We start from the raw sequence: 144,179 nt of genomic DNA on the forward strand, positions 1-144,179 counted from the left end.
AGACCCAAACTATAAACGTAGCATATGATTGTGTCATGTTTATTGCTATTGTTTTCTGCATGTCAAGTATATGTTCCTACGACCATGAGATCATGCAACTCACTCACACCGGAGGAGTACCTTGTGTGTACCAAACATCACAATGTAACTGGGTGACTATAAAGGTGCTCAATAGGTGTCTTTGAGGGTGTACGTTGAGTTGGCATGGATCAAGACTGGGATTTGTCACTCCGTATGATGGAGAGGTATCTCTAGGCCCTCCCGGTAATACAACATCACAAGAAGCTTGCAAGCAATGTGAGAAAGGAGTTAGTCACATGGTCTTGTATTACAGAATGAGTAAAGAGACATGCCGGTAACGAGATTGAACTAGGTATGGAGATACCGATGATCGAATCTCGGGCAAGTAACATACCTACAGACAAAGGGAACTCCATACGAGATTAGCTGAATCCTTGACATCGAGGTTCGACCAATAAGATCTTCGTAGAATATGTGGGAACCAATGTGGACATCCGGGTCCCGCTATTGGTTATTGACCGTAGAGTTGTCTCGATCATGTTTGCATATTTCTCGAACCCACAGGGTCTACACACTTAACGTTTAGTGACGATATAAGTATGGTTGAGTCATTATGGTGGTTACCGAAGGTTGATCGGAGTCCCGGATGAGATCCTGGACATGACGAGGAACTCCGGAATGGTTTGGAGTGAAGATTGAAATATTAGAAGAAGGGTATTGGAGTGCGGAATTGTTCCGGGGGTACCAGGTGATGATCAGCATGACCGAAAGGGGTTTCGAAGGGCCCCGGCAAGTGTTGGGAGGCCTCATGGGCCAAGGGGAGGGGGCACACCAGACTACTAAGGGGTTTTGCGCCCCCCTCACCCCATCCCACGTTGCCAGAAAACGTGGAGATGCCCCCTAGGGTTTTGCTTCCACCTAGCTTGGGGGCCAAGTCTCCTAAGGGGAGGTCCAAAACCCATCTAGGGTTTCCAATCCCTTGTGGCCGCCGCCCCCCTAGATGGGATCTAGGGCGCCCCTCCTCCTCCCTTCCCCCTATATATAGAGAGGTAGAGAAAGGGCAGACGCACCCTTGAGTGCATATCCACGCCATGGTGTTGCCCTTCCTCTCCCTCGTAGTTCAACTTCTTCTCCGTAGTGCTTAGCGAAGCTCTGCTGAGATTTCTCCACCACCACCGCGATCACGCCGTCGTGCTACCGGAGGACTCGAGCTACTACTTCACCATCGCTCGCTCGATCGAGGAGGCGAAGGCATCATCAAGTCATACGTGTGTTGAACGTGGAGGTGCCATCTGTTCGGCACTAGATCGGGAGTTCATGGGACGGGTCGTGATTGGATCACGAAGACGTTCGACTACATCAACCGCGTTTCTTAACGCTTCCACTCAGCGATCTACAAGGATATGTAGATCCAATCTCTTCTCTCGTCGATGGTCATCTCCTAGATTGGATCTTGGTGAGCGTAGGAAATTTTTTGTTTCCCATGCAACGTTCCCCAACAATCTTGAGTAACTAAGATCATCTATACAACCGGACCCCATACCCGCCCCAAAACCTCGGGTGGGCTGCCCGGTGAGTGACCGGACGAAGAAACATCACCCAACCGGGCGCCTCATTTCAAGCCCAAATGCCCAGACTAACTGAAACTCCCTATATTCGCCCTATATGCGGCCCATATCTGGGACAGATATGGGGAGGCCAAGACGCGCCAAGACACGCCCATCACATAGGCTTTGTCATGGCGGACCCATTCCAAATTGGAACAAATTGACTAGTTCTTGACAACGACCGAACTCCTCCTGCCCTCCTTCATTTCTACCACTGTCGTGCAGCCGCCAACGCCCTCCCTTGCTCGCCGTCCTCTTCCGCCTTTACATATGTCGTGGTCAACGATCCTGTCTGCCTCCATGGCCACAGATGTTGCCTCGGCGAAATCACTTGGGTCCCCAGCTTGGCGGGGGATCCTTGCAGAACGAAGAACCTTGACCAGAAGGAGTGCCACAGGAGGCAGTTGACAAGATAGCGGCGGCGAAGGCAGCCACAGACATGGCCTTGGTGTCCGATCTTGAGGACATGGATGCGACGCAGGACAATCAATCGATCGCAGCCACGGAGACAAATAGCTCATCATCGTTGCAAGACTCCTTTCCTCCCACCCAATGGATGGGCATCCCAGAGTAGAGCTTTTTCACAAGCCGCCTCGAGGCGGATAAGATGGCCGACTTGCCGGAGCTTCAAAGCATCGTGCGTCCTTAGAAAATGCTGGCTCCGTGCATGCCCACTTCGTGTTCGACAGAATGCCCGACCAAGACCCAGTATAATATTTGGCCCTTTCACATTTGCATTCATAGATTCTTTTGTTGCACATATCATCATATTGTATTAGTAGGATAATAGTGCGATGCCTAATGTTGGAACAAATATTGCATGACATGATAAATAATGATCAAGGATCTTTGTAATTTACCATGGAGGATACAAATTCCTTGGTGTTTGAAGTTCGGCAAACATTACACATTAAAAAAAGAATAAAGTTGCAGAAGTTGTGAATCCTAGAGGTCTAGCATTCACATGATTTGAATATGTTTTGTTGTATGAAAGTTGGTACAACACTAGGAGGAATCCGATTTGTGGAACCGAGCAAAACAGCGAGAAATATTTGGACTTTTTGGAAACTTTACCATGAGCAAAAACACTATGTGAAGCCATAAGGAATATGCACCAACCGTGTTCCATGCTCTCTTCAACATAGATGGTTACTCATCCAAGAGGCTATTAACAAATTTGTTGGTTATCTCTAGCAAGTTGTAGCCGGAACCAAAGCGGCATCAGAGTTCAAACCTATGCAAATTTGGCAGCGGATCTATACCATCAAGTGGAGAAGAAGCCATTAACTTTTTCACATTGTTGGTTCGAATTGAATGGGATACCCAAGTGGCAGACCGTCCTCAAGGAAATTGAGAACGACACGAAGAAGATAAAGAAAAATGATGGGTCGAGCTTGGCTCAATCAATTAGAGTGGATGAGGAAGGAGAATAAGAAAATGGTGCAGGCACACTTGCAGCCAACCATGCCGAGGAGAAACCGACAATTTATGGGAAACAAATGGAAGAAGGAGTGGGTGGCATGTGAGCGAGCGGCAAGCAAAATGTCCACCACTTGGATGGGCATTTTTATGCTAAGGAGGTGCTGAACGAGGAGAGGTACAAGATGTTCACTGGTGTGCAAAGGGAGAAGATGAAGTTCGACCGTGAGAAGTTGATGTTGAGAAGAACAAAGTGTTGGGAAACGTAGTGGAAAACAAAAACCTCGCCCTACAATCACCCAGAAAGAATATGAAGATGCATAACGGTTTGGATCAACGATCCTTACTGACTCCGGAGTGAAACAAAAGTAGACGATCCAGTGTAGATCGTACTTGGAGTCCCTCAAACCTTCGATGAACGATCCCATGAAGCATCCGCGAGCAATACCTCGAACAAAAGACTGAAAGCACGACATCTCTACTTGGTTGCAAGCATATGGTCTTCACAATCCGACAGCGCTTTGCCATCCAGGGCTAATCGACGCCAGAGAATTAGAGGAAGGATATAGAACCACACTGGGCTTCTAATTATGAGGATTAGAGGATCTAGGTCTACCTTTAATTCGATCAACTAGAACTAGAACTAGAGGAACTAGAGGAGGCTCCCAAACTTGCATCAATTGTGGCCAAATCTTCTACTCCCTCTGTTGCAAATTACTCGTCGCAGAAATGGATGTATCTAGAACTAAAATACATCTAGATACATCCATACCTGCGACAAGTAATTCGGAACGGAGGGAGTAGTATATAGGTTGGAGGGGAGAAGGAGGGGCGCCACAAGGAGGGAATGAATCCTCCCTCCTTGGCCGGCCAAGAGGAGGGGATTCCCCTTCCTATTCGGCCTCCCCTCCCTACTTTCCATGGAGAGGGAGGCCCCACCTCAATTGGGCCTTTGTGGCCCAATTCTATTTCCACTATTTGGCCTTTTAAGGCCCATTGATATTAAATAAAATATAAAGGCATCTTAACATCTACTAGAGCCTTTTATTATGAATTTAACATCACTTGAAACATTTTCCGCCTATATATTATTTATCGTTAATACCTGGTATTGCCCGATAAAATCCAAAAATCTTCTGGTGACCCGAAACGCTTTTGGTTCCTCTCGGAACTATTCCGAATATTAATGAAAAAATTCCACAAATAAATCCTTGATACTCTCGTCCTACTAACACCCATAATATAGTTATTACCTTAAGCTTGTGATCCCATAGGTTCGGTAAATCATAGACATGAACAAAACTCGTCCGTTCAATGACCGATACCTGAACCATGGACATCCATATCGATCCCTATGAATACATGAATGAGATTCGAGTGAACCTTTGGTTATCATGTGATGTTCCTTTTTATTCTGATACTTTACAAAACCCGAGGTGAGATGTATCGGTACGCTCTTGAGTCATACACATGCTGACTATACCGGTCTGCTTGTTACCAGTTTTGTTCTTCTTTCTCGTTGAAATGTTTCGGCATCCTCGTGATATAGTCACATGTGGCTGGTGTCACATCCCTAGTCTGGTAATGACCTAGGCTATCCTTTTATGTTTGCATCATGTCTAAATTTCATTTAAATTTGAAATGGGGGAAGATCAAAACCTGGCATGAAATTTAATTCAAATTGGTTCAACTAAAATAAATTTCAAGAACCCAAAATGGTCATAAAAAATGTTCATAATTTTTGGAAAATGCTGGAAACAACAACCAGATGTGATGCTCATTTTCCTAGCCATCTTGGATTTGGATTCAACAAATATTGTATTTTAATTGGAGATTTGAAATCCTATAAATATTTTTAATAGCTCCAACAATTCTGAAATGATGTGAGGGGCTATTAATCCATCAAGTCCACACAAAATTTATCAAAAGCAAATAAATTGGTTTGGCATTTTTGCTAAATCAAAAATATACTGGATATTTATAGAGAATAGAAGGAAATAAAGAAAGGAAGAAATTTACCTAGCAGCCCATCACACCATCGTGAAATGCCACAGCCACAACCACACCTACGCCGCCCCGTGCTGTCCAGGAGCTCGGCCCCGACCTCCTCTTCTTCCTCATCGAGTCACGCAAGTCGGGAATCTCTACTTCATCCTAGACACCACCTTCTTCTTGCATGGGATCCGACGATCGCCATCGCCGCCCCGCCAGCTACAGGAACTCCCCGAGCTCGCGGCTGCTTCATTAAGGCGCTGTGAGATTTCGCTCTGATCCCGTCTCTTACCCACGTGGATTGCTCGCCATAGCAATGCTAACCACCGGGCTTGAGAGGCCCCGCCGCCGTGGCTCCTCGCCACCATGGCCAGGGCCACTGCACCCCACGTCCGAGCTCAGAACCTCCCCAGGGAGCCAACACACCCACCATATGGTCTTCTAGAGCACCGAGACGTCGATTTCGTCAACGTCTGAACTCCGGCCGCTGCGCTCGTCGCCGCTGAGGGAGTCCTGGACTAAGGGGTCCTCGGGTGTCCAGCTTGTTAGCCATGAGCCGGACTGATGGGCTGTGAAGATACGAAGACCGAAGACTCTACCCGTGTCCAGATGGTACTCTCCTTGGCGTGGATGGCAAGCTTGGCGACCAAATATGAAGATTCCTTTCTTTGTAACCGACTTTATACAAGCCTAGTCCCCTCCGGTGTCTAAATAAACCGGAGGGCTTAGTCCGAACAATCATAATCATAGTCATACATGCTAGACTTCTAGGGTTTTAGCCATTACGATCTCGTGGTAGATCAACTCTTGTAATACTCATATTCATCAAGATCAATCAAGTAGGAAGTAGGGTATTACCTCCATAGAGAGGGCCCGAACCTGGGTAAACATTGTGTCTCCCCGTCTCCTGTTACCATCAACCTAGACGCACAGTTCAGGAACCCGTACCCGAGATCCGCCGGTTTTGACACCGACATTGGTGCTTTCATTGAGAGTTCCACTATGTCGTCCTCAAAAGGTTTGATGGCCCCTTCAATCATGTACAACAATGCTGTCCAAGGAGAAGTCTTCCTCCCCGGACAGATCTTCGTGTTCGGCGGCTTCGCCCTGCGGGACAACTCGCTTGGCCATCTGGAGCAGATCGACAGTTACGCCCCTGGCCGTCAGGTCAGATTCGGGAGTTTGAACTACGTCGCGGATATCCGTGGAGACTTGATCTTCGACGGATTCGAGACCTCGGCAGTCGCTTCCCGTCACCACGATGACCATGACTTAAATCTGTCATCGAACCATACCCACGAGATACCACCTGTAAGTGCTCGAGCCCTAGATCCGGAGCAGATCGCGCCATCCAAAGACGGGAAGCTCGACCCCGCCACGGATGCCTCAGTCCCAGCGGCGTCAGAGCCGCACACAGACCCAACCTCGAGTGGAATCTGTGTCACCAGAGCCTCGGACTCGTTTCCGGCTACAGGTTCCGAACCATGTGCGTCCACGTGCGTCGAGCTCGATCAGTCATCGATCGTTGAATTCAGCTCCGCGGACATTTTTCGGCACTCGCCTTTCGGCGACGTGTTAAACTCGTTAAAAGCACTATCCTCAGCGGAGGGCTCACAGCCGAATTATATCCGATTCGAACTGGAGGCTGATGACGGAGAATTTGGTTTCCACCCACCGCCCACTTTATGGCCACTATCGAAGACTTAACCGACATGCTCGATTACGGCTCCGAAGACATCGACGGTATAGGCGACGATGCCGATGAGGAGCAGGGCCAAAACCCGCCGTTTACCGGAGGATGGACGGCCACCTCTTCTTATGACGTGTACATGGTGGATACACCTAAAAGAACTCACGACGATGACAATGAAGATCCGGTCGAGGATAAACCTCCCGAGACATAGCCAAAGCGCCGGCGTCAGCGGCGCCGCTCTAAGTCATGTAGTGGAAAAGACAGCAATACCAGAACGGGAGAAAACGATACTCCGGAAGATGCCGAAGATAATGAAGACCCCATTGACATAACTTCCGAGCGGGAGGAAGCAAGTTAGCCCTGATGAACAGGCCATACACGACAACTCGGAGGACACTAATTATCTTTTACTCTCCGAGGATGAGGTGAGCCTTGGCAACGAGGATTTTATCGTGCCTGAGGAACCTCTCGAGTAGGAGCGCTTTAAGCGTCGGCTAATAGCCACTGCAAGGAGCCTAAAAAATAAGCAGTAGCAGCTTCAAGCCGACCAAGATCTGCTCAACGATAGATGGACTGATGCCCTAGCAGCCTAAGAATACGGCCTCAAGCGCCTAGCCAAAAGCTAAGAGCAAATTGCTACCTCAGTTTGATGATGAGCCGCCGGAGCCCGTACCATCATCGCGCAATGCGGCTGACCGACCACCACGTGGTCAGGATAAAACGGCAACTCAAGCCGAACACCAGCCCGCCCCACCTCATCGTAAAGGCAGAGATAAAACAGCTCGGGGTTATACATATGACCTTCAGCAGGACCTGGACAGTAGAACAGGACATACCAGATCGATCTACGGACCGCGAGGACGTGCCCCGACACGCGGCGACGACTATCTACTAGGACGTGACAAGCCTAGTCATGCCCGGGCCGAAAACCGCAGACGGACTCCATCGGAGCTACGTCGCGATGTGGCCCGATATAGAGGCGCCGCACACCCTCTTTGATTCACTGACGAAGTAATGGAGCATGAATTCCCAGAAGGGTTTAAACCCGTGAATATTGAATCATACGATGGAACAACTGATCCCACGGTGTGGATCTAAGATTTTCTTCTCCATATCCATATGGCTCGTGGAGATGACCTCCACACCATCAAATACCTGCCGTTAAAACTCAAAGGGCCAGCTCGGCACTGGTTAAACAGTCTGCCCGAAAACTCTATTGGAAGCTGGGAGGATTTGGAAGACGCCTTCCGCGACAACTTCCAAGGTACATATGTCCGACCACCAGATGCCGATGACTTAAGCCACATAGTTCAACAGCCCGGAGAGTCAGCCAGGAAATTCTGGACTAGGTTCTTAACTAAAAAGAACCAGATCATCGACTGTCCGGATGCCGAAGCCCTAGTGGCCTTTAAACATAGCATCCGCGATGAATGGGTCGCCCGCCACCTCGGCCAAGAGAAGCCGAAGTCCATGGCAGCCCTCACGGCCCTCATGACCCGATTTTGTGCGGGTGAGGATAGGTTGCCGGCCCGTAGTAAAAACACGGCAAGCAAAGCGGGCACCTCCGAGGGCAAAAACAGCAACAGCAAGCTCCGACGCAACACGCACAAACGTCGAAGCAATGGTGACAACACCGATGACACTACAGTCAACGCCGGATTCAGTGGCTCCAAGCCTGGTTAGCGGAAGAAGCCATATAAAAGAAACATCTCGGGACCATCCAATTTGGACCGCATACTCGATCGTCCATGCCAGATCCATGGCACACCAGGAAAACCAGCCAACCATACCAACAGGGAGTGTTGGGTTTTTAAACAGGCCGGCAAGTTAAATGCCAGAAACAAGGAGAAGGGATCGCAAAGCGAGGACGATGACGAGGAACCCCGGCCACCGAACACAGGGGCACAGAAGAAGTTTCCCCCTCAGGTCAAAATGGTGAACATCATATACGCTACCCACATCCCCAAGAAGGAACGCAAGCGCGCGCTCAGGGATGTCTATGCGGTAGAGCCAGTCGCCCCAAAGTTTAATCCATGGCCGTCACGCCCGATCACCTTCGATCATCGGGATCATCCGACCAGTATCTGTCATGGCGGTTCGGCCGCACTGGTCCTTGACCCAATAATTAATGGATTCCACCTAACGCGAGTCCTCATGGACGGCGGCAGCAGCCTGAACCTGCTCTATCAGGATACAGTGCAGAAAATGGGCATTAATCCATCACGGATAAAGCCCACAAAGACTACCCTTAAAGGAGTCATACGAGGTGTAGAGGCCCGCTGTACAGGCTCAATCACACTAGAGGTTGTCTTCGGATCTCCGGACAACTTCCGAAGCGAAGAGTAAATCTTCGATATCGTCCCCTTTCGCAGCGGCTATCACGCACTGCTTGGACGAACCGCATTTGCTCGATTCACTGCGGTGCCACACTATGCTTATCTCAAGCTCAAGATGCTCGGACCACGCAATGTCATTAAAGTTAATGGAAACACGGAACGCTCCCTCCGCACCGAGGAGCACACCGTTGCCTTAGCAGCAGAAGTACAGAGCGGCCAGTTCAAGCAGAACCTCAATTCGGCGGCCGATCTCCCGGACACTGTCAAGAGAGTCCAGACTATTCTGTAGCAGGATAGCTCGGCTCGTCAAGAGCTCAACTAGCAATTCGGCCTCCGTCCCAGTCTCGATCAAGTGGCGGCATTCATACCGCGTGTACACAACTACACACTCAAAATACCATGGGCATAGACGGAGGCATAACTAGCTTGTGATCCACAACACGGCTCGACCGCCCCCGGACACACATACTTTTACTCTTTGTTTTTTCTCCTTTTCAGGTTTCTTTTCCACAGGCCTTCCTTGATGGCCTAATCACAGGTCCTTTGGAAGGATAAATACACCAAGACGGTAGTAAGCATCGACGTATAGGGGAATTTTTAGGTGGTCTCTTTAACGATCGCTCTACCTATTTGCAGGACCCACACACAGCTCTCCCTTGGTTCTGGCATATTAAATAGCCTGTTGCTTATTGCACCACTTGTACAAATGTGCTTTGACTTATTAATCAAATTATAATGGAAACAGTTTGCGGCCCAAATTCTGAGGCTCTAGCTTACTACTCTTTCTTATTTTTTCTTTTTTGATAATGTGGCACCCCGGCTCAGAGAAACCGGAACGCCGCGTATTCCAGCCCGGAGATCGAGGAGAAGTCTTCTGCAATACGGCACTGCTTAGCATAGAACAAACCAGCTCTTTATTGCAAGCTATATTGGGTACAAGGGGATTACATCAGCACGACGACACTACGCCCGCCACGGTTGCTCCATGCAAGCAGCAGAACAACACGATGCAGCGGAATGACTACTGGTAGCGGAACAGCGACGATGGTCATGAACTCCACTCCACAGGGAATCTGGCTGGAATGCTTATCCTAGCTCGCAAACAAGGAATCCACGACAACACAAGCAATCAAATCCGGCATGACCTGCAAACTGGCATGACACGCCAGGTGAGTACATTGAATGTACTTGCAAGCTCACAACAACCAAAGCAATCAAGACAAACAATAGCATGGCAATTACAGGTTAACCAGGGTTAACATGATACTATCAGATCAATCATAGCATGAACAAGATGATACATCTAGAACAATACGAGCATGGCATAAACATATGAACATGATGAGACTAGCATGCAACATGATGAAACTATCATGCACCAACTTACTCTTCTCGGGTTATCTCGTAACCATCACATGCATCACTTACCATCACGGACATCACACGATCATCTCAGGATCAAATCAAGCTTGGTATTAAAAATACCGTAGTAATCATTTATGACCACAAGGAGCTTGACTTTTACCCTTGACTCTCGCATAACACCACAAATATCCAACAAGTCGGTATTCACGATACCATAGTGATCCTCTTACGATCACATAAATATCAACCAACTTCTTTCATCATCGAACCAGGGTTTTTATTAAGCACATTATTATTATTACTGTTGACCCACAGTGTGACCAACTACGAACTGGGCCCATATCCGCGGGCGCGGCTATCGATAGATTTAACACACACACTCTGCAGAGGTTAGCACACTCTACCCACACCACCGAACACTGGCCTCACACTCCCATTCGGGTGGACCAAAGCGTTCCGACAAAACCGTCCTACTGCCATGACACCCTCCCGGCCACTCCGACCAACTCCCATTTGGGCTAAGTCCTGGGTGGCCCCGTGCCTACCAAAGGCACCAACAACCACCATCGTGGCAAAACGGTCCCAAACGGGGACAAGGATCCATACTCAACAACGGGCACACAAGGCTTATGCCGTCCTACCTGATCAGGGTAGCGCCCGCGCATAACCTTCCCTCGCGGGAGGTACCGGTGAGAGGCATGACAATAGACCCAGTTAGGACCCCCCATAGGGTAAGCGTGGTTGCACTGGTCAAATCGATATGGTGGCACCATGAATCAGCCAACAGTTGTTCAAGTTCAATTTAATCTGGTTAAACTTGAATGCAATATGCTCAGCCGTGATAAAAATAACAGTATGCAACTACAATGCATGAACATTATATCAAACATAAGCATGGAGGTGCAACATAATGAACGAGCATAGCAACACATTTAACCATTTATCCAGATGAGCATGGCATACTGACGAGCATGAATATCACAACTAGCACACTATCCATAGCATGACATGATAACTAGCATCAATGATAAATACCATGCAATAACATAACGACAAAACTACCATGCAAGTATTTAATCAACCGGATGCAAAGAAACATGCATAACGGCGGTACTCGGAACAGATGATAGTCATGCACCAAAGACTATCACCAACATGTACTACTACCAAACATTGCAAATATTAAAGTAATACTAGCATGAAGAACATAATAACAGAGTGCAAGAAAACATAGCATGATGGTAAACACCGATCCATAAGTATAACCGAAATACCGACAGCAGTAGCAAAACGAATAGGAAGTTATTAAAGATTCAAGTTGAAAACCAATGCTTCTGCATGGCTATCATGCAAATGGTGGTTGTGGCTTGCCTGGGGATGAAGAAGGCTCCGGGGAGAAGTGTGGAACGATCGCGGAAAGAATCGCCAGAAAGGGTACTCTCTCGGAGGGGGCTGATTTAGCGTAAGGGCAAAATGGTCATTTCTTGTATGTCATACCATAGTTAAAATGATGGAAATGGAATGGGCTCGACGAGACAAAGATGTGGGCGTTGGATTCACCTCATTTGGAGTTGTGGTTGAAAAGTTATAGTTGTTTTTCTGCCAGGGACTTATTTGTAAGAAAATCCTCACAAATAGGCCCTCGGCTGGAATGACTGAAAGCGCCTTTCGGTGAAATACGCTGTCCAGTAGGTAAAACGTATTCTTGGTCGAAGCAGAGCTGAAGTACGCTTTCGTTTACTGAAAACGTATTCCTGCTGAACGCGCGTCCACTTATCCACGTCAGCCCGCGTCTTGTTTGGCTGACAGGTGGGACCGCGGCAGCTGGGGCCCGCATGGGCTGGTCTCCTTCAACCTCCTGCTCCACAAGCGCCGGCTGAGAGGGGGCTCACCCCGACGATGACCGCGGGCGATTCTGGCCACCGTCTGGGACGCGCGACCTACCAAAACGATCAGTGCGACGAGTCGCACCGACTGGTAGGTGGCACGGTCGCCGGAGACGACGGAGTAGAGATGGGCTATGGCCACGGCGGATGAGGTCTTCGGGCTGTGGTGAACTCACGGCCAGAGGACATCGGAGAAGAACGGGGAGCACTGGGGTGGCTCTAGGGTACTAGGGGAGGGCCGTGGTGGTGGAAGAAGTGAGGGAGGGGCTCGGGCTCGGGCGAATTTGAGCTGAGACCGTCAGCGGCCATGGCGGCGATGGCAGGGCAGAGGAGCTCCTCGAGCTTGTTTGGGTGGTCGGGGAGGCAGCTAGGAGTGCGTGAAGTCGAGTGGTGGGACAGAGATAACTCCTGCAAATGGTGTCTGGAACACTTGGCACCAGGGCATCACTCTGCTGGGACAGAGATGACGCCAAACAACAAAGAGCAGACATGCAAAGAAGGAGGGTGCAGGTAGTGGATCAAAAACGATGCCACCTATACTCAATAGATTAACCTTTAGTGATAAGATAATAATCTATATGCATGCTATGCAACAGACAAATGCAGCAATCAAGTGCAACAAACCAACGGGGCTCTATACTACCTCATTCTAACATTCGCGTGGGCTAGGGCATCCTACAGCCAGACCTGCTCTGATACCAAGCCTGTGGCACCCCGGCTCAGAGAAATCGGAACGCCCCGTATTCCAGACTAGAGATCAAGGAGAAGTCTTCTGGAAAATGGCACTACTTAGCATAGAACAAACCAGCTCTTTATTACAAGCTATATTGGGTACAAGGGGATTACATCGGCACGACGACACTACGCCTGCCAAGGTTGCTCCATGCAAGCAGCAGAACAACACGACGCAGCGGAATGACTACTGGTAGCGGAACAATGACGACGGTTGTGAACTCCACTCCGCAGGGACTCTGGCTGGAATGCTTATCCTAGCTCGCAAACAAGGAATCCACGACAAACAAGCAATCAAATCCGGCATGACCTGCAAACTGGCACGACACGCCAGGTCAGTACATTGAATGTACTTGCAAGCTCACAGCAAGCAAAGCAATCAAGACAAACAATAGAATGGCAATTACAGGTTAACCAGGTTTAACATGATACTATCAGATCAATCATAGCATGAACAAGATGATACAGCTAGAACAATACGAGCATGGCATAAACATATGAACATGATGAAACTAGCATGCAACATGATGAAACTATCATGCACCAACTTACTCTGCTCGGGTTATCTCGTAACCATCACATGCATCACTTACCATCACGGACATCACACAATCATCTCAGGATCCAATCAAGCTTGGTATTAACAATACCGTAGTAATCATTTATGACCACAAGGAGCATGACTTTTACCCTTGACTCTCGCATAACACCACAAATATCCAACAAGTCGGTATTCACAATACCACAGTGATCCTCTTACGATCACATAAATATCAACCAACCTCTTTCATCATCGAACCGGGGTTGTTATTAAGCACATTATTATTATTACTGTTGACCCACAGTGTGACCAACTATGAATTGGGCCCATATCCGCGGGCGCGGCTGTCGATAGATTTAACACCCACACTCTGCAGAGGTTAGCACACTATACGCACACCACGGAATCCTGGCATCGCACTCCCATTCGGGTGGATCAAAGCGTTCCGACAAAACCGTCCAACTGCCATGACACCCTCCTGGCCACTCCGAACAACTCCCCTTTGGGCTAAGTCCTTGGTGGCCCCGTGCCTACCAAAGGCACCAACGGCCACCGTCGTGGCAAAACGGTCCCAAACGGGGACAATGATCCATACTCAACAACGGGCACACAAGGCTTATGCTGTCCTACCTGATCAGGGTAGCGCCCGCACATAACCTTCCCTCACGGGAGGCACCGGTGAGAGGCATGACAATAGACCCAGTTAGGACCCCCCACCGGGTAAGCGTGGGTGCACTGGTCAGATCGATATGGTGGCACCATGACTCAGCCAACAGTTGTTCAAGTTCAGTTTAATCTGGTTAAACTTGAATGCAATATGCCGAGCCATGATAAAAATAACAGGATGCAACTAGAATGCATGAACATGATATCAATCATAAGCATGGAGATGCAACATAATCAACGAGCATAGCAACACATGTAACCATTTATCCAGATGAGCATGAATATCACAACTAGCACTCTACCCATAGCATGACATGACCACAAGCATCAATAATAAATACCATGCAATAACATAACGATAAAACTACCATGCAAGTATTTAATCAACTGGATGCAAAGAAACATGCATAATGGCGGTACTCGGAACAGACTATAGTCATGCACCGAAGACCATCACCAACATGTACTGCTACCAAACATTGCCAATGTTAAAGTAATACTAGCATGAAGAACATAATATTAGAGTGCAAGAAAACATAGCATGACGGTAAACACCGATCCATAAGCATAACCGAAATACCGACAGAAGTAGCAAAATGAACAGGCCGTTATTAAAGATTCAATCTGAAAACCAATGCTTATGCATGGCTATCATGCAAATGGTGGTTGTGGCTTGCCTGGGGATGAAGAAGGCTCCGTGGTGAAGTGCGGAACGATCGCGGAAACAATCGCCGGAAAGGGTACTCTCTCAGAGGGGGCTGATTTAGCGTAAGGGAAAAATGGCCATTTCCAGTATGTCAAACCATAGTGAAAATGATGGGAACGGAACGGGCTCTCGAGACGAAGACGTGGGCGTTGGATTCACCTCATTTGGAGTTGTGGTTGAAAAGTTATAGTTGTTTTTCTGCCAGGGACTTATTTGTAAGAAAATCCTCACACATACATGCCCTCAGCCGGAAAAACTGAAAGCGCCTTTCGGTGAAATACGCTTTCCAGCAGGGAAAACGTATTCTTGGTCGAAGCAGAGCCTAAGTACGCTTTCGTTTACTGAAAACGTATTCCCGCTAAACGCGCGTCCACTTATCCACGTCAGCCTGAGTCTTGTTTGGCTGACGGGTGGGACCGCGGTAGTTGGGGCCCGCATGGGCTGGTCTTCTTCAACCTCCCGCTCCACTGGCGCCGGCCGAGAGGGGGGCTCACCCCGACGACGACCGCGGGCGATTCCGGCCACCGTCTAGGACGCGCGACCTACCAAAACAATCAGTGGGACGAGCCGCACCGACTGGTAGGTGGCACGGTCGCGGGAGACGATGGAGGAGAGCGGGGCTACGGCCGCGGCGGACAAGACCTTCGGGCGCCCGTGAACTCACGGCCAAAGGCCATCGAAGAAGAGCAGGGAGAGCTGGGGTGGCTCTTGGGTACTAGGGGACGGCCGTGGTTGTGGAAGAAGTGAGGGAGGGGCTCGGGCTTGAGCGAATTTGAGCAGAGACCGTCGGCGGCCATGGCGGCGATGGCGGGGTAGAGGAGCTCCTCGAGCTTGTTTGGGTGGTCGGGGAGGCAGCTAGGAGTGCATGAGGTCGAGTGGTGAAGAGGAACGCGCTCGGGGTGGCCTTATATAGCCGGGGCAGCGAGGGGGTGAGGTGGCATGCGCACGGCTACGTGTCCGCGCTCCAGTGACGGGAACGCGCGGCCAAGGTTCACGGGGAGGGGCGGCATGATGACGAGGGGAGACGCGGATGAGCGCCAGGGGTCACGGAGAAGAGCGGAGCTCGGGGACAAGGGAGGAAGAAGCCAACGGGGGAGAAGACGACGGTCAGCTACAGCGCGCGCACTGTGCGGCGAGGGGGGCGGCTCACCGAAGAAGAAGACGAAGGGGGCAAGGTCTCCAGAGGGACGGCGACTACTCGGGGAAGGCTCTGGACGTAGCTAGGCGATGGGGGGACAAGCGTGCAGCGAGGGAGAAGAACACAGCGGCGCTAGAGCGCGAGAAACGCCATCCCAAAATGGTGGTCACCACTGTGACCGACAAGGAGGGGACGCGAGAGGCTGCAGCGAGTTGTCTAGTGATGAGTCCTTGCATCACTGAGGCTGGGGGAAGCGATAGATCAAGAAGAGGTGCACTGGATCGATGGGATTTTTCCTCTGAAGTTTGCTGTATCAAACTGAATCAGGTTACTGTGATCAACAACGAAGAGCTTGGAGCCAAACGAGTTGTCTGGTGTGTTTATGATAGGAAGGACAAGAATCCGGTGAAGCTTGGAGGGATTTGGACCACTAATTAATATAGTTGCTTTACAAATAAGTAATCTGGTCCAGAATGAAGATCATGATGATGCTCTCACATGGAGTTTCAACTTGAGCTGAAATTGGGCAAGGCAGTGTTATTTGGTCATATGAAGATGCTGCAAAAGGTTTCATACCAATTGAATAAACCAAAGTGGTACTTGCTTCACAAGCATTTCCACTGACCAGAAACTTGCAAAAATTCAAGAGGAAAAATGGCTAGATGAAATATGCCCAAATTGGGTGGAGATAGGTTATATGGATAAGACAAGGCCTAGGAAAATTTACAGCCATAATGGAGCAAGATAAAATATACTTGCTTCATTAACTGAAAATTTGGACAGAACCAAAGAATTGATGCTCAGCTCACATGGATGTAGAGCATGAGCTCAAATCTTGTGGAGAGCTTTTATTTGATGATATGAAAGACCATGCAAAAATTCAACTCAATTGGATTAACCTAGCTAGTACTTCCTTCACAACCAATTCCCTCACACAGGAACTTTGAAAAATTGCTCAGGAATATTTACTAGGAAAATTAAGTTGAAATTTGTCATGAGGCAATTATTTGGACATGAAAAGATGTCCAAGAAGTTTGGAGTCAGTTGGGCAAAGATAAAAGGCACTTGCTTCACAATCTGCAATTCAGGACATAATAGGAAAAGAATTATTTGAGGGTGATGGGAAACATGGCCAATGAAATATTTTGCCATATTTAAGAAAGATATGACCCAAACAATTTATGAGAATTATTTGGGAATTTTAGGAGTGATGGAAATATAGGTTGCTTCACAACCTAGGGAAAATTGAGTTATTCCTTTAATGGAAACGGAATATCCCCAATAAAAAGACTATTGGGATTTGGGCTAGGATGAAAATGGAAAGGTCTAGGGAAGGATTTGGGTATGACAAGCCACTCTGGAAGCAAAGAATAGTTCATCTTCTTAAGTTTCCAGACCACATAGCGACGGAAAAAGAAAACTCAAGCAAAAATCTCAGAAAAACAAAAGAAAAAGAAAGGGCCAAAAATCAGGCTATGACAGATAATCTCATCAAATAGCACCCGTACACTTTGGTACGTTTCAATTTGCCAAGGGTTTCATAGCACCACCTAATACGGCAGCAAAGTCCGAACACTTTTTACAGTATAGTTCGGCACCCCGAATTTAGCACTATATGCATTGGCTCCGAATCATGTCTTTGGTCAATAGTTGGGTTGCCCGGCTCCTGTGCTTGCTACCTTACGTTCCGCTATATCGGCTAGAGTAGTAAAGGGAGAACTACTGCGATTGTGCCCTGGTTTACCCGGATGAGCACCTCAGTAGAGAAAGCCAAAAACTGACTGTCATGATGCGGCGAGAGCCGGTCAGCTCTTCGGAGGTCTCAAATCTTTAGAGATTTTTCCCGCATTACGCGAGGGATCGGTACTTACCTGATCAGGTGTTTACAGCATCCTAGTTCGGACACTAGGGGCTGCACCTATATTTTTATTGTCAAACTCCTATGGCTAAGTGAGGGTGCTAAAGCCGCATAGTCAGATTGCTTGGTTCATTGCGCTAATCACCTCCTTCAAGGACCTAAAAATTGGGTCAAGAGTGTTTAAATTACATCCCAAACACCCCCGTACTACCTATGTGGGGGCAGAAGCCGACGACTGGCCAACTCTCAAATTTCATACAACACGGCCACACAGGAGGTGAATTTTTTTAAACAAACATTATATTACATAACCACTTTGTTTCATCATACAAGGCAGAGACAACATGAATGTATTCATTCGAAAATAATGTGTTGCGCACATTGCGTCACCACAATATGAGACCCCTCCAGGATGTCTTCAAAATACCGTTCGGGCGTGCGGTGCTCCTTGCCCTCAGGCGGTCCATCGGTCACAAGCTTGACGGCGGCCATCTTCGCCCACCATACCTTGACGCGGGTGAAGGCCAGGCGCGCGCCCTCGATGTAGACCCACCGCTTGACGACGTCCAGCCGAGGGCAGGCATTCACCAGCCGCTTCACGAGACCGAAGTAGCTGCTGGGTATAGCTTCGGCAGGCCACAGCAGGATTATTAAATCCTTCATGGCCAGTTCAGCCACCCTATGCAGCTCGACCAGCTGTTTTAGCTGATCACTAAAGGGCATCGGATGCTCTGGCGCAAGGTATTGTGACCAGAACAGCTTCTCCGTTGAATCCCCTTCTCAGGCTCAGAAGAATTCCGCAGCATCAGAAACACTGCACGGCAGATCCACAAACGCCCCTGGGGAACTCCAAATCCCGGTTAGTAAGAAATACTTCTTCTTCACGTACTTGCTTTGCATACTAAACTCCTTACCCGCCGCGATTTTCTTGGCCTCCTGGATCTCCTGGACGGCGCCCTGGGCTTCAACCTGGGCCTCTTCCGCACTTTGGCGAGCCTTGGCGAGTTCGGTCTTTCGAGCCGAAACATCGCGCTCCAAGGTCTCACATTTTTTCACGGCATCCTAGAGCTCTTACTGGACCTCATGAAGCCTGGGCTTGAGCTTCTTACGAGCGGCTTGTTCCTTGGCAGCTTTCTCCTCGGCTTCGGCCAGGGCCTTTTTAAGGACCTCGACCTCGGTTGCCGCTCCTAAAAATATCATGACACTATGGTCATTACACGTCATTCATTCTTTCTGAGTATACAGCAAGTCGCAACATACCTTGCTTGTCCTCCAGCTGCCTTTTTACAAGGCCGAGCTCTTCTTCGGCCCGCTCCAGACTCTGCTTTAGTCTGGAGACCTCCGCAGCATGAGAGGTTGTGGCCAGCAATGACGCCTGCTCATGCATATAAGACATCTTTAGTTAGTTCCGTGCAAAAATAAATTGATCATCTGTCCGGCTTTTCTTTCCGAACACCGGACAGTGTCTCAGGGGCTACTGTCTATACTAGGACTTTTTCTTCTGCATCGCTTACCTCAAAGCCTATTAGCAGGCTGCCGCAGGCTTCGGTCAGTCCGCTCTTGACGGACTCAACCCTCTCAATCACCGTGCCCATAAAGATACGGTGTTCCTCCACAATGGAAGCGCCTCGTAGCGCTTCCAGCAGATTATCCGGTGCCTCTGGTTGGACAGAGGTCACCGGCGGGATAGGCACACCTCCTTCTCTCGAAGGAGGCTGCACGTCGGATTCCGGAGCCGTATAGGTCTCCGGAACCGTATCCGGTTGGGGGCCGAACTGAACATGGCCCCCATCGCCAGTCTCCATGGGGTTTTGTTCCCCCATGTGTCTGGCGGCCGAGGTTTCGCCCTCTGGCGCCACCCTGACGGCCTCCTGAGCCTCTCCCTGGCCTGGGAAGATCCTTCGGGATAGCACCTCGGCGTCGCCCTTGGCCGTGGGAGAGTAAGCGGTCGGCGGTGACTCGCTGGCCATCGCCTTTGAATCCAACGAACCTCTTGATGAGGATCGCTGGGAGCTGTCCTGGCCCGGACTGCAATAGCATAATTAACCATATTAATACCATAAAGAGAAGAGGCCGAATACATGGACGTATACAGGTTTGTAGTACTTATGATGCGGCCAGGGGCTTGATTCGGGGGCGTCGCTCCGGGCTGCTGTCGACGTCCCACGCGGAGTTATCCGCGAGGGGGCCCTTCCCCCTCTTGGGCGCCTTCGCCTCCAGATTTGTGGAGGCCGCCCTCTTCTTCCTCCCCCCTCAGGGGGGAGCTACTTTCTTCCTCCTCCTCATCATCGTCTTCGGCGGCAGAGGAGGGAGTCTCCTTGCCTGCAAACGTCATGTCTGAAGTGCCCTTGCGGCGAGGGCCACTTTTGGCCCCCTTGGCCTTCTTCTCCGGCGCCTTGTACGGCGCAGGAACCAGCATCTTCGCCAGGAGCGGGTTGACGGGTTCCTCGGGCAGCAGAGCCGGACACCGAATCCGCTTCTCTTTCTCTCTCCATACCTGAAAAAAATAAATAGTGAAGTTTTAGATATCTTCCCTGGACAAGCAAGTAGAGGATGCACCTTGAGACGAGAAAAGACTTACTGCACTGGCAGGATGGGAAAGATCGTGCCCGCGGTATGAGTCTATGTCTGGCGGCGTCTCGTTGCCCTTACAAAGCAACTTCCATACATCTTCGTGAGTAGTTCCGAAGAGTCTTTCCAAGGTTTGGTGCTTCTCCGTATCAAATTCCCATAAAGGGCATGTTTGGCTCTGGCATGGAAGGATCCGGCGAACTAGCATCACCTGGATCACGTGGACGAGCTTGATGTTTTTATCAACTATGCTTCGGATACGCGTTTGCAACGCTATCAGCTCGTCCGATGAAGACCAATTTGGGCCCTTCTCAATCCAAGAGGTGAGCCGCATTGGAGCTCCGGATTTGAACTCGGGAGTTGCTGCCTAGGTGGCGTCACGAGGCTCTGTGATGTAGAACCACAACTTCTGCCATAGTCTCCATGAAGGTGCCTTTGGGCCATGTGACATTGGGCATCTTGCTCACCATGGCACCTCCGCACTCCGTGTGTTGGCCATCCACCACCTTCGGCTTCACGTTGAAGATCTTGAGCCATAGTCCGAGTTGGGGAGGAATGCGGAGGAAGGCCTCGCACACTACAATGAATGCCAAGATGTTGAGGAAGAAGCTTGGGGCCAAATCATGGAAATCTAGCCCGTAATAGAACATAAGTCCACGGACGAAAGGGTGGATGAACACCACCCTCTCATTGGGCTTCGGGGTGGGGACGACTTGCCCCTTGGCCGGAAGCCGGTGAGCGATTTCTTTCTCCAGATACCCGGCCTCTCGAAGCTCGGTGATGTCCTTCTCCTTAACGGAGGAGGCCATATACTTGCCTTGCCCTCCAGATCCGAACATGGTTGAGTGCTTTCTTAAGGCGGAAAAGATGAGGACTTGGGTGCTGGAGCTCGAGAATGGAAGGGCAGAGAAAGAGAGAAGGCATGGGTGAAGAAAAGGGAATCGTTATCTCTTTATAGAGGCAGTGAATATCAAGCGCCTCCCCACTCGCCTTAAAACTCGCCTGTTCCCAAGGGTTATGCAAATGGCACGGTTGGATTACCCACGCCTGTATTGATGAGAATCCCGCAATAAGGGGACACGATCTCTGCTTTGACAAGACATTCCAATGAAAACCGCATCTCCAAACGTGGAACGGCAGATGAAAACGGTTCGAAGTAATGACCGGTCGGACGTGATGTCACGTTGCAAAAAGTTGTCAGCGGGTTGGACTCGTGAAATATAATACTCTCCGCGGTTGTGTGTGCGGTACTTGTGTTGCAGATCCGGACACGTTTGTTGCGTCCGAAGACTATCCTGGAGTATTCGGAAAGGGGAACCCGCCTTGCAATGCCGAAGACAATCTGCGCGCCGGACACCTCGTCATTGAAGCCGAGTTGAGGGGCTACTGAGGGAGTCCTGGACTAAGGGGTCCTCGGGCATCTGGCCTGTTAGCCATGTGCCGGACTGATGGGCTGTGAAGATACAAAGACCAAAGACTCTACCCGTGTCCGGATGGGACTCTCCTTGGCGTGGACGGCAGGCTTGGCGACCAAATATGAAGATGCCTTTCTTTGTAACCGACTTTGTACAACCCTAGTCCCCTCCGGTGTCTATATAAACCGGAGGGCTTAGTCCGAACAATCATAATCATAGTCATACAGGCTAGACTTCTAGGGTTTTAGCCATTACGATCTCGTGGTAGATCAACTCTCGTAATACTCATATTCATCAAGATCACTCAAGCAGGAAGTAGGGTATTACCTCCATAGATCCGCCGGTTTTGACACCGACAGTCGCCACCGTTGATTTAGCCCGCCCCAGCTGCTACTGCTTGCAGCCTTGGACGCAGACGGGTCCCGGCTGCACGGAGGCCTCTTCGCCACTCAAATGGTCGCCGGATCGACATTACCGATGCGCTCCGCCGCGTTCAGCCTCGCTGGCGGTGAACCACCGATCGGTTTGACCCCAGGTTGACAGGATTCGACTCATCCTGAGTCTATGACATGCGGACCCATGCCCTGATTAATTTTGGTTTAGGGTTAATTTAACACTAAATCACTCTGTTAGTGATTGAGTCAATGACCAGTGGGCCCCACTGGTAAAGTTTGACCTGGACCAGCCCAGTTGACCTGCTGATGTACTGCTGACACAATGCTTATGTCATAATGAATTTCTGGCATTTTTATATTTAGAAATGAATTATAGATTTCAGAAAATTGTTTGAACTTCTAAAATTCATAGAAATTCAACCGTAGCTCAAACTGAAATAATTTATATATGAAAAATTACCAGAAAAATTCAATCTATCCATCTGTAGGGTTTTCATGCATGACAAACCAACTTATACCTACTGTATAAGTGAAAACACATAAAGGGCATTTCAAATGCTTAAGTTTGGAGTTGCATTTGGATCCTTGATTGAAATGAGCTTCATTTAACTTGTTGCTAGTTGCATTAGCACAATCCGTAGCATCTTTGCCATGTCCTGGTCATGCACCATGTTGTTGCATTTGTCGTGCATTGATTGTCTTCGGTACTGTCCTTCTCTGTAGGTTCTGCTCCTACGAGTGGCACCGAGTATCTATCTATGGAGCAGTGCTACCGTGTTGATATTCCAGGCAAGCAAACCCCCTTGGTTATTTGGATACAATCCTACTCTCTCGCTCCTAGTCTCTTTTATTGCATTAGGGCAACAACGATTCAACTATTACTTGTTGTGGTAGTTGAACCCATTCCTCTGCATGACCTGTCATTGTCACCTTTAATAGCTAAACCTTCCTAGCATGATTAGGAGTTGCTTGCGCCATGTTGTGGCATCATCCATGCCATGCTTGCTATTGCTTAGAGTTGTGTCAGGTCTGATTCATCTGGGAATGAATTGGAATGTTGTGATCATGTTTTGATGTTGAGAGTGAAGTGTGTGAACACGATTTGGTAGAGGTAGAGATGAGAGGCCATGTGTCAAGCCTAATACGCGATCCTATCCTCGAGCAACTCAGAGGTGGGAGGATAGAAGCGCTTACTGAAGACGCTTTGCAAGGTGGATATCATTACATTATACCATGTACAACACAAATGGGGATACATACAAAGGCATACAATCGCCACACGAATACGTCAATACTGAGAAAATACCATACAAAAGAGCAGAATCCAACTACGGATGGAATCAAACGAAAAACACGAACGACATCCACCCTGCTAAGCCCAGGCTGCCGACGAGGAACCTATCCCTTGATCGAAGAAGAAGAAGCAGAAGAAGAACTCCAAAAAAGCAAGCATCACTCTCACGTCAAATCATCGCTTTACCTATACCTGCACCTATTGTTGTAGTAATTTGTGAGCCATGAGGACTCAGCAATCCCATTACCATGGGTATCAAGACTAGCAAAGCTTAATGGGCATGGAATGGTTAAGTGGTGAGGTTGCAGCAAGCACTAAGCATTGTATGGTGGCTAAATTACGAGTAGAAGAATAAGAAGAGTAAACTATACGCATAACGGTCGCAAACTATTAATGATCAAGAAGTGATCTTGAACTACTTACGAATCAAACATAACCCCACTGAGTTCTCTTCCCAAACTCCCTCGAAAAGAGACAGTCACGGTTACACATGCAGTTGGTGCATTTTATTTAAAGTTTAGTGTCAAGTTTCTACAACCGAATATTATAAATTTCCAAGTCACCACATAACCGAGGGCATGGCTTCCGAAAAGATTTAACCCTACACGGTTGCTCCAAGTGGTCCATTATAAATTACCACGCACATCCGATGGAACATCCTCACACCATGATAACATGATGCTTACGATAAGGAATCCCAGCGGACAAGCCTCTCATCAAAGGTAAAACTAAACCAGCAAGACCTCCCGAAGTGTCAACACCCTGATTGGAGCCGTGTGTATCCCGTCTTAGGCCATGGTTGGATGGGTCAAACTACGAGTAAAACCAGTCCTCGAGTTTCCCCGTGGTGGCCCCGCAGGTTGCCCTGTTTGGACAAACACCATCGGCACTGGCGCACCTGTATTATGTTGAATAAATAATCCTCGAGGTGATTAGCCCCTGGGCAAATTTAATTAATTAATTTCAGTATTATTACGTTGCCAATATTTAAAACCAATGTTGGGCCTTGCTAGAAGAGTTTTAGCCTAAGCGAATGGTTAGGGGGGGCCATAATATACCCAACATGTGTTAGGAGCGCTCATCAAGGAACATAACACCAGTATGACGGAAACTAGGGCGGCAAGAGTGTAAGAAAACACCAAGGAAAAGACGGAGCGTTCCACCCTTCACCAAGTATACAGATGCATTATTTAAATAAGATATAATGATATATCCCATGATATCCATCTCCCAACATGGAACAACCTGCACTACACCTGCGACTAGCAACGCTATAAGAGGGGCTAAGCAAAGCGGTAATATAGCCAAACAATGGTTTGCTAGGTTGGTGGAGGTTAGAGGCTTATAATGGTGATTTGGGAGGCTGGAAAACAAGTGGTAGGTAGCGAAACATAGTAATATGATAAGTCTCCAATGTATATATAATTTTTTATTGTTCCATGCTATTATAGTATCAATCTTGGATGTTTATTAAGAAATTATACGCAATTATATATGATTTTTTGGGACTAACATATTAACTCAGTGCCCAGTGGCAGTTGCTATTTGTTTTGCATATTTTTGGCCTTTTAGAGAATAAATGTCAAAAATAGTCCAAACGAAGAAAAACTTTGGCCTAATTTTTCCTGGACCAGAGGGGACCCTAGAAGTTTTGGGAGAAGACCTGAAGAGCCACGAGGAGGCGACAAGCCTGCCAGGCGCGCCCCAAGGGGGCAGGCTTGTGGGCCCCTCGTGGCACCTCTTGACCTACACTACAAAAAAAGACACATCTGTGACATTTTGGGCCAAACGAATTTTTTTTCCTGTCATGCTTATGACACTTCTATGACGATAATTGTGACAAAACCCGGTATCATCATAGATGTGGTGGGCTCCTATTTCTATGGCAAAAAATCATGACAGAAAATGGGCTTTTCGTCCTGGGCGGGCTGGAGACACTGCTGCATGACATTCTTTGGGCCGTCCATGACGGAAAAAACCGTGGTAGATTCGAGGGCGAGGAAAATATCGGGGAGTTCCTGGTTACGGTGGGTGGTCGGGGGCCAAGCGATGCGCATTTCTCTCATGCACGTACGCGCGTGGGTGCGAGGCGTTGGGCTCTAACTGAAACCGAGCGAGGCGTTCGCCTACTGAACCCGAGCGATTGCACTGTAGGCTACGCGTTACTGAACCTGAGCGATCGATCGATGCCTGGCTGTTAACTGAACTCGATCAAGCGATTCCTTCGCTACTGCTGCTAACTGAAGCGGACTGAACCTGCTGCCTCTTGATGAACAGTGAGGTTGTTGGGGGGTTGGATGAACAGTTCCCGGTGGGGGTTTGGATGAACAGGACCCCGTGGTAGTAGAGGCCGTTGCCGCTGGATGAACAGGACCCCGATCGATCGAGCTGGTTGGGGGTGGATGAATAGGACCCCGTGGAGGGCTGGATGAACAGGACCCCGTGGAGGGCTGGTTGAACAGTAGCTGGTGGAGGGCTGGATGAACAGTAGCCCGTGGAGGGGTGGTTGAACAGGACCCCGTGGAGAGGGCTTGTTGAACAGTAGATGGTGGAGGAGCGGTGGAGGCTGGATGAACAGGAGCCCGTGCATGAACAGTCGCAGGTGGAGGCTGGAGCAGGTCGACAGTGGATGAACAGTAGCCCGTGGAGACAGTCGACTGCGGAGATGAACAGTATCCCGTGGAGTCCTGTTTGGCGGTACGCCACACCCCTCTCGATGAAGAGGACCCCCGTTTCAACCGTAGCGCTGCAACACAAGTCTGTTTCCTCTGTTTTGCGGTACGCCACACCCCTCCCGATCAACAGGACCCCGTTCTGATCGTAGGAGGTCCAAGAGAAGTCCGTTTCCAACGTTTTGCGGTACGCCAGTCCCCTCCTGATGAACAGGATCCCATTTGACCGTGGCCGGTCGAACACAAGGCCGTTTCCTCCGTTCTGTGGTACGCCAGGCCTTGTTTCGATCGGCTGTTCCGTCCAAGCCGGTTGGCTCCTAATGAACACGACGATGCAATTGCTCTGTTCTGACCCAGCCATGTACACGAGCCCTGGCTGTATGTATGCACGAGTAGATGTTTGAGACCTCGCCCGTATGTACGTATGTGGCCTCATTTACTTTCTTGCACCCTAGTTGTACGTACGTGTACATGCTATGTGTGCGCCTCTACTACGACACGTGCTCTTCCTTACTCGGCCATGGTTCACCGCTGCAGCGTGCAAACAGACTGATCGACCAGTATGTACTTATACGTTCACGACCAGAATGACAACGCTACGTACGCTACGACCAGGTGGGTCCCGACTGTCAGGCACTTCCTTGCGTGCAAATATGTAGCTGGTGGGTCCCAGCAGTCAGGGGGTGAATCATTTCTTTGCCCGTAATATGGACGCACTTCCTTGCGTGCGAAGATGTAGCTGGTGGGTCCTAGTAGTCAGGGGAAACATTTTTTCACGAAATACGGTGGCCCGTCTGGTGGGTCCCTGCTGTCAGGTGGAGGAATCATTATTTTCCGCGTAATAAGGAGGCACTTCCTTGTTGCGGCCGTGGACCCAGCTGTCAGCCTCTGCACGTACAGTACTCTTCCAATGGAAGTCGTTCCACATTGACCACGCCGCGCCGAGAGCACCAAGGCGGTGGACGACGGCAAGGCCTAGGAAGGGGATGACGCGAAGCCAGGGAAGACACGGCAGTGGATGCCCACGTGGAGAGGAGTACGAGGGTTCACTGGTTCGGCTTTGGTGTGAGGCTGCCGTTGCCGCAAAATAACAGGGGTGTGGGTGAGTGGAGGGATGGCCTGGCCAGCGGTGGGAGTAGTAGGGGGCGGTGAGGCCTCCGTGGCAGCACACCCGGCCACGGGAGGCAAGAGCAGGCGACACGACCGGTGCTGCTTTGGGCGGCTGGAGCAAGAAGACCACAGGTTGAAGAAGCACTACGGCCGTTGGATGGACATTGCATGGTCACTGGAGCTAGAATCATTCATATTGACTAAGTTGACAAAGCCCTCTGTCCGCATCAACTTAGTAGGCCCACAAGTCAGCCTCCCATATGGTGGGTCCCAGCTAGCATGGGGAGTATTCATTTTTCTATGCGTAATAAGGAGGCACTTCCTTGCATGCGAAGATATAGCTGGTTGGTCCGAGCTGTCAGCGGGGGGGGGGGGGGGGGCATGCCCTTCCAGTGGATCCCAGATGTCAGGTGGAGGAATCATTAATTTGCACGTAATAAGGAGGCATTTCCTTGTGTGCGGTCATGGACCCAGTTGTCAGCCTCTCCACGTACAGCCCACTTCTGATGGATGTCGTTCGTTGACCACGTTGAGCACGCCGCGCCGAGAGCACCAGGGCGGTGGACGATGGCGAGGCCTACGAAGGGAATGACATGGAGCCGGGGCAGACACGACAATGGCTGCCCGCGTGGTGGGGAGTACGAGGATTGACTGGTTCGGCTGCCGTCGCCGGAAAATAACAGGTGGTGTGGGTGAGTAGAGGGATAGCCAGGCCAGGGATGCGAGTATGGTGGGGCCATGAGGCCTGCCCGGCAGCACAACCGGCCACGGGAGGCGGGAGCAGGCAGTTCTGCCGACGCTGGTTTGGGCGGCTGGAGCAGGAAAATCAGAGACTGAAGAAACACTATTGGCGTTAGATTGACATCTATCAGTCTGACGCTGGTAGATTCGATTGTTGACTAAGTTTCTTTTTTTGAGAAACTTAGTAGGCCCACAAGTCAGCCTCTAAATCTATGGCAGACAACATAGAGCCCATTTGCTATTTTTTAATAATTTACAGCCCATTTGCTAATTCCTAAGTAATTTATTACAGCCCATTTTCTACCCAGGACCACAGTCAAAAACTTCAACCTTATTTTGCATATTTCGGTGGAGTCTGAACTGTTGTAATCCTGAAATGATAAACATTTATTTTTTAAGAACTTATTGATTTGCCAAAAAAATCGTTTTTTTTTGTAAGCAAATAAGACATGGGACAATTGAGTTGGTTTAAGGGAAAACCAGTGGTAAAAAAATCAGCGCTGGGAGGGAAAACAACAACAAAAATAAGGATGTAAATATGAAAAGGGAAATTTATGTATTTTCAATATAATGATACGTGTATATGAACTAGTAAAACTATAAGTAGAGATTAGAAATGGAAGTAGGACATGGCGTTTCAAGAGGAAAATAGAACTGGGTTGTGTGCTTGATTTAGTAAAAAAACTGCGTGCGGATGTTGTAAGACAAAATATAACTAATGCTGGTGGGCCAGAGGCCAGTAGATACCTGCTGGATCTTTGTGCCCCATTGTCGTCATTGGCTGGGCCTGTTAAAAACAAAACCAAGCCTTGGATGTCTACAGCCCAGTTGAAACTTGCTCGACCTGAAAAAACAATATACCTGCTCAATAAACGAGAGAATTCTGCAAGTAAAGACTGATAAGTGGGATCCAACATGTATATTGTTTTTTCATCGTGATAATAAGTGCATGCACTTGTTTTGAAAAATTTGGAGAACTGGGAATTCGAACGGCAGGTGCTTATGCTACCCATCAAATAAAAATCAGGTACCTGAAAATTTGTTTTGAAACAAATGATTCAGCTTTATATCCACGTCGTCCCTCGGCATGATTGTGGCACCCCGGCTCAGAGAAACCGGAACGCCCCGTATTCCAGCCCAGATATCGAGGAGAAGTCTTTGGAATACATCACTGCTTGACATAGAACAAATCAGCTCTTATTACAAGAATAATAATACAAGGGTCTGATGTTACAAAGAAGCACATCAGCACGGCGACACTGTGCCTGCGATACTACACTTGCTCTATGCTAGCAGCGGAACCACTCATAGCAGCGGAATACTTCTAGCAGCGGAACAACGATGAAGGTGGTGAATCTCCACTCCGCAGGGACTCTGGCTGGGACACGATCTAGCTCGCACGCATGGCAACCTCGACAAGCAATCAAGCAATGATGGCATTACCTGCAATCTGGCATGACACGCCAGGTCAGTACATTTAATGTACTTGCAAGCTCACAACAACCATAAACAACAAGGCAAGAGAATAACATAGCATTAACAAGTTAAATAATTAACAACTACCATGATGAAGCAACTACTAAGCATGGTATGAAATTAATACAATACTGCTAAATCACCATCTCAGATCTCCATAACCATATCTCTCTTGGCTAACCGGCCAAACAATATACCATCTCGATCACCTCGTGATCAAAACCAAACAGTTATCATTCCCGGATCACAAACGGAACAACCTTGGGGTCTTGTAACCAAACGGTGATCTTTTCGGCGATCACACCCATGACCAACACTTGGTCTCAAACTGTGATGTTTCCGGCAATCACTACCATGACCAACACTTGGTCTCAAACATCATCATCAACATCCTGCCGAACTGTTACTTCTCACAATATCAACATATACATCACCTATAAGTCATTCCATCATGTGAGTGTTGATCGAATGGTGTGACCTAGTACGAACTTATGCCCATGACCGAGGACGCGGCTATCGATAGATTAAACACACACACTCTACAGAGGTAGCGCAATTTACCCACACCATGGAACCCATGGCCTCGCACTCCCATTCGGGTGGACCAACGGCGTTCCGACAAAACCGATCTACTCCCATGACACTCTCCCAGCCACTCCGAATCACTCCCCACTGGGCTAGTCCTGGGTGGCCCCGTGTCTACCAAAGACACCAACGGCCACCGTCGTGGCCAAAACAATAAACCGTCTCAAACGGGGACAATCCGGACACAACAACTACAGGCACACAAGGCTTATGTCCTCCTACCTGATCATGGTAGCGCGCGCCCATAACCTTCCCGCGTGGGAGGCACCGGCGAGAGGCACAACAATAGACCCAGTTAGGGCCTTCCCATAAATGCAAATGTGGTTGCACTGGAGAAAGCCCGGTTCGGTGGCACCTGACCAACTTAAGGACGGAATTTATCCCCAAAAATACAACTGTGATAACTGATACTCCAATATCAACTATCAAACTATAATCCAAGTCATAGCAATATCCAACAAATAATCCAAAACATACCATCGACATAACAAAATACTCCAAGGATAGCATAACAACTCTATCATGATGAATCCAAGAACAATAATACTACTACTCAAATATCAAGAACTAGCTACCCAACTATGATCCACATGCAAGCATCATCTCCACATCATACTCCAAAAACTAATATCAACTAGCATCACGATGAAAATAATACTAGCCGCTAATAATCCAGAGGCAACATAATATCCAAAGTAATACTCCAAAATAATACCAGATACCATCATGAAAATAATCATAATAGCCACTAAGAGTCCAAAGGCAGATGTCATCCACATAATCATCAAAATATAAGTCCCAGAACTCTAAGCAATGTCATGGCAACAGCAAGATCAAAACAATACTCCGACAAATGCCATGAACAAATCACAAGTAGCTAGAACAATATTTTAAACAAGTTTAAATAAAGAAACCATGTCACTGCATTGCAATCATACAAATGGAAGGTGTGGCTTGCCTGGGGTGCAAGAAATCACCGGGAGAAAGTGCGAGAAGCTCGCGAAAAGAATCGCCGAAAAACGTTCATTCTTGGAGGGGGCTGATTAAGCGCAAGGGAAAAATGGTCATTTTCAGAATGTGAACACATGGTGAAAATGATACCAACAGAACGGGCTCGACGAAACGAAGAAATGGGCTTTGGAATCACCTGATTTGGAGTTGTGGGCAAAAAGATATGAAGGTTTTTCTGCCAGGGACCCATTTGTAATAAAATCATCACAAACAGGCCCTTGGCTGGAAAAACAGAACGTGAACTATGGAAATACGCCTTCTCCTCCGGAAAACGTATTCCTCGCTTCAACAGAGAGAGAATACGCTTTTAGAAGAGGAAAACGTACTGTGCCTGAAGGAGAGTGAAAATACGCTTTCTGAAAGCGAAAACGTACTGATGGGTTTGCGCCTCCACTTAATCCAGTCAGCAGGGTGCGGGGCCCGGCCTAGTCTCGCTGACACGCGGGGCCGGTGGCCAGCTGGCAGGGAGGGAGTCGTCTCCTTCTCCTCGCTCTCGCCCGTGCCTGACCGAGGTAGAGCCGGCCCCGACGGCACTCGCCGGAGGCACAGGCCACCGCAGGCGGTGCCCGGCCTACCCACGGATGCAGCGAAACAAGACGGAGGCGACCCTGGGCACAACAGTCGCCGGAGATGGACGAGGCGACCGCAGTTTTGGACGGCGGCGGACGGCGGCGTCGGGCAGATGCGGGCACGGCGCTCCAGGCCACCACAAGAGAAAGCAAAGAGTTGGGGAGGCTCAGGGTACTCCAGGTGGTCTAATGGAGGTGGAAGAAAGAGGGGAGGAGGCCGGGGTGCTCGGATTCGAGCGGAGCCCGATGGCGGTTGCGGCGGCCATGGCGAGCAGGGAGGGGCTCCGGAGATGATCTGAGGGGTCGGGGAGGGCTAGAGGTGTGAGTGAGGTCGAGTGGTGAGGTCGAGAGGCCTCGGGGTGGGCTTATATAGGCGGCGGGGGAGGAGGGGGTCGAGCTGGCGTCGGCGCGGACGCGTGTCCGGCGCCGCGGACGCGTGCACACGCTCGCGAGCTCGGAGGTAGACGACGTAGCAGGAGCAGTGGAGTTTCTCACGGGGCAGAGGAGGCCAAGGGACGCAGGGGAGAAGCGCCCGAGGAGGAAGACGACGGTCGGTGCACTGTGCTCTCGTGGGCGTTCGGCGGCGAGCGTCGGTGAGGAAACGGATGGAGCGGGAGAGGGGTCCGGGGGAACGGCGATGACGCGGTCCAGCTGCTGGACACGCTCATGCGCGCGAAGGCGATGAGAGGAGGAGGTGCCGAAGCACAAACATCCACTGGGCGCGGCCACTGCACCCAGAGCGCGTGCACTGTGGTACCATTAACGCGGTCACCGCATGCACTGGCATGTAGCAGGGGAGATGTGCTTGAACATGTTGTCTAGTGGTAAGTCCCTCCAGGGGAGGTTTCAACTATGGTGGTAGATTGGTGAAGAAGGCTCTGGTTAAATGGTAATCACCCTCTGAAGTTTACTGCAGTAAACTTGAACGTGCACTGTTGATACGCAGTAACTTGGTTGGGTCCAGCAGGTTTGTCTGGGGTGATTAGCTTAGGAAGGACTATAATCCTGGAGTTTTTGGAGCATAATGGAGCACAAACTAATATGGTTGCTTTGTAACTCACATTATGGTCCAGAAACTAGATCAGGAAGGTGCACTCATATGGAGCATCAACTTGAGAGAAAATTTGGCAAGGCATTATGATTTGGTCATAGTAAGAAGCTGTAAAAATTTCATACCAATTGGATTCACCAAAATGGTACTTCCTTCACAGCTATCTTCACTGACCAGAATCTTGCAATAATTCTAGAGAAATATTGGCTCAATGAAGTGGTGCCAAATTTGGTGGAGAGAGGTTATTTGGATAGGAGAACAATCTGGTATTTTCTCAGAATTAATGAAGCAATATGAAATGCACTTGCTTCACAACCTGAAAATATTGCCAGAATCAAAGATTTGGTCCTGTGCTCACATGGATCAAGGGATGGAGCTGAAATTTGGAGGAGGCTAATTATATGAGTACATGAAGAGGCATGCAAAATTTCAACTCATTTGGACAACCCTAGCTAGCACTTCCTTCACACTGGCTTCTGGTTGACAGAAACTTTGAAAAAACACTGAGGAAGATTGGCTAGGCAAATAAAGTTGAATTTTGGAATGAGGCAATTATTTGGACATAAAAGAATGCCCAACAAGTTTGGGAGCAAACAATATTGGAAAGGTGGCACTTCTTTCACAGAAAGGTACACTGGACAGAAATGAAGATTAATTATTGGGGGATTATTCTTGGGCTAGGATAGGAAAGTTTGGGCATATTTGAGCAACATATGACTCAAAGAAATTATGAGAATTATTTGGGAATTTATGGATGGACAGAAATATAGGTTGGTTCACAACCTAGGGCAGATAGGATTATTCCTTTAATAGAAAAAGGAATATTCATGAGAAAAATAAATTAGGGTTTGGTCAAGCAGTGAAGTGACATGATCTTGGCAAGGTTTTGAGAATGATGAGCCACTTGGGAGAGAAAATGAAGATGATTTCCCAGGTGGCAAGGCCACCGAACCACTCCAAAAAGGAAAACAGAGTAAAAACCAATAAATCAAAAAGAAAAAGAAAAGGGCCAAAATCCAGGCTGTTACAAACCTTCCCCCTTAAAGAAATCTCGTCCTCGAGATTTGGTTGCTCAAGGAACAAGTATGACTTTAGGACACCGTTTCCAGCTCGGGTATCCTTTTTCCTTTAGCTATTGTTCCCCCAAGGATTTCAGATGATTAACTTACATTGCTCTGGGTGGCTTGCTTCACCTTTCCCCAAATTCTGATGGGTCTTTGCTCATATACCAATTCCTTATTACTGACATTAATTCTCCATACATGTGGTGATATCCAATGGATCTGAGCATAAATTTTTTTGGTCATGAAAACCTTTTTACTTCTGTCATGGGGTTGCCTCAAATAAATGCAGGCTTTCTGGTTTCAATAAATGCTGAGAATTAATCATGGCCATCTTCTAACGGAATCTGACTGCTCATAAGTGGTACTGATTTATTTTTGATTTATTCCTTTGGCTCGAGCATGAGATTTGTACCAAAGATTCAACTGCCCTTTTCTCGTGAGCAATATAACGGTGTATGGAGTTATAGCTGAGTCATACCTCAAGTATTTACATCTTGAGACTGGGCCGACTTGAGGCGAACGGGCAAATGCTTTTCCTGACAGACTGACTGTGTACTTGATTCCGTCGGTAAGTATACCGGGTCTGAGCTGATTGTTCGGATTTTGACTTTCTCATTTTGTCGGTATACCCATTTGGATTCTCCACACTAACCATTCGAAGCGGGTCAGCGGGATATGAAATCCTTGTAAAACAGAGTAGGCCTCTGAGGGTATGCCTTTGGGGATCATATGGAATTACAGCCTCCAACTGATTTGGGTATCCGGACCCTGATGGTCATGCCAAAATCATCATACCTTTGCTGTCAGTCTCACCCTTTAACGGTCATGATTTTATTTGTTAGGATACCTTACTGAAATAACTTGGCCATGCTTGTCCTTGATTTTTCGTATGACCATGGATGTGATTAGTGCAATATTTTTAACATTATTCCTTATGCATGTTTTCTAACCTGGGTTTGCATACATATGACATATACTCGGGGTTTGTAGCTATACGGAGCTCATTGCTGAGCCCAATCATTCAAGAAAGTTATAAGGTTTTAGGACATCTCCTTGTCAGTTGCGGGAATAATGACCTTAATGACCATTGTCAAGATGGTCGATTCTGTGATGTCATCCCCAGATCTTGGCGATCCTTGTAATTCATGAGATGTATTTCTGCTTATTTTCCTTTGCCTGACTCGTGAGGTTGTGGGATCCTTCCTTTCCTTAGGTATATCTGCTGGATCCTTGCCGCATCTCGTATGAGTGACTGATCTGACTGGGGATACATGCTCACCATATGTGTGGAAAGGTATGTAGCCGAACATTTTATTTCTGAAGAAGACCTATGCCTTGACAGACTTGTACTTCTGACCAAAATATTGTCGATCTGATTCTTGAGATGTACTGCCATATACTGCCAACTCACCACATAATCACTGAGGACGGTGCAATAGTGTGGTACTGACGTGGACTTACTGGCTTACGAGAGAAGCCATCTGAGTAGCTTGCTGAGGAAGACTCGTTAGCTTTTGCTCGAAGCTTTTGTCTGCGTAGCGTGCAGAAGAAGGCTCTATATCTTACACCCCAAGCTTGGTCTGATTATTGTGCTGGAGAAGCCTGTAATCTGTACTTGAGAAGCTTCCCCTCGGGTTTGCTTGTTTGAGAAAAATTCATTTTTGTCTGTCACAAGATTTTACCGAGATATCTTGCTGAGAAAGACCGGGTATCTTGGACCGGAAGTTGTTCACATATCGAGCCTTGCATCATAAATTTCTTCCGATAGCATGTGGAAGAATACTGGATTTCTTATATCCAAAACTTCATACTGATATGCAGATTGAAATCCATACACATGCCCATAATATTTTGTGGCTGATTATTTGCGTGAGAAAAATTTGTTTGACTGTCTTCCTTGAGCATATCACATTCTGACTTTATTTCGGATGATAACATATTTCAAGCATCATGCCTTGCTGAGCCAAAATTTTGTATATGATCCATACCTTTGACTGAAAATATACCGTTGATCTTGTACCTTACTTGTCTTGCTGCTGACTTGACTATTACTGCTGTGAGTATTTTGTACTGATGTAGAATTGAGTTAACAGTACTGTTGTGAGGAGTGCACACTAATGCAAAATTTGATTATCAGCCTCAAGATCAGATATTCCCCATTTCACTGCAGTCGGCTGAGAATTCCATTCTGTTTAGCTGAGTTTCCAAATATTTGAACTCCTTGTTGATTCTTCGGGTCCGGTGTCGGTTGATGAGCAACTCTTTATAGGGGGAAATTAATGTAACACCAGGGCCCAAAAAGAAAGAAGCAAAAGAAAACTCAACTAAACAAAAGCACACAACAACAATCAATTCACACACAGTCAATGTCACATATTACTGCTAGTCACACAATATGCATGCCTACTTAGGCACACAAATCTCGTGGGATCTCCGGTTCTACGATCTAGCATGCTGTGACGATGTGCACGAGGACGAATAAAGGTGTGGAAAAATTGGTGTAAACAGCGCTACACCAAGTGCTAGCTTAGCCAGATAGCAACCTGGACTAGCTCGGAAGCGAGGACGTACTTGGTAACCATGTAGCAGGACACGAATGTCGCGACCACATTATTATCAAGCGGACAGAAAATATCCGTACTCGTCCAAGAAATAAGGATAGCGAGGAAAAACTGAGTCTGCTAACATTGCCCTTTCGTGATGACTAAGATCATTAAGGGTTGCCAACATGACAAAATAAAAAGGACGATCTGGGATAGAAGCATGTCTACCACCGAAACAAAATGGGGCTGAAGGAAAGAAATCGGCGCGATAACGGAGCACCATTTCTGCAAACAGTGTCGGGATCACTTGGCATCACTCCGCTGGGACAGAAATGACACCAAAGCCGAAGAACGGGCAAGAAAAGAAATCTGGAGGAATGCAAAGCCTGAGCTGTAGTGGATCTGAACCGATGCCATCTACACTCACCAGATAAATCGTCAGTAGCAAAATAATAAGGCTATATGCATGGTATTCAACAAATAAATGCAGCAACCAAATGCAACAAACAAGGTAGGCTCTATACTACCGATTACTACCGGTTTCTACCGCTCGCGCTGACTAGGGCGTCCTACAGCCAGACCTGCTCTGATACCAAGCCTGCAGCACCCCGGCTCAGAGAAACCGGAACGCCCCGTATTCCAGCCCAGAGATCGAGGAGAAGTCTCTGGAATACGGCACTAATTGACATAGAACAAATCAGCTCTTATTACAAGAACAATAATACAAGGGTCTAATGTTACAAAGAAGCACATCAGCACAGTGACACTGCGCCTGCGATACTACACTTGCTCTATGCTAGGAGCGGAACAACTCGTAGCAGTGGAATACTTCTAGCAGCAGAACAACGACGAAGGTGGTGAATCTCCACTCCGCAGGGACTCTGGCTGGGACACGATCTAGCTCGCACGCATGGCAACCTCGACAAGCAATCAAGCAATCATGGCATTACCTGCAATCTGTCATGATACGCCAGGTCAGTACATTGAATGTACTTGCAAGCTCACAACAAACATAAACATCAAGGCAAGACAATAGCATAGCATTAACAAGTTAATTAATTAACAACTACCATGATGAAGCAACTACTAAGCATGGTATGTAACTAATACAATACTGATAAATCACCATCTCATATCTCCATAACCATATCTCTCTTGGCTAACCGGCCAAACAATATACCATCTCGATCACCTCGTGATCAAAACCAAACGGTGATCATTCCCGGATCACAAACGGAACAACCTCGGGGTCTTGTAACCAAACGGTGATCTTTCCGGCGATCACAACCATGACCAACACTTGGTCTCAAACGGTGATCTTTCCGGCGATCACTACCATGACCAACACTTGGTCTCAAACATCATCATCAACATCCCGCCAAACTGTTACTGCTCACAATATCAACATATACGTCACCTATAAGTCATTCCGTCATGTGAGTGTTGATCGAACGGTGTGACCTAGTACGAACTTATGCCCATGACCGAGGACGTGGCTATCGATAGATTAAACACACACACTCTGCAGAGGTAGCGCACTTTACCCACACCATGGAACCCATGGCCTCGCACTGCCATTCGGGTGGATCAACGGCGTTCCGACAAAACCGATCTACTGCCATGACACTCTCCCGGCCACTTCGACTCACTCCCCACTGAGCTAGTCCTGGTTAGCCCCGTGTCTACAAAAGACACCAACGGCCACCGTCGTGGCCGAAACAATAAACCGTCCCAAACGGGGACAATCCGGACACAACAACTACGGGCACACAAGGCTTATGTCCGCCTACCTTATTAGGGTAGCGCGCGCCCATAACCTTCCCGCGTGGGAGGAACCGGCGAGAGGCACGGCAATAGACCCAGTTAGGGCCTTCCCATAAAGGCAAATGTGGTTGCACTGGAGAAAGCCCTGTTCGGTGGCACCTGACCAACTTAATGACGGAATTTATCCCCAAAAATATAACTGTGATAATTGATACTCCAATATCAACTATCAAACTATAATCCAAGTCATCGCAATATCCAACAAATAATCCAAAACATACCATCGACATAACAAAATACTCCAAGGATAGCATAACATCTCTATCATGATGAATCCAAGAACAATAATACTACTACTCAAATATCAAGAACTAGCTACCCAACTATGATCCACATGCAAGCATCATCTCCACATCATACTCCAAAACCTAATATCAACTAGCATCACGATGAAAATAATACTAGCCGCTAATAATCCAGAAGAACGTAATATCCAAAGTAATACTCCAAAATAATACCAGATACCATCGTGAAACTAATCATAATAGCCACTAAGAATCCAAAGGCACATGTCATCCACATAATCATCAAAATATAAGTCCTAGAACTCCAAGAAATATCATGGCAATAGCAAGATCAAAACAATACTCTGAGCAATGCCATGAACAAATCACAAGTAGCTAGAACAATATTTTAAACAAGTTTAAATAAATAAACCATGTCACTGCATTGCAATCATGCAAATGGAGGGTGTGGCTTGCCTGGGGTGGAAGAAATCACCGGGAGAAAGTGCGAGAAGCTCGCGAAAAGAATCGCCAGAAAACGTTCATTCTCGGAGGGGGTTGATTAAGTGCAAGGGCAAAATGGTCATTTTCAGAATGTTAGCACATGGTGAAAATAATACCAACAGAATGGGTTCGACGAAACGAAGAAATGGGCTTTGGAATCACCTGATTTGGAGTTGTGGGCAAAAAGATATGAAGGTTTTTCTGCCAGGGACCCATCTGTAATAAAATCATCACAAACAGGCCCTTGGCTGGAAAAAAAGAATGTGCACTACGGAAATACGCCTTCTCCTCTGGAAAACATATTCCTCGCCGCAACAGCGAGCGAATACGCTTTCAGAAGAGGAAAAAGTAATGTGCGTGAAGGAGAGGGAAAATACGCTTTCTGAAAGCGAAAACGTACTCATGGGTGCGCCTCCACTTAATCCAATCAGCAGGGTGTGGGGCCCGGCCTAGTCTCGCTGACACGTAGGGCCCGCGGCCAGCTGGCAGGGAGGGGGTCGTCTCCTTCTTCTCCTCGCTCTCGCCCGCGCCTGACCGAGGCAGAGCCGGCCCCGACGGCACTCGTCGGTGGCACAGGCCACCGCTGGCGGTGCCCGGCCTACCTACGGATGCAGGGGAATGAGACGGAGGCGACCCGGGGCACAACAGTCGTCGGAGATGGACGAGGCGACCGAAGTTTTGGACGGCGGCGGACGGCGGCGTCTGGCAGATGCGGGCACTGTGCTCCAGGCCACCAGAAGAGAAAGCGAAGAGTTGGGGAGGCTCAGGGTACTCCAGGTGGTCTAGTGGAGGTGGAAGAAAGAGGGCAGGAGCCCGGGGTGCTCGGATTCGAGCGGAGCCCGATGGCGGCTGCGGCGGCCATGGCAGCGATGGCGAGCAGGGAGGGGCTCCGGAGATGATCTGAGGGGTCGGGGAGGGATAGAGGAGTGAGTGAGGTCGAGTGGTGAGGTCGAGAGGCCTCGGGGTGGGCTTATATAGGCGGGGAAGGAGGGGTTCGAGTTGGCGTCGCCGCGGACACGTGTCCGGCGCCGCGGATGCGTGCCCACGCTCGCGAGCTCGGAGGTAGACGACGTAGGAGGAGAAGTGGAGGTTCTCACGGGGCAGAGGAGGCCAAGGGACGCAGGGAGAAGCGGCCGAGGAGGAAGATGACGACGCAGTCCAGCTGCTAGACACGCTCACGCTCAGGAATGAGGCAATTATTTGGACATAAAAGAATGCCCAACAAGTTTGGGAGCAAACAAGATTGGATAGGTGGCACTTCCTTCACAGAAAGGCACACTGGACAGAAATGAAGATTAATTTTTGGGGGATTATTCTTGGGCTAGGATAGGAAATTTTGGGCATATTTGAGCAACATATGACCCAAATAAATTATGAGAATTATTTGGGAATTTATGGATGCACAGAAATATAGGTTGCTTCAAAACCTAGGGCATATAGGATTATTCCTTTAATAGAAAAAGGAATATTCCTGAGGAAAAGAAATTAGGGTTTGGTCAATCAGTGAAGTGACATGATCTTAGCAAGGTTTTGAGAATGATGAGCCACTTGGGAGAGGAAATGAAGATGATTTCCCAGGTGGCAAGGCCACAGAACCACTCCAAAAAGGAAAACAGAGCAAAAACCAATAAATCAAAAAGAAAAAGAAACGGGACAAAATCCAGGCTGTTACAATGATGGTTGGAAGCAAATGCCAAGTTCATGCCGAAAGATCGTTAATAACAATACCAACTTGCGAACGACAAGGTAGTACAAGTACCAATACCAAACTAACTTATAATCTTTTAAGTCCTGGCCCTAGTGTTCGTCTGGTAGAAAATCTTGCAAAGGACCAGATCCCGCTCCTTCTCTTGCTCCAGGTCCTCGAGGTGGTACTGGTGCATCACCCAATTGGTCCTCTGCTCATCGAAGTTCTTGTTGGTGTGTAGCACCAGAACCTTTTTGCTGCCCGTCTGCCAGCCGTTGACCATCACCGGCAAGGTATTGCCGGTCTTGTGGCACATCGCGTGCATACCGCACTCCCACTGTATCTTTCGACGCGTCCACATGCCCCTTTTGAATGCCCTAGAATTGTGCTGGAAGAAATGCTTGCTTAGGTCACTCAGTGTGATACCTGCTGTATTGTTGAATACAGGTTTTAGTGTACGTAGTTGGCATTTTCATAACATCTTTGGCATGTTGCAGTCACTTGTTTCACTTTTTATTGACTGTCAAGCTGTAATTGCTTCACTAGGTCTGTGTCTAAAAAGAAAGTAGAGCTATAAACAAAGGAATATGTTTGTGCAAGTACACGGCCGATCGGTGTCTTACCTGGAAGTTTCTCAGGATGGGTGTAGCATATTCCGTGCTCGCTGTCGATAGTTGGTATGAACAAATCGATGAGAGGGTGAGATCTCGCGCTGTTAGCACTCACTTTGGCCTCAAGGTGCTCGATCAGCTCCTAATCCGCGGGATCGAACTTGACGCCAGCCAGCAGCACCGGCCAATCCTTCTTGGACTTGCATCGGTTAATTCCAGTTATATGGTACCTAATGTATGATCAATCGACTGTTTTAAGTGAATGATGAAAGATTTCGATAGATAAGTGGTACTCCAAATCTGAAGTCCACAATACCCGAACACGCCCGTGGGATTCTTGTGTCACCTCACGCACAGCGTGTTGTCACGTCAATTCAATGTGAGGACATGATGAATAATTTGACCGACGTATACTAGTACTGCTACTATACTACTTACTAGTCGTATTTAGTGTCACATTTTAACCATAGGTTTAACTAACAAAATGTCAATGCATGTCATCAGAAATTATTCCATTGGAAACAATGTTCAAATACGAATAAAACGATATAATTTTTTGTGACATCCAATAACATTTAGTTAGTGAAATTTATGGTCAAAATTTGACACAAATTACGAAGGGGACCAATAAACCAGGAGGGAGGTAGTAGTACGAGTAGCGCAATATACAGTATAGAGGACTAGTACAAATTTAGAAATGAAGTAAGAAGTTACAAGGCTGTGCGACAGACTTTGTAGGCTACATGACTAATACATAATATAATTCCCATTGGACAACACTTTCACCAACAAGTACGCACTTGAAGCCTAATTGATATATATATATATATATATATATATATGGCTTCTGCACAGCATCTCCATCATCTTTATCAGTACATCCTACGCAGGTGAGTTAGGATGCACTTGATCCCAGTAAGGTATCTATCCTTCAAAACAGAGGAGTGCTTCAAACTAACAACAGTACATAATATCCAACAAAAGAGGGTCCTGCTACAGCAGCAGGATACATGGATCAGTCTAGATATCAGTACGAATCAAGTTGTGCATATTTGTTGTTGGCATGAACCACATCGCCGCATGTCGGGTTTGCAAAAGCCATCCATCGCATGGAAGCTTGATAACTTTTACATAGTGAAGATTATCTAGCAACAAGCTGTGTCGATGAATCACTGGATATGGTGATTTATGAAACCCATAGTATGATGTGTAAACACAGTTCCCCCTGGCGAATGGAAGTTGCATAGCGCGGTAATCATCGCCGGTGATATGATCGATGATTGGTTGGATGATCGGATAATTGAGCCCGAGGAACATGGAGTGGTTGCCGAGGCTATAAACCCGCCTCCAGTTGAATACGCCTGGCCCAACGGAGCTGGGACATTTCTCGAACACGAAGCAGCCATCGCCATCACTGTCACAAACGCCCCAGGCATTGTACTGCATGTGGTTTGATGTAATGGTTTGGTCAATTTGGTATGTGCAAATGAGCATCAAATGACCGCCGTCAGCTGAACGGGCGATAAACCACCACCCATTAGCTGGTATGATTCCAAGTCCTGGAATCATGAAGGCTAGTGCATTTGCGTCTGCTGCAACAATTCAAATTGGAGACCAAGAGGACAAAAATAAACAATCATGTTCAGAGTATGTGTGGAATTAAGATTATTATAACAGTGACACATATCATAGACAGAGAATTGCAATGCCGTGGTCATAATCATACCCCAAGTTAAAAAAATAAGCCAATGGCTTTCATATTCTAGCAATATGTCATGGTTCAAACATCATGTAACAATGAGAGGAAAACAGCTATGACAGGGCCTAATTATATTCTACCATGGCACTTACTACTGTTCTCATATCAACTCTAAGCAATAACATGCGTTGTTATAAAAATCTTGGAAATGAGAGTAACATATATCAATCATGAGGTTATACTCATAATATCTATTCTAACAATCATTAGATGCCAATTGTTCTCATATCAACTCTAACAACAACATGTGTGGTCATAAAAATCTAGGAAATGAGAGGAACATATAGCAATGATGTAGTTGTAGACATACTATCTATTCTAAATTTGTAACAATGAATAGGCAGTCGTATTCATAAGGTAAAGATGAGATGAGATAGACCAATTACATGACGATAGATTCCACCAGTATAGGCAGCGAATCTGTGCGTCGACCGCGTAAACGATGCCATCATGCACTATAGCATTAGACAGAAATGTTGGCTGAAGAGGATTGACGATGAGCCATAACCATGTATGGCGACCGGATTCCAGAAAGACTAATCCCATGCTGAACAAGGCAATGAGCTTGTAATCCATGTAGTCTTCTGATGGTTTGGGCACTTTGTAGATTACAACCTTCAGCAAACAAAGGTCGAGCCAAAAGCTCGACGCGTATCGTGCGTAGTAGGCAAGAGTGTCCAGCGGACCACGAGGCTCGATGGCGGCTGTATCCAATGATGGAAGGGTGATCTCTTGCTGGGTGTAGATATCCATGAGACCCCACGGACTACTGGAATGGTGGATGAGGACGATCCAGTTGGCCTTCATGCCCGCCCAGTAGTGGACGCGCATGAAGGACAGGTGGACGGGCACTGGTAGCATGTTGAGGGGCACCACGGCAACCTCCGTAGGATCGTCAAGTCGGTGTTTAGGCCACCTGCGAGGATCGGGCATCAGCAAGCAGGGTGTCTTGAAAAGAGCCGGCCGGTTGCAGACGAATAGACTGTAAAAGACACCGAGCATGCGGCTAGACGGATGGTGCTGAGCAGGTCCATACGATTACAGATCTGCTCCAAGAGAACATCGGGGAGGGAATTCCAATCGCGGCTCTGCCTATCAGTCGGTTCTACCATAGGGTTTTTTAGAGCGCTGAGTGATTGGGGTTTTCGGTGCCTGCGAGCCAGCGGGGAAGTGGATTCGGGCGGGCGAGCGAAGAAGATGGCGTGTGTGGCCGAGCAGTGAGCGGGGGGATATGGTACGCGTGAGCTGCGAAGGAAGATGGCGCGGGAGGGCAAGCAGTGGGCGGGGGGGGGGATGGTGTGCGGCCGACGATGGGGAAGAGAGGAGGAAGAAGAGTGAAAGACGGGGAAGAAAGTGCATTAAATCTCAATTCTACTAGTACTACTACCAGGATATACCGTCCTTCGAAGTGTAAATAGTTACGCCGATGACATGTGGGTCTACCTTAAGAGGGCCCATATGTCAGTTAATGGAGGAGAGAGGTGTGTAGGCGTATTTGCGGAAGCGTGCTCCACTGGCAAACATGATGGCAGTACTGGGTAAGGCTGATTTAGTTACACCAACATGCTGGTTCAGCTTATTAATTAAGTGTCCCATCTGCTGCAACATGTATTGTCACTTCACCGTGAAGACTAGTTGAATAGTTCTCTCTGACAGAGATGGGGAATAATGGATCGCAAAGACTTCCTATCTATAGTATCCCTATGCCTGTACGCCCTGTCCAACAAGATGAAACATTCGCCAAGGCACCCGGCGCCAATAATGTAGGAGTACTAGTACTACTCCTACCTCCTTTCATAGGGCTCAATTAAAAAGTCTCATCAACCAAGGTAGATGATGAGGAATAATTTTTGTAGTTTGCAAAAACACTCAATTAATGCACTCGTTTTCCTCACAAAATTATGTTTACCAATGCATTAATTTTGTGTCAAACTTGGACCATCTACTCCCTCCATCCAGGTGAATAAGTCATCTTTGGTTGTGCACCGTGACCAAGGAGGGAAAAACAAGAGAACTTAATGTTTATTTGCTACTCCCTCTGTTCCTAAATATACTCCCTCCGTCTAGGTGTAGGCGGAGGGGAAAACGAGAGAACTTAATATTTTTTTGCTAGTTACTAGCATTGCATGCAATGAATTAACCACTTCATGTCATGTTTGAAATTCTCAAGCCATTGAAAGCATCCACGGCCCACATCTCTTATTGGTTGATATGTCACGAAACAAGAAACGAGGAAGGAGTTAATGTACCATGCCTAAGTGTTTTGGGATTATTCGGTTTTCGGAAGATGACTTACACACCTAGACGGAGGGAGTAAGTCTTTTTAAGCATTCAAATGGAATACAACATACGGATGTATGTAGACGTAGTTTAGAGTGTAGATTCACTCATTTTGCTCCGTACGTAGTCACTTGTTGAAATCTCTAGAAAGACAAATATTTGGGAATAGAGGGAGTAATTAATAGCATTGCATGCAATGAACTAACCACTGCATGTCATGTTTGGTAGTCTCGAGGCATTGAAAACATGCACGCCCACATCTCTTATTGGTTGATATGTCAAGAAACGAGCTAGGATTTAATGCACCGCGCCTAAGTGTTTTGGGATTATTTGGTTTCCGTAAAGTGACTTATACACCTATATCGAGGGAGTATTTAACTAATAAAATGATAATGCATTTCACCAAAAATCATATCACTGGATTCGTGTTTGAACATAGTTTTTAATGGTATAGTTTTTTATGACATGCATTGACACTTTATTAGTTAAATTTACGGTCAAAATTTTACACTAAGTACGAAGGGGACCATTAAACTAAGACGGAGGCTTATATACAGGTCAATAAAAAATCTTCAACCAATGTAGTAGTAAATGATGAGTGCCCGAAGATTTTTTTTCCGAAAGTACTCAATAATGGACTCGTTTCCTCAAGAAAATTGTGTTTACGAACGTATTAATTTGAATGCATGTGTGAGGAACAAATGACTAGAACTTTTACACGCATTGGTGAGTTTATCTCTTAATTATTGCATGCAACGTTTTAATGAAGCTTGAAATATGAACATGTCAATGGGAGGGAGTAAAAGCCTCATGCATGCATGCATGCAACATGCAACACTCACACGCACACATGGACGCACGCAACACTCACGCACCCATGCGGCACACAACACACAATGCAACACACACGCTCACGCTTAAGTGCTCAACCTACTCCCTACGTCCGTGAAAGACTGTTCATTTAGATATTTACACATTGACCAGGGCATAATTAATGCCCAAAAGTAGCACACTTATGTGTGCATGCGACCATTGAGAGAAGAAGATTAAATGAAGGTTGTTGCATGCTGTAATTAAGGATAGACATGTAGCCTATAGCTAGGGCACAAGTTGGTGCATTAGTCAATCAATATCGATTTGGATTAAAGGCTAAATGCTGGAAGTGTAGATGTACACTCTTTGTTGGAAGACCAAGGGAGTACACGTGCATGCACTCACATACACAGCCAGCGTGGTTCGCGCGCAAGGGTTGGACTCCTGTCGCGCCTGTGTAAAGTTTTGTTTAACTGATTGCTTTGCTCTACCAACTAACAGGTGGGACCCAGAAACCAGGTGACAATTTAACCAGTCAACAAAGTGCCACGTCGACTATGTGGTCGGTCAGTAGGGTGCAATACGGTGCTCTACGATGAGCTAGTGACTGTAAAGAGCGTATTGTTACATACGTTGACCGCCAGTGTATTTTTCTCGTTCCAAGTTAAGCCATATTAACCGGAAAGGACGCAGTATGGACTAGTACTAGTACTGCTTTGATGTGTGTCGTCAACTCGCCGAACGAGGAGAAGCTTGCTTACTACGCCTCTCCCTCGCCCACGCGCGCGGTGGCTCGCAGGACGAGGAGAGGATTTTGACTACAACGCCCACTCCCTCTCCCTCTCCCTCGCCCTCGCCCTTGGAGTGGACATGCAGCAGTTCAATCGGTGTCAGATTGCCAGAAGCATATTGTACTTTAGTATCATCATTGTTGGACCTTCCGAAGAGGCGAAGAGCCAAGTGCAAGGTTCACACAAGTACGAACTATTGAACCTCCCGAAGAGGCAAAGAGCCAAGTGCAAGGTTTTATAGGAGTTGTCGTCCTAGTAGGAGTATACTACAACTATAGCGAACGATGCTACTGTATGATGCCGCCACGTCTCCTATATCCAAAGCTGCGCCACCTTTTTTCTCAAAGAGCGTGTTGGAGCCCGTGCAACAACCACACAAGTTGCACGTACACATAACACATTTACTAGTAATAAATTCTAAAGGAGAAATTCTAGTATGCCACACAAGTTCATCTCCAATTCATGTGATAAATTTGTGCACGACTAGTCTACATATATTCACAGCACTACCGTTTACAATTTACCATACTCCACTTACATGTTATAGATGGGCTACATGTCCTCCTCCAGGTTCAAGTCCCAGGTGTTCTTCATGGATGGCACGATCCATAGTATAGATGGGCTACATGTCCTCCTCCAGGTTCAAGTCCCAGGTGTTCTTCATGGATAGCACGATCCATAGCGGTGGGCAACGTGAATCATTGTCGCAGCTTTCTAGTTCGGTTCCACACGATGGAGACTCATCCAAGCTGAAGCGGCATAAATCAGGGATGGAGTGTCCCAGCATGTCGTTCATCCGGCGGTGCGCACTGAAGACACAACCATGCTTCATGAATGGCAGGCTTCGGTGTCATGCACGGAAGGTGGCATCCACTTCACAATGGGGTAGTTGTCCCCAGTGAAAAGCGAGTACTCTCCAAGAGTGTTCCTCGGCACCCACGTAGCATCACGGGGGTCGAACTCGGGGCCGTTCATCTGGTACACGCGGCATTTCTAATCTGGACACATGGTGACGTACATAGTCAAGGTCCATGCATAATAATGTTGTGCTCAAATATGGCGGTCAGTAATACTGTGTAGCAAATAGTACTACTCAGGTATAGAGGAAGTGAACCAACCGGCTTATTATATATAGCCACTCTTGGCTACATAGATGACATAGTAAGACATGGAAAACAAAATTGGTGGGAGCTAGTGGGTTCAAGTCTTCAAGGGCCTAGCTAGCTATAAGCGTCCACAAAGGTAAAAAGTGCTCCTACTAGTACTAGTAAGTAGTACAACAATGAAAGAGAAGGCAAGAGGGTTAAAAAATATAATAATAAATGGAATACCTGGGTAGATGGTGACGGTCGGATCGTGGTAGATTGTGTGACCATGTTGCACATCAGTGGTACCATGGGTAACGACTGCTAAGATAGTTGATCCCAATATGCCAAAGTCAGCTACAAAGTTCCAGGTTAGACCGAATTGCGGATGCAAATGCACATTCAGGATCGGCGATCTTATTTTGATTGGGGGATGATTGGTCCCTGCAAAATAATGGAGTACCGTTAGGGATGCAAATGATGGTTTGTGCATTCTGTTTGTAATCTCCCGTACCGTAGGATGACAACCAGATGAAACAAGTCCCCTGGCTTGTCACCACGAAGATGCGGACTAGATGGAACACGGTGTCTTCGAACGTGTAGGGGTACAAATCTACCACAGCCAACATGCGCCAGCCTCTGCCCTATCTGTCGTTACTGCCTCTTGTATTGATGGCAATCCTTATGTCGAACACCGCGATAAGATAGTAATCGTCATAGCCGCGTCGCTTTGTCGGCGGGTCCGCAGTTGCTATCTTCTTCAATCTCATGTAGGCATCATCATACGTATTCAGGCCCAGCCAGTCCAGAAGGCTGATCCCAATGGTGGAGAAGGGGTCTACGGGAACGGCCACACTGCTGTGGATGTTGTGCAAAATGATGGTGGTATCCGTCCTGAAGTATGCTAGCCAATCTTCGTTGGCACCGACCCAGACCTATATATATAAGACGGTGGGCAGCGGAGAAATTACGGGATGGAAAAAGGAATAACTAAGTACTACACAATCGAACTCCATGACTGACCTGCTCATCGGACAAAATTCGACTACCTCTCAACGTCGGCAACTCTAGCAGAGTCAACGTGCAACCATGTCCAGGGAGCGGTGGACTGTTCGAAGGATTGTCCCATAGATGAACCTTCTCCTCGAGGACGCATGGAAGACCAACAAGCATGGCCTTTTCCCAAGCCTGTTAAAGCACCGTCTTGAAAATGTTGGTGCAGGAAGCACCGAATCTTGCGGCGGTGAGGACGTCGGAGCGGCGTGCGATTTCTCCCAGAGGATCGCCGTCCAAGGTCACCCAGCCCCGACGAGGAGGAGAACCGCCTGGCGAATCCATGGGAGCAGCGATGAACTGCCTTCTCTTCGGGGGGGAGGGGAACTAGCGAGGAGGAGATAAGAGCGTAGTAACCGCATGGCCTCTTCCCTCCAACTGTAGCTCCTCGATCGTTCCTTAGCGAAGGGATGAGGCTATTATTTACTACATACTCATACTGTAGCAGTACTAGTACTACTTTCTCGACTAGTAGTGCGATGTACTGTACTTCTAGTATAGTGCACCAGTTTTGAACTCTTTAATCTCAGGGCCAAGGAGCCACAGTTGGAAGTGGAGGGTACTACTGTTCTCTAGAACCATCGCTGTACTATCAATCCAGGGAAAGTACACCTGTGTAGTGGGTACTCTCGGTGCTCTATTCAAGCGCGTAGCTGGCCTACTCAGCCGCTCCTCTCACGCACACACTAGCAGTCTGTTTATCAGTGACAGTTACTGTAGGGGCAGAACATTTGAGTTATTTGATACAGCGAGAGTAGGCTTTTCGCTTCCATTTGTGGAGGTGTACTGGATCTCATCGAACTTTGTTAGTAGTTCCTCCTTTATGAATGAGATGAGGCAAAGCTTTTGCCTCCGTTTCAAAACAAAAAAATCACGTCAAGAGGAATTTCTTTTATAGAACTGATAATGGAGTGAAGTCCATGCGTGCAACGCCACAAGCTACAGAGTAGTAGAGTACTAGCACTTTACATACAGAGCCATATTGCGCAGTCCCCAATGCCACGCCAGGCTTTTCTGGCTCCTTGGGCTTAATTGGGAGGCGCTAGTTTAAATACGCTACTAGCTAATGAGGAAGCTGCAAGCAAGGTGCGGCTAGGGCGAGCACGCGAGCCATGAGATGATGGGAAGAAAAACCCGTTCACGTGGCTGGGATATCCAGTGCACCCAGATTGTGGTGCGACACACCTGTTCGACTTCAAAACTCAAACTACGAGTGTACAATATTGGCTCGCAACAAAGTTACTATTTTAAAAAAGGCCACCGTGCGTTCGGCCGGGATCGAACCCACAAAACGAGGTACACTCTCCCGCAGCCACTAGTAGTACTCGTTGGAGTACAATGCAACCTAGAATCGCCTTTTGTCGCTAGTACATTGTTCCTTACAAGAAACCACAAATAATGCCAAGAAACCACTAATAATGCCAAGAAACTACTACCACTTGCATACGTGGTAGACTTAAGATAAGACTACCTTATCAACCATTGTACATGCCCTTACCAACCAGCCCTACCAAGAAACGACTACTCTACAAAGTGTCATTATATGCACGTTTCAACCCATGTCGCCCCTTAAGTCAACGCCTTCTATTCGACTGGCAAGTTAGGCGTTATGACTGGTGGGACCTACATGTCAGTCTGCACAAAAATCCCCGAGTGACCTCCTACCTCCGGCCCGTCCACCTAGTCATTCTCGGCCATGGGACGCAGCTACCACCGCCGGCAGAAGGCGACGTCAAAACTGCGGGCGGTGCGGAGCCCATCTTGCGGCAGCCCGGATGCCAGCTCCGTCCGGTGCTCACGGTCACTAGCTAGCCAAGATAGCACACACCTTGCTGGATGCATCCAGCTGCTTGTCTGCAAGGTTTGCTAGCTAGATTGGCACGGTGGTGCAGCGGCTTGCTCGCGCGCGCCGCGCTAAGGCCAGCCATCTTTCTCGAGCGAAGGCTAGCGGGGAGGCTTGCTCGCGCGTGAGTCTCGCTCGGGCCAGCCTGCCAACCTGTGCGGAGGCCAGCGCGGCGTCCGGCTCGTCCGGCGGAGCGGCGGCCAACTCGCTCATCACCGGCGCCACCGGCGAACACGCATCAGTACTGTTTGAAGTAATGTTTAGGAAAAATAATGATTTGAGGGGGAATAATAGGATAGAAGGTCAGATGTGGCTCCCTCGTGTCAATGGTCAAACAAAATGTGTTGGTTTAAGCTGCCTTGTTAGCATGGATGTGTGGGCCAACCCTGTCATAAACGGGTTTAAACGAGCCTAATCGGCACTAGGTAGTAGTTTTGGCGCGGATTAAGAAATTTTGGGTATGTTTTTGCTATTTTTTGTACAATAGTTTCTTCCTAGGGCTAGTTGAAAGTGGTAGTTTTTTGTTAAATACTCTACGTACTGTAAGTAGGAGTGAAAGTTAAGCTTTGGAAGCCAATAAGCAAGGCTAGTTACATAGTGCCTATGTGTAGGTGATTGAAACTAAATATCAACCATGAGTGACTAATATCTTGATGGAAAGCTCGAAACTATGGAAATACTAGCATTTTTTGCATGGTTGGAAATACTAGCAATGTTCATGTGCGTTGCAATGGATCATAATTAGAATAATACTTATTCCCAAACTTGATACGAAACACTCTAATTTTGGTATACATATATCACTAGAGATATATTATGTTTCAATCAGAATATATTCCTTGGGTTGTTTTGGTGAGGTGAGGGAGGGATGTGATTAGTTTTAAGATACTAATTATGGGTTTTTTCTGCAAATTGGTAGAGAAGTGGGAGGTTGGTGAGAAAATGCAACAAGTTACCTCACAGTCGTTAGATGTAGATCTAATGGTCAGAAATGACGGATGGCAGACACACCATCATCACCAACTTAGTCTTCTATAGGAGTACTAGCAAGATGCCCGTGATTGCACGGAATATCAAGATGCATTTTTTATAAAACACTTGTTGTGATTGACCCATGCGGGAGTAATCCCATATGTAAAAACTTATGATATCTCGAGAAAGAGGAGATAAGGTGAAAAGGAGTGGGGCGTGGTGGTGATTGGTGGTGGGACTGAGCGGAGGCATGGGGATGGACGACGCCGGCAGCGACCACCATGCCAGTTTGTTCAAGAGGCTTCCTTTTTTAATTGCTCAAAAATCAGGTTGTTGGAGATAAGGATGAACGAGGGAAGGCCTTGTCTGCAAATGTGGAGAGAGGTGCGGGTATCTTTTAGTTTACTTTCTATCCGTCAGATATAGATCGGACGGTCTATATTGCAAGATGGCACGCATACCATCATCACCAACTCGGTTTTTTTAAGAGAAGAAATATAACTATGGTGATACAAACGTATTATCGATACTTGTTTCCGTAAACCAGGATCTACATTCTATTCAAGGGCTCAGCATGTGGGGCCTTAGCACAATGACTTCTCGACTGTGTAAAACCAAGGTTTTCCCGTTGCCGATAAGGAGGGGGTGACAGCGGCGCGCTTTCGGCTTGCTCTAGTCCTAGTAGTCATACTAGGTGGTCTACGCACGTGTAGATTTATTCTATTTCTTGTCTCGTGTTCGCCGTACTGCCACGACTATTGATGAATAGACAGTAAGTTATTCACGGGGAAACCCTTGTTGAGCGTGTTTGAGAGAGAGAGAGAGAGACAGTGTGCGTGGGTGATATGTGTAGGGACTGAGGCAATGATAAGTGATTCTTTGTGTCTATGTGTGTGGAGGATAGAGAGAGGTATGTACATGGGGCTTTGTGTTGTGTAACGTGGAGACACATAGAAATAATCTGAGAGTGAGTGTGTGAGATACACACGCGGACATGGGGAGAGATGTGTGAGTTAGGGAGATGGAGAATTTTGGTGTGCATCTGAGCTAGAGAGAGGGGGATATATAGATACCTAGAGCTGGAGAGAATATGCAAGGGTGTGTGTCTTAAAAGAAGGATCCAGATAGATGGGTATTTGTGCGTGTCTGTGTGTGTTTGTGCGCATGTTTGTGTGTGAGAGGGAGTGAGTGTATGTGGAGTAGAGAGACCACTAATGATGTAAACCTAGTATAAGGGAAGGGGGAATGGTGTGACATGTGTGTCAAAGAGAGACAACGGCATGTGTAGTAGCGGGATAGCATGGGTGCGGGCGGGGAGCAGACTATTTGGAAGAGGCATCGAGTGTGTGTGGGAGAGGGGTGTGAGAGCAAGAGAGAGAGAGAGAGGGAGGGAGAGAGAGAGAGAGAGCTAGCGACAGAGAGAGAGAGAGAGGAAGAGAGGAGGGTGAGAGGGGTCGTTTGTGTGCAGAACTGGCGTATAGATAGGGAGACAATGTTGATGTTGTTCAAAATTGGCCCATGTACGGACACGCAAGGGAAGCGAGTCATCGTGTGTGTGATAGGGACTTCATGAGAGATCTAGAATAGATGGTGTAGAGAACAACGCGCGAGATTGAGAATGATGATACATTAGGGAGCTATGGAAAGAGTCACTACATATATGTATACAGGGAAGGAGCTGGGGCGGGTCCGCATGTGGGAGAGATAGAAAGAGGAGAGTGGTGCACAAGGAGACAAAGTGTGCTTGTTTGCAGTGGGGGTGGTGTGTGAGGTGAGTGTGCGAGAACCACATAACTAGGGAGATAGACGTTTGGGGGCAACGTTTTGTGTGTATGGGAAAGATACACTCTACATAGTGCGTGTGCTTGGGAAAGAGGGATGCCGGGAGACCTAGAGAGTGGGGGAAGAGATGTGTGCATTCCTGAGAGACAAAGTGTTAGAGACCTATATTGGGGTCCGGACTTTTGAAGAGAGGAGGGTGTTAATGTGCTCGTGTGTTCGTGTCTGGGGGAGAGAACGACTTGTGTGTGGGGGGCGATGGGAGGGGGGTGGCTTTAGATAGAGAGTGGGGTGTCTATATTTGATGGACTTTAGCGTAACTGAGATATATATGGTCAATAGTATGTGCACTCATGGTTGATCAATGTGTTTCACAGTTCGGACTATGAGATAAAGATAGTTTTGAACAAACGTGATATACCTTGATGCACCAGAATTACAAACCTAAGATTGGAATTTTGGAATTCGACTCCATCATTAGCTTTTGTAATTCATTTAAACGGAGGTACATTTTTTAAGCCAGGATTTCATGATTTCAAATTCATATATCAAACCTAGAGATATACACATACAGGCATGTTCAAACTTTATAATCATCCACTTTATTCATACACATACACATTTTTGCTTTTGTCATCATATTTAGGATAAACACATTTGGAATTTCATTTGAATTGGACCGTATGATGGTATTTTCTTGTACTAGCTCAGTGATCCATATTTGAATTGAATGGACAATCTAGGTTTCGAGTTGGAGACATTGGTTTTCAAAACTTGCACTTTTTTGCATGCAAAACAAATAAATTCTTGGCCATGATATCATAGTCGGCCGTACAAGAGCAGAACACTTATAATTTCACGCGCCAAAAGCTTTCAAACTTCCGCTCACATCGAAATATCTTGCGCCCAAAAGTTTAGCCCCGCGATATTCCTGTTTTACCCCTGCCACATGAACGGAAAAGGGCTGCTTTGGTAACTCCATTGGTTTCCCCTCTTTGCCCCCAACATTCTTCCCCAGAGCCGCACCCCGACCCCCCCAACCATGGCAAGCCACCGAATCTAGTCCTCCGCCACAGCGGTGGACCTCACACCCCGTCGGATCAACCTTCTGCACCTTGGAACCCCCAACTGCCAACTCACCACTTCACCGGAGCCGCTCCAGCCGCTGGTGTCGGTGTACAAAAAATAGGGGCACGCTTTTTTACCCCTTTACCTGTGCACGGGCAGTCAGAGCCACTCCCACGACAACACCAAGCAGAACAGGGGAGGTGAGCCAAGGTAAGACCGAAGCCCAAGACAATCAAAGCAACTCCAAGGCCAAGACCACAAAGAGCAGAGGGACGAAGCAGGTTCCCCCGGCAAGACCCTTGCCGGGCGGCCTAAGCGGCCCCGGCAAGACCCTTGCCGAGACAGCTCGCCCCACACCAACAGAGCGAGCCACCCTTGAGCCCACAGCCCCCAGCGCCATCATCAACGTGGGGCTAGGGCTCGGGAAGGCACCTCTGTGGTGGCATGCAGATCTTTGTGAAGACATATTCAAGATCAGATGAGGATTAGAAGACGACGATTCTCGGCAAGATCCCTGCCGAGGAAGGCCACCAGACCCCCGGCAAGGTCCTTGCCAGGGATGACAGCACGCCACGACAAGACCCTTGCCGGGCCACCCAGCAAGGCCCTCGCCAAGGACGCCAGCGGGGCCACTGCCGAATCCGCGCCGGACAACCTTCCACCACCATTCACATGGTGCTGCCAGCCCAACCAGCTGGGCGGGCACCTGCGTGGCAACATGCAGCTCCCAGGCCAACTCATCGAGCGCCTGCGTGGCGGCATGCAGATCTTCGTGAAGGCTCCGCCACCACTCCACCTCAGCTGCCTGGCTGCCTATATGGCACCACACACCTCACTAGCCAGGGCGCATGTCAAGGCGAGGAGGAGCGGCGACGGACGGGACGGGCCTCGCCCCCGTCCCCAATAAAGCAAGGGGACACATAAGCTACGCATTAAATGCATCTTGTCCTGTAATACGAGCGATAAGCTCAGAGCACTGTATGCCTTTCCACCTCCTGTGTGTCACTGTGGCAGCCCCTTTCAACTATAAAAGGAGGCCCATGGCATACTGGAGAAGGATTCGGCTCTTTCGAACCATGCACTGACCACAGCTAGTTCGAGAGCTCAAGAACTCTCGGAAATACACCCACCAAAGCAGGACTAGGGTTTTACGCATCCTCGCGGCCCGAACCTGGGCAAACGAACCTTGTGCTGTCTAAGCCCTGCTCTCCTCGCAACCCTGCGCCCCGGCAACCGCAGTAGGGATTCTTGTGATCCCATAGGTGTCGTTCCACACTGACATCTTTGGCGCGCCAAGTAGGGGGCGCAATTGTGAGAATCTGGTCTAGTAGTTAGCCTAGCAGTTCTTCATCGCTTTCGGTTTCTGAGAAGAAGGCGCCCGGAGGAACGACGCCAGCTCGGCAACAGAAAAGCTAAGTCATTCAGAGCCTTGGGTTATTTCCTTTTACACTTAAGGTTATCGTCCTCGAGGATCTTGCCTATGTATGGGAAACCTGCACGCAAAGCCCCCCCCCCCCCCCCCCCCCGCAATTGGCAACGCCCTTGTTCTGTTTCGAGTCCGCTCAACAGCTCAAAGCGGCCGCGTCGAGAGTGGCGGGGTAGCCTTCCACACCTGGCAACGCTCCTGACTCTGACTCGAGTCAAACTCGACAGTTCGGGCGGCCGCGCTAAGGGCGGTAAGGTGGTTTGCCCGGCAGCAAGCACACCCGGCAGGCCAATGGGGATCAGTCCCCAAGACGCCGCCCTGGGTTTACGCGCCGGCAAAGCCTACCCAGTTATGTAGGGCGGACATACAAGGAAAAATCAAACAGGAAAATAACATTCATAATACCAAAAGTGCTGCAGAGTTATATTACATCAAATTGTTGCTGCGGTTCTAACACGAGATAGCAATTGTCTTGGTTGTGAACCTGCAGCGGCGATAAAGAATGGGATGCCTAATCCCGGCGCTGGCCCTCCACCCTCTAAATTCCGCCGACTCGGCTGATGATGGGCTTGATGCGCTCCATGAGCGGTGCGAGGTCAATACCCTCCGGCAAGCTCTCCAGCGCGGCATCGAAGTCGAGCTCGGGGTACCGGTGCGCCACCTTGGTGAGAACCTTGGTCATGGATCCCTGGCAAAACCTCAGAGACTCGTCGGCCAGTGAGGCCGCCCGGTTGGCGTGGAGCCGCTCCAGAGCACCGACGACCTTTTCGAAGAACATGGTCAGGCTGCAATTGGCGCTCGCGCTCCGCTCCGGGACGTACCTCACATCCGGCATCCCCATGATGGCCAGCTACGCGGCGGCCTGGTTGGCGACGGTGGCAAGGCAATCGAGCCAACGGTTCTCGCCCACCACGTGATCCGTCAAGTTGAGGCCCTCGTTGTCCCGCAACTGCTTCTCGGCCTCCAGCTCCTTGGCCAGGGTCCCCTCTCAGGTCTTGGCCTCCTCAAGCGCCTTCTCGAGACCCTCCAGCTTCAGCTTGAGGTCCTTGATGGAGTTGTTGGCCTCGGAGAGCTCCCCAGCCTTGCTGACGACCGCGCCCTGCGCCTCTGTCAGGGCACTATTGAGCGTGTCCTTCTCCTGGGACAGCTTCAGGGCCTGCTCCTTTAGCCCGTCGCGCTCCGTCTCCAGCTCCTCCACCTTGCCGGCGTAGACCTGGGCTTGGGCATTGAGTGCCTCTTGGTGCCTCTGCTCCAGCTCACTGGTCCGCTGCAAGACAAGCTTCTCCACCTCTGCTTCCTTGTCGCGAAGCATGGCGGCAAGCTTTCCCTCGCGCGCAGCATGGTCCTCCTCCTGGGAGTTCAGCGTGGCCTCGTGCTAGGTCCGGGAAGCTTCAGCGGCCACGGCCAAGTTCCTCGCCGTCTCTTGAGCTTTCTCGACGTCGGCGAGCTTCATGGTGAGCTCCACGTCGCGCTTGGCCAGCTCGCCCTGAGCGGCCTTGAGCTCCTTGTGGGCCTCGCGGAACCAGTCTTGCGTCTCGGCAACGCGCTCCTGGAGGTCCGCCTCCGCCTTCTCCACCATCGCCCTCCTGTACTTGGCTTTGTCCAGACGGGCGCGGTGGAGCGCCTGGAGCTTCCGGAAGCTGGCGCCGATGGCGTGGAGGAGCCGCTCTTCCTGCGAACCATCGCCGCCAACGATCGGCTCGTCGACGACTTCGAGCCCGGCAGTTGCAAGCACTTCATCGTCGAACACCTCCCCATCCACGGGTGTCCTGGTGCTCGACACGCCTGGAAGGTGGACGAACAAGTTGTCGCTCACCCTCAGGTACTTGCCGAAGCCGGAAGCAGCAGAAGAGGAAGGCTGGTCGCCAGCCACCTCCTCCTCCTCCTCCTCGGCGGCGGCCCCGCTGGCCCCTTCGGCAGGCCCCTTGCCGGCCTCCCCGGAAGGCCCCTTGCCGGCTTCCCCGGCAGGCCCCTTGGTGGCCTCCTCGACAGCGCCCCTGGCGGCCTCCTCGGCGGCGATCTTCTCGGCGTCTGCCTCGGCAGCCTTGGCGACGCCCTCGATGACGGCGTCCATGTCCTCTAGGTTCACCGAGGAGGAATCTGGACGCCGAAAAAGGGGGTGAGGGAAGGCCAGGACCAAGGGCCAGAAGGAAAAGGAAGCAGGGATGAACGGCGAACGGTTTACCTGTGCCAGTACACGGCTGGGAAACGGAAGTCCCCTCCCCGCGAACATTCGGCGTCGAGGCAAAGCCGCCGGCGCCCAAGTCCTCCTCCTCCATGTGCGTGGGCCCGGTGCCTGGCGCCCTCGCCGGGGACGCCCCTCGGGGCGGCATGGTCGTCGGGGGTGGCGTGTTGGGAGTAGCCCTCTGTGGCTCCTCCTACTGCTGCTCTCCTCCTGCATACCCGGCAAAGTCAGCACCAAAAGTGTCGTGCCCCAAACACATGTCGACAGGGGGAAGAGTGATGAACTTACGCTAGGGGCTCTGTCGGGGGCTGCTGTCCAGGCTGCTCAACACCACCAATGGCGCCCCCGAAGTACCAATTAGGGGCTGGCCACCTGTCGAGACCTTGGCCCTCTTCACCCTCTGGGCCAGCGTCTCCACATCCCTACAAAAATGAAGACAAGTTAAGACGAGCAACGCAGATTGAGGAGGCAGAGATAACGGAAAAGAACCAGATACTTACTCGTCGTCCGCCTCCTCCTCTGTTGTTTTCCTCTTCCTCCTCGGGCTGAGGGATCCATAATCAAAAGTGACCCCCGTGTCGACGTCCGCCGGAGGAGGAGAAGGAGGTGGCGTCCGGACACGCGTAGACGGAGAAGGGACGGCCGTCTTATTCTTCACCGCGACCTTCGCCGGCTTCTTCGCCGCCGCGGCCCTCGTGTGGCGCCCGGACCTCAACAAGGTCAGATGTGACTGCGCAGCCCTGCCAGGCCGGACCGGCTCGCCGGAACTGGCCCGCCGCAGGACTCGCCCTCTCCCCACAACCGGCGTCGGGCCTGTGGTCTCGACCTCCTCCTCCAACGACTCGCCGGTCACATCTTCAACCAGAGGAGCCTCGGTGCCCGCGCTGCTGGCGCCCCCGGCGGCCGCCGCCCACCGGGCGAGCTCCTCCGCCTCCGCGGCCGTCGCGGCCTTGTCCTCCACACCGCCGGCGCTCCTGGCCTTCCTGGCAAGGTGTGCCTCCTTCGCCCTGGTGGCGATGTAGTCCAGCTCCGCCTGGGTGGTGTCCTGGACAAGCAGCCGCTCGGCATCAGCGTTAACATACCCCCTCATGCAGGGTGTTAAAGAAATTCCGCACTTAGGCGTCCTCCGGCTCCTTCCAGCTCGGGTCGGGGCCGTGCGCATTGCAGTCCGGCATCATGGCAATGATCTCGGACCGACGCGACTTGTTGCACAACGGGACCACCCCCGTCGGCAGCTTGAACAGAGGCCCCTTGAGGACCTTGCCGGCCTTCGCGGCGGCCCTCGCGACCTTGCCAGTCCGCTCGACCTCGCCGTCGCGGCCCACGTCGAGCTGGAAGATCCGCTGGCTGAAAAGGGCGTGTCCCATCACTGTGAAGTTGTGGTCGAGGCCGGGGCGAAGCCGCATGATGTCGGCGGGGTTCGTGAAGAGCCAGGCTGGCCTCCCCTTGTTATGCAGAGGAGCGATCTGGCGACGGATGAAGGCCGCCCCGATCATCTCAAGGGTGAGCCCGGCCTGGGTAAGCCAGAGAATCCTGGTGGTGGCAACCGTGATCTTTCCCTCGTCGGCGTCGACGTCGACGTCGCTCCAATCGCTTCCGCGAACCGGCGGCGCCCGGCGAACTCTGCAGAACACCGGCGGGTCCTTCTCTTCGATCCAGCACCACCAGCCCCGCCATTCTTCCCACCTCTCCTTCATGGCGCCGTCCGGGTACGCTCCCTTGGATTTTGGGATCCAGGCGATGCACCCCGAGATGGCACCTCCCATCTGGATCCGAGGGAAGAAGTAATGGCGGAAGAGCGCCGTGTTGGGGTGCACCCCAGCACGGCCTTCGCAGAGGTGCGCGAAAAGGGCCATGCATGCCACCGCATTCGGAGTAAAATCCAGGAGGCGAAAGCCGAAGGTGTGCATAATGTCGCTGAAGAAGACGGAGAAGGGAGGACAGAGCCCACAAGAAAAATAATCAACAAAGAAGGGGTGCTGATTTGGGGCAGCCTCGGCGCAGTAGGCGGGGATGACACGCGTGGCCGGATGCCCTGAATTCTCCTCCCTTCCCCCGTCTTCACTCCCCACAAGGGCATGAAGGAGTCCCGAAGCTCGAACACGTCGACTGTCGAGGGGAAGAAGGCGGACTGCATCCGCTGCACCGCCAGCGCACTTTCCGGCGGCTCTGCGGCTCCGGCATCCTTAGCCATTCCCTTGCCCTTGGTGGATTTTGGCGCCATGACGGCTGGGGGAGGAGGGCGGGACCGAGGGCGGTGGGGGCACAACGGCGGCAAGCAGGAAGGAAGCTTGAAGAAGAAGAGGGAGGCAGGCGGAGGTCTCCGAGATTGGGGTTGCGCGGAGGGTAAAAGGAATAGTGCGCCCGTGGTTATACCTTTTTATGGGGAAGCCACGGGGCGCGCTGCCCATTTACTACGATGTGACGCATGCGTGTGGAATCCACCCCACGCATGCCGCCCACGTCACGGATGCCCCTCCACGCCGTGCCGCGCGCGCGGGTCGTGGGAAGCGGAGCGCGCGAAGAGTCTTACCACGGTAAAAACCGCCCCACCTGCCCGCGCACCGTTTTGGGCCTGGTCCAACAACGTGTCGCGCTTATGTGTGGCCCAGGCCTGGGGGCTCCTGTCGGTGTACAAAAATAGGGGCACGCTTTTTTACCCCTTTACGTGTGCACGGGCAGTCGGAGCCGCGCCCACGACCACACCAAGCAGAACAGGGGAGGTGAGCCAAGGTAAGACCGAAGCCCAAGACAATCAAAGCAACGCCAAGGCCAAGACCACAAAGAGCAGAGGGACGAAGCAGGTTCCCCCGGCAAGACCCTTGTCGGGCGGCCTCAGCGGCCCCGGCAAGACCCTTGCCAGGACAGCTCGCCCCACACCAACAGAGCGAGCCACCCTTGAGCCCACGGCCCCCAGCGCCATCATCAACGTGGGGCCAGGGCTCGGGAAGGCACCTCTGTGGTGGCATGCAGATCTTTGTGAAGACATATTCAAGATTAGATGAGGATTAGAAGACGACGATTCTCGGCAAGATCCCTGCCGAGGAAGGCCACCAGACCCCCAGCAAGGTCCTTGCCGGGGACGGCAGCAGGCCACGGCAAGACCCTTGCCGGGCCACCCGGCAAGGCCCTCGCCAACGACGCCAGTGGGGCCACTGCCAAACCCGCGCCGGACAAGCTTCCACCACCGTTCACATGCAGCTGCCAGCCCAACCAGCTGGGCAGGCACCTGAATGGCAACATGCAGCTCCCAGGTCAACTCATCGAGTGCCTGCCTGGTGGCATGCAGATCTTCGTGAAGGCTCCGCCACCGCTCCACCTCAGCTGCCTGGCTGCCTACATGGCACCATGCACCTCAGTGGCCAGGGCACGTGTCAAGGCAAGGAGGAGCGGCGACGGACGGGACGGGCCTCGCCCCCGTCCCCAAAAAAGCAAGGGACACCTAAGCTACGCATTAAATGCGTCTTGTCCTGTAATACGAGCGATAAGCTCAGAGCATTGTACGCCTTTCCACCTCCTGTGTGTCACCGTGGCAGCCCCTTTCAACTATAAAAGGAGGCTCATGGCATACTGGAGAAGGATTCGGCTCTATCGAACCATGCACTGACCACAGCTAGTTCGAGAGCTCAAGAACTCTCAGACATACACCCACCAAAGCAGGACTAGTGTTTTACGCATCCTCGCAGCCCGAACCTTGGTAAACGAACCTTGTGCTGTCTACTAGCCCTGCTCTCCTCGCAACCCTGCGCCCCGGCAACCGTAGTAGGGATTCTTGTGATCCCATAGGTGTCGTTCCACACCAACAGCTGGCTTATCCACCGCTCCAGATCTCCTTGACCGCCATCATGGTCCACCGCACCGGATCTGCTTAACCGGTGCCCTCGTCCACCACAGTGTAGGCCCTTCACTGACTCCCTCGTCTGCCCCGTTGCTGGCCCTTCATACAAGCCCTCGTCTGCCACAACAGATCCGCCTCACCGAAAGCACTGTACACCGCGCCCACCGAAGCCTTCGTCCACTTCACCGGACCCGCTCCACGGACGCCATATTCAACCCCACCGGCCCTGCTTTACTGACGCCGCAGCCTCATCAAGTTATTTCGATTTGTACTCCTTCGGTTTTTCTCTTCATTATCATGCAACTATTCACTTACCACAGATGAGCTTTCTTGTATGTCGACAGGCGCCGCAACCGAAGCACCGGAGCCGCTTCAGCAACGGCGACAGCCAGCCCAAACTCAACCGCAACACGAGCACCATCGATGATCCTTAGCTATCAAGTGTGACAACGATACCCATACGCCGCCAAGAATTAGGTACTATTATCCAACAGCCGGCGCCTACGTTCACTTTCTTAGCATAAGCACCACACCTTTGAATTTCTTCAGGGCAACATTCAATTTTCATGAGACGCGTTATCTGCTTGCACCTGTAGGGCCATAGTTCTGGCAGTGAACATGTTACATGTGCTAAATTACAAACCAGTGCACATATAGTTACAATGCTTTAGTTTTGTCCTAAGTATTACTGTACTTCCTAGATATCACTGCCTACTATTTTACTTCTTGCATGTTATATTTATGATAATGGTGTTGTTCTGATGCCACCTATTGGTTCCATCATACTACTTCATGTTCTCTATGCTTAATTACACATCAGCAAACTAGCATGTGGTTCCGCTGCTTTTTGTTCGTTTTACCCTACATTTTTTGATGCTAGCTATTACATTATTGCTCCGAGCCTCTGTTCATTACTTTTTTGTGTGTTCTTGATCTTCCCAAGTTGCATGACTAATTTGATGCTTCTATTAATTATGGAGATGCCAACCCCATCAAGCAAAATATTGGTCCTTTTGGGGCTGGCACCTCGAACAAGCATAAAAATAGAGTGAAGCACATACATTATCGTGTAAGCACACACCCTTCTTTCATTAGTTTAGATGAACTGGTGATGATCAATTCAAACCAGTGCATGCGATTAAAATTAAATTTACCTAAATAGAGGGTGCAGAATAAACTACAACAACTAGATTTGCAACCACGGGATGCTGACGATATCTTCAAAGAACATTGCAACAGCACCAAGGCTTCACAACAACATATGGTAAGCCAGTGTGTTTTAGTACATGTGAAATGTAATGCGTGTGGGCTGCTTTCTTGGCTTGTGCCCTCAACCTGTAATCCAACAGAATTACAAATAGTTCAGTTGTCTTCTTTGCTGTATTGCTTGATTTGAATGCTTCTTTTTTACTTGTTAGGCTATACCTGAGTTGGCCAATATGTCAGCAGTGCCTGCTGTACTATCGTAAAGAAATGCATGCCTAGTTCATTGTAGTCCTTAACTTTTCCTCTGAACTTCATCAGTCATCACAAGACTATCCTCGTACTTTATATGAGGCCACACTGATAAGTGCCTTCTCGGATTATTTCAACTCCTTACATGCCTTGGCAACTTAAATACAGCGGTGGTCAACTCCCTTTCAACTAGGGATGCCAACGAGGGCCCGTTTAATCCCGATTAAAGTCCACTAGTGGTATGATAGTTCGAAAGAGTTTTTGTTTTTTGAGGAAAATGAACTAGGGAGCTAGCAAAAACTAACTAGATGGGACTGGCAGTTGTCATTTATTTGCCACTTACATCCCTAGTTTCATCTTACCATTTTAATTTCTTTTCGGCTGATGCTTCTTCGAACCATTTAAATATAACTTACCATGCTCGGCAATAATTCGCATGTCGGTTACCATGTAAGCTTACTCCCTGGATCATGCGATAACTATCTCTTACTTATGTCTAGCAAAAACATTCTAGGATGCCGTTCACACTAGGACACAATGTACAACCCCAGAATCTATTTGTGGAAGCAGTGCGCCATCCATGTTACCAGATGGTAGCAGTTCCAAGGCAACACCGCCGGAGAGCAGTCTAAGCACAGATATTATAGTTCTTGAGGCTCTACTAGAGGCAGAAAGAGATGGTGTGGCTGCCATGAATGAGGTAATCTTGATCTTGAGGCTGGAAATTATGCAATTAGCTCCACGCATTATGCAAGCAACCCAAGAATTGGAGGAAGTAAGAATGTTGCATTTGAAGACGGAGGAGGTCCTACTGTTTCTGCTATCTGAAGCCCAGGGTAATCCCAGTTCTTCTTTAGATACTAGTTGAAATTGTCATTAGATTATTGTACTTGCATGTTGTGTCATGTCTCTGAATGGATAATTTTGTAAGACCCCCTATGTTGTCCATGTGTTGTAATGATCCGAATCTTTTAGGAGACGTAATCCTCAGTACTTGTATGATTGACATAAGGTGAACTGTTTTTCGTGGGAGCATATTGTATTGGATGAAATAACTGTTTGACTCAAAGTGTATCCTACCTACTGAATTCGAAGATCACATCATTTCTAAATCATAATCATAAATAAAGGTGGAATAAATCTTTGTCATGGTTTTGAAGAAATAAATAACAAAACGTAGAATTATCTATGGATATTCGTAATCGAATACAAATTGGATTTGAATTTAGTTGCCAGGGCCTAGGGCAAACGTGAATGCTAATTCTCCCAAGTTTTGAATGAAGTGGCTAAACACCCACTATCATTTGTTGGCTGCCCGAAGCAAGTGTTTCCGAGATGAAAATTACTGTCTACCCCTGCTATCGATAGGGGTAGACTAGTAACTTCAATTAGACATGACACGACCGCTTCTGAGCCCATTCAGACACGGTGGGCACCAAACGTTGGCGGCAAAACACATTTGTTTCAGGGTTGTCCGAAAGACATGTGTCTCTCCCTCCATTTCCCCATTCATACACGGTGGGCGGCAAAACAGACTCTCCTCTTCTGAAATCGATCTAGGCAATTATTTTAAATAGGGGCAGATGTGTAACTTCCCTCAGACATGACACAACCGCCCTACCTGTCAGCCCTGTTCATACACCATGGGTGCCAAACATGGGCGGCAAAACACCATCTCCACGCCCGATATCGCTACCGGCAAATATTTGGGAGATGCGAGATTACCGTCCTATTCCCAACCGACGTGATGTCCGAAATTTTAAACAGGGGATAAGTTTGTAACTTTCCCACATTTCAGACAAGCGCGTCTCAAAGTTTGAGATTCCCCCTCCCCCTCCATTTCCCCATTCACACACCATCGGCGCCACAACAACCTCCCCACTGCGGCCAGCCTCCTCCGTCCGCCACCCCGTCCTCCACCTTGCCGGAGCCGCTACCCCTACCCCATCCTCCACTGGAAGAGATGGACGTCTCTCATCCACGGCGCCGGACTAGGATCCTTTCATCGCGTCCTCTCGCTTCATCGGCGCCATCATCCACCTTGCCATTGCCGCTCCTACGACTGCCTCATCCACGGCAATTGGATTTATCCCCCGACTCGGCCATCTGCTATCTAAAGTCTTCTTCCCTGCCGCCGAAAGCCATCACACCCGCAGCACCCTCAACGTACCAGCAGGGGCCTACACGGCGTCGCAAGAGAGGTGGTACTCTTCCATATGTGCTTAAGTTATTGATCTCACCCGGAAAATAGGATCGTAAATTGTTTACTTTACTTTTCTTGTCTGTACCAAATCGTAGTGGCTAGTTGAAAACAAACATTGGTTGCGAAGTAGCTTTGTCCAGTTTGCACCTTAAGATCCGCCACGGCACAGTCACTATACTCGTAAACCTTATGGTTTTCCCCCTTTATATTCACTACCATTATCGTAGGTGCTTCGTGTCGTGCTAGCACTACTCCTCAAGACCTTAACCCATCAAGCTAAACAACATGCCACTCATAATTCCAAAGCTTAGGTGTTGAAATACGAATCTGATATGATGCTCATATTACTAAAATAGAGAATGTTTAATTGGTCACCTAATGTTCCTATATTCATTTCGAAAAGCATGTGCGCCACCCACTGGTCTAGCTAGTTTCACTTTGCTGATTTTACTCTTGATGCTTATGGTTTTCCCCTTTTATCTACTCTACCATGATCTGCGTAGGTGCTTTTTGTCGTACTAGCACTACTCCACCCTTCAAGCTAAACAACACAACACTCCAAATTCCAAAGCTTAGTTGTTCAAATATGATTGTGATATGATACTTATCTTAGTTAACAGACACATTTAATTGGTCAGCTAAAGGTCCCACTTGAGTTTCCAAATGCATGTCGCGACATATAGAGAGACAACAGAATTGCATTTCTTTGTCACTTGTTGACTGTACTTTCTTGTCCATACCAAATCTTAGTTGTAATTTCAAAGCAAACATCGGTTACTAACTACCCTTTGCGCGGTTTGCAGCTTCAGATCTGCCATCCCACTGCCACGGTCAACACTATACTCATCATGCTTACGGTTTCCCCATTTTATGATGACCACGGTCAGTCTACGTGGTTCGTGTCGTAATAGCATTGCTCCACCCATCGAGCTACACAAGCTTAGTTGTACAAATTCAAATCTGATATTATGCTGATATTAGTAAAACTGAGAGATGTTTATTTGGTCAGCTAAATGTTCCTACTTTAGTTTCGAAATGCATGTGAGCCACATATGGAGAGACCGGGAGGAATTGTATTTCTTCGTGTGCTCTGGTTCATCATGGGTGGGCAACCGACATTGTATAGAAAGACTTGTAATATCTTCAATCTGCTTGATCTTCTGCTCTTCTTTAAGATGATCCTCTTCTCTTCTTTAATAAGTATGTTTGTTGTTGGGAAGAGTAGCAGAGACATTTGCGGTCGACTGGTCAGGTCGATTTGTTCTCCCTTAGTATATTTTGAATCTGTCAGGTCATGTCGACTTGTTCTTCTTTACTATATGTGGAGGCTGTCATCAGCGAAGTATCATCACTTCTGGAGGTCTCATATTTTGAGTAGTAGGCCACATTATATTAATGCACACACCAAATTACAGCATGCATGGCATCTCTGAGAAGAATTGCAGAGATAGCACAAAGGGGTTTACAGGGAGGCAGTATTGGATTAGAATCACTTCTGCATTACAAAGATAATATCACTTGTTTTTATGTTTTCATGCATGTCAGGTATTGAACATTATCAAAATGAATATGAGAATGGGTGCGCGAGAGGAATATTGCGGAAAAATCTACTGGCTAACAAACTTGGCATGGTGGAGGATGGCCTATCTTATTCACCCATCAAGGTGCTTGCTCTAACTTGGCAAGGTTTTATTGGTCGCACATATTTTGCATCTGACCTCTTGCATTACTTCTAATTTGTTACACCATCTGCTTAGTTTAAGCATCATATATGAGTATATGCCATACCTATCCATTTTCTGTACCTATGCCATGTGTCATCATACTATGTTTTTCCAGTCAAATGTTGTTCTTTCGTAATAGATGTCCAAACGGAAGAGGGTGAGTGCAGATCCTCAAGGAGTACAAACTAGGTATTTGGAAAAGGTAGTGATACCTATTAAATCAGATAGATCGGCAGCCACAGAAAACACAGGCCCAACTATACCACACTTTACCCCTACTCCACTGGCCAAACCCGTATTAGAACTGCTGAGAGCCCAGCGTCAGGTATTGTCTATGATATCAATTCAAAATTTGAACTCCTAAATTTCTGCATGTGCCTTACCTTCTCTCTTGTATAAAAACTAATTTCAGATGAATCTTCTTGCTCAAAGGATCATAGGATCTCACACCAATACTGGGCTCTGCATTGCTCTTGTAAGTACCTCTTGCCCTTTGTCAGCATACTTACGCTCATTGCTGTTTAATTATGTAGCATCACAGTAAATGTTCGTTTCTTTATCCTCCCTTTGCTTGAAATTATAAGATCTATATTTACTCTTAGATAAATGTAGAATTAACACAATGCTTATGAATTTTTGGATTGCTCATGTAAGTACCTATTGTCATGTACTCCTTCTGTATCGAATTAGTTGTTGATCAATTGGATGTATTTATAACTTAATAGTGCTAGATACATCCATTTGAGCGACAGGTAATTACGGACGGTGGTGGTATTACTGTACTTGCATCGCGAGAGATTTGATTGTCTAGCATTACTCTGCATCTTACCTACCCTGCCCTCCAATTTCTCCAAATTATCATATCTACATTTACTCTTACCAAAATGTTGAATAAAGCCAATGCCACTGCACACGTTGTTGTTTGCATTCCTCTTGTCAGTACCTGTTGCCTTGTAATGCTGTACTTAATTAATTGCTATTTGATTATGTCTCATCAGTGTGCACCTGAGCTTCATTATCCTCTGTTTCTTCGAATATTAATTGATCTATATTTACTCTTTGCAAAATGTAGAATAATGGCAACGCTTATAAAGAATTTTCTTTGGGGAATTTATTGAATTATCCTTCCATCAACATGGAGAAGGGCTTTGTCCAGCCCGTGTTAACAGGTAATGTAAGTTCATCCTTCTCAAGCCTTAAAACTTTGTTCTAGTATAGATTTGGATAGGCATAATTTCCTCCACTATTGTTTACTTTGCTGTTTACATCTGATTGGATGTTTGAAACAACTACCAGTTTTAAATTGTAGTTGTAAAAGCATGTTCCTTATGTAGAACAGATCCATTTATTTGCTTATATAATTGTGAAACCTGTTACATGTCTCCTTGTTTCTCTTTTAGAGTCGTATCTCTTATGCCAGGCAGAACCTTAGGGAAGAGCGAGATGACCCCAAGGTCCTGTCTTGACGAAGACAGTGAGTTGAAGCTACTCACCAGCAGGTGTGAGACAACCTCTGTGCAGTTGCTGCCTCAATCAGTTCAACTTCTTCAGTCTCAACTTAAAGCGGAAAGGCTTGCTTCAGCTCAGCTCCGACTTGAAGTCAAAGATGCAATGAAGATGTCAGATTACTGCCTTGCGCACTATGGTGCCATACAGCTAGGGATGGAGCATCTATCGTTGACACAACTGAGGTCTCATCAGCTTGTTCGGCTCCTTGCGGGGCCCGTCCTGGCCAGGCCTAGTGCCTTCTGAAGTGCTCTCAGTTTTGTATATTCTTTTGTCGGCGCATTTATATGCACTTGTGGCGACCTTTGATCCCCAGTGTATGTAATCCGTGGTCACGTTGTGCTTTATTATCACCGGTAGCGAACTTTGATTCCCAGTGGATGTAATATGCCGTTATTTCTTTATTGTATAGTCTAGGTTTATTGTTTGGTCGGTATGTTGTAATTTAGGCCGAAAGGTTAAGTGGATCTCAGTGTTGTCGGTCTTCAGGCCGGCCCGTTACTCATATGGGCCAAAACATGGGCCTATAATCATGTTGGGCCATTAGCAGGTCTAAACCTATAGTAGTTTCCCGCCTTTAATAGGCCGGGTAAAGTTCTGGCCAGCTGGGCCAGAGAATACCATGGTCTTTTAACAGGCTAAAACCTAGATTGGGATAGCGTTGAGCCAAAAAAATCACGGGCCAATACATGCCGAAACTGCCTAAGGCCCATGTTTGGCCCAAATAGGACGAGCAGTTAACATGCCAAAATATATCTCGGGCCTGCTTGGCCCAATAAAATTATGGGCTTTAAGCATGCCGGTATCCACGCGAGCCATAGGTCCAAAAGTGTCACGGGCCATTATCAGATGGGTTGTAAGCAGGCCGGATTCAACGCGGGCTGTAATTAGGCCCAATTGTTACATGGGCCATTAACAGGCCGATAGGCCAGTTGGGCTGAAATTTATCCACGAAGATTACGGGCTGTTAAGAGGCCTAAAGTTACTTCGAACAAGAAATAGCCCAGTTTCTGTATGGGCCATTAAATGGCCTAAAGTTAAACCTGGCCGACAACGTCCCAGATGCACCATGGGCCGCTAACCGGACGAAACTATTATCGGGTCGAACTGGTAAACGGGCATTTAACATGCTGAAATACAAACCTGGCTTAGAATGGGCCCAAAAGAACAGTGGCCTGGTAATGGGCCTGATCCGATATGGGCCGTAATTTGGCCCAAAACACGGCAGGCTATGAATGGGTGTGATCTGGTATGGGCCTCAATTTGACCCAAAACATGGTAGGCTATTAACAGCCCAGCCCACGAGTGTCTAAAAAAACATGGTGGGCCTTTAACTGGGCCGACCTTTTTACCTAAAATGGACCACTGTTGGGCTGTGCCACGTGTCGACATATCATAGGCGTCTTCCGTCCATTGTAGGAATGACATATGTCCCAACGTTTAGCTGACACGTGCATTATCCGGCGAATGAAAATTTTACACATGGAAAATCCCCCATTGGTCGGGGCTATTAACGGGTTATCGGATCCAAACCGGAACCCGATAGCTTAACGGCGACCCGTTATGGTGGATGCCACGTGTCGGTCACCCTTGACGAAAGCACTTCCATGACGCACGATTTATCGTCATGGAAGTGGACACTTCCGTAATGATGATTGTGGTAATGTCATGGAACACTTCTACGACAGCACAAGTATGACTATCTTGATTCTGTCATAAAATGATCATGGATGTACATGCATGACAGAAAACGTGACCTACTGTGACAAACACGTATCACCACGGAAGTGTATTTTTTTAGTGCTAATCACAACTCTATAAATACACAAATATTCCCCCAACATCAGAGAGCCACCTGAAATACTTTTTTTGACGCCACAAGTTTCTATCCTCATGAGATCCCATCTGGAGGCCTTCCCCAGCACTCTGCCAGAGGAGGGGTTGATCATGAAGGGGATCTACATCAACCTTGATTCCCTTCTGATAATGTGTGAGTAGTTTACCAAAGACCTACAGGTCCATTGCTAGTAGCTAGATGGCTTCTTCTCTCTCTTTGATCTTTAATACAATGTTCTCCTTGATATTCTTGGAGATCTATTCAATGTAATCATTTTTTGCGGTTTGTTTGTTGGGATCCGATGAATTGTGAGTTTATGATCAGATTGTCGATGAATATTATTTGAGTCTTCTCCGAACTCTTTTATGCATGATTATTACAGCATTGTATTTCTCTCCGATCTATTTATTTGGTTTGGCCAACTAGATTGATTTTTCTTGCAATGGGAGAGGTGCTTTGTGATGGGTTCAATCTTGCGGTGCTCAATCCCAGTGACACAAAGGGACATGACACGTATTTTTATCATTGCCATTAAGGATTAAAAGATGGGGTTTATTCATATTAATTGAGTTTACTTTTCTACCTCATCTCATCTTGCTTAAGGCGTTACTCCGTTCTATATGAACTTAATACTCTACATCGTGTCATTTAAATATATCCTAGGTTTCCTCTAGTTAGTCATGCCTCCCCCTTTTTGTAATAGAATTCCTATGGTTATGTTCTCTCAACTCTCAGTCGATGAAATTAGAGTAAGATTCATTAGATCTGTGTAGTGTATTGATTGTTTGAATGGTACAAATGGTCAGTGCTAGCTGCTGATAAGCGAGATATGTACAAATGACCATGCTAATAATCCGACTAGAGTTAGTCATTATTTGTTCGCTCTGTACAAATGTTTTTTGCTAATAACCTGACTATGTTTAGTGTTTCTGCTAACAATTCAATTTTGAATGTCCCACATAAATGTTTGTGCCAATTTATTTTCCAGATTGCAATGTACATAGAAGATTGTGTTAAAAATGAACCAAAATCTTACTAATAATCTGTCCAGGGTTAGTGATTTATTGTTTGTTCTGTACAAATGAGTTTTGCTAATAATCTGACTAGGGTTAGTGTTCGTGCTAATAATTTGTATCCAGATCTTGAGAATTGATTTTGAATATCCTATTTTTCGACATGGAAATTGGTTTGATGCCAAAAGTTGGCATGCCAAATTTTGGCAACTGCCAAATGTTTGCTAGAGATTGGTTGCACACCAATGTTCATTGCCAATCTCACGGCAGGTTGCCAAGTTTTGGCAACTTTTAATTTTGCCAAATGTTGGTAGCAAACCAATCAGACTCTTAAATTTGATGCACTAAGTTGTGTGCTCTCTATTTATGCATTTCTTTCATCAAGATAACTTAATGATTTAGGGTTCTCACTGTCATAGGATATATCATGTTTCATAAACTCTACTTGCTGAATTTCCTTTATAAAATATAATGACACCACATTTTTAACTATATGTATAGGTGCTATCTGACGATGTTGACAACGAGGATGAAGATGGCTAGAGGAGGTTCAAGAAGCAAAAGCTCAGGGGGCTTTATGCGGGAAAGCATAACAAGCATGTGAGGACCTGGAATGGAGGCTTTGATTGCCAGTTCTGCAACCATAGGCTTCATGATACATATGAAAGTGTTCTGGCACATGCAAGAGGATGAGTCATTGGCTCCTTCAAGTAGAAGTATTCTCGCAGGGTTGCCCATGATGCGTACGCTGAGTACCTGGAGAAGCTTCACCTTGGTGCAGGCCTGCCTACAGATGAGATGCGGGATTGAACTATGGTTATGTTCAAAAGTACCCTAGCTATGTAGCATCTTAATTATAACTATGCTTGAGTATGCTTAATATCGGTTGAACTATGCTTGAGTACGCTTATTGTCTATGCCTGACTATGCTTATATCTATGTTTACTTATGTCTAGATGTGGGATGAGTATGCAATCAGTTTGGTTGATGGAATTTTATGCTTCTGTTAAACAAACATATGATTGCCCACATCACACACAGCTTATTAGCGCGAATCGTCTGTGTAACTTTCAGTCTTCCCACACAATTTTATACTAGCAACCATTTTCCCACAATACGCACAACTACGTGTTGAGATTTAGCAAAAAAATTGAACATGTACGGTGCATATTAGGGTCAATGTTTAGCTTGGGCAAAAATTTCAGGGTCAACCAATGAAGGGAATGTGGACCCATCTTAAAACCTGCTGATTTTGCCACATTGGAACCATGTGCGATGACTTTCATTGTGCCGCGACACGTGTGTTTTGATTGGCCAGAATGCATCCCCATGGATCGCACATTGCTACTTCTTGAGCTTGCGTTGATTTTTCCCTTGAAGAGGAAAGGGTGATGCAGCAAAGTAGATATAAGTATTTCCCTCAGTTAGAGAACCAAGGTATCAATCCAGTAGGAGACAACGCACAAATCACCAATACCTGCACAAATAATCAAACAACTTGCACCCAGCGCGATAAAGGGGTTGTCAATCCCTTCACGGTTACTTGCAAAAGTGAGATCCGATAGAGATACATGAAACTAAACAAAAGATAAAGTAAATATTTTTGGTATTTTTGGTTTATAGATCTGAAAGTAAAAGATTGCAAAATAGTAGATCAGAAACTTGTATGATGGAAAATAGTAGATCGAAAACTTTTATGATGGTAAATAGACCCGAGGGCCATAGGTTTCACTAGTGGCTTCTCTCTTGATAACAAATAATATGGTGGGTGAAAAAAATTACTGTCGAGCAATTGATAGAAAAGCGCAAAGTTATGACGATATCTAAGGCAATGATTATGAAATATAGGCATCATGTCCGTATCAAGTAGACCGAAACGATTTTGCATCTACTACTATTACTCCACACATCGACCAGCTCTTGCCTGCATCTAGAGTATTAAGTTCATGAAGAACATAGTAACGCATTAAGTAAGATGACATGATGTAGAGGAATTAACTCAAGCAATATGATGAAAAGCCCATCTTTTTATCCTTGATGGCAACAATACAATACTTGCCTTGCTGCCCCTACTATCACTGGGAAAGGACACAGCAAGATTGAACCCAAAGCTAAGCACCTCTCCCATTACAAGAAAAACCAATCTAGTTGGCCAAACTAAACCGATAGTTCAAAGAGAATTACAAAGATACCAAATCATGCATATAAGAATTCAGAGAAGATTCAAATAATATTCAAAAATAAGCTTATCATATATCCACAATTCATCGGATCTCGACAAACACACCGCAAAAGAAGATTACATCGGATAGATCTCTAAGAACATCGAGGAGAACATGGTATTGAGAATCAAAGAGAGAGAAGATGCCATCTAGCTACTTGCTATGGACCTGTAGGTCTGAGGTAAACTACTCACGCCTCATCAGAAGGGCAATAGAGTTGATGTAGAAGCCCTCCGTGATCGAATGCCCCTCCGGCGGGATGCCACAAAAGTCCCTTAGATGGGATCTTACGGGTACAGATGGTTGCGGCGGTGGAAAAGTGTTTTCGTGGATGCCTCTGGTGGTTTGGGGATATATGTAAACATATCAGCGAAAGAATTAGGCCAGGGGAGTCGTGGGGGACTCACAAGGCGGGGGGACGCGCCATCCACACTTGTGGCCGCCTCGTGGCTCCTCCGACTTCATCTCCAAGTCTCCTGGGTGTCTTCTCGTCCAAGAAAAATCATCACGAATGTTTTATTCCGTTTGGTATTCCTTCTCTGCGAAGCTCAAAAACAAGGAAAAAAACAAAAACTGGCACTAAGCTCTAGGTTAATAGGTTTGTCCCAAAAATAATAGAAAATAGCATATTAATGCATATAAAACATCCAAAACAGATAATATAATAGCATGGAACAATAAAAAATTATAGATAAGTTGGAGACGTATCAAGCATCCCCAAGCTTAATACATGCTCGTCCTCGAGTAGGTAAATGATAAAAACATAATTTTTGATGTGGAATGCTACCTAAAATATTTATCCATGTAATTTTCTTTATTGTGGCATGAATGTTCAGATCCATAAGATTCAAAACAAAAGTTTAATATTGACATAAAAAAATAATACTTCAAGCATACTATCAAGGAAATTATGTCTTCTCAAAATAACTTGGAGAAACAGAGCTTATCCCTACAAAATCATATAGTCTGGCTATGCTCCATATTCACCACACAAAATATTCAAATCATGCACAACCCCGATGACAAGACAAGCAATTGTTTCATACTTTTGGTGTTCTCAAACCTTTTCAACATTCATGCAATACATGAGCGTGAGCCATGGACATAGCACTATAGGTGGAATAGAATATGGTGGTTGTGGAGAAGACAAAAAGAGGGAAATAGTCTCACATCAACTAGGCGTATCAACGGGCTATGGAGTGGCCCATCAATAGATATCAATGTGAGTGAGTAGGGATTGACATGCAACGGATGCACTAGAGCTATAAGTTTACGAAAGCTCAGAAAGAAAAACTAAGTGGGTGTGCATCCAACTTGCTTTCTCATACCTAGGGCGATTTGAGGAAGCCCATCGTTGGAATATACAAGCCAAGTTCTATAATGAAAAATTCCCACTAGCATATGAAAGTGACAACATAGGAGACTCTCTATCATGAAGATCATGGTGCAGCTTTGAAGCACAAGTGCGGAAAAAGGATAGTAACATTGCGCCTTCTCTCTTTTTCTCTCTCTCTCTCTCTCTCTCTCCCTCTCTCTCTTTTGTTTGGATTCTTTGGCCTCTCCTTTTTTATTTCCTCACATGGGACAATGCTCTAGTAATGAAGATCATCACACTTTTATTTACTTACAACTCAAGAATTACAACTCGATACCTAGAACAAAATATGACACTGTATGAACTGCCTCCGGCGGTGTACCGGGATGTGCAATGACTCAAGAGTGACATGTATGAAAGAATTATGAAAGGTGGCTTTGCCACAAATACGATGTCAACTACATGATCATGCAAAGCAATATGACAATGATGATGCGTGTCATAATAAACGGAACCGTGGAAAGTTGCATGGCAATATATCTTGGAATGGCTATGGAAATGCCATAATAGGTAGGTATGGTGGCTGTTTTGAGGAAGGTATATGGTGGGTGTATGGTACCGGCGAAAGTGGCGCGGTACTAGAGAGGCTAGCAATGGTGGAAGGGTGAGAGTGTGTATAATCCATGGACTCAACATTAGTCATAAAGAGCTCACATACTTATTGCAAGAATATATTAGTCATCAAAACAAAGTACTACGCGCATGCTCCTAGGGGGATAGATTGGTAGGAAAAGACCATCGCTCATCCCTGACCGCCACTCACAAGGAAGACAATCAAAAAATATATCATGCTCCGACTTCGTTACATAACGGTTCACCATACGTGCATGCTACGGGAATCACAAACCTCAACACAAGTATTTCTCCAATTCACAATTACTCACTAGCATGACTCTAATATCACCATCTTTATATCTCAAAACAATCATAAGGAATCAAACTTCTCACAGTATTCAATGCACTTTATATGAAAGTTTTTATTATATCCCTCTTGGATTCCTATCATATTAGGACTAAATTTATAACCAAAGCAAATTAATGCTGTTTAAAAAGACTCTCAAAATAATATAAGTGAAGCATGAGAGTTCAACAATTTCTATAAAATAAAGCCATCATCGTGCTCTAAAAAGATATAAGTGAAGCACTAGAGCAATATTGCCTAGCTCAAAAGATATAAGTGAAGCACATAGAGTATTCTAATAAATCACGATTCATGCGTGTCCCTCTCAAAAGGTGTGTACAGCAAGGATGATTGTGGCAAACTGAAAAGCAAAGACTCAAATCATACAAGACTCTCCAAGCAAAACACATATCATGTGGTGAATAAAAATATAGCCTCAAGTAAAGTTACCGATAGACAAAGACGAAAGAGGGGATGCCTTCCGGGGCATTCCCAAGCTTAGGCTCTTGGTTGTCCTTGAATATTACCTTGGGGTTCCTTGGGCATCCCCAAACTTAGGCTCTTGCCACTCCTTATTCCATATTCCATCAAATCCTTACCGAAAACTTGAAAACTTCACAACACAAAACTCAACAGAAAATCTCATAAGCTTCGTTAGTATAAGAAAATAAATCACCACTTTTGGTATTGTTGTGAACTCGTTATTTATTTATATTGGTGTAATATCTACTGTATTCCAACCTGTCCATGGTTCATACCCCAGATACTACCCATAGATTCATCAAAATAAGCAAACAACACATAGAAAACAGAATCGGTCAAAACAGAACAGTCTGTAACAATCGGGAACTCTCGAATTCTTCTGTAACTCCAAACATTCTGACAAATTAGGAGAACCTGGGAAATTTTTGTACCAATCTTGCGCAAAAAGAATCAGATCAAAAGCGTGCCTATGTGAATTATGAAAATTATTTTCCTGGGCGTAAAAGTGTCTGTTTTTCAGCAAGATCAAAACAACTATCACCATAAGCCATCCCAAAGGTCTTACTTGGCACAAACACTAACTAAAACACAAAACCACATCTAACCAGAGGCTGGATGAATTATTCAAAGCAAAAAAGGAACAAAAAACAATAATAAATTGGGTTGCCTCCCAACAAGCGCTATTCTTTAAAGCCTTTTAGCTAGGTATTGATAATTTCAATGATGCTCACATAAAAGAGAAGAATTGAAGCTCAAAGAGAGCATCATAAAACATGTGACAAACACATATAAGTCTAACATTCCTCCTATGCATAGGAATTTTATAAGCAAACAAATTATCAAGGCAAGCAAAAACTAGCATATGCAAGGAAGAAGAAATAGACGATAGCAATCTCAACATAACGAGACGTAATTTAGTAACATGAAAATTTCTACAACCATATTTTCCGCTCTCATAATAATTACATGTAGGATCATAAGCATATTCAACAATATAGCTATCACATAAAATATTCTCAACACGATCCACATGCATGCAAAGTTGACACTCTTCCAAAATAGTGGGATTAACATTAACGAAAGTCATGACCTCTCCAAACCCATTTTTATAAAAAAAAATAAGATTGAATATTCTCCAAATATGTGGGATCTAAAGTTGACACTCTTCCAAACCCACTTTCAGTATTATTGCAAACATTATTATCAATCTCATATTCATCATAGGGCTTAAATAAATTTTCAAGATCATAAGAAGAATCACCCCAATCATGATCATTGCAACAAGTAGTAGACATAGCAAAATTAGCATCCCCAAGCTTAGGGTTTTGCATATTTTTAGCACAATTGACATCTATAGAATTTATAATAACATCATTGCGATCATGCTTTTCAATGAAGGAGCTATTGTGAATCACTTCATAATTTCCTTCTTTCAACACTTTATGAAAATTTTCAGATTCACAAATTTCAAGCAAAACCTCATAAAGATAATCTAGTGCACTCAACTCACCAGCAATTGGTTCATCATACTTGGATCATTTAAAAAGATTAGCAAGTGGATGAGGATCCATATCAATAGATTTTTAGCAAGCGAAGATGTAAGCAAATAGAAGACACATGGTCACACAAGCAAACAAAAGATCAAACGAGAAAAAGGCAAATGAAAAAGAGGGCGAAGAAAAGGGGGAATCTTTTCAAAAATCGTTTTAGAAGTAGGGGAGAGGAAAACGAGAGGCGAATGGCGAATAATGTAGTGCAAGAGATGAGAGTTTTATGATGGGTACTTGGTATGTCTTGACTTGGAGTAGATCTCCTCGGCAATGGCGCCAGAAATTCTTCCTACTACTTCTTGAGCTTCCATTGGTCTTTCCCTTGAAGAGGAAAGGGCGATGCGGCAAAGTAGAGATAAGTATTTCCCTTAGTTAGAGAACCAAGATATCAATCCAGTAGTAGAAAACACACAAATCACCAATACCTTCACAAACAATCAAACAACTTGCACCCAACGCGATAAAGGGGTTATCAATCCCTTCAGGTTACTTGCAAAAGTGAGATCTGATAGAGATAGATGAAACTAAACAAAATAAAAAGTAAATATTTTTGGTATTTTTGCTTTATAGATCTGAAAGTAAAAGATTGCAAAATAGTAGATCGGAAACTTGTATGATGGAAAATAGTAGATCAAAAACTTTTATGATGGAAAATATAGGCATCACGTCCGTATCAAGTAGACCGAAACGATTCTATATCTACTACTATTACTCCAGATATAGACCGACTCCTGCCTGCATCTAGAGTATTAAGTTCATGAAGAACAGAGTAACGCATTAAGTAAGATGACATGATGTAGAGGAATTAACTCAAGCAATATGATGAAAAGCCCATCTTTTTATCCTCGATGGCAACAATACAATACTTGCCTTGCTGCCCCTACTATCACTGGGAAAGGACACAACAAGATTGAACCCAAAGCTAAGCACTTCTCCCATTGCAAGAAAAACCAATCTAGTTGGCCAAACTAAACTGATAGTTCGAAGAGAATTACAAAGATACCAAATCGTGCATATGAGAATTCAGAGAAGATTCAAATAATATTCATAGATAAGCTGATCATAAATCCATAATTCATCGGATCTCGAGAAACACACTGATAACCCACAAGTATAGGGGATCAATTGTAGCCTCTTTCGATAAGTAAGAGTGTTGAACCCAACGAGGATCTAAAGGTAGAACAAATATTCCCTCAAGTTCTATCGACCACCGATACAACTCTATGCACGCTTAACGTTCGCTTTACCTAGAACAAGTATGACACTAGAAGTACTTTTTAGCTGTTGTTCGATAGGATTGCAAGATAATAAAGAGCGCGTAAATAAAAAGTAGGGTTTGTTTAGATGAAGACACAATTAAGTTAGTTTTAGTAGAGAGCTTTTTGTCACACAAGAAAGTTATTTGTCCCTAGGCAATCGATAACTAGACCGATAATCACTATTGCATATTTATATGAGGGAGAGGCATAAGCTAACATACTTTCTCTCCTTGGATCATATGCACTTATGATTGAACTCTAGCAAGCATCCGCAACTACTAAAGATCATTAAGGTAAAACTCAACCATAGCATTAAAGTATCAAGGCCTCTTTATTCCCATACGGAAACAACCTACTTACTCCGGTCTATGCTTCTGTCACTCACGCCACCCACCATAAGCAAATCATGAACATATTGCAAACCCTACAACGGGGATCCCTCATGCTTGTGTGACACGGATAGCACCATAGGACAGCACCAATAATAAAACATGCAACTCAAACCAATCACGATCATCAATGAATCCATAGGACAAAACGGATCTACTCAAACATCATAGGATAGCCATACATCATTGGGAAATAATATATAGCGTTGAGCACCATGTTTAAGTAGAGATTACAGTGGGTAAAAGAGGGGTTACACTGATGCATAGAGGGGGGAAGAGTTGGTGATGACGTCGGTGAAGTTGTTGGTGTAGATCGTTGTCGCGATGATGGCCCCGGCGGCGTTCCGGCGCCACCAGGAGAGAGGGGGAGAGAACCCCCCTTCTTCTTCTTCTTCTTCCTTGACCTTCCCCCTAGATGGGAGAAGGGTTTCCCCTCTGGTTCTTGGCTTCCATGGCAGTGGAGGGGTGAGAGCCCCTCCGAGATTGGATCTCTCTCTCTATTTCCTTCTGTTTCTACGCTCCCTGATTCTGCCCTTTCACCGTTTCTTAAATTCCCGGAGATCCGTAACTCCGATTGGGCTGAAATTTGGACACGATTTTTATCCGGATATTGGCTTTCTTGTGGCAAAAGAAGGGCACGAATCGCCTTACGGAGTGGCCGCGAGGGCCCAAGGCGTGCCCTACCCCCTGGGGCGCGCCCCTCACACTCAAGGACTCCTCGGGCATTGTCTCGCGTTGATTCTTTTTCCCAAAAATCACATATATTCCAAAAAAATCTCCGGAAGTTTTTATCATGTTTGGACTCCGTTTGATATGGATTTTCTGCTAAACCAAAAACATGCGAAAAACAGGAACTGGCACTGGGCACTGGATCAATATGTTAGTCCCAAAAAAAGTATAAAAAGTTGCCAAAAGTATGTAAAAGTTGTAGAATATTGGCATGGAACAATCAAAAATTATAGATACGACGGAGATGTATCAGCATCCCCAAGCTTAATTCCCGCTCGTCCTCAAGTAGGTTAATGATGAAAAATATAATTTTTGATGTGGAATGCTACCTAGCATAATCTTGAACATGTAATCTAATCATGGCATAAATATTAAGACACGAGTGATTCAAAGCAATAGTCTATCATTTGTCATTAAGACAATAATACTTCAAGCATACTAATAAAGAAATGATGTATTTTCAAAATAACATGGCCAAAGAAAGTTATCCCTACAAAATCATATGGTCTGGCTATGCTCCATCTTCACCACACAAAATATTCAAATCATGCACAACCGCGATGACAAGCGAAGCAATTGTTTCGTACTTTTGATGTTCTCAAACCTTTTCAACTTTCACGCAATACATGAGCGTGAGCCATGGATATAGCACTATAGGTGGAATAGAATATGATGGTGGAGGTTGTGTGGAGAAGACAAAAAGGAAGAAAGTCTCACATCGATGCGGCTAATCAATGGGCTATGGAGATGCCCATCAATTGATGTCAATGCGAGGAGTAGGGATTGCCATGCAACGGATGCACTAAGAGCTATAAGTGTATGAAAGCTCAAACTGAAAACTAAGTGGGTGTGCATCCAACTTGCTTGCTCATGAAGACCTAGGGCATTTGAGGAAGCCCATCGTTGGAATATACAAGCCAAGTTCTATAATGAAAATTCCCACTAGTATATGTAAGTGATCACTCAAGAGACTCTCTATATGAAGAACATGGTGCTACTCTGAAGAACAAGTGTGGTAAAAGGATAGTAACATTGCCCCTTGTCTCTTTTTCTCTCTTTTTTTGTTTTTTTGTTTTGGTGTGCTTCTTTGGCCTCTTTTTTATTTGGGTTTCTTTGGCCTCTTTTATTTTATTTTATTTTTTAAAGTCCAGAGTCTCATCCCGACTTGTGGGGGAATCATAGTCTCCATCATCCTTTCCTCACTGGGGCAATGCTCTAATAATGATGATCATCACACTTTTATCTACTTACAACTCAATATTACAACTCGATATCTAGAACAATATGACTCTGTATGAATGCATCTGGCAGTGTACCAGGATGTGCGATGATCTAGCATAGCAAAGATATCCAAAAAACAAACAAGACATGAAAATATCATGCTAGCTATCTTACGATCTTGCAAAGCAATATGACAATGAATGCTCAAGTCATGTATATGAATATGATGGAAGTTGAATGGCAATATATCTCGGAATGGCTATGGAAATGCCATGATAGGTTGCTATGGTGGCTGTTTTGAGGAAGATATAAGGAGGCTTATCTGTGATAGAGTGTATCGTATCACGGGGTTTGGATTCACCGGTGAAGTTTGCACCAACTCTCGAGGTGAGAAAGGGCAATGCACGGTACCGAAGAGGCTAGCAATGGTGGAAGGGTGAGAGTTCGTATAATCCATGGACTCAACATTAGTCATATAGAACTCACATACTTATTGCAAAAGTCTATTAGCTATCAAAACAAAGTACTACACGCATGCTCCTAGGGGGGTAGATTGGTAGGAAAATACCATCGCTCGTCCCCGACCGCCACTCATAAGGAAGACAATCAATAAATAAATCATGCTCCGACTTCGTTACATAACGGTTCACCATACGTGCATGCTACGGGAATCACAAATTTCAACACAAGTATTTTTACAATCCGCAATTACCCACTAGCATGACTCTAATATCACCATCTTTTTATTGCAAAACTATTGCAAGGATTCAAACATATCATATTCAGTGATCTACAAGTTTTATGTAGGATTTTATGACTAACCATGTGAATGACACTTCCCTGTCAACTCTCTAAATAGATATAAGTGAAGCAAGAGAGTTTAGTTATTTCTACAAAAGATATGCCCACACTCTAACAAATATAATTGAAGAAAAAGAGCATTCTACAAATGGCGGTTTTCTATGTGTAGGGAAACAGGCAATCCAAACTTCAAAAAATATAAGTGAAGCACATGAAGCATTCTGTAAAGCCATACTCAAAAGATATAAGTGAAGTGCAAAGAGAATTCTATAAATCAAGCATGGACTATCTCATACCAGCAAGGTGCATCAAAGAAAAGTAAAAACTAAATGCAAAAGACGCTCCAAGATTTGTGCATATCACATGAACGAAACGAAACCGAAAACATACCGATACTTGTTGAAGAAAGATGGGATGCCTTCCGGGGCATCCCCTAGCTTAACGCTTGAGTCTCCTTGAATATTTACTTGGGGTGCCTTGGGCATCCCCAAGCTTGAGCTCTTTCCTCTCCTCCTTCTCCTCATATCGAGGCCTCCTCGATCTTTGATCACTTCATCCACACAAAACTCAACAGAAAGTTCGGTAAGATCCGTTAGTATAATAAAGCAAATCACTACTCTAAGTACTGTTGCAAACCAATTCATATTTTGTTTTTTTTTTCATTTTAGCTACTGTAATATAAATTTTTCATGGCTTAATCCACTAATAGAATCAATAGTTTCATCAAAACAAGCAAACAATGCATCAAAAACAGAATATGTCTTAAACAGGACAGTCTGTGGTAATCTGAACATTAACCATACCTCTGGTATTCCAAACATTCTGACAAAATTAGGAAAAATAAAAAATTTGTATACAAGGACAGTGCAAAAAGTTTTAGAACCGTTTGACGTTCCAGTAAAAAAATGTAAAATCACGCACTACAGCCAAAGTTTCTGTTTTGCACCGCCCAAACCAACAAGCAATGTAAACATCCTAAAGGCAAAACTTGGCACATTATTTTTATAATACAATGGAATTGTACAAGGGGATAATTATGTTTGTTGAAAAGTTTCTATAATCAAGATTCACAAAGTTTCTGTGAGCATGAACAAAGTTCAAGGTGCTCCCTCACTTCAACAATGCTTGTCTCTCTCACTTTCACTTTCCTTTCTGAAAAGTTTTGGGTTCCCCTCTTTATTTTTTTTGTTTTTAAACTCTATGAAAGCACTCAACAGGAATAAATGACTCTCTAAAACTTCCGGGTTGTCTCCCTGGCAGTGCTGTCTATAAAGCCATTAAGCTAGGCATAAGGTGCTCAAGTAATGAATCCACCCGGATCCCAAGGTATATCAAAGCCAATTTGAATTAGCAATGGTTTGGCATTTAGTAGTGAGCACAACAACATATATCAAGCAATGACGAAGTCTAACTCTCTTCCTATGCATCAGCATGTCATACAAGAACAATTAATGAACATCAAGTAAAGGCCAATACATAGCATAAGCAGTTTCTTGCAATTTTATCGTGTTGGAAACATAGAGAGGTGGAGATATCGTTCCTCTCTCATAATAATTGCAAGTAGGAGCAGCAAGCACATGCATATTATATTTATCAAAATCATCATGTGCAACAGTAAAAGGCAACCCATCAATATAATCCTTAATAAGTGCAAACTTCTCCGATATAGTGTAGTTTGGAGAATTCAAATAGATAATAGGACTATCATGTGTGGGTGCAATAGCAACAATTTCATGTTTAACTTAAGGAACAATAGCAAGTTCATCTCCATAAGCATAATTCATATTGGCATCTTGGCCACAAGAATAGCAAGCATCAAATTCATCAAAAAGGGATATTTCAAACGAATCAACGGGATCATAGCAATTATCATGGCATTCATCCTTCGGTAAGAACGAAGGGACATCCTTTTGTTCTTTGCTCTCCTCATCATCTTTTTCATTCAATGAGCTCACAGTTTCATCAATTTCTTCTTCCATAGACTCCTGCAAAATATTATTGTCTTCTCGGACAGCGGAGACTTTCTCAATAAATTCATCAATATCATAATTGTATTTATAATTCTCATAGCAATATTTAAGGATAGCTAAATTTTTAGGTCTATAAACTGAATCATCAAAATCTTCAAACTCTTTACACAAAGATTCAATTTCACAAGCACCCTTAAAAGCAACAAATTCTTCTATTTGTTCCACATCATAGTAATCATATATACCATTAGCATAAGAAGCTAAGGTTTCATTATCATTAAATTTGCATGAAAAGGGAAGGTCTGGAGCCTTCATCCTAGAGCAACAAGTATAATCATGTCTCAAGCATAGATCCCGAGCATACCAACGCAACATATAAATTTGATCCCATAATAGTTTCCCCTTTTGAGTCAAGCGATAATCCCTAAAGTATTCACGTTGATCCAACGTGTCTCCCATTATATAATTGAATGGGGTTTTCTCAGGATTATTAAAGTAGTGCATAATATCTTTCACATAATGAGCATCGAGGGTTTTAGGAGGTTCCCCATCTCCATGAGTAGCAAGTAAACCTATTTTTTTGGTATTTCGTGTTCCATATCCATAACTAAAGATAGAGAACAACTTAGAACAGCAAATAAAATCCACTTAGTGATAAAGAAAACAAGCACACACGAGAATATTCACCCCACGCTATTGCTCCTCGGCAACGCCGCCAGAAAAAGGTCTTGATAACCCACAAGTATAGGGGATCAATTGTAGCCTCTTTCAATAAGTAAGAGTGTCGAACCCAATGAGGAGCTAAAGGTAGAACAAATATTCCCTCAAGTTCTATCGACCACCGATACAACTCTACGCACGCTTAACGTTCACTTTACCTAGAACAAGTATGAAACTAGAAGTACTTTGTAGGTGTTGTTGGATAGGATTGCAAGATAATAAAGAGTGCATAAATAAAAGGTACGAGCTGTTTCGATGAAGACACAACTAAGTTAGTTTTAGCAGAGAGCTTTTTGTCACACAAGAAAGTTATTTGTCCCTAGGCAATCGATAACCAGACCGGTAATCGCTATTGCAATTTTATATGAGGGAGAGGCATAAGCTAACATACTTTCTCTCCTTGGATCATATGCACTTATGGTTGGAACTCTAGCAAGCATCCGCAACTACTAAAGATCATTAAGGTAAAACCCAACCATAGCATTAAAGTATCAAGTCCTCTTTATTCCCATACGCAAACAACCTACTTACTCGGGTCTGCGCTTCTGTCACTCACGCCACCCACCATAAGCAAATCATGAACATATTGCAAACCCTACAACGGGGATCCCTCACTCTTGCGCGATACAGCACCATAGGACAACACCAATAATAAAACATGCAACTCAAACCAATCACGATCATCAATGAACCCATAGGACAAAACGGATCTACTCAAACATCATAGGATAGCCATACATCATTGGGAAATAATATATAGCGTTGAGCACCATGTTTAAGTAGAGATTATAGCGGGTAAAAGAGGGGTTACACCACTGCATAGAGGGGGGAAGAGTTGGTGATGACGGCAGTGAAGTTGTTGGTGTCGATCGTTGTCGCGATGATGGCCCCGGCGGCGTTCCGGCGCCACCGGGAGAGAGGGGGAGAGAGCCTCCCTTCCTGTTCTTCTTCTTCCTCGACCTTCCCCCTAGATGGGAGAAGGGTTTCCCCTCTGTTCCTTGGCTTCCATGGCGGCGGAGGGGCGGGAGCCCCTCCGAGATTGGATCTCTCTCTCTCTGTTTCCTTCTGTTTCTGCGCTCCCTCATTCTGCCCTTTCACCGTTTCTTAAATTCCTGGAGATCCATAACTCCGATTGGGCTGAAATTTGGATACGATTTTTATCCGGATATTGTATTTCTTGCGCCGAAAGAAGGCACCAACCGCTTTACAGAGTGGCCATGAGGTCCCAGGGCGCGCCCCTCAGCCTCGAGGACTCCTCGGGCATCGTCTCGCGTTGATTCTTTTTCCCAAAAATCACATATATTCCAAAAAAATCTCCAGAAGTTTTTGTCGCGTTTGGACTCCGTTTGATATGGATTTTCTGTGAAACAAAAAACATGCAACAAATAGGAATTAGCACTAGGCACTGGATCAATATGTTAGTCCCAAAAATAGTATACAAAGTTGCCAAAAGTATGTAAAAGTTGTAGAATATTAGCATGGAACAATAAAAAATTATAGATACGACGGGGACGTATCACACACCACAAAAGAAGATTACATCGGGTAGATCTCCAAGAACATCGAGGAGAACATGGTATTGAGAATCAAAGAGAGAGAAGAAGCCATCTAGCTACTAGCTATGGACCTGTAGGTCTGAGGTAAACTACTCACGCTTCATCGAAGGGCAATAGAGTTGATGTAGAAGCCCTTCATGATCGAATCCCCCTCCGGCAGGATGCCGGAAAAGGCCCCTAGATGGGATCTCACAGGTACAGAAGGTTGCGGCGGTGGAAAAGTGTTTTCGTTGATGCCTCTGGTGGTTTGGGGATATATGTGAATATATAGGCGAAATAATTAGGTCAGGGGAGTCACGGGGGACCCACAAGGCAGGGGGTGCATCCTACCCTCCTCTGACTTCATCTCCAAGTTCTTGGGTGTCTTCTGGTCCAAGAAAAAGCATTGCGAAGGTTTTATTCCGTTTGGACTCCGTTTGGTATTCCTTCTCTGCGAAGCTCAAAAACAAGGAAAACAGAAACTGGCACTAGGCTCTAGGTTAATAGGTTAGTCCCAAAAATAATATAAAATAGCATATTAATCCATATAAAACATCCAAAACAGATAATATAATAGCATGGAACAATCCAAAATTATAGATACGTTGGAGACGTATCACACATCTGCACCGTAGGATGTACACAGATCGAACGACAATCCGTATCACCCTCACACCGGAGTGATGTTAATCACCCATGGTTGGGTCAACCACTGTTGCCTCCAAAACGTATTCTGGGACATAAAATGCTCACGACACAATTCAAAAAAGAAAAAAGAAAACCCTCACCACCCCCACGTCACAAAACCCTCACCCTCGCCGCCACCCCCCGTTCCCAGTCGCACCTGCACTCCTCCGCGACTCTGCGTGACACAGTGGTATTGGGGGTTTTCTCATGGAGAACCAGGTAACTATGAAATATTTGCTCATCTCTTATACCAATCTGTCTGCCCCTTTTAATCACCCAACCAAAATCGTCGTGAATTTATTTTTCTTCTAGCTGATTCGAGGGTTTCCATTCATAGAGTGTAAAGTGCAAGGAGACATCAGGCCTATGCGGCCTCATCCAGATGATACGTCTCCAACGTATCTATAATTTATGAAGTATTAATGCCATGTTTGCAACAATTCTATATGGTTTTATTATGATTTGAATGGAACGAACCTGGACTAACGTTGTTTTCAGCAGAACTACCGTGGTGTTGTTTTTTGTGCAGAAATAAAACTTCTCCAAATATAGTGAAACTTTTTGATGATTTTTTTGGAACAAAAGAGGCACTAGAAGATTCGTGGGAGGACCAGAACGTGAAGGAGGTGGCCACTAGGCACCAGGGCAGGCCACCCCCCTCTAGCTACCTTGGTGGGTACTGGGCCCCTCGAAGCCCATCTCAGCGTGAGACCGACGCCAAAAAATCCTACAAATACAGAAACCCCCAGAAATAACCTTAGATGAGAAATTTCACCGTCGCAAGCCTTTGTATTCACGAAAAATAAATTGGGAGGCCATTCCGGCACCCTGCCGGATGGGGAAATCATCACCGGAGGCCATCTTCATCATCCCAGTTGCCACCATGATGAGTAGGGAGAAGTTCACCCTCGAGGCTGAGGGTTTGTACTAGTAGCTATGTGCTTGATCCCTCTCTTTCTCTCTCGTGTTCTTGATTTGGCATGATCTTGGTTGTCGGCGTCCTCGGAACAGGGGTACCCAGACTTGCCTGCCTACGGCCCATGGCGTGGCTCCACCAACGGCCCGGTATGGCCGAGCTTCGACAACAACAACTCAAGACCCTCGCGAGAGGCCAAGCCTCGCGAGGCGGGCGACACCAAGACCTCCCTGGGGGCGGCCTCCCCAGGCTGGCTCCCAAGGAGCAGAGATATCTATGCAAGGGGCACCTCACGAGGTTCACATGACGTGAGCCATGACGACCAAGGCCAGGCGGGCGCCAGCGGGTGCAGTGTGCCAGTTTCCTCATTGGTGCTAAAGAGGCAGGTGCAGGCATGGAGTCCCGAGGCATCAGGCAAAGGTTTCCATATCGGTGCAACTAGATCAGGACCAGCAGGACGGCAGGACGAAGGTCACCACAGAGCCCACAACAGCGTCACCACCAGAGCCTTTGGCAGGCGAAGACCACCTTTTGTCAAGATAGCTTGTACTAGTTGTCCCCCTTCAAACTTGGCCGTTGTGGGATCCCTTCCCGCCTAACATTTGGGAAGAGGACCAGGGCCTCTATCAATAGGACTAGCCACCACCATAGGGGCTGGACGGATCATTGGAATCACCCTCACATACACCAGCTCATCGAGCTCAAGAACACCTCTCCTCCGGAGGCTGCTCATCCATTGTACTAGTTCATCCTTAGCCTGCGAGGCAATCAACCACACCACACTGGAGTAGGGTATTACACCACGACGGTGGCCCGAACCAGTATAAACCTCCGTGTCTTGTGTTCTTTGGGTTCGTCGAGCTAGGCCATGAGATCGTTGAGCGACCGAACTAGGGAGAGAGAGTTCTTCGTGCGCACCCCAGAGTTCGAACCTCATAAGGGTTTGACGAAACCCCAAATCCGACATTTGGCGCGCTAGGTAGGGGTGCGCTAAAGTTTTCTCCCACACTGATCGACCTTTCATCGCCCCGTGGTTTCGATGTCTGACGATCCGAGGGCCCACGCCGACCACTAGGCTGCCTGGCCCGCCCGGGCGCCGCCGACCGCCCAAGAAGGCCTCAACTCCGCACTCCAGGCGGCCCGCGCACCACCCAACACCCCCGAGCGCAGGCGGCGCGGACCGGCGCCCTCCGCCCTCGCGCCGCGGTGCACGCGCGCCACCGCGCGATCTACAGGCTATGCTGCGGCAACGGCACCGCACACACGACGGGAGTAGGAGAACATGCGAGCCGCGCTCATCGTGGCACGGTAACTGCTGTGATGTAGGTTGGCGGAGAGCCGCTGTGATGCACTGCTAGAGCGCATTGCGGAGCTTCTAGACGCTGCCTGCAGTGGTACACCGCCTTTCTTCTCCTTGGCCATGCCTCAAGTTGTGGCAGAAACACACGCGAGACCCCGGCCAGCTCGCACGGCCCCTGAGGCGTCAAGGGGACACGGGGACGCCAACGCAGGCCTGGGCGCAGACCGTCCTGCCTCGACAGCACCACCACCAGGAAGGACAAGTGCTAGCGGCCCACCACGAGGACGCGTAGGGATGCCACCCAGCGGCCACCAGGGCCAAATGCCACGACTGGCTGCTCAAGGTGCGGGGCACCTGGGTAACGGTTCCGGTGGGGCGACCACGGACGCCTATGTGCCCCGCTTGGTAAACCTGGAGTACCTGCCGGGGGAAGACCCTGACTTGTTCCTCAAGCCAGGATGGGCGGGTGGAACGCCCAAGGCGCATGCCTTCCATGAGTCACCCGGAGGCTTCGCCAAGCACTTCAGCGACGACGACGGCGGGGTACAAACCAATATCCCAGGAGCAAGCTTACGTAACCCTGAACTGCAGGAGAACCAGGCCGCAGTAGTAGTTGGAGGCCCCAGGGCGGTGGCCCTGGTGGGAGTACTGCTCTGGGGGCTGTGCGGGAGAGGCATGGAGCCAGGCCCTCCCCCGCGCCGCAGGGACCAAGGCGCTGCATGGAAGTAGGTCCTCTGCCAGGGGAAGCGCCGGCAAGCCTTTCCCCCCGGTAGAGGGCCCGTGGTCGCCGAGGGCGCCGCTAGCGTCCTCCTTGGCCCTTGGTCCCGTCCTGGTTTCCGGACGCCCCAATGGTGGTCGGGGGTGGCGCAGGGCGGTGCCCTCGCCTGGCAATATGAAGTAAGGCTCGCGCCTATGAAGGTCTCCGCTCGTGACACTCTCACGTAATAATGAGTGGGGCTGTACACGCCCCGAAGTCTCCGGAGTGCCGCCCTCGGGCCTCGGGGGCTCCCTCCCACGTCCTAGTGGAAGCACCATGCTCCGCGCTGGCTGTCGACACTGTCCCCCAATGACTATGCTAACAGCCAGTGAAAGCACTTAGCTCCGCGCTGGTGGGAAGACAAGAAGACTAGCAAGGTGCCGGATGCGGCCATTTTCTTCTATCCCTTTTTCTGTATTTCGAATCGCCGCCTTTTTGGGCTGAACTTGGAGTCTTATTTTTGTTGTCGAGTGTGGGGGGTCTTCCTTGTTCGATTGGATTTCTTGCGTTTTTGGTTGCGTGCTTTATTTCGAGGCTTGCGCCTGCTACCCCTCCCCTTGCGAGCGCCTCGCGAGCGGGGGCTGTGCGTGGCATGCGCACGTCGACCGCGCTCGGGAAAGCCTGGGCGGTGGCAAAATCCCCCCCCCCCCCAGGACCAAGAGCGCAATCGCCGCAGGACCACCGCGCGCACACCCTGCCATGGTCTGGCATTCGCTCCTCGCGAGGCCCTCTCAGGCGGACTAGTAGGCTCCTTTGGAAATCTAAAGCCTCGCGAGCCCCCGAAGGTCCCCCCTAAAGAGCAAAGCACATCGGCAACCACAAAACTAGCTCAAGGTGCGCTGGGTCAAGGTGAGTTACAGCAGCAAGCCTACTGAGGGGCTCGTAAGCTGCAGAAGCGCGTTTCAAGTCCAGCCTAAAAATAGAACAGTAATTTACATACATGAGGGGCTCCCCTGCAAAATGCTCTTACGCCTCACGAGGTCGTGTCCAAGTATTTGCATGCAGGTTCAAGCCAGGGAGCGCAGGCTCAACTAGACATGCCGCTCACAGCGTCATCTTGGTCGCTCTCATACGTGTTGTTGCCGCTGGCGTCATCTTCACCGTAATCAACTACGCTGTCTTCATCCGCTATGAGCACCACCACGTCGTCCTTGGTGGCGAAAGCCCGGACCAGAGCATCCATGTTATTGTCAACCCAGCGTGTCAGGTTGTCCCGGATAGCCCTGGCCACTAGGGCGATGGTGGCGTCTAATTCGAAGTGGGGGTCGAGGTTCTGGAGATGACAGAAGACGCGGGAGAACGCGCGCCCGAGGAGGCCTCGGCTCCTTTACTCAACAAGCTCACGGGCCCTCATGGCCCGGTCCTCCAAGCGCGTCACGACTTCGGTGAAGAATCGGAGATGGCTGGCATAATCTTCCACGCGGGGATGAGGGACGTGCTCTTCGCAGATGGCGCATAGTGCTCGGTTTTCCCTCACCCTGAGGGCCTGGAGCATGGGGGCGTGCTTGCGCTGTAGCATCTGCCGACGGCACGCCTCCTCCCTGTTCTGCTGCATGAGGGACGCGGCATCATCAGTATGCTGCTGGAGTGAGAGCAAATCAGCACGGGTGGAGGCCAGGTCGGCCTGGGCAGAGGCCAGGTCGGCCTAGGCAGAGGCCAGAGCCGCTGCGGTGACGCTCTCACGTTGCTCTGTCTCGTCCAGCCTTGACCTGAGGGCGGCGGTCCTGTCCTCAGCTTCGGCCTCCAAGAGCTTCAACTTCAGGTCGTACTCTTTGGCAAGACCTGCACGAGCCTTCGCCGCCCTGCGTACAACCTCTTCCCCGACCTCGGCTTCGCGTGCGCTAACGGCGTCTTCAGCTTGGGCCACCTAGCGCTCCCTCGTCTCCAATCGTTCAAGCTCAAGGCTATGCTCCGAGGCCTCCGACATCAGCGCTTCCTCGCGCTTCAAGATCTCCTTCTCTTCGGAAGGCGCTCCCCTCATCGACGCCAAGACAGCCTTGCGCGCTTCGACCTGCTGCTCGAGGATGGCGTTCAAGTCCTGGAGCTCCCGTTCGCGCTCCTCGGCGATCTCGCGGCGGCGATCAGCCTCCCTGGCCTCCTCCAAGGCTCGGGCGCTGGCCTTGCGTGAGGCCACAAGGGACGACTCGGCTTTCGCACTGGCGCACTCACGCTGAAGACGCCCAAGGTTGATGGCCACCTTCAATTGATGCCACTCGTCCGCCAGCCTGAGGCCCTCCGTCTCAAGGCGAGCGTCAACATCGATAAGCTCTTCCCCGAGCTGGCTCAATAAGCCCATCGCCTCCCGGAAGAGCTCGTGGCGAACAGTGTCGCGCCCGCATGCAAGCTCAAACGCGTGGCCGGGTTCATCCTCTGCGCCAAGAACCGTTGGGGAAGCTTGAGGTGGCTCACTCGCTCCTAGTGGGGGGCTGGAGACCGGTGCCTTCCCCGCTGCCTCCCGAGCCTCAGGGGAGGCCCTGTGGGGTGGGGCCTCGTTGCTGGAGTACGAGGCCAAGGCTGAGGTCGCCCAACCGCGGGCGGTGACCAATGGAGGGGCCCTCGGCACGCGTCCAGCACCCCAGGCAGGACCGTAAAGGAGGGACGACAAGAGCGCATGGTCAAGACACCTGGTCAGTGCGTCCACTTCCCCAACAGGCGTCGTGCCACACGCAACAGTCTGGCAAGGGGCACTCAGGACTAGCAGAGGGCCCGGAGCAGGTGGAGGTCGCTTCTTGGGAGATTTCGCCGCCCTAGCCAAAGGGACCCTAAAGAGTTGCGGTCAGAAGGAGCTGCAGCAGTCAGGAAATTACAAGGATAAGGTACTCACTCGTCTATGGCAATGTACTTCCTCTGCTTCAGCGGCCGGGAGGCATTACCACTGCAGCTTGGAGACCCCTTCCTCTTGCAGAGCGCCTCCAAGTTCAAGCGGAGCTGGCCGAAGCCCCAGGTGCGATCACCAGTGCCAAGGGCGGCTAGTGTTTCCCCTGAGGAGACGACCTCAGGAGCGCCGAGCTGCGTCAACTTCTCAGCCTCCGCCTCGTGACGGCTCGCCCGGGCCTCGGTGGCTTCTACCTCGGGAGCATCGGACTGCGTCAGCCTTCCAGCCGCCTCCTTAGGGAAGGTTACCCGAGCCCCAGGGGTCGTCACTTCGGGAGCCCCAGACAACGTTGGTTCCTCAGCAGCCGCGTCGATGGCGTCCGACGGCGATCGCCCTCCTGCGCCCACTTCTGGAGCGAGCGTCGCGCTGGCGGCGGGCAAGGGAACCATGAAGACAGGGTTCTCGCGAGGCCCTTCAAGGCCGACCGGGCGCATTCCCCATTCGTCGAATGGGGGCATCTGCCTCGCGAACTCCACCTTGTTCGAGCAGCAGTACAAGAGGTAGCCCTCCTCTGGTAGATTGGCTGGCACCGGGTCACCTGCCATGAGCTCAAGCACAGTCCGCTGTGCCTCAAGAGGAAGCTCGGGCACGTGAAGCCTTATGGGGTCCTTGCTGCCGGAGAAGGACCACATCGGTCGAGAGTGGCGCTGGAGCGGAGCAACGCGGCGCCGGATGAACTCCTTTACCACCATGGGCGCTGTCACCCCGAGATCCTTTAGCCTGGTCAGCCGACGCCAGACATGGGCGAGCCGCGGGTCAGCCAGCCTCGCATGCCCCCAGCCGGAGCTAGGAGCAGCTGGTTCCATTGGAAGCAAGAGCAGGGGGCTGAGCACGCCGGCGTCCACAAACACCCACCGCTTCCGGAGCACACTCACAACTGGCGAGAGCTTGAAGTCGATCCTCGAGCCAGCCATCGCCGCCACGGCCTGGAAGCTCAAGCATCCTGAGCACTGCCGGACATCAGTCCAATGCAGCAGGAAGAAATAGTGAAGCAGAGCCACGGAGGGAGCAATGCCCACCATGGCCTCGCAGACAACGAAGACAGCAAAGAGGAGGATGGACTGGGGATCCAAGTGCAGCGCATTGACTTGGTAGTGAGAGAGCACAGCGTTGAAGAAGGCGGAGAAAGGGGTGATACGTCTCCAACGTATCTACTTTTCCAAACACTTTTGCCCTTGCTTTGGACTCTAACTTGCATGATTTGAATGGAACTAACCCGGACTGATGCTGTTTTCAGCAGAATTGCCATGGTGTTATTTTTATGCAGAAATAAAAGTTCTCGGAATGACCTGAAACTTCATGGAGAATATTTTTGGAATTAATAAAAAATACTGGCGAAAGAATCAATACCAGGGGGCCCACACCCTGTCCATGAGGGTAGAGGGGGCGCCCACCCCCCTGGGGCGCGCCCCTGCCTCGTGGGCCCCCTGAGGCTCCACCGACGTCCACTCGAACTCTATATATTCACGTTCGGGGAGAAAAAAATCAGAGAGAAGGATTCATCGCGTTTTATGATACGGAGCCGCCGCCAAGCCCTAATCTCTCTCGGGAGGGCTGATCTGGAGTCCGTTCAGGGCTTCGGAGAGGGGAATCTGTCGCCGTCGTCATCATCAACCATCCTCCATAACCAATTTCATGATGCTCACCGCCGTGCGTGAGTAATCCCATCGTAGGCTTGCTAGACGATGATGGGTTGGATGAGATTTATCATGTAATCGAGTTAGTTTTGTTAGGGTTTGATCCCTAGTATCCATTATGTTCTGAGATTGATGTTGCTATGACTTTGCTATGCTTAATGCTTGTCACTAGGGCCCGAGTGCCATGATTTCAGATCTGAACCTATTATGTTTTCATGAATATATGTGAGTTCTTGATCCTATTTTGCAAGTCAATAGTCACCTACTATGTGTTATGATCCGGTAACCCCGAAGTGACAATAATTGGGACCACTCCCGATGATGACCGTAGTTTGAGGAGTTCATGTATTCACTAAGTGTTAATGCTTTGGTCCGGTACTATATTAAAAATAGGCCTTAATATCCCTTAGTTTCCAATAGGACCCCGCTGCCACGAGAGGGTAGGACAAAACATGGCATGCAAGTTATTTTCCATAAGCACGCATGACTATATTCGGAATACATGCCTACATTACATTGATGACCTAGAGCTAGTTCTGTGTCACCCTACGTTATAATTGTTGCATGAGGAATCGCATCCGACATAATTATCCATCATTGATCCATTGCCTACGAGCTTTTCACATATTGATCTTTGCTTAGTTACTTTTCCGTTGCCACTGTTACAATTACTACGAAACTGCTACTGTTACTTTTGCCACCGTTACCGTTACTTCCATACTACTTTGCTACTAAATACTTTGCTGCAGATACTAAGTCTTTCAGGTGTAGTTTAATTGACAACTCAGCTGCTAATACTTGAGAATATTCTTTGGCTCCCTTTGTGTCAAATCAATAAATTTGGGTTGAATACTCTACCCTCGAAAACTGTTGCGGTCCCCTATACTTGTGGTTTATCAAGACTATTTTCTGGCGCCGTTGCCAGGGAGCATAGCTCTATTCTTTGAGTCACTTGGGATTTATATCTGTTGATCACTATGAGGAACTTGAAAGACGAAAAAACCAAGATTTATCCCTCAACTACGAGGGGAGGTAAGGAACTACCATCTAGCTCTGCACTTGATTCACCTTCTGTTTTGAGTAAACTTGCGACTCCTAAACCTACTCCTGCTATTGATTCTGATATGTCGCATGTTATTGATGATGCCACTTCTGCTATGCATGATACTTATGATGAAACTACTTCTATGCTTGATAATACTGTGCCATTGGGTGAATTTCTTGATGAACAACTTGCTAGGGTTAGAGAGAATGAAATTATTGAAACTGATAATATTGACGAAAGTGATGATGAAGATTCTCCCCCTAGATATGAATTGCCTGATGTGCCTGAGGGTTATGTTATGGATGAAGAAACTGCTAGAGACTTTTTTGCTTGCAAAGATAGATATGATCTTAAGAAACTGTTAGCTAAGCTAAAAGAAAAATCTCTGAATGCTAGAATGAAATATGACCCTGCTTTTGCTACTTCACCTATCTGTATTTCTGATAAGGATTACGATTTCTCTGTCGATCCTGAGTTGATTACTTTGGTTGAATCTGATCCTTTTTATGGCTATGAATCTGAAACTGTTGTGGCACATCTTACTAAATTGAATGATATAGCCACCCTATTTACTCATGAGGAAAAAATTCGTTACTACTATATTCTTAAGTTATTTCCGTTCTCATTAAAGGGTGATGCTAAAACATGTTTTAATTCTCTTACTCCTGGTTGTGTGTGTAGTCCCCAGGATATGATTTATTACTTCTCTGCTAAATATTTCCCCGCTCCTAGGAAACTAGCTGCCTTAAGGGAAATATATAATTTTGTACAAATTGAAGAAGAGAGTCTCCCACAAGCTTGGGGGAGGCTTCTCCGATTACTTAATACTTGATATCTTTTATAGTGGACTAACCGATGCTTCCAGAGACCACCTGGATAGTTGTGCTGGTTGTGTTTTCAGGGAAAGAACTGCTAAGTGATACGTCTCCAACGTATCTATAATTATGAAGTATTCATGCTATTATATTATCCATCTTGGATGTTTAATGGGCTTTACTATGCACTTTTATATTATTTTTGGGACTAACCTATTGACCCAGAGCCCAGTGCCAGTTTCTGTTTTTTCCCTTGTTTCAGTGTTTCGAAGAAAAGGAATATCAAACGGAGTCGAAACGAAATGAAACCTTCTCGAGAAGTTATTTTTGGAAAGAAAGCAACCCGGGAGACTTTGAGTCCACGTCAAGAAGGAAACAAGGGAGGCACGAGGCAGGGGGGCGCGCCCTCCACCCTCGTGGGCCCCTCGTGGCTCCCCTGACGTATTTCTTCCGCCTATATATATCCATATACCCTAAAAACTTAGGGGAACAGAATAGATCGGGAGTTTCGCCGCCGCAAGCCTCTGTAGCCACCAAAACCCAATCGGGACCCTGTTCCGACACCCTGCCGGAGGGGGGCACCCTCACAGGTGGCCATCTTCATCATCCCGGCGCTCTCCATGACGAGGAAGGAGTAGTTCACCCTCGGGGCTGAGGGTATGCACCAGTAGCTATGTGTTTGATCTCTCTCTCTCTCTCTCTCTCTCTCTCTCTCTCGTGTTCTTGAGGTGATACGATCTTGATGTATCGCGAGCTTTGCTATTGTAGTTGGATCTTATGATGTTTCTCCCCCTCTACTCTCTTGTAATGGATTGAGTTTCCCCTTTTGAAGTTATCTTATCGGATTGAGTCTTTTAATGATTTGAGAACACTTGATGTATGTCTTGTCGTGCGTATCTGTGGTGACAATGGGATATCACGTGATTCACTTGATGTATGTTTTGGTGATCAACTTGCGGGTTCCGCCCATGAACCTATGCATAGGGGTTGGCACACGTTTTCGTCTTGACTCTCCGGTAGTAACTTTGGGGCACTCTTTGAAGTTCTATGTGTTGGTTGAATAGATGAATCTGAGATTCTGTGATGCATATCGTGTAATCATACCCACGGATACTTGAGGTGACAATGGAGTATCTAGGTGACATTAGGGTTTTGGTTGATTTTTGTCTTAAGGTGTTATTCTAGTACGAACTCTATGATAGATTGATCCGAAAGAATAACTTTGAGGTGGTTTCGTACCCTCCCATAATCTCTTCGTTTGTTCTCCGCTATTAGTGACTTTGGAGTGACTCTTTGTTGCATGTTGAGGGATAGTTATATGATCCAATTATGTTATTATTGTTTAGAGGACTTGCACTAGTGAAAGTATGAACCCTAGGCCTTGTTTCCTAGCACTGCAATACCGTTTACGCTCACTTTTACCACTTGTTACCTTGCTGTTTTTAAATTTTCAGATCACAAAAACCTATATCTACCATCCATATTGCACTTGAATCACCATCTCTTCGCCGAACTAGTGCACCTATACAATTTACCATTGTATTGGGTGTGTTGGGGACACAAGAGACTCTTTGTTATTTGGTTGCAGGGTTGCTTGAGAGAGACCATCTTCATCCTACGCCTCCCACGGATTGATAAACCTTAGGTCATCCACTTGAGGGAAATTTGCTACTGTCCTACAAACCTCTGCACTTGGAGGCCCAACAACGTCTACAAGAAGAATGTTGCGTAGTAGACATCAAGATCTTTTCTGGCGCCGTTGTCGGGGAGGTGAGTGCTTGAAGGTATATCTTTAGATCTTGCAATCGAATCTTTTTGTTTCTTGTTTTATCACTAGTTTAGTTAAAAGAAAACTACAAAAAATGGAATTGAGTTTGTCTCATACGCTTCATCTTTTTAATATCTTTCGTAAGTATGATGAAAAGGAAAATTGTGCTCAAGTGCTAGAAGAAGAAGTCTATAAAATGTTTGGCACTAAATCTTTGAATGATGAGCATGATTGCAATGTGGTTAGTATGAATTCTTTGAATACCCATGATGCTAATGATATGCAAAGCCACAAGCTTGGGGATGCTATGTTTGATGAAGATGATCTTTTTGAGAATATATTTGCTGGAATTAATGTTTGTCCCAAGCTTGGGGATGCTACGTTTAATGAAGATGATATTTTTAGTCTCCCGGGTTTTGATATGCAAATTTTTAATGATGATAGCATGCCTCCTACTTATGATGATTATATTGATGAAAGTGGTTTTGGAAGAGTGTCAACTTTAGGAAGTAATGATCCCACTATTTTGGAGGATGTCGAATCTTATAATATTTATAGAAGTGGATTTGGAGAGGTCATGACTTTATTTAGTGATGAGTCCACTATCTTGGAAGAGGTTTCAATCGATTATGATGAGAACAAAGTTGCTACTTATGATGATTATCGTGATGAAACTTATGCTATAAAAAGTAGTGATGATTATATTTATAAAACTTGTCATGATTATGAGTACCCTTTTTCTCAACATTACTCTTTTAATATGGAAACAATTTATAGTATTCAAGTCTCTTATGATACTCCCACTATTCCTAATGAGAAGAATTTTGCTTATGTGGAGAGTAGTAAATTTTTTATGCAAGTAGATCATGAAAAGAATGCTTTAGGTGCTGGTTATATTGTTGAATTCATTCATGGTGCTACTGAAAATTATTATGATGGAGGAATATATGCTTGTAGGAATTGCAATAATATCAAGTTTCCTCTCTATGTGCTTAAGGTTTTGAAGTTATGCTTGTTTTGCCTTCCTAGGCAAGTTGATTCTTGTTCCCATAAGTTGTTTGCTCACAAAATCCCTATGCATAGGAAGTGGGTTAGACTTAAATGTGCTAGTCATATTCTTCATGATGCTCTCTATATGTTTCAATTCTTATCTCTTATGTGAGCATCATTGAAATCATCATGCCTAGCTAGGGGCGTTAAACGTTAGCGCTTGTTGTGAGGCAACCCAATTTTATTTTAGTTTCTTTCTTTTTGGTTCTCTTTAGTAATAAATCATTCATCTAGCCTCTGGTTAGATGTGGTTTTGTGTTTTAATTAGTGTTTGTGCCAAGTTAAACCTATGGGATCTTCTTGGATGATATTTATTTGATCTTGCTGAAAATTCCAGAAACTTTCTGTTCATGAAAACAATTGTTTAAAATCACCAGAACGTGATAAAATACTGATTCCAATTGCAGAAGATCAATAATCAAATTATCTAGGTCTTCCTATTTTGGCTGAAGTTTTTGAGTTCCAGAAGTTTGCGTTAGTTACAGATTACTACAGACTGTTCTGTTTTTGATAGATTCTGTTTTTCGTGTGTTGTTTGCTTATTTTGATGAATCTATGGCTAGTAAAACAGTTTATAAACCAAAGAGAAGTTGGAATACAGTAGGTTTAACACCAATATAAAGAAAGAATGAGTTCATTACAGTACCTTAAAGTGGTGTTTTGTTTTCTTTCGCTAACGGAGCTTACGAGTTTTCTGTTAAGTTTTGTGTTGTGAAGTTTTCAAGTTTTGGGTAAAGATTCGATGGACTATGGAATAAGGAGTGGCAAGAGCCTAATCTTGGGGATGCCCAAGGCACCCCAAGGTAATATTCAAGGACGACCAAGAGCCTAAGCTTGGGGATGCCCCGGATGGCATCCCCTCGTTCGTCTTTGTTCATCGGTAACTTTACTTGGAGCTATATTTTTATTCACCACAAGATATGTGTTTTGCTTGGAGCGTCATTTTATTTTCTTTTGCTTGCTTGCTGTTGAAATAAAATACCAAGATCTGAAATCCTTAAATGTTAGAGAGTCTTCACATAGCTACATAATTATTTAACTACTCATTGATCTTCACTTATATCTTTTTGGAGTAGTTTGTCATTTACTCGTGTGCTTCACTTATATCCTATGAGTAAATGGTTGAATAATTTGAATGTCAAAAATATGAAATTATATATGTTTCATATTCTTATCCCATGGGGAGTAATACCTTCACATATAAGAAGTAGAGGTGGTAAATTTATTGAAGATTAGCAAACATTGTATTGGTCACTTGAACAATTCATGAAAGAATATTGAAGGAAGAGAGATTTCACATATAAATATACTATCTTGGACATCTTCTATGATTGTGAGCCCCATTAATTATTTTCAAACCTGAGCAAATTAGTTGAAGTTGGACAAGGAAGACAACATAATGAGTTATGCTTGGGTATATTTGTATAAGTTATATTGTTTTGGATCCTCTAACATGTGGTGCTTGCTATTTAGAATCCTTTGCTAGCCAAAATATCTGTACTAAGCAGGAATACTGCTTGTCCATCCAAACTCCTTGAACCAAGTTTCTTCCATGAGTGTCCACCATATCTACCTATATGCGGTATTTACGTGCCGTTCCAAGTAAATTTGCATGTGTCAAACTCTAAACCTTCAAATAATAATCTGTTTTGCATGCCCGAATCGCTCATGTAGCGACTAGGGTTAGCAGTATCTTCCATGCTAGGTGGGTTATTCTCACGATGAGTGGACTCCGCTCATCATTCACGAGAAAAAGGCTGGTAACTGGGATGCCCAGTCCCATGATCAAAAGATCGAAATCAAATCAAAAATAATTGCAAACAAAACACCCCCAGGATTGATGTTAGTTGGAGGCACCCGTTGTTTCGGGCAAGCCATGGATTGATGATTGTTGGTGGAGGGGGAGTAAATTCTTTACTTTTCTGTTTGGGAACCGCCTATAATGTGTGTAGTATGGAAGATATTGGGAACTCTTGGTCGTTATGTTGACAATGAAAGCATACCTCTCAAAATTATTTTCATCTCTGTTTTTGCTTCAAGCTCTGGCACCTCTGCAAATCCCTGCTTCCCTCTGCGAAGGGCCTATCTTTTACTTTTATGCAAGAGTCAGTAGTATTTCTTCTCATACCAACCTACTCTTTAGTTGGCAAGCATCATGTGATGGAAAGATCTAAGCATATATGGCCATTCAAATATATTTGAGCATGAAGTATTATTGTTGACATTACCCTTGAGGTAAAAGGTTGGGAGGCGAAACATTAAGCCCCTATCTTTCTCTGTGTTCGATGAATACTATTTGTTCTAAAAATATGCTTTGAGTGGTAGCAATCATGGAAGACTAAATGATAGTTGAGTATGTGAAGTTTGCTGAATCAAAGCTCTGACATAGACTCTTCCTGAAAATAAGATGAATTGTAATTGTTTGATGACTAATAACATGGTTTGTTAGTTTTCAAGAAAGTTTATGATCTATACTTTAACATGTGAATAGCTTGTTACTTGATCATGAAAAGTTCTATGAGTTGAGCTACTGTTATGACATATAATGATGCTAGAAAAGGTGATTGAAATTATCATTGATCAAACTTGTGCACCTGCTAGCATTCACACTTCATAAATTATTTCTTTTATCATTTACCTACTCGAGGATGAGCAGGAATTAAGCTTGGGGATGCTGATACGTCTCCAACGTATCTATAATTTATGAAGTATTCATGCTATTATATTATCCATCTTGGATGTTTAATGGGCTTTACTATGCACTTTTATATTATTTTTGGGACTAACCTATTGACTCAGAGCCGAGTGCCAGTTCCTGCTTTTTCCCTTGTTTCAGTGTTTCGAAGAAAAGGAATATCAAACGGAGTCGAAATGAAATGAAACCTTCTGGAGAAGTTATTTTTGGAAAGAAAGCAACTCGGGAGACTTGGAGTCCACGTCAAGAAAGAAACAAGGGAGGCAGGGGGCACGCCCTCCACCCTCGTGGGCCCCTTGTGGCTCCCCTGACGTATTTCTTCCGCCTATATATATATCCATATACCCTAAAAACTTCGGGGAACAGAATAGATCGGGAGTTCCGCCACCGCAAGCCTCTACAGCCACCAAAACCCAATCGGGAACCTATTCCGGCACCCTGCCGGAGGAGAGAACCCTCACCAGTGGCCATCTTCATCATCCCGGCGCTCTCCATGACGAGGAGGGAGTAGTTCACCTCGGGGCTGAGGGTATGTACCAGTAGCTATGTGTTTGATCTCTCTCTCCCTCTCTCTCTCTCTCGTGTTCTTGAGGTGATATGATCTTGATGTATCGCGAGCTTTGCTATTGTAGTTGGATCTTATGATGTTTCTCCCCCTCTACTCTCTTGTAATGGATTGAGTTTCCCCTTTTGAAGTTATCTTATCGGATTGAGTCTTTTAATGATTTGAGAACACTTGATGTATGTCTTGCTGTGCGTATCTGTGGTGACAATGGGATATCACGTGATTCACTTGATGTATGTTTTGGTGATCAACTTGCGGGTTCCGCCCATGAACCTATGCATAGGGGTTGGCACACGTTTTCGTGTTGACTCTCCGGTAGAAACTTTGGGGCACTCTTTGAAGTTCTATGTGTTGGTTGAATAGATGAATCTGAGATTGTGTGATGCATATCGTATAATCATACCCACGGATACTTGAGGTGACAATGGAGTATCTAGGTGACATTAGGGTTTTGGTTGATTTGTGTCTTAAGGTGTTATTCTAGTACGAACTCTATGATAGATTGATCCGGAATAATAACTTTGAGGTGGTTTCGTACCCTACCATAATCTCTTCGTTTGTTCTCCGGTATTAGTGACTTTGGAGTGACTCTTTGTTGCATGTTGAGGGATAGTTATATGATCCAATTATGTTATTATTGTTGAGAGGACTTGCACTAGTGAAAGTATGAACCCTAGGCCTTGTTTCCTAGCACTGCAATACCGTTTACGCTCACTTTTACCACTTGTTACCTTGCTGTTTTTATATTTTAAACTCACAAAAACCTATATCTACCACCCATATTGCACTTCTATCACCATCTCTTCACCGAACTAGTGCACCTATACAATTTACCATTGTATTGGGTGTGTTGGGGACACAAGAGACTCTTTGTTATTTGGTTGCAGGGTTGCTTGAGAGAGACCATCTTCATCCTACGCCTCCCACGGATTGATAAACCTTAGGTCATCCACTTGAGGGAAATTTGCTAGTGTCCTACAAACCTCTGCACTTGGAGGCCCAACAACGTCTACAAGAAGAAGGTTGCGTAGTAGACATCACTAAGCAAGCTGAGTTGCTATTGAATAATATATTGAGTAATGATCATGATTGGACACTTCCTGAACCAACTCATAAACCAACTCCGAAGAAAAGGGGTATTATATTTCTCAGTCCTGAAGATATGCAAGAGGCAAAGAAATCTATGAAAGAAAAGGGTATTAAAGCTAAAGATGTTAAGAATTTACCACCTATTGAAGAAATACATGGTCTTGATAACCCGACACAGGTAGTAAAGGTAAATTATCTCTATAGATTTGATGAGGGTGATATTCCTCGTAATAAGTCTCCTAGCGAATGCTTAGATGAGTTTGATAATTTTATTGTTAAACAAGAAAACTTCAATGCTTATGTTGGTAGACAATTGAAACGTAATGCTTATATGATTGAGCACTTGAGTGATTATATGTCTAGAGTTAAAGGTGAACTTAAACTTATTAGTAAACATGCTTCTATGGTTACCACTCAGGTAGAACAAGTGCTTAAAGCTCAAAATGATTTGCTCAATGAATTAAATAATAAGAAAAATGATAATGTAGTTAGAGTTGTGACTAGAGGGGGAAGAATGACTCAGGAACCTTTGTATGCTAAGGGCCACCCGAAGAGAATTGAGCAAGATTCTCAGAGAACTAATGTTGATGCACCTAGTTCTTCTAAGAAAGAGAAAAAGAAAAAGAAAAATGATAGGACTTTGCATGCTTCTAGTGAACCTGTTGTTGACACATCGGAGAATCCCAATGATATTTCTATTTCTGATGCTGAAACACAATCTGTTGATGAACATGAACCTAGTGATGATGTTAATGATGATGTTCATGTTGATGCTCAACCTAGCAATGATAATGATGTACAGATTGAACCTGCTGTTGATCTTGATAACCCACAATCAAAGAATCAACGTTATGATAAGAGAGACTTCGTTGCTAGGAAGCACAGTAAAGAAAGAGAACCATGGGTTCAGAAACCCATGCCTTTTCCTCCCAAACCATCCAAGAAAAAGGATGATGAGGATTTTGAGCGCTTTGCTGAAATGATTAGACCTATCATTTTGCCTATGCGTTTGACTGATATGCTTAAAATGAATCCTTATGCTAAGTACATGAAAGATATTGTTACAAATAAAAGAAAGATGCCGGAAGCTAAAATTTCCACCATGCTTGCTAATTACACTTTTAAAGGTGGAATACCTAAGAAACTAGGAGATCCAGGAGTACCAACTATACCATGCTCCATTAAAAGAAACTATGTTGAAACTGCTTTATGTGATATTGGAGCCAGTGTTAGTGTCATGCCTATCTCTTTATATCATAGACTTGATTTGAATAAGTTGACACCGACTTAAATATCTATGCAAATGGCCGATAAATCAAATGCTATACCTGTCGGTATTTGTGAGGATGTGCCTGTTGTGGTTGCAAGCGTTACTATTTTAACGAACTATGTTATTCTTGATATTCCCAGTATGCCTATTATTCTTGGTAGACCCTTTTTGGATACTGCAGAGGCTGTTATTAATTGCAACAAAGGCAATGCTACTTTTTATGTTAATGGTAATGAGCATACGGTACACTTTCCGAGGAAACAACCTCAAGTCCACAGTATCAATTCTATTGGAAAAATTTCAACGATTATTATTGGATGTTTTGAATTTCCTCTTCCTACTGTCAAGAAGAAATATGATATTCTTATTATTGGGGACGTGCATATCCCCGTTGAGGTAACCTAGTGTTATTCGAAAATTCTCCAGTTTCATGCGATTCGGAAAGAGTTTGTTAACAAGACTTGATCAACCTTGTTAGTGGATTCCTTTTGATGAGCATGAGATGGATGAAGTTAGAAAGCACAACTCTCTGTACCCTCCTTTTACTTTCTTTTATTTATATTAAATAAAGCAAAAATAGTATTTTCTGTCTGTTTTATGAATTATCCTTGCAATAAAAAATACCTCGAAAATAAAAGTCCTGCAAATGTCCTGAAAATGAAATATGATATTTTTTAGAATATTTAAGAATATCTGGCACTGAGAACACACCAGAGGGGGCCACCACTTGGCCACGAGAGTCCAGGGCGCGCCCCCTACCTCGTGGGCCCCACGTGGACCCCCTCCACTTATTCCTGCACCCACTCACTTTGTCTTCCTCCAGAAAAAATCCTCCCATAGCTCAAACTCGTGTTCTAGCTCATCTTGCTGCCATTTTCTATCTCCTTGCTCAAAGCTCCATTCACAAAACTGTTTTGGGGGATTGTTCTTCGGTATGTGACTCCTCCAATGATCCAATTAGTTTTTGTTCTAGTGCTTTATTTATTGCAAAATTTTGCTGCTGAGGTGACCCTGCTCTTGAGCTTGCATGTCAAATTTACATGGTCCAAAGTAGTTTTAATGCATGATATAGCTTCTAAGCACTTGTGGGAGTAGTTGCTATTAATCTTGTTGAGTTTGGTTCACTTTTATTTTGAGTCACTAAAAATTTCAGAAATTTTTTAGAGGAAGAAATATGTTTAGGAAAATGTACCAAGGTGGTTCCTCAAGGAAGCAAGGCCCAAGGCTCGCGATACGTGAGCCGGACGATGAACCACCGAGGGAAGCTCAAGTGCGGCCTTGTGAATGGCCGTCAGAGGAGTTTATGGTCCAAGCAGGTATCAAGGATGAATTTGACGCGTATGTGCGTAATGCTGATCTTGGGGACTTCGTGTCAGATAAGTGCCTGCAATACTGGTACCTAACTGATTCCTTTGTGAGAAGGTTTAAATTTACATCCTCGCGCAATTCTCACACTGTTTTATTTGATCTTTATGATAAATCATATACCATCGATTTAGAAAATTTTAATACTTCCTGTAAACTCCCGAAGTGGGGCAATGTTAGTGAACCTCGCAAATCTGAATATAAAGACTTTCTTGCTAGTATCATTGTGGGGGAATCTAGAGAAATCACACAGGCTACCATAGGGAGCATTCATTTTCCTTCCATACATTATTTTGCTCTCTTTATAGGTAGATGCATTAACGGTAAAGATGAAGCTTGTCACATGTGCATTCTAGATCTTTGTGTCCTCAAAAGTGCGGTATTAGGTGATAAATAATATAACTTGGGGGCTATTGTTGCACGAAGGTTGCATCTTAACGGTACAAGTGGAGATTTGTTTGGTGGAATTTATGCAACTCGTGTTGCTAATTATCTTGATGTACCCATATATAGAAATGATTTGGAGTTACCTCCTGCTTATCTAGATTATAATGCTATGGCCCGCCATCAGTTTGTTGAGAGGAATGAACAGTTCCTCCAGTACCGACTAATCTTTGACAGACGGCGCACTGTCCATGTTGCCCTCCCTGCTCCTACTTTCTTTGACTTTCAGGCAAAAAGGAGATATGTTATAACTAGGGAGGAGGCGAACGAGTATGAGAGGAGAACGGAGGCAGCTCACTTCCAAGCTGCAGCTCGTCAGGCAGTAGCCGCTGCATCTCAGTACGACCCCAGTTACAACTTTGGATATCCGCCAGGCCAGCAGTGGCCCTAGACCAACTTAGGCCAAAAGCCTAAGCTTGGGGGAGTACGTATTTCTCACCGACATTACATTCATGTTCACACACTCATTCTAGTTGTCGGTGCTCATACTTTTTCATTGTACCATCCACGCTAGTTTATTTTCTTTTCTAAGCCTTCTTCTTGTGTGTTTGAAAAACCTTAAGAAAAACCAAAAAACTTAGTTCTAGCTTCTAGCTAGTTTACCTTCCATGCCTGTAGTGGTAGTAATTAAAAGAAAACTCAAAAGATTTCTCGTTCTTCTTTTGCTTGTTGGGAGCTTTCCCGCGTAAATAGTTGTATTTCTTTTCTTTGGGGGTCGAGAGGAGAAGACCATGATAAAAATGTTGAGTGGCTCTCATATGCATTATTTAACCAAGAGCCCATATTACCTTGTGTTCTCCCTTGTATTAAATGCTTGCAGATTCCAGCTTAGTCCAATGCACATGCACTATCATTATTATCCACACTGTTCGGTCATGCAAGTGAAAGGCAATAATGACGATATATGATAGACCGATTGAGATGAGAGAAGCTGGTATGAACTCGACCTATCTTGTTTTTGTAAATATGATTAGTTCATCGTTCCTGATTCAGCCTATTATGAATGAAACATGTTTGCAATGACAATTAGATATTATAGTTGCTCATGCCATGCTTAATTAGCTAGGAGTTTATAATGGTTTACCTTGCGTGCCAACATGCTATTAAAATAGTTGTGATGTGGTATGATAGGGTGGTATCCTCCTTTGAACGATTCAAGTGGCTTGACTTGGCACATGTTCACGCATGTAGGTTAAACAAAATCAGCATAGCCTCCATGATATTTATGTTCATGGTGAATTATATCCTACTCATGCTTGCACTCAGTGTTGATTAATTTTAATGCATGTTCATGACTGTTGTGGCTCTCTAGTTGGTCGCTCCCCAGTCTCTTTCTAGCCTTCACTTGTACTAAGCGGGAATACTGCTTGTGCATCCACTTCCATAAACCCCAAAGTTATCCCATATGAGTCCACCATACCTTTCTATATGCGGTATCTACCTGCCGTTCCAAGTACATTTGTATGTGCCAAACTCTAAACCTTCAAATGAAATTCTATTTTGTATGCTCGAATAGCTCATGTATCAACTAGGACTGTCTATATCTTCCATGCTAGGTGGGTTATTCTCACGATGAGTGGACTCCGCTCCTCATTCACGAGAAAATGGCCGGTAACCGGGATGCCCAGTCCCATGCTCAAATCAAAATAATTGCAAACAAAACTCCCCCAGGATTGTTGTTAGTTGGAGGAACCCGTTGTTTCGGACAAGCCATGGATTGATGTTTGTTGGTGGTGGGGAGTATAAAATTTACCATTCTGTTTGGGAACCGCCTATAATGTGTGTAGCATGGAAGATATCGAGATCTCTTGGTTGTTATGTTGACAATGAAAGTATACCACTCAAAATATTATTTATCTCTATTTCAAAACTCGAGCTCTGGCACCTCTACAAAGCCCTGCTTCCCTCTGTGAAGGGCCTATCTATTTACTTTTATGTTGAGTCATCACCCTCTTATTAAAAAGCACCAGTTGGAGAGCACCGCTGTCATTTGCATGCATTACTATTAATTTACATTGAGTATTACTGTGACTGGATATCTTTTACCATGAATTACAATGTCTAGTCAGTCCTTGATCTTCAGAGGTGCTCTACATTTATGTTTTGCGGTCTTGGAAAGGGCTAGCGAGATACCATCTTGTTATATCATATTATGATTGTTTTGAGAAAGTGTTGTCATCCGAGATTTATTATTATTGCTTGCTAGTTGATTATGCCATTGATATGAGAAAACATGAGACCTAAGTGTTATTGCGAATATGGTTAGTTCATAATCTTTGCTGAAAAATTGAATGTTGGCTTTACATATTTACAACAACAAGAGCAGACAGAGTTTGTAAAAGTTTTTCTTTATCACTTTCAGTTTGTCAACTGAATTGCTTGAGGACAAGCAAAGGTTTACGCTTGGGGGAGATGATACGTCTCCAACGTATCTACTTTCCCAAACACTTCTGCCCTTGTTTTGGACTCTAACTTGCATGATTTGAATGGAACTAACCCGGACTGACGCTGTTTTCAGCAGAATTGCCATGGTGTTATTTTTCTGCAGAAATAAAAGTTCTCGGAATGACCTGAAACTTCACGCAGAATATTTTTGGAATTAATAAAAAATACTGGCGAAAGAATCAACACCAGGGAGCCCACACCCTATCCACGAGGGTGGAGGGCACGCCCACCCCCCTGGAGCGTGCCCCCTGCCTCGTGGGCCCCCCTGAGGCTCCACTGACGTCAACTCCAACTCTATATATTCACGTTCGGGGAGAAAAAAATCATAGAGAAGGATTCATCACATTTTACGATACGAGCCGCCGCCAAGCCCTAATCTCTCTCGGGAGGGCTGATCTGGAGTCCGTTCAGGGCTCCAGAGAGGGGAATCCGTCGTCGTCATCATCATCAACCATCCTCCATCACCAATTTCATGATGCTCACCGCCGTGCGTGAGTAATCCCATCGTAGGCTTGCTGGACGGTGATGGGTTGGATGAGATTTATCATGTAATCCAGTTAATTTTGTTAGGGTTTGATCCCTAGTATCCATTATGTTCTAAGATTGATGTTTCTATGACTTTGCTATGCTTAATGCTTGTCACTAGGGCCCGAGTGCCATGATTTCAGATCTGAACCTATTATGTTTTCATGAATATATGTTAGTTCTTGATCCTATTTTGCAGGTCAATAATCACCTACTATGTGTTATGATCCGGTAACCCCGAAGTGACAATAATCGGTACCACTCCCGGTGATGACCGTAGTTTGAGGAGTTCATGTATTCACTAAGTGTTAATGCTTTGGTCCGATACTCTATTAAAACGAGGCCTTAATATCCCTTAGTTTCCAATAGGACCCCGCTGCCACGGGAGGGTAGGACAAAAAATGTCATGCAAGTTCTTTTCCATAAACACGTATGACTATATTCGGAATACATGCCTACATTACATTGATGAACTGGAGCTAGTTCTGTGTCACCCTATGTTATAACTGTTGCATGAGGAATCGCATCCGACATAATTATCCATCATTGATCCATTGCCTACGAGCTTTTCACATATTGATCTTTGCTTAGTTACTTTTCGGTTGCCACTATTACAATTACTACAAAAACTACTACTGTTACTTTTGCCACTGTTACCGTTACTTCCATACTAATTTGCTAGTAAATACTTTGCTACAGATATTAAGTCTTTCAAGGGGGGGTCAGGCCAGCCCAGAGGGCATGAAGATAGTATTGGAGATCGTTGCAGAAATTAAAAAAATTCTACGCATCACCAAGAACAATCTATGGAGTCTTCTAGCAACGAGAGGGAAAGGAGTGCATCTACATACCCTTGTAGATCGCGAGCGGAAGCGTTCAAGTGAACGGGGTTGATGGAGTCGTACTCGTCGTGATCCAAATCACCGATGACCGAGCGCCGAACGGACGGCACCTCCGTGTTCAACACACGTATGGTTGGGGAAGACGCCTCCTCCTTCTTGATCCAGCAAGGGGAGGAAGAGGTTGATGGAGATCCAGCAGCACGACGGCGTGGTGGTGGAAGCAGCGGGGATCTCGGCAGGGCTTCGCCAAGCTCAGCGAGAGGGAGAGGTGTCACGGGAGGGAGAGGGAGGCACCAGGGGCTTGGGGTGCTGCTCCCATGCGTCTCCCCACTATATATAGGGGTGGAGGGGGCTGGTTTCTTGCCCTCCAAGTCCATTGGGGCGTTGGCAAAGGTGGGGGAAAGAAATCCCATCATTTCCCTTACCCGCCGATTGTTATCCCCCTTTTTTAGGGATCTTGATCTTATCCCTTCGGGATATGATCTTATTCCTTCTAAGGTGGGATCTTGGTGCGCGTTGACCAGGGGTGTGGGGCCTTGCCCCCACTACCCACGTCCATGTGAGTCCCCCCATGCAGGTGGGCCCCACTTTGGAACCTTCTAGAACCTTCCCGGTACAATACCGAAAAATCCCGAACATTTTCCGGTGGCCAAAATAGGACTTCCCATATATAAATCTTTACCTCCGGACCATTCCGGAACTCCTCGTGACGTCCTGGATCTCATCCGGGACTCCGAACAACTTTCGGTTAACCGCATACTAATATCTCTACAACTCTAGCGTCACCGAACCTTAAGTGTGTAGACCCTACGGGTTCGGGAGACATGCAGACATGACCGAGACGACTCTCCGGTCAATAACCAACAGCGGGATCTGGATACCCATGTTGGCTCCCACATGTTCCACGATGATCTCATCGGATGAACCACGATGTCGAGGATTCAATCAATCCCGTATACAATTCCCTTTGTGTAACACCCCAAAAATTTTACCTTGTTTTATTAATTAAAATTTTGCCAGGAAATTAAATTTTTATTTTCTGGATTTATCTTTGGATTTCAGAACCTCTCTTTTCTTTGATCTTGTGGAGTTTTTCCCCCAAGTGAGAACTTTCCAAAAATATTATTGGACTTGTATACTCTCTCAATAAAACAATTCTTTATCAGTGGATTTATTTGCAAAACTGTTTTTCCTGAGCTTTATTCTTTTAAAATGATTTTTCATAAATTTGGAGCCTCTTTTGAACTGCAAAAATTTGATAAATGCATTTAAAATTTTCACCAAAATTTGGGGATGTCATGTGGTGTTTTTAAATCACCCTGATGCAAAAATATCTTTTATTCATTGGAGATTTTAAGCTCTACCCTTAATTTTCAAAACTGGTCCAGTTGGTAAAATTGCACTTCAACCTATTTAAATATTTCTTGAAAACTTCCACCAAAATTTGGGGATGCTAGTAGGAGTATATTACTCAATTTTGTGCAAAAACCCACTGGTGTTCTTTGGAAAATTTGACCAAATCATCCTCTTTTGCTCTCTGGTCCAGTTTGGCACTTTCTACTGCAACCCCATTTTATTTTGCTCTGTTGCCCATGACTCTTTTTCCTGCTTATAGTCCTCCCTACAAAACTCTTAAGTCCAGGAGGATGGACCCATTGGATTATTTTTTGTTCATGAGATAATAACCTTTAGTCTCTGCCCGAAATTGGTTTTCTCAAATATTTGCACTAACAAGTTTCTGGTCTTGACCAACTAACCTTGCCACCCTCTTTATCATCTAAAGAGAATATGATCTGGAGAGTTTGGCCACCCCAGGAGTTGCCTAGATTCCCTCAGCTTTTTGTCGAACACTTTGTGTGCATAGCCAGAATTGGCATGATTTTTAGTTTACATTATAAACTTGATCCCCTGACCTAACCACCATGTCCATTAACCTCCTTGCAAACTCTAGCACAATCCTGTTAATTGCCAACCTCGCTCAAGCACTCTAGCCCACCCTGGCATTCTGTCGAGCATGTCGCGTGCGTGCTCTGGGCGCGCCCAGATCGCACGTTTTGCACGCGCGCGCGCAACCGAGCCGCCGCGATCGCTACCCCGTGCCCTGGCCTTTGCTCGCCTGCAGGGCCACGCCCCGCCCTCGACCACTCGTCAGAACACTCCAAGCCGCCCTGGCGCCCTACAGCACCGCCGTCAGGGCCCTCTTGGCGGCACGCCGGCGTCCACAGTGCGCCTCTGCCGTGGACGGTGCCGCCCGAGCCACAACTCCTCGCCAGCTGCCCTCATGAGCAAGCCGTCCTTATCTCCAAGCCCGTCCGCTAGCACCGACCGTGCTCTGGCCATCGCCACGTCGCCCTGCCACAACAGAAGTGGTCGGCCGGCGATCTTATCCCCCGCAGCGGTGGAACCGACTTTCCCCGGCTATAAATGGCCCCAAGCCTCGCTCGAGCATCCTCAGGCAAGCCATAGAGTGCACCCCTCGCTCAAATTCTTCTGAAACCACCGCCTTCTCCGCCTCCGGCAACTTCGGCCGTCGCCGTCCCTCAGCTACATTCGCCGTAGCCGGAGCCCCCTTGCCCTCCCAGTGCCACCATCCTCTTTCCCTCAACCTTGCGGAACCACTCAGACCCTCAAACGCGTTCGGGAACCACCATAGCCCCGGCCCCCAAATCCACCCGAAGCCATCTCCGCCGCAAAACACGCCGCCGGCGAATCCCTCCGTCCCCACCTGCCTAGCGACCACCGGGAGGACCGCCCTGGACTGGCGGATCCATCCCCGCCCTCAGGACCCCGCGGGGAGACGCCGCTCGTCGACGGCGACCGCCGGAGTCCCGCCTCCGCTCGGGCAGAGGAAGAGGAGGGAGAGGCGACTGGTCAAACCTGACCAGTGGGCCCCGTGGACCCACTGTCAGTGACCCCGAGCCGGCCCGCGCTGTTTTAAGTGGAGGCGTAAAGCCCGAAGTACGTGTCCCCCTCTCGAAAGCGTATTTCGTCCGAAACGTTTTCTTTTCTGTTTTATTTTGAAATCAGATTTTGACTGAAACTTTGACTGGCTATATCTTTTTAAATAAAACTCCAAATGAATTAAGTCTTTTTCCTACCTCTCTCAAATTCCACCTAGATTATTTGAAGATTTATTTAAAAAATATCTAGGACAACTTTTTGCGCTGTTTTTAAAGTATGTGTTATTGGAATATGTTTGAAAATAGGAATTTGGAGGGGAGATTATAACTTTCAAAAGTTTTGGAGTGCACCTCACCCCTCCACACCTTGAAGGCAAGCATCTTGAACTCAGATATGATACAAGTTGGGCGCTGTTTTGCTAGAATATTCTAGAACTCCATCATTTATGCTAATGTGGAATGGTGTTATTTTATGTGGAATCATACTCATGCATATAAGCACATGGTGAAAATCTTTTCTGTTATGTATGTGACATTGGTGACAGTAGCTACTTCTCATGCCACATGTGCCTGATGATAGTTCGGAGGGAGTCCGAAAGTAGATTATGTTCCGGTGAACACAACCCCGTGACTGACATCTCGTTGTGGCGAGAATGTGCAGTAAGGCATGATGGGGCATGAGGGGTGGTGACCCAGTCGGGAAACTATGAAGAACATTGCTATGCTAACCATGCAGGGAATACATAAACCTCCTGAGTCGGCCGTAGATCGAGTCTTGTTCCAGTAACCTCCCATACTTGTTTCGTACTACCACTTGTCCCTGCCATAGGTAGGGTACGGTTCAGTAAGTTGTCAACCCCTTCCTTGTACACACCAAATAGAGGGGTCGTGATGAGGGTTCCATGGCCCTGGATTAAAGCCAGTCATCCGGTCAGGGGGCATGGGTGTTTCCGGTTGGGACCGAGAGGGGGGCACCCCTTAGAGCGCGCGATATAAATTTGATCCCATGCTACGTCGAGGTTGTAGCCTCCCCGCTTAGAGTTTCGCTTAACGGGTGTCGTGGGTGATTCTAGAGACCGGTAAGTTAGACTGGTGTGTGCGGTTAGGTGTGTTTTCAATTAAAATACCGTAGACGGAATTAGTCCTGATGGACTAAAGAAATCCGTTACCCGTGGGTAAAGAGTACACCCTCTGCAGAGATTATACATCTATTCGAATAGCCGTGTCCATGGGTAAGGACTACAGTCTGGGATGGGTCAAGTGTCGGTCTTAGTGTCGGTCTTCGGAGGAGAAAACTGTTAAACCAGAACTTGGATCATGACTTGTGACTCGTGATGATTATGATTATTATTATTATGGACTAACCATTTACATTATTTGAATTATTGAGTATCCCTGGGACGGTTCTACCTCCTGGATATTCACCATGCTTATTTACCTTATAAGCCCTTTATGTGGTGTCGCTGAGATGCCCGACTGTGGCATGCTTGTTATTTATTTACGTTATAAGCCCTTTATGTGGTGTCGCTGAGACGCCCGACTGTGGCATGCTTGTTATTTATTTACGTTATAAGCCCTTTATGTGGTGTCACTGAGACGCCCGACTGTGGCATGCTTGTTATTTATTTACGTTATAAGCCCTGTATGTGGTGTCGCTGAGACGCCCGACTGTGGCATGCTTGTTATTTATTTATGTTATAAGCCCTTTATGTGGTGTCGCTGAGACGCCCGACTGTGGCATGCTTGTTATTTATTTACCTTATAAGCCCTTTATGTGGTGTCGCTCAGACGCCCGACTGTGGCATGTTTGTTATTCTTTTATATAAGCCCTTTATGTGACGTCGCTCAGACGCCCGACTGAGGCACGCTCTATATTATTACCCATTCAAGGTGTCGCTTCAGACACCCGATCGGTGCACTTTTAATTTCCTCCTTACGTGCATCGTGAGTTTTATTTTGGGACTGACTAAGTGATCGCGGATTATTTTAGTGCATGATTATCACCTGCTATGTTATACATGTTTTCATGATGTTTGCGAGTACATTCAAAGTACTCACTGGCTTGTCCCTGGCTATTGTCTTGGCCAGATTTCTTGCGTGGAGAGGAGCGTTGTGGCGACAGCCCCGGAACCTACGCAATGGAGATAGCAGCCTCGCGAAGATAGGAGTTATCCTGGTCAGCTGTTCCTGTGGGAAATGGAGTCCCATAGACGCAGATGAACCACAAACCGCTTCCGCCATCAACCACTAGAAACCAATTGTTGTACTCAGAGGCCACAATGGTCTTGTACTACATACTTTGTACTTTGCTTGGAATTTCTGTATCAAGTTGGTGCCTCATCAGCTAACAGTAATCCTGGGGCTGGTGAGCACAAGGGCCATTTTCTGGGAAATTAATATCCCGAAAACCGGTCGTGACACTTTGTCAATCGGTACGTTACTTGCCCGAGATTCGATCGTCGGTATCCCAATACCTTGTTCAATCTCGTTACCGGCAAGTCACTTTACTCGTACCGTAATGCATGATCCCGTGACCAAACACTTGGTCACATTGAGCTCATTATGATGATGCATTACCGAGTGGGCCCAGAGATACCTCTCCGTCATACGGAGTGACAAATCCCAGTCTCAATTCGTGCCAACCCAACAGACACTTTCGGAGATACCCGTAGTGCACCTTTATAGCCACCCAGTTACGTTGTGACGTTTGGCACACCCAAAGCACTCCTATGGTATCCGGGAGTTGCACAATCTCATGGTCTAAGGAAATGATACTTGACATTTGGAAAAGCTCTAGCAAACGAACTACACGATCTTGTGCTATGCTTAGGATTGGGTCTTGTCCATCACATCATTCTCCTAATGATGTGATCCCGTTATCAATGACATCCAATGTCCATAGTCAGGAAACCATGACTATCTGTTGATCAACGAGCTAGTCAACTAGAGGCTCACTAGGGACATGTTGTGGTCTATGTATTCACACATGTATTACGATTTCCGGATAACACAATTATAGCATGAACAGTAGACAATTATCATGAACAAGGAAATATAATAATAACCATTTTATTATTGCCTCTAGGGCATATTTCCAATAGTCTCCCACTTGCACTAGAGTCAATAATCTAGTTACATTGTGATGAATCGAACACCCATAGAGTTCTGGTGTTGATCATGTTTTGCTCTAGGGAGAGGTTTAGTCAACGGATCTGCTACATTCAGGTCCGTATGTACTTTACAAATATCTATGTCTCCATTTTGAACATTTTCACGAATGGAGTTGAAGCGACGCTTGATATGCCTGGTCTTCCTGTGAAACCTGGGCTCCTTGGCAAGGGCAATAGCTCCAGTGTTGTCACAGAAGAGAGTCATCGGGCCTGACGCATTGGGAATAACTCCTAGGTCGGTAATGAACTCCTTCACCCAGATTGCTTCTTGTGCTGACTCTGAGGCCGCCATGTATTCCGCTTCACATGTAGATCCCACCACAACGCTTTGCTTGCAACTGCACCAGCTTACTGCCCCACCATTCAAAATATATACGTATCCGGTTTGTGACTTAGAGTCATCCAGATCTGTGTCGAAACTAGCATTGACGTAACCCTTTACGACGAGCTCTTCGTCACTTCCATAAACGAGAAACATATCCTTAGTCCTCTTCAGGTACTTTAGGATATTCTTGACCGATGTCCAGTGTTCCATGCCGGGATTACTTTGGTACCTTCCTACCAAACTTACGGCAAGGTTTACATCAGGTCTGGTACACAGCATGGCATACATAATAGACCCTATGGCCGAGGCATAGGGGACGACACTCATCTTTTCTCTATCTTCTGCCGTGGTCGGGCATTGAGCCGTGCTCAATTGCACACCTTGCAATACAGGCAAGAACCCCTTCTTGGACAGATCCATATTGAACTTCTTCAATATCTTGTCAAGGTACGTACTTTGTGAAAGACCAATGAGGCGTCTTGATCTATCTCTATAGATCTTGATGCCTAATATATAAGCAGCTTCTCCAAGGTCCTTCATTGAAAAACACTTGTTCAAGTAGGCCTTTATGCTTCCCAAGAATTCTATATCATTTCCCATCAACAGTATGTCATCCACGTATAATATGAGAAATGCTACAGAGCTCCCACTCACTTTCTTGTAAACACAGGCTTCTCCACAAGTCTGTGTAAACCCAAACGCTTTGATCATCTCATCAAATCGAATGTTCCAACTCCGAGATGCTTGCACCAGCCCATAGATGGAGCGCTGGAGCTTGGATACCTTGTTAGAATTCTTAGGATCGACAAAACCTTCTGGCTGCATCATATACATTTCTTCCTTAAGAAAGCCGTTAAGGAATGCCGTTCTGACATCCATTTGCCATATCTCATAATCATAGTATGCGGCAATTGCTAACATGATTCGGACGGACTTTAGCTTCGCTACGGGTGAGAAAGTCTCATCGTAGTCAACCCCTTGAACTTGTCGATAACCCTTAGCGACAAGTCAAGCTTTATAGATGGTAACATTACCATCCGCGTCTGTCTTCTTCTTAAAGATCCATTTGTTTTCTATCGCTCGCCGATCATCGGGCAAGTCTGTCAAAGTCCACACTTGTTTTCATACATGGATCCTATCTCGGATTGCATGGCTTCAAGCCATTTGTCGGAATCTGGGCCCGCCATTGCTTCTTCATAGTTCGAAGGTTCACCGTTGTCTAACAACATGATTTCCAAGACAGGGTTGCCGTACCACTCTGGCGCGGAACGTGTCCTTGTGGACCTACGAAGTTCAGTAGGAGCTTGATCCAAAGTACCTTGATCATCATCATCATTAACTTCCTCTCTAGTCGGTGCAGGCACCACAGGAACATCTTCTTGAGCTGCGCTACTTTCTGGTTCAAGAGGTAGTACTTCATCAAGTTCCACTTTCCTCCCACTTACTTCTTTCGAGAGAAACTCTTTCTCCAGAAAGGACCCGTTCTTGGCAACAAAGATCTTGCCTTCGGATCTGAGGTAGAAGGTATACCCAATGGTTTCCTTAGGGTATCCTATGAAAACGCATTTTTCTGACTTGGGTTCGAGCTTTTCAGGTTGAAGTTTCTTGACATAAGCATCGCATCCCCAAACTTTTAGAAACGACAGCTTAGGTTTCTTCCCAAACCATAATTCATACGGTGTCGTCTCAACGGATTTCAACGGAGCCCTATTTAAAGTGAATGCGGCAGTCTCTAAAGCATAGCCCCAAAATGAGAGCAGTAGATCGGGAAGAGACATCATAGATCGCACCATATCCAATAGAGTGTGATTACGACGTTCGGACACACCATTTCGCTGAGGTGTTCCAGGTGGTGTGAGTTGTGAAACTATTCCACATTTCCTTAAGCGTGTGCCAAAATCGTGACTCAAATATTCCCCTCCACGATCTGATCATAAGAACTTTATTTTTGTGTCACGTTGATTCTCAACCTCACTCTGAAATTCCTTGAACTTTTCAAAGGTCTCAGACTTGTGTTTCATTAGGTAGACATACCCATATCTACTCAAGTCATCAGTGAGAGTGAGAACATAACGATAGCCACCGCGAGCCTCAACACTCATTGGACCGCACACATCAGTATGTATGATTTCCAATAAGTTGGTTGCTCGCTCCATTGTTCCGGAGAACGGAGTCTTGGTCATCTTACCCATGAGGCATGGTTCGCACGTGTCAAATGATTCGTAATCAAGAGACTCCAAAAGTCCATCTGCATGGAGCTTCTTCATGCGTTTGACACCAATGTGACCAAGACGGCAGTGCCACAAGTATGTGGGACTATCATTATCAACCTTACATCTTTTGGTATTCACACTATGAATATGTGTAACACTACGTTCGAGATTCATTAAGAATAAACCATTAACCAGCGGGGCATGACCATAAAACATATCTCTCATATAAATAGAACAACCATTATTCTCGGATTTAAATGAGTAGCCATCTCGAATTAAACGAGATCCTGATACAATGTTCATGCTCAAAGCTGGCACTAAATAACAATTATTGAGGTTTAAAACTAATCCCGTAGGTAAATGTAGAGGTAGCGTGCCGACGGCGATCACATCAACCTTGGAACCATTCCCGACGCGCATCGTCACCTCGTCCTTTGCCAGTCTCCGTTTATTCCGCAGCTCCTGCTTTGAGTTACAAATATGAGCAACTGCACCGGTATCAAATACCCAGGAGATACTACGAGTGCTGGTAAGGTACACATCAATAACATGTATATCACATATACCTTTGGTGTTGCCGGCCTTCTTGTCCGCCAAGTACTTGGGGCAGTTCCGCTTCCAGTGACCACTTCCCTTGCAATAAAAGCACTCAGTATCAGGCTTGGGTCCATTCCTTGGCTTCTTCCCGGCAACTGGCTTACCGGGCGCGGCAACTCCCTTGCCGTCCTTCTTGAATTTCTTCTTACCCTTGCCTTTCTTGAACTTAGTGGTTTTATTCACCATCAACACTTGATGTTCCTTTTTGATCTCCACCTCCGCTGATTTCAGCATTGAATATACCTCAGGAATGGTCTTTTCCATCCCCTGCATATTGAAGTTCATCACAAAGCTCTTGTAGCTCGGTGGAAGCGACTGAAGGATTCTGTCAATGACGGCGTCATCCGGGAGATTAACTCTCAGCTGAGTCAAGCGGTTGTGTAACCCAGACATTTTGAGTATGTGCTCACTGACAGAACTATTTTCCTCCATCTTACAACTAAAGAACTTGTCGGAGACTTCATATCTCTCGACCCGGGCATGAGCTTGGAAAACCATTTTCAGCTCTTCGAACATCTCATATGCTCCGTGTTGCTCAAAACGCTTTTGGAGCCCCGGTTCTAAGCTGTAAAGCATGCCGCACTGAACGAGGGAGTAATCATCAGCACGCTGCTTCCAAGCATTCAAAACGTCTTGGTTCTCTGGGATGGGTGCGTCACCTAGCAGTGCTTCTAGGACATAATCTTTCTTGGCAGCAATGAGGATGATCCTCAGGTTTCGGACCCAGTCCGTATAGTTGCTGCCATCATCTTTCAGTTTGGTTTTCTCTAGGAACGCGTTGAAGTTGAGGGCAACATTAGCGTGGGCCATTTGATCTACAAGACACATTGTAAAGATTTTAGACTAAGTTCATGATAATTAAGTTCATCTAATCAAATTATTCAATGAACTCCCACTCAGATAGACATCCCTCTAGTCATCTAAGTGAAACATGATCCGAGTCAACTAGGCCGTGTCCGATCATCACGTGAGACGGACTAGTCAACATCGGTGAACATCTTCATGTTGATCGTATCTTCTATACGACTCATGTTCGACCTTTCGGTCTCTTGTGTTCCGAGGCCATGTCTGTACATGCTAGGCTCGTCAAGTCAACCTAAGTGTTTTGCATGTGTAAAACTGTCTTACACCCGTTGTATGTGAACGTTAGAATCTATCACACTCGATCATCACGCGGTGCTTCGAAACAACGGACTTTCACAACGGCGCACAGTTAGGGGGAACACTTTCTTGAAATTATTATAAGGGATCATCTTACTTACTACCGTCGTACTAAGCAAATAAGAAGCAAAATATGATAAACATCACATGCAATCAAATAGTGACATGATATGGCCAGTATCATATTGCTCCTTTGATCTCCATCTTCAGGGCGCCATGATCATATTCGTCACCGGCATGACACCATGATCTCCATCATCATGATCTCCATCGTCGTGTCTTCATGAAGTTGTCACGCCAACGATTAGTTCTACTTCTATGGCTAACGTGTTTAGCAATAAAGTAAAGTAATTTACATGGCGTTATTCAATGACACGCAGCTCATACAAAAATAAAGACAACTCCTATGGCTCCTGCCGGTTGTCATACTCATCGACATGCAAGTCGTGATTTCTATTACAAGAACATGATCAATCTCATACATCACATATATTTCATTCATAACATCCTTTTGGCCATATCACATCACAAGGCATATGCCGCAAAAACAAGTTAGACGTCCTCTAATTGTTGTTGCATGTTTTTACGTGGCTTCTATAGGTTTCTAGCAAGAACATTTCTTACCTACGTAAAACCACAACGTGATATGCCAATTTCTATTTACCCTTCATAAGGACCCTTTTCATCGAATCCGATCCGACTAAAGTGGGAGAGACAGACACCCGCTAGCCACCTTATGCAACTAGTGCATGTCAGTCGGTGGAACCTGTCTCACGTAAGCGTACGTGTAAGGTCGGTCCGGGCTGCTTCATCCCACGATGCCGCCGAATCAAGATAAGACTAGTAACGGCAAGTAAATTGACAATATCGACGCCCACAACTGCTTTGTGTTCTACTCGTGCATAGAAACTACGCATAGACCTAGCTCTGATTCCACTGTTGTAGATCGTTGCAAAAATTAAAAAAATTCTACGCATCACCAAGAACAATCTATGGAGTCTTCTATCAACGAGAGGGAAAAGAGTTCATCTAAATACCCTTGTAGATCGCGAGCGGAAGCGTTCAAGTGAACGGGGTTGATGGAGTCGTACTCGTCGTGATCCAAATCACCGCCGAGCGCCGAACGGACGGCACCTCCGCGTTCAACACACGTACGGTTGGGGAAGACGTCTCCTCCTTATTGATCCAGCAAGGGGAGGGAGAGGTTTATGGAGATCCATTAGCACGATGGCGTGGTGGTGGAAGCAGCGGGGATCTCGGCAGGGCTTCGCCAAGCTCAGCGAGAGGGAGAGGTGTCACGGGAGGGAGAGGGAGGCGCCAGGGGCTTGGGGTGCTGCTCCCATGCGCCTCCCCACTATATATAGGGGTGGATGGGGCTGGTTTCTTGCCCTCCAAGTCCATTGGGGCGTTGGCAAAGGTGGGGGAAAGAAATCCCATCATTTCCCTTCCCCACCAATTGTTATCCCCCTTTTTTAGGGATCTTGATCTTATCCCTTCGGGATATGATCTTATTCCTTCTAAGGTGGGATCTTGGTGCACCTTGACCAGGGGTGTGGGGCCTTGCCCCCACTACCCACGTTCATGTGGGTCCCCCCATGCAGGTGGGCCCCACTTTGGAACCTTCTAGAACCTTCCCGGTACAATACCGAAGAATCCCAAACATTTTCCGGTGGCCAAAATAGGACTTCCCATATATAAATCTTTACCTCCGGACCATTCCGGAACTCCTCGTGACGTCCGGGATCTCATCCGGGACTCCGAACAACTTTCGGTTAACCGCATACTAATATCTCTACAACTCTAGCGTCACTGAACCATAAGTGTGTAGACCCTACGGGTTCGGGAGACATGCAGACATGACCGAGACGACTCTCCGGTCAATAACCAATAGCGGGATCTGGATACCCATGTTGGCTCCCACATGTTCCATGATGATCTCATCGGATGAACCACGATGTCGAGGATTCAATCAATCCCGTATACAATTCCCTTTGTCAATCGGTACGTTACTTGCCCGAGATTCGATCGTCGGTATCCCAATACCTTGTTCAATCTCGTTACCGGCAAGTCACTTTACTCGTACCGTAATGCATGATCCCGTGACCAAACACTTGGTCACATTGAGCTCATTATGATGATGCATTACCGAGTGGGCCCAGAGATACCTCTCCGTCATACGGAGTGACAAATCCCAGTCTCGATTCGTGCCAAGCCAACAGACACTTTTGGAGATACCCCTAGTGCACCTTTATAGCCACCTAGTTACGTTGTGACGTTTGGCACACCCAAAGCACTCCTATGGTATCCGGGAGTTGCACAATCTCATGGTCTAAGGAAATGATACTTGACATTTGGAAAAGCTCTAGCAAACGAACTACACGATCTTGTGCTATGCTTAGGATTGGGTCTTGTCCATCACATCATTCTCCTAATGATGTGATCCCGTTATCAATGACATCCAATGTCCATAGTCAGGAAACCGTGACTATCTGTTGATCAACGAGCTAGTCAACTAGAGGCTCACTAGGGACATGTTGTGGTCTATGTATTCACACATGTATTATGATTTCCGGATAACACAATTATAGCATGAACAATAGACAATTATCATGAACAAGGAAATATAATAATAACCATTTTATTATTGCCTCTAGGGCATATTTCCAACAGATAGATGGGGATCTCAGTGGCCGTCCTATCAATCGCAGCGCGGGATGCAGGCCAGGCCACCGTCGTCCCCGACTCATTGGAGTCGGCGGCGAGCGATGGGCGAACCTTGTCCATCCCTTCCTGGTTGAGCACCACTGACCGCTTGACGGCGGGCCCGAAGGCCGTTGGTGTTTCGGTTGAGGCTTGGGGCTTCTTCTTCCCCTTCTTCTTCTGGCTCGGCGCCATGGCGATTGAGAGGGTTGGATCCTGGTCGGGTCGGAGGAGGAGACCGCTGTTTTTTTGGAAGGCAGAGGAGTTGGGGAAGCGTGCTGCTAGCGATGGAGGTGGAGCTGTGTAGACAATGGCGGCTGCCTAGCCTGGCGGATATCAAGGCCGCGTGGGAAGTGGAGGCGCCCATGTACCATGATCGCCACTTGTCGACTGAGGCTGCAGGTGGTTGGGCCCGCAACACTCCGCACTTGCCCTTTGGCTTCGCCTCGAAGCCAAGTCCGAGCGCGCCTTGGCCCGGGGGCTAGTGTCAGCGTCCTGAGAATGGGGGTACCCCGACTTGCCTGCCTGCGGCCCACGGCGTGGCTCCACCAATGGCCTGGTTCGACCCGGCTTCGACAACAAAAACTCAAGACCCTCGCGAGGGGCCAAGCCTCGCGAGGCGTGCGACACCAAGACCTCCCTAGGGGCGGCCTCCCCAGGCTAACTCCCGAGGAGCGGAGATATCTATGCAAGGGGCACCTCGTGAGGTTCACATGACGTGAGCCATGACAACCAAGGCCAGGCGGGCGCTAGCGGGCGCAGTGTGCCAGTTTCCTCTTTGGTGCTAAAGAGGCAGGCGTAGGCGAGGAGTCCCGAGGCATCAGGCAAAGGTTTCCATGTCGGTGCAACCAGATCAAGACCAGCAGGACAGAGATCACCACGGTGCCCAAAGTAGCGTCACCACTAGAGCCTTTGGCAGGCGAGACCACCTTTTGTCAGGATAGCTTGTACTAGTTGTCCCCCTTCAAACTTGGTCGTTGTGGGATCCCTTCCTGCCTGACATTTGGGAAGAGGACCAGGGCCTCTATAAATAGGACTAGCCACCACCATGGGGACTGGACGGATCATTGGAATCACCCTCACACACACCAGCTCATCGAGCTCAAGAACACCTCTCCTCCGGAGGCTGTTCACCCATTGTACTAGTTCATCCTTAGCCCGCGAGGCAATCCACCACACCACACTGGAGTAGGGTATTACACCAAGACGGTGGCCTGAACTAGTATAAACCTCTATGTCTCGTGTTCTTTGGGTTCGTCGAGCTAGGCCATGAGATCGTTGAGCGAGCGAACTAGGGAGAGAGAGTTCTTCGTGCGCACCCCAGAGTTCGAACCTCATAAGGGTATGCCGGAACCCCGAATCCGACAATGGTGTACCGCGAGCTTTGTTAATATAGTTGGATCATATGGTGTTTTCCCCTCTCTATCTTGTTGTGATGAATTGAGTTTTTACCTTTGAGGTTTCACTTTTATCGGATTGGATACTTTTATGTATTTGAGAACACTAGATGCATATCTTGCATATGAATACCCATGGTGAAAATGGGGTATAATATTGATTCACTTGATGTATGTTTTGGCACTCAACTCACGGATTCCCGAGGTGAAATTGGGGTTATCTAGGTATAGGGGTTGATGCACGTTTTCGTCCTTGTTTCTCCGGTAGAAATCTTGGGGCACTCTTTGAAGTCATTTGTGTTGGATTTAGTATTATGGATATGAAGTTGTTTGGTGCATATTGTATAATCAACTCACGGATACTTATGGTGACATTGGAGTATCTAGGTGACATTAGAGTTGGTTGATGTGTATCATATAGTGTTATTTTAGTACGAACTCTTGGGCTGTTTGTGACACTTATAGGAATAGCTCAATAGATTGATCAGAAAATATAACTTTGAGGTGGTTTCATACCCTACAATAATTTCATCTTACTTTCTCCGCTAGATAAGAACTTTGGAGTGATTCTTCATCGCACGCTGAGGGATTGTTATATGATCCAATTATATTAGCATCGTTGAGAGATTGCACTGGTGAAAGTATAAACCCTAGGCCTTATTTACAAGCATTGCAATACCGTTTGTGCTCGCTTTTGTTACTTGCTACCTTGCTATATCTACTATCCATATTACACTTGTATCACCATCTCTTCGTCGAACTAGTGCACCTATACAATTTACCATTGTATTTGGTGTGTTGGGGATACAAGAGACTCTTTGTTATTTGGTTGCAGGGATGTTTGAGAGACCATCTTCATCATATGCCTCTCAGGATTGATAAACCTTAGGTCATCCACTTGAGGGGAAAAATTTGTTGTCCTACGAAACACTGCGCTTGGAGGCCCAATATGATTCTACAAGGATAAAGTTGCGCTGTAGACATCAAGATCTTTTCTGGCGCCGTTGCCGGGGAGGTGAGTGCTTGAAGGTATATCTTTAGATCTTGCAATTGAATATTTTAGTTTCTTGTTCTATCAGTAGTTTGTTTTATAAAAAGAAAACTACAAACAAATGGAATTGAGGTTGCCTCATATTATTCGTCTTTATCATGTCTTTCTTGAAAATGATGGATCAGAATATTGTGCTCAATTGATAGAAGAAGAATTCAATAAAATGTTTGGCATAAAATATTTGATTGATGAGCATGATTGCAATGTTGTTTGTATGAATTCTTTGAATATCTATGATGCTAGTGATATGCAATGACATAAGCTTGGGGATGCTATGTTTGATGAAGATGATATTTTTAGTCCCCCATGTTTTGATGAGAAAATTTATTATGATGAAAGCATGCCTCCTATTTATGATGATTATATTCATGAAAGTGGATTTGGAAGAGTGTCAAGTTTATGTAATAATGATCTCACTATTTTGGGGGGTGTTGAGTCTTATCGTAATAAATACAAAAGTGGATTTGGAGAGGTCATGACTTTATTTAATTATGAATCAACTATTTTGGAAGAGGTTTCAATTGATTATGAGAACAAAGTTGCTATCTATGATGACTATGGTGATGACATGTATGCTGTAAAGAATAATGATAACCATGAAAATTGTCATCGTAATTTTAATTTTCAGTTGGATTATGTTAATCAAGTATCTTATGATAGTTATGTAACGTCCGAGACTGATGCACCAGATGTCTTCCAGTTATTTGCCGTCGTTGCCATGTCATGTGCATTTCATCTGCATGTTTTTCAAAACTTGCATCCGTTCGGGTCTCCCAATTTTCTCCGTTGTCCGTTTCGGATTCCGTCACTCTCACACGCATCCCGTCCCGCACCGGATCTCTCCATCCCAGGTCCTCCTCGTCCCGTTTTCGCGAGGTGAAAATTCCACCGTCTTTTTTTTAAATCAGCATCATGTATGCATCTTGTGAGGCTCATAACCTTGTGCATGTTGATCCGATTGGACTGTATGATATGTCAAAATGTTCTTCCCTTCATGCTCTACATTATTATGGCTGTTGAATTCATGTCAGGGTTCATCCACATGTCATACTCTTCATTGCAAAAGTGCATGTTGCTGTTAACTGCTGAAAACTGATAAAACTTGCTCTTTTCTTATTTTTGTGTGATTTAATGCATGCACCATATGAGCATCTTGTCAACATGAGTTTGGTGCATTTTTATGTATTATTGCTTCTAACATTTATTTCATGCCATGATATGTACTATGGTGAGTGCAACAAGCTTGCAAACATGCCTAGTCAATGTTGCTGATTTCATGTTATTTTCAGTCTGAAACTGCCTATTATAGAACTTGTCAACTTTGCATGTTGTTTGCCACTAATCCATAGATCATATGCATATGATTGCTTCATATATTTTCTCTATGTTATGTGTTCTTTGATACTATGCCCTTGGTTGCCATGTAAACTTGTTGTAGCCTCACTTAAACTTGCTCTCAAGTTGTCATCATGCTAAATCTGTCAATCTGTTAACATCATCTTCCATTTTGCAAAGCTCATTGTAATTAACCTATGCATCTTATAAATTGTGCCAATGGATTACTTAGAAGTCTGTCATGTCTACTACATGCTCATGTCTTTTTCAAAAATATTAAAATTGCTATGCTTTCTGTTATGTGCCTCCAAAGTCAGCATCATAATGTTCCTGTTTTGCATTCCCAGATTTTCAGAGTCTGAGATTCTGCTATTTCATGTTTGCATCTTGTCTTGATGAATCCCATGAACTTGTTGCTCCTATGTATATGTCATGTTTTGTTAATTGCGCTTCATGTTATGTACTAGCATTACATGCCTTTTTATGCCATGTTCATGCATCGTAGCATACTTGTTTCATGCCTCCAACATGCCATCATATTAACTCTGCTCTTGCATATGCCCAGTTTTTCACCAAGTCTTGATCTGTAACAGAACTTTTCATTTTGCATTGATCATTGTAAATAAACCATGATGCTTATGAATGTGGTTAGTAAAGATGTTTTTTAGTGTGTTATCTCTACTTTAATTGTATGCCAAGCTTATGCCCATATGATTCTTGTAGCATGTTGTTTCCTTGCTTGCAATATGCCTACTTGCTGTTTTGGGCAGATTGTTAATGAAACTTGCTTTGAGTGTATGTGTTGAACCGTTGCTCCGTTTTGAGCATGCTCTATATGAAACTTGCTTAGAATTTCATGTAGTTTCATATTGTCATGTTGCATCCTTGATTTGGGTGTGTGTGTCTGTGACGCCCCCGATTCGACCGTACACTAATCATACATGCAAACCTGTACGATCAAGATCAGGGACTCACGGGAAGATATCACAACACAACTCTAGACACAAATAATACAAGCTTTATATTACAAGCCAGGGGCCTCGAAGGCTCAAATACAAGCTCGATACACAAGAGTCAGCGGAAGCAACAATATCTGAGTACAGACATAAGTTAGACAAGGATGCCTTAAGAAGGCTAGCACAAAAAAACGATCGAAGAGGCAAGGCCTCCTGCCTGGGACCTCCTAACTACTCCTGGTCGTCGGCGGTCTCCACGTAGTAGCATCCGTCGGCTGTGGCATCTGCCTCCAAGGATCCACCATCTGGTTGCAGCAACCAGAAAGAAGAAGGAGGGGGGGAAAGGGGTAGCAAAGCAACCGTGAGTACTCATCCAAAGTACTCGCAAGCATCATATCTATACTAAGTATGCATTGGTATCAAATGGAAGGGCTGTATCTGTGGACTGAACTGCAGGATGCCAGAATAGCGGGGAAGGCCTAGCCTATTGAAGACTAGCATCTTCAAGCAGCTCCAAGCATCTTGCAGCATGTAGAAGAGTAAAGAATAGTAGTTTAATTAACAAGCATGTTGTAACATTAACGCCCAGAGATCCTTCCTCGACTCCCTACGAGAAAGCAATCCCAGAGCCACATCTCCATCACATATCTCAAGTATCCATTTCTAGTTATATAAGATCCAGATACAAGTCTGAACGTCCATTACCGTGGACATGGTATTCGAATATATATCTTCCCTGCAGGGGTGCACCACGTTACCCAACACACTCGATCACTCTGGCCGGACACACCTTTCTGGGGTCAATGCCCGGCCTCGGGATATCAACACCTCGCAGCCCTACCTAGGCTCAGCAGAGAGGTCCCCGCCGGTCTACATCCTAAGTGCCCCGGGGTCTTGGGCCCATCCCCCGTTGCACTCCGGGTCGTTGCGCGCAGGGTGAATACCAGCGCCACCTCGGATGGTCTACGCGATCCGACCATGCCGCCGTGCTGAACTGGACGTCTGAGAAAGCTTCGGCTGATACTGCGACGTCGAGGCCCATATCTATTCTCGCGTGGTGGTTAGTGCATAAAGGCCAGAGGCCAACTCAGAACAAATACCCAAACCTGTTAGTGCATTAGGGGCTCGCAGAGACGAGCAGAGACTCACGATAATGTGACCCCATCGCCCCGTCTCGTGGACTTACAGCAAGGGCCCAGACTGCCCGGCCGTGCCACATAGAAAACTCACGGGTGCTCCACGGGCCCGCCCGACTTTCACATCATCTCGCGGGTACCCTCAGGGCCAACCCGACTTCAACAATGGTATCAAGTAAAGTCCAGGTAACTGTGTGTCCAAACATCAAGGGGAAAACCCGAGAAATCACCCACGGAGGATTCCACTCGATGTAATCATCAAGGTGAACGTAAGAGGATCCACCCTCGAGGTTCACACTTGAGGTGTTGCACGAGAGAGCCGTATCAGGAATGGTGAAAGAGGAACCACCCCCGTTGACCACGACCGAATAGCTACACTATAGAATTATCATCAGGAGTGCGTTATGAGGGATCACCCTCGGCACTTGATAGTAGCTCTGCAGAGTCGAGCAACTAAACGGCTATGATGTGATGTGAGGTGTCGGGCTCTGGTCGTCGATCACATTGATCGAGGCGTCGATGATGAAGCAGGGGCAACAAGGACAAGGTGGGCGTCACTGATGGATCGCTAACCAACCTATACTAAGCAGTTTAGGAGAAGCAAGTAAGGTACAATGAGCAGGTTACAAAAGCAAGCTATGCATCAGAATAGGAGCAATCAATTACATTAGCAAAATCTAATGCAAGCATGAGAGAATGGAATGGGCGATATCGGGATGATCAAAGGGGGGGGGGCTTTCCTGGAAGCTCCGCTGAAAGGGAAGAAGGGTCGTCGTCGACGTAGTCGATCACAGGGACATCCGCAGCGGTCTCGGGGTCTATCGGAGAGAAGGGGGGGAAGAAATAGTAAATATAAGGCACAAAGATGCATGACAGGACTACAAACAGAGCTAGGGTGTTCTAACGCGGTGCTACGCGATACACGCGGAGGGGGGAAACATCCGGGGATGTCTTCCTGAAGTTTGTCATTTTCGGACAGATGAAACGGGGGGAAAGGTTGCATGTTCGCTATGCTAGGGACGTGTGGTAGACGAATGGGCTGCGTATTCGGATTCGTCTCGTCGTTCTGAGCAACTTTCGTATACAAAGCATTTTCATCCGAGTTATGGATTATTTTATATTAATTTTCAAAGTTTTATTCAAATTCTGGAATTAACAGATTTAGTTTAATTTCGAAAATACTAAATACAGAAACTGCTATGGGTACACAGAAGTGTACCCAGCAGTGTGTGTAGGTGTATGACAGGTGGGGACACGGGGGGTGGAGTCAGCAACCCAGTCAGCAGTCAAAGTTTGACTGTTGACTAGTCAAACTGACCAGTGGGTCCCCACTGTCAGTGAGACAGCTTACTAACAGGATTTATTTATTTAAAACACCTAAATAAACTGTGGGCCCGACATGTCAGAGAGTGTTAGGGGGTTAATTAGCCCGACCATGGCTAATTAACCATGCCACGTCAGCGTTAATCGCCGGCGCTAATCTGGCGGCTCGGCGCTCGCCGGCCGGTCGATTCCGGCGGGCATAGCAAGCGCGCCTGGGCTCTGCAGGTTCAGCGCGGCGAGGCGACCCTAGTGGTGGCATCGGCGCAGGCCAGGGTGGGCTCTAGCAGCGGCGACGGCGATGAGTGCGGCTGCCGGTGCTCGGTCGGGGTACGACCCGCAGGCATGGAGGTGTAGACAGACGCGCACGAGCGCGCAACACCCGCGCGAGGCGAGACTGCGCCCAGGGGTGGTGAAGGGAGGCGCGGTGGTGGTCGAACGGCGACATCGGCGACAACCGAGCGGCGGCTGGAGAATGCGGCGCGGGTGCAGGGGCTGGGCGGCGCAGGGGGAGTCCTACGGCGCCAACTACGGAGGGGTAGGAGGAGGGGGCACGCGGTGCTCACCTCCGTTGCAGAGGAGGCCCGAGGGAGAGTCGAGGCCACCGAAGACGGCGACTGCGTGCGGCTGCCCGAGGAAGGAGCCGAGCTCGGGGTGGCATCGTGGGGGCGTCCGGGTCCTCGTGGCTTGGCGTAGAGGGAGAGGGGGTCGCGGTGGAGCCCGTGAACTCGTCGAGGAGGCTCGTCGGAAGCGGTCGCCGCGACTACGGCACGGACATGGCGGTAGTGGCGCTCGGATGAGGTGGGCGAGCGAGATAGAGAGGCGGGAGAGCGGGGTGGATCTGGGAGGCGAGAGAGGGGAGTGGAGGTAGGTGGGGAGGAGGCCGAGGCGTCGAGGAGGGGGGGTCGACCTTATCCTCTTCGGGGAGTCACCGTCGAGGCGGTCTGGCGGGGTTCGCCTCTGTTGCAACCCTGGTCGGGGGAACAGGGGGAGAAGGCGACCCGGGGAGGGGAGCTGGGCCTGGCCGGCTGGGCCTATCCCTGGTGGCCGAGGGCCAGGGGGGCAGGGGAGGCTTTTGTTTTTTTCTTTGCCTTTACCTTTTTCAATTTTATCTTACAGAATCTGTTTGCAATATTTTGAGCTGCCAATTGGTCTTTGTAAAATGTGGAACTTGGCCACATAAATACATTACGATATTTGGCACTACCACAAAAAGTTTGGGAGGAGTTTGAATTGATTTGGATTTTTCACAAATGGAAAAGTATATATAAAAAAGGCTGATTTGGAACTGTTTTAATTTCCAAGGGAAATTAAATATCTCAAATGATGTTGAATCATTCATGACAATTAGTTGGTGAATATTTTCAACCCATCGGACATTTTTACTTGACAGTTTGAAGAAATAAGAATTTGACTTGTTTTCGAAATTTTGAATTTGACTTGTGTTTGAAACAAGTGAGGTTTAGCGAGAGTAACAATGGTGACATGGCATCATTACCAGAGGATTACTGTAGCTTAATTATCCGGGCGCCAGAGTGTGCTTCATGTTTGTATGTATTTTGCATCAATGCCATTTTTAACTTGTTTTGCTCATATCTTCTAGGTCGTTGCTCCGAATTAAATGAACTTTATATGTAACTTGACTAGAAAGACGTGTAGATCATCATGGTGCATATTAACTTGCCGTTTAACAACTTCAACATAATGTGTTATTCAGATCTGGACCAATTTCGAAATTTGCATATGGGGAGTTTCCGGAATTGTTGTATGTTGATTCCGGCCTCATTTAAACTTGCTTTGATGTGATGTTCTTGTATGGATAATCTCTTGCCATGAGTAGCATCATGTAGCCTTGTCATGCATCATACTTGGTTGAGCATCATGTCATGTTTATGTGTTGTGTGTTTACCATGTTGTTTTGCTTCTTTCCGGTTGTGCTTCTTCTCGATAGTTCCTGTTTCGTTGCGATCGTGATGATTCGTTGGACTCGATCTTCTTCCTAGCGAGATTTCAGGCAAGATGGCGTCACCTTGGGTCTCACTACTATCTTTGCTATGCTAGTTGTCTTGATGCTATCGCTATGTCGCGCTACCTACCACTTGTTTATCAAGCCTCCCAAATTGCCATGTTAGCCTCTAACCTTATCCACCATCCCAGCAAACCGTTGTGTGGCTATGTTACCGCTTTGCTTAGCCCCTCTTATTGCGTTGCTAGTTGCAGGGGCAGTTGCAGTTTGTTCCATGTTGGGACATGGATATCATGGGATATCACAATATCTCTTATTTAATTAATGCATCTATATAATTCGTAAAGGGTGGAAGGCTTAGCCATTTGCTTGGTGTTTTGTTCCACTCTTGCCGCCCTAGTTTCCATCATACCGGTGTTATGTTCCTTGAATTTTGCATTCCTAACGCGGTCAGGATTTATGGGCCCCCTTGACAGTTCGCTTTGAATAAAACTCTTCCAGCAAGGCCCAACATTGGTTTTACCATTTGCCTAATGACAACTAAAACTTGCATAGGGACCGCCTAGCAGCCGAGGTCTATTAATCAACAACCCGAGCCAGTGCTCCTCATGAGTGTTGGTCCAAAACAGAGTCGTGTGTGGCTTCCCCCGGGGCAACTCGGGTCTCAATTGATGTATGTTGCGCTCATCCGATCGTGGCCTGAGACGAGATACGCGCGGCTACTATCAGGGAGTCGGCACATCGGGAGGTCTTGCTGGTTTTGTTTTACCATTATCGAAATGTCTTGTAAATCAAGATTCCGAGCTTGATCAGGTTGTCCCGGGAGGAGGATTTTCCTCCGTTGATCGTGAGAGTTTGTGATGGACTAAGCTGGGACACCCCTGCAGGGTTTAATCTTTCTGGAAGTCGTGTCCGCGGTTATGTGGCAGATGGGAATTTTTAATATCCGGTTGTAGAGAACTTGACACCAGATCCGAATTAAAATACACCAACCGCGTGTGTAACCATGACTGTCTCTTTTTGAGTGAGTCGAGAAGAGAACACGGTGGGGTTATGTTTGAATGTAATTAGTTCAGGATCACTTCTTGATCATTACTAGTTTGCGACCGTTTGCGTAGTTTCTCATCTTACTGTTGTACTCATAAGTTAGCCATCATACAATGCTTAGTCGCTTGCTGCAACCTCACCACTTATCCATTACATTCCCAATAAGCTTTGCAAGTCTTTATACCCATGGTAATGGGATTGCTGAGTCCTCGTGGCTCAGAGATTACTACAAGAACAGTTGCAGGTACAGGTAATGCGATGATCTGACGTGAGAGCGACGTTTGCTTGTTTTGGAGTTCTTCTTCTGCTTCTTCTTCTTCGATCAGGGGATAGGTTCCTAGTCGACATCCTGGACTAGCAGGGTGGATGTCGTTTGATTTTTTCGTTTGTGTTTCATCCTTAGACAGATGTTGCTCTTTCTGTATGAAGTTTGATGTATTTGTGTGGCATTCGTATGCCCTTTATATATATCCCCAATTATTATGTAATGGTACGATGTAATGATATCCACCTTGCAAAGCGTCTTCAATATGCAACTCTATCCTTGGTGGGACCTTTGAGTTCCTCTCGGATAGGATCACATATTGGGTGTGATAAGTTATTTTGTTGAGTTTGCTCCCACTACTATTGTTGAGAATAAACTTTCTTATGTGGAGAGTGATAGAATTTCTATGCTTGTGGACCATGAAAATAATGCCTTATGTGATAGTTATATTGTTGAATTCATTCATGATGCTACTGAAAATTATTATGAGCGTGGAACATATGCTTTTACATATCTCAATAATGTCAAGTTTCCTCTCTTTAGGTTGAAAGTTTTGATGTCATTTTTTTTGCCTTCCTATGCTAGTTGATTCTTGCTCCCATAAATTGTTTGATCACAAAATCCCTATGCATAGGAAGTGGGTTAGGCTTAAATTTTCTAGTCATATTATTCATGATGCTCTTTTTCATGTTTCAACTCTATACTTTTATGCGAGCACCATTGAAATCTTCATGCCTAGCTAAAAAGGCATCAAAGAAAAGCGCTTGTTGGGAGACAACCCAACACTTATACCTACTTTTTTGTGTGTTCACATGATTAAGGTATTGTAGTAATCATGTTTTATAACTTTTGTTTCAATAAAGTGCCAAGTAAAGCCTTTGGGATAGTGTGGATGATAGTTCACTTGATTCTGTGCAAAAACAGAAACTTTTGCGCCCAGTTCTGGAATTTTGTAAATTCATGTAAACGTGCTTTTGCTTTGATTTTTTTAAACATGATTGATATACAAATTTCTGACTTTGTCCTAATTTTTCAGAATTTTTAGAGGCGCAGAAGTATGGTCGTTGTTCATATCATTACAAGTTGTTCTATTTTTGACAGATTCTATTTTCAATGCATAGTTTGTTTATTTTAGTGTTGCCATAGCTTATATTAATTGATATAAATTGTGGAGATGATAAGTTACAGTAAGCATTATGTGGAAACAATTATGAATCTTGCCTTCGACAGAACCAAAGTGACTGATTTGCTTTATCATACTAACCTATCTCACGAAGTTCTGTTAAGTTTTGTGTGATTGAAGTTTTCAAGTTTTGGGTGAGATATCGATATGAGGAGAATAAGGACTGAAAAGACCCTAAGCTTTGGGATGACCAAGGCATCTCAAGGTAATATTCAAGGAACATCCAAGCAACTAAGCTTGGGGATGCCCGGGAAGGCATCCCCTCTTACGCCTTCAACATTATCGGTAACTTCACTTGGAACTATATTATTATTCGTCACATGATAGGTGTTTTGCTTGGAGCGTCATTTTATTTTATCAGGATTTGCTTTCTGTTATTTATAGTAATATTGTGCATCTTTTATTTCAATAAAAATGTCAATTATAGTCTTTACCATGCTTATTTTGCAAGTTTATACAAGCTGCTGTTTCAAAACAGAAAGTTGCACAATATTGCGTGGTTTCTCTAGAAAAGTCAGAATGTGATAAAATGTTGAATTTTTTTTGCATAATATTTTGTGATAAATTTTCTACTATGTGGTAAATTTTCAGAAATTTTGAGTTAAATAAGTATGGATACTTCTTCATCCATTACAGACTATCCTGTTTAGACAGATTGCTGTTATGATTGCATTGTTTGCATATGTTTGCTTGTTCAATGATTCTATTTGAGGACAGGAGTATTAAATATGTAGAGGAATTTAGTATGCAATGTTAAATTATAATTTTAGTGATTTGCTACAGAGGGGAATGATAAGGTTTTGCATTGATTTATACTAACGTATCTTACAAATTTTTGTTCAGTTTTGTGTGGATGAAGTTTTTGAGATTTAGGGAAACCGTGATATGAGAGGAATCGAGACACAAAAGCTCAAGCTTGGGGATGACCAAGGCATCCCAAGATAATATTCCAAGTCTCAAGCATCTAAGCCTGGGGATGCCCCGGTAGGCATCCCACCTTTCTTCATCCACAATTATCGGTTAGCCTCGGTTGAGCCTAAGTTTTTGCTTCTTCACATGATGTGTGCTATTCTTGGAATGTCATTTTATTTTGTTTTCTTTGTTGTTTGAATAAAATACTTAAGATCTGAAATTTTTATATGAGTGAGATTCCTCACGTAGCTACTTTATTATTTAACTACTCACTCGATCTTCACTTATATCTTTTTGCTGTAGTTTGTCATTTACTCTTGTGCTTCACTTATATCCTATGAGTAAATTGTTTAATGAATTGAATATCATGCATTTGAAATAATATGTTCATATCATGCCTAGTAGTAGCTTCACATAGGGTTTAGAAACTGAAATCTATTGAAGCTTGACAGTCACAATATTAGTCATACAAGCAATTCATGAATGATTAGTATAAGGAAGAGAACTTTCACATACAAATATATTATCTTGGACATCGCTTTTATGATTGTGAATACCCATTAATTATTTTCAAACTTGAGCAAATTAGTTGAAGTTGGACAAGGAAGACGACGTAATGAGTTATGGTTGTGTATATTTGCATAGAAGTTATATTGTTATGGATCCTCCAACATGTGGTGTTTGCTTAGAATCTTTTGCTAATAAAAAATTCGTACTAAGTAGGGATACTACTTGTGCATCCAAAAACCCTTAAACCCAGTTTCTTTCCATGAGTGACCACCATATCTACCTATGGATTGGAAAAGATCCTTCAAGTAAGTTGTCATCGGTGCAAAAAGCAATAAAATTGCTCCTAAAATATAAGTGATATTTTATTGCAAGGGAAAATAAGCGTTGTGCGAACTTGTGATGGCAAAAAAATAAAAGCGACGGTCTGCATAATAAAGGTTGCTATCATAAGGGGCAATATAACATGACGTTCCTTTGCTTTAAGAGCTTGCGTACCAAAAAATAAAAAGCGCATGACAACCTCTGCTTCCCTCTGTGAAGGGCCTATATTTTACTTTATGTATTTACTTTTGTGCAAGAGTCAATAAATAGTCATTAACATTTCAACCTCAATTATTCTCTAGTTGGCAAGCATTATGTGGTGGGGAAAGATCCAGGCACATATGGCTAGTCAAATATATTTGATCATGAATTATTATTGTTGACAATTATCTCTATGATAAATGAGTTGGGAGGTGAAACATTAAGCCCCTATCTTTATCTGTGTTCAATGGATGCCATTTGTTCTAAAAATATGCTTTGAGTACTATTAATCATAGAAGACTATATGATGATCGAGTATGTGGAGCTCTTACTTAGACTTTGTTGAGAATAAGTTGAATTGCAATTGTTTGGTGACTAAGAATATAGGTTGTTAAGTTTCAAGAGAATGCCTTGTTTGAACCATAACATGTGAATTGATTGCTACTTTATCATGATGAGTTTTATGCGAAAGAGTTACTATTATGATGATAGGAAAAGTGATTGAAATTATCATTGATCAAACGTATGCACTATGCTAGCATTCACACTTCATAAATTATTTCTTTTATCATTTACCTACTCGAGGACGAGCAGGAATTAAGCTTGGGGATGCTGATACGTCTCCAACGTATCTATAATTTATGAAGTATTCATGACATGTTTGGAACAATTACATATGGTTTTGGTATGATTTGAATGGAACTAACCCGAACTGATGCTATTTTCAGCAGAACTGTCGTGGTGTTGTTTTTGTGCAGAACTAAAAGTTCTCCAAATGCAGCGAAACTTTTTGACAATTTTTTTGGAACAAAAGAGGCACTAGAAGCTTCATAGGAGGACCAGAAGGTGAAGGAGGTGTCCACTAGGCACCAGGGTGCATCACCCCCCCTCTAGCGCGGCCTGGTGGGTAGTGGCCCCCTGGAAGCCCATCTCAGCGTGAGACCGACGCCAAAAAATCCTATAAATACAGAAACCCCCAGAAATAACCCTAGATGAGAAGTTCAACCACCGCAAGCCTCTGTATCCATGAAAACTTGATTGGGAGCTCGTTCCGGTACCCTGCCGGAGAGGGAAATCATCACCAGAGGCTATCTTCATCATCCCGGTGTCCGGCATGTTGAGGAGGGACTAGTCCACCATCAAGGCTGAGGGTTTTTACTAGTAGCTATGTGTTTGATCTCTCTCTCTCCCTCTCTCTCGTGTTCTTGATTTGGCACGGTCTTGATGTACCGCGAGCTTTGTTAATATAGTTGGATCATATGGTGTTTTTCCCTCTCTATCTTGTTGTGATGAATTGAGTTTTTACCTTTGAGGTTTCACTTTTATGGGATTGAATACTTTTATGGATTTGAGAACACTTGATGTATGTCCGGCATATGAATACCCGTGGTAACAATGGGGTGTTATATTGATTCACTTGATGTATGTTTTGGCACTCAACTCGCGGATTCCCGAGGTGACATTGGGGTAATCTATGCATAAGGGGTTGATGCACGATTTCGTCCTTGTTTCTCCGGTAGAAATCTTGGGGCACTCTTTGAAGTTCTTTGTGTTGGATTGAATATTATGGATCTAAAGTTGTTTGATGTATATTGTATAATCAACTCACGGATACTTGTGGTGACACTGGGGTATCTAGGTGATATTAGAGTTGGTTGATGTGTATCATGTGGTGTTATTTTAGTACGAACTCTAGGGCTTTTTTTGACACTTACAGGAATAGCTGAATAGATCGATTGGAAAAGATAACTTTGCGATGGCTTCGTACCCTACAATAATTTCATCTTATGTTCTCCGCTAGATAAGACTTTGGAGTGATTCTTCTTCACACGTTGAGGGATTGTTATATGATCCAATTATATTAGCATTGTTGAGAGATTGCACTAGTGAAAGTATGAACCCTAGGTCTTATTTTCAAGCATTGCAACACCATTTGTGCTCACTTTTGTTACTTGCTACCTTGCTGTTTTTTATTGTTCTTATTACAAAAACCTATATCTACTATCCATATTACACTTGTATCACCATCTCTTCGCCGAACTAGTGCACCTATATAATTTACCATTGTATTTGGTGTGTTGGGGACACAAGAGACTCTTTTTTTATTTGGTTGCGGGGTTTTTTGAGAGAGACCATCTTCATCCTACGCCTCCCACAAATTGATTTTTTTTGTTTTTTTCTCAAAAAAAATCCCACGAATTGATAAACATTAGGTCATCCACTTGAGGGAAAATTTCTACTACCTTACAAAACTCCATGCTTGGAGGCCCAACACGAGTCTACAAGAATAAAGTTTCGTAGTAGACATCACTAGACAGTCAAGGAGTTCCATCTCACCATAGCTGATGACTTCATGAAGCGCACGGTATGTTTAATCTCACCTACCTCGGTTAGCATGGCCTTCGTTTCAGAACATATACCATATGTTGCTACATTTGGATAAAAGGTGCCACGTGCAACATATACATCGAAAGGGATTTTTCTTCTTTCTATATTAGGAAAATAATAGCGTATTGTTCTTTCGTTTACTCTTATATTTGCATGACATCATGTTTACATTATCTGTTTAATTACAATTTTTTGTCCTTTGATTTCAACTGATGTATTGTTCTTTCAATTACTCCCATATTTGCATCTTACCCTATTCTTTAACAATCTTTTCATTTCCTGTAGTACACCCCTTGCTTTGCAACAGAAACTGTAGTATACAATCTTGGCCTTTACATAACTGAAGACTCCAGAGGTGTCATATTGAACACAAACCATGGATTTACAATCGTTGCTTCTATAGAACTTGATGAACATGGTAACTCCTATTTTGGTGTGGACCTTTGGACAGTAATTTCTAAGTTTTATGTAGTGAAAGATGGCACTAAAATTGCACTACACCTAAAAGAGCCATGTTATATTATATATGCTAACTTCCCAAGCGATATCATCCGTCTAGACTTTGTGCAAAGTAAGTGTTCTTTTCAAGTATCAACATGTTGACTTACCTAGCAATAACAAAGTAGTTGTGTAGTATTTAAGCAACCAATTGGGAATCCATTTTCTGACTCTGTTAAGTCTGTTCCTACCTAGTAACTTCTAGTTACCAATACATTTTTCTTCTGCCCTATTCTAACTAAATATTCACTATCCTCCCACTCCTCCACTCCTATCAGATAGCGCCGCCATCGAGGAGACATCATCCGTCCATACTTTGTTCGAAGTAAGTGTTATTTTCAAGTTTCTGCATGTGGACTTACCTAGCAATAACAAAGTAATTATGTAGTATTTAAGCTACCAATTGGGATTCCATTTTCTGCATGTGTTAAGTCTGTTCCTACCTTATAACTTCTAGTTACCAATACACTTTTCTTCTGCCCTGTTCTAACTAAATATTCACTATCCTCCTCAAGGAAACATGCCCTAGAGGCAATAATAAAGTTGTTATTTATATTTCATTATATCTTCATAAATGTTTATTATTCATGCTGGAATTGTATTAACCGAAAACTTGATACATGTGTGGATACATAGACAAAACATTGTGTCCCTAGTAAGCCTCTACTAGACTAGCTCGTTGATCAAAGATGGTTAAGTTTCCTAACCATAGACATGTGTTGTCATTTGATGAACGGGGTCACATCATTAGGAGAATGATGTGATGGACAAGACCCATCTGTTAGCTTAGCATATTGATCGTTCAGTTTTATTGCTATTGCTTTCTTCATGTCATATACATATTCCTTTGACTATGAGATTATGCAACTCCCGGATACCGGAGGAATAACTTCTGTGCTATTAGACGTCGTAACGTAACTGGGTGATTATAAAGATGCTCTACAGGTATCTTCGAAGGTGTTTGTTGGGTTGGCATAGACCGAGATTAGGATTTATCACCCCGAGTATCAGAGAGGTATCACTGTGTCGGTGTACAAAAGTAGGGGTTCTCCTTTTGACCCCTTTACTTGTGCACGGGCACACTTAGCAGGGTAGAGGAGGGAAGCCGGAGAGAAGCCGAAGCCCAAGACAACCAAGGCAACTCCAAGGCCAGAAACGCAGGAGAGCAAGAGGGCAAGGTAGGCTCCCTCGGCAAGATCCTTGCCGAGGCAGCCTCCGCAGCCCCGGCAAGAGCCTTGCCTACCTGCCCGATGCCAGCAGAGCAGGCCACCCTTGAGCATGTGGGTCCCAATACCACCAACTACATTGGAACCAAGGCTCGGGAGGCGCCTCTGAGGTGGCATGCAGATCTTCGTCAAGATCATAAACATATTAGATGAGATGAGGACGAGAAGACGGCGACCCTCGGCGGGATCCTAGCCGAGGAAATCCATGAGACCCCCGGCAAGCGCCTTGCCGGGCACGACTGCAACGCCACAGCAAGACCCTTGCCGGGCCCCCGGCAAGACCCTTGCCGAAGGCATCAGCGGGGCCACTGCCAGGCCCGCGCCAGCCAAGACTCCACCGCCGTCCCCAAGCAGCTGCTAGCTCAACCAGCTGGGCAGGCACCTGCATGGCGACGGGCGGTCTCTGCACCGACTCAGCAAGCACCTGTGTGGTGGCATGCAACCCTTCGTGAAGGCTCCACTACTGCGCCAGCCCAGCAACCAGCCAACGTGGCGCCCCGACGCCTCGTCAGCTCGGACGCGTGTCAAGGCCAGGCAAGGTGGCGACACCTGGGACGTGCTTCCTTGCCGTCCTCGTTAAAGCAAGGGGGACAAGTCGGCAGTGCATTAAATGCGTTTGTCCGACGGTCCCAGAGGATAGGCTTGTCAACTGTAGACCTTTCCACCTCCTGTGTGCCACTGTGGCAACCCCTTTTCGCCTATAAAAGGAGGCCCGAGGCGACCAGGAGGGGGATTCGGCTCTTTTGGGCAAGTTGCACCCCGTAGCTAGCTCAAGAACAGGAGAACAGTCAATACACTGACCAAAGCAGGACTAGGGTATTACGCATCTTCGCGGCCCGAACCTGGGTAAACGACCCGTGTGCTTCCTATCAGACCTGCTCTTTGCACAACCTCGCGCCCGCCGACCGTAGAAGGGATCCCAGTGACCCCATAGGTGTCGTTCCCACCGACATCTTTGGCGCACCAGGTAGGGGTGCAGTTGTGAAAATCTGGTCTGATTGAAGCAGCGGCTTCATGGCGGCCGTCGTTCCAAGGAAGAAGACGACCGAGCTTGATGGCACCATCTGCGCATGCGGTGGACGCCCGTGCGACGACAGAAAAGCTAAGTCATGCGAAACGTTAAGCAATTTCCTTTTCATGTATGAGGTTATTGTTCTCGAAGGTCCCTCCCTATGTATGAAAGCCTGCACGCAAAGGGGCCCTTCCGCAGTTGGCAACGCCCTTGTTCTGTTTCGAGTCCGCTCAACAGCTCAAGCGGCCGCGTCGAGAGTGGCAGGGTAGCCTTCCGCAATTGGCAACGCTCTCGATTCTGACTCGAGTCAAGCTCGACAGTTCGAGCGGCCGCGTTGAGAGCGGTAAGGTGGTTCGCTCGGCATCAAGCACACCCGGCAGGCCATTGGGGATCCGTCCTCAAGGTGCCGCCCTGGGTTTACGCGCCGGCAAGCCTACACGGTTAATGTAGGGTGAACATACAAAGGGAAGATCGAATAGGAAGATAACACGCATCATATCAAAAGTGCTGCAGAGTTATATTACATCAATTGTTGTTGCGGTTCTAACTAAAGATAAAAATTGTCTTGGTCATGAACCCGCAGTGGCTGTGCAAGACGGGGTGCCTAATCTCGGTGCTGGCCCTCTATCCTCTGGATTCCACCGATACGGCTGATGACAGGCTTGATACACTCCCTGAGCGCCGCGAGGTCCACACCCTCTGGCAAGCTGTCCAGCGCGGCGTCGAAGTCGAGGTCGGGGTTCCAGTACGCCATCTTGGTGAGAACCTTGGTCATGGCACCCTGGCAAAGCCTCCGGGCCTCATCGGCCAGCGAGGCCGCCCGATTGGAGTGGAACTGCTCCAGGGCCCCGAGGACGCCCTCGAAGAAGATGGTCAACTTGGCGTTGGGGCTCACGTTGCGCTCCGGGGTATACCTCATGTTTGGCATCCCCATGGTAGCCAGCTACGTGGTGATCCTGCTGGCGACGCCTTCGAGGCGCCCGATCCAGCGATTCTCACCCTCCATAAAGTCCTTGTGGTTGGCGGTCTCGTTCTTCCGCAGCTGCTTCTCGGCCTCCAGGTCCTTGGCCAGGGTCCCCTCCCAGGCCTGGGCCTCCAACAGCATCCCCTCGAGACCCTCCAGCTTCAGCTTGAGGTCTTTGATGGAGTTGTTGGCTTTGGAAAGCTGCCCGGCCCTACTGACGGCCGCGCCCTGCGCCTCTGTCAG

At 46.3% G+C, this 144,179-nt stretch overlaps 1 pseudogene; it reads right to left on the minus strand.

Moving 5' to 3' along the window:
* Nucleotides 1–40,793: 40,793 nt before the first annotated feature.
* Nucleotides 40,794–57,017, minus strand: LOC120962411 (NAC domain-containing protein 75-like; annotated as a pseudogene).
* Nucleotides 57,018–144,179: the final 87,162 nt, after the last annotated feature.

Source organism: Aegilops tauschii, chromosome 4 (genome assembly GCF_002575655.3).
Source record: "Aegilops tauschii subsp. strangulata cultivar AL8/78 chromosome 4, Aet v6.0, whole genome shotgun sequence".
Lineage (NCBI taxonomy): Eukaryota > Viridiplantae > Streptophyta > Magnoliopsida > Poales > Poaceae > Aegilops > Aegilops tauschii.